Below are 124,258 nucleotides of genomic sequence, written 5' to 3'. Positions count from 1 at the left end.
GGCGTGGACTCTGCAAAAGAAAAGCGACATACACAGAAGCAGCGCGTAGATCGCTGACGTGATTTTATTCTCGTTGCCGCCGCTTCTGCTTTCCTTGGCGCAGCGCAGTTCTCTGTCCACCGCGCCTTCATGACGACGACGCAGGTGGCGGTCGGCTCGGCGGTGGACTCTTCTTGCCCATTAGTATCGCCAAAGCCTCCGCCAGCGGGATGCGGTGCCCCTCAGACTTCGTTGCCTCGCCGCGTGAGGAAGCAGAGGCTGCCGAGGAGGAGGAGGAGGTGGGGGAGGATGAGCCCGCTCTTCGATGGACACCGTGCCCCCGCCGGTGTGTTCGGCGACGCTGGTGCCGTTGCTGCGTCTGCTCGTCCGCGGGCATTTCGTCCCGACCGCTATTCTTCTCCAGTTGCCGCCGTTGCCGCTCCCGCTTCAGCTCTTGCCGCATGGAGGCCTCTGCTGCCTGCCGGGCAGCACGAGTGCGTTCCTGTTGCACCCGCTCCACCTCGCGGCGCAGGCGCTGCAGTAGCCGTAAGCAGCGGGTCGCAAACTCGGAGGCGTCCGGCGTGTCAGAGGGGATGAGCTGAACTGTGTAGTCGTTGGCTGTGTCACGACTACACGGCGTGGACGACGCTGCCAGCGGCGTCGATGCGGTGGGTGCAAGAACGCGCTGTGTCGCTACGGGCGGCGGATGGAAGCAAGCACCGCAGCCGTACATGAGTAGCTCAACGGCACCGCGCTGCTGCACCACCGCACCGTAAACTTCGGCCGTGCGCAAAAGTGAATGGGACAATGACGGCTGCGCGCCAGCCGCGATGTGCGCCGCCGCCTCTTCGTACAGTCGCTGCAGGGTCTGCAGGTGGTGCATGGACGAGAAAAGACCATCACCAGCCTCGTCCACGGTGTAGCACTCCACCAAGTACGATAGCAGCGCTTGAGGAGGTGATGGCGCTTCGCTCTCAGCGGACCGCGCCGCTGCACCCCGTCCACCCTTGCCGTGCTCATTCTCTTCTTCATCGTTCACCTCCTTAGGATGGCTTGACACGTCCTGCAGAGGACTGCTCGAGTCAGCGCCACGGGCGGCACGCTCGAGTCGCACCTCCAACGCGACCGAGCGCCACAGCTGCTGCACGCGATACCGCCGGGATTGCTGCTCGCCAAAGTACTCGAGCAGCTTGTCGACGAGACGTACCGCGGCCGCAGCCTTGCCTGCCACTGCCGCCGCCGTAGCTTCTCCATGCAGCACCCAGCAGTGCGTTGCTGCACCAGTCGGTGAAGCGCTCGGCGATGCACCTTCCTTGTCTCGCTCCCGCACAAACCCGGCGAAGTTGAGCACCGCCCCACTGGCTTCCGCTACGGACATCAGCTCATGTGCGATGATCCTGTTCGATTCACGAATCCTCCTGTACTTGGGCTCCGCCGGGTACATCCGCACATTGCACAAAAGACGCGACAGGCAGCGAAGAGCCTGCATGCGTGCGTCAAAGGCGTCAGGAGGCGCTGAGGAGGTTGAAGCAGTGGCAGCAGGAGTGCAAACCGTAGCGGTGTCCCAGAGCTCTTTCCATTCTTCGAAGGTTCTCGAGCGCGTTGCTGCCACTGCGTGTACCGACGGAGATGCAGACGCCTTCGGAGACGGAGGCGCGAGTTGCCCCCCTGCATCCGTCTCCGTATAGCCAGGGGACGCGCTCGAGTCCGGCTGTTGCTTCGCGGGTGTGAGTAACGAGGATGCTGGCGGCTCAGAGAGAGATGCGCTGCTTACGGCTGGCGCTGGCGCCGATGTAGCCGGGGCAGCGGCAGTGGTCTTGAAGCTGCGGATGGTTGCCTGCTTGGCCTCGTTAAATTCCTCTTGTGTCAGAGCACCAAGCTTGAATAGCTCGTGCAGCTGCGCGATTTCGCATGCGAGGGACGAGGACATCGCAAGAAACGGACGTAGCTGTATTTCTCTACGCTCCTGTGTGAGTGGGCGCACTTTACGAACCTGCGTATGTGTTGATGTGTACATGATGGCGATCAGCGGTGTGTGGTGCGAGGAAAATGGGACGTGGAGTGAGCGCGGCACGATTGTGTGACCGTCACAGTGGAGGGGTGGGAGGGAGAGCTCAGCGCGGACTGTAAAGAGTAAAGGCATGTTCGCACGGCACGACACCTTTTGTTGGTGTTGTTTCCCCCCCCGCCCCCGCCCCCCCTCCCTCTCTCACACACCGTTTTTCCTGCAGTTCAACGTGTGTGCGCCACGCCCAGCTCTCCTGCACGGACATACACGCAAAAAGGGCGGGGCGATGTATGCAAGCGCGCCGAAAACAACCATTGAGGGAGCGTGACCGGCTCCCCTCTCATCCCTCGCCCACTCGCCGGGCGTATCCTGCGGGCGCCTGGCAGCAGCGGCCGCGGATGAAAAGGCACACGCCCTTCATTTCGTTTTTTTCTGCCTGTGCTTCTTCAGATGATGATGATTCACTCGTCGCCGTGCGTGGCTGTGGCATGAGGCACGCTCCCACCCCCCCCACACACACACCACCACCACCACCAAGCAGTACAGCGGCACCACCGCTTCACCTGTCGTGGCGTATCGAGGGCACAAGAGTGCGCAGCGTTGGATGCGCAAAGAGTGTTGGCAGATATCATCCGTCCTATCCACCCTCTCCTCCTTGTATGGACTCACTCACCGACTGCTGCGAGTAGAAGCTGCCTGAACACCGTCGCGGCGTACGCATCTGGTGCTCCCTCACTATCCCCCGCCACTATTAGTGGAATGCCTGCAGCGTCATTCGGCTTTCCAGCCTCACCAGGCAGCACGGTCGACGCCACCTGACACTCTACACTGCGCACCTCCATCTCTAGTCCACGCATCATCGACTTGAAGACTTGGGAGAGGCGTGTGTAGGACAGGGAAGCAAGAAGGCCGCATGCCCAGTCCTGGACCGATGAGGCAGTGATCAAGACAGATCCTCCGCCCTTGGCCACACCAGAAGCAGACGTGTGGCTACCGTTCACTGTGCTGTCCTCCTCCTCTACTGCTGCTGCTGCCGCTTTCTTCTCACTGGCTGAGCCTTCGTTCGAAACTTGCTCATCCTCCTCATCACCGTGACCGCTATCGTCGTCGCCACCGCCGTCGCTCGGCAGCACCACTTCGTCTGCCGTCTTCCTCGCTTCTGCCTTCGAGTCGTTCCTGGGCTTTCGGCGACGACTCCGTTCTCCGTAGTACCGCCGCGGCTTCCGCCGCACCGAGGCCGAGGGACGCTGAGTGAAGCTCATGGCCCGGCGAGACCGCTCTGCGATGAGGGCCGGGTCCGCGTCCTTGGAGACAAGCGCGGTGGGATCTCGCCCTGGCCCCTCGGTCCCAACGCGCTGCTCCTCTCCCATGTCCGCTGCATCCTCATCCGACGAGGGCTCGTGAACGTCGCGCGTCTCCTCGCAGAAGCGGATGACGGCGCGGTTCAGCCTGTACATATTCAGCAGGCAGGTCTCCTTCAGGTCCAGCGCCTTGAGGCGGTAGCGCTGATCCTGCGCCGCCCGCGTGCGGAAAAAAGAGCGCACGTTGCGCACGAGCTGGTCAATATCGTCGTGGTACTGTGAGAGACACACGTACGCCTCGTCCTCGATCTTCTCGAGGATGTCCTGCAGACCAATGCGATGGTGACGCGTGTGCTGCTGCCACGACTTGAGCTGCGGGTTATCAGCAGCGAAGTCGAGGTCGGCGCTGGCCAACAGTTTGAACTTGCCCGAGTTGATATACTGACTCATCCACTTCATCAGTACGTGGCGCAGCTGCAGGCGGCGGTACTCGACCTTGCGCCAGAGCTCGGACCGTTGGGCACGGTCGGCGCGCCGGCGAGCACGCAGATTAGCGGCGGAGAGCGGTGACGACGGCGGCGCTTCGTCTACCACGAGTGCACCGCAAGGCCCGACAGCCGCCGCCGCCGCCCTCGTCCCCCCGTGCAGCTTTTGAGGGTCGCCCGTTGCATTGCCCACAGCGGTGCGGTGGTGCAGCTGAAGCGTCATGGCAACGATGCGGTAGACGTACTCCACGAAGTGGCGCAGGTCATTCGGCAGTGGTGCGGCGGATACGGCTGCGACCACCAACGAGAACTGCGGGTGCAGAAGCTGCTGCCGCGCCGAGAAGCGCCTGAGCTGCACCGCGCTCGGTGGGTCTGCTTGGAGAGTCGGTGAAGATGGCGACAGGGAGTCCAGCTGTTGTGGGGATAATGCCGTCGCCGCAGTCCGCGGTTTGGAAGTGGCGGGGGCAGGGCTCTCAGGTCCGATGAGCAGCTCGCACGTCGCAGCCGTCGCGCAGGGAAGCACGAAGATGACGTCCGTGTCAGCCATTGTGTTCAGGTAGTAGCGGAGCATCTCTAATAGATGCTGCCGCCTGCGAGAGAGCTGCTGGTGGTGCACGGGTGGCGGGCGCTCTGCAGGATCGATAACCACCGTGGCATCTGCGGAAGTGGTGAAGGCGTCGGGCCGTGAGAGGTCCGTATGCGATGCCGCCTCGGAGCCGATGTGGACTACCCCTTCGTCGTCTGAAGACAAGTCAATGGCTGTCGTCTCTTGCTCTGCGCTAGTTCCCCTCAGCCACTCTTCCACACCGCTCAAGTACACGACGCACGGGCTGCACTGGCGCACCGAGTCCACCACGTGGCTCATGTGCGTGAAGCTGATGCCCGCAAAGCCACTGCCCGATCCGCCGCCCAGGCAGTCGTCCGCGACTGAGGTCGAGGCGCGCCAGGTTCCTCTCGACTCACTGTCATCCCAGCAAAGCTGGGGCAGGTGAACCGTGAGCTGCGGCAGGCGTGGTAGTCCCTTGAGCAGACTAATCGCCAGGTGATGCAGCCGTAGTGCGCGCTGCTGCTGATGCTGCTCTCCTGACCGATCGACAGGCGCGGCAGCGGGGGCGCACCAAGATGATGACCAATCGTCCGATGCCTCACGGAGCACAAGCAAGCATGGTCGCGGTGGCTGCGGGATCGGAACCGTGCAGAGTGAGCGGAGCGCCGTAGCCATATCTTGACAGTCGCGTGAGCCGGCCCGCAACGCCTTGTCGACCAGAGACCACGACGGCGCCAATGCCGCGAGCGTCGCGTCGCGCGTGCCGCGCAGCAGCACTTCGATGTACGGGTCCAGAAAGGAATCCGCCACTCCGCTGGCACCGCGGTTGCGAGGGCGGCGCAGCGATGGCTGCATCAGTTGAGCTGCGGCGTAGAAGTCCTCGGTGCGCACGTGCAGCTGTGTCTTCTCCACGTCGCGTGGCACTAACAAGCGCTGGCTGCTGAGGTAGAGCTGCGGAAGTGCCGAGCGGAGGCGGTGAAGACTAGCTTCGGTGCACAGCGCAGCCAGGTCGGCGCCAGTGTAGCCCTCAGTCATCTCGACCAAGTCCTTCAAGAGGGCTGCGCGCTGTGCCGCATTACCAGGCATCGCCTTCTTCGCCAGTTGAATGGTCAAGATGTGTCGCCGCGCCGCCGCATCTGGGAGCGGAAACACAAGCTCCCGATCAAACCTACCGGGGCGGCGCAGGGCGGGGTCCAGTGTGTCTGGCCGGTTCGTCGCCCCAATCACGACCACCTGTCCGCGGTCCTCCAGACCGTCCAGGAGCGCCAGCAACGTCGAGACGAGGGCGGCCTGCGTCTGCTCCGCCTTGGCGTGCCGCGCTGGTGCGAGGCCGTCCACCTCGTCGAAGAAGATGATGCTCGGCTGCAGCCGCTTCGCCTCCTCGAAGAGAAGTTTCAGCTGGCGCTCACTTTCGCCTACCCACTTCGAGAGTAAATCCGCACCTTTTCGAACAAAGAACGTGATGCGCTGCTGCTGCTGCGACGGTGTCGCCTCGCCTGTGTTGCTGCCGCGCGCAAACCCCGACCCCTCGTTGGCGAGCGCGCGAGCCATCAGTGTCTTCCCCGTGCCAGGCGGGCCGACGAAGAGCACACCGCGCGGTGCCTTGAGGTCAAGGCGCTCGAACAGATCCGGGTAGAGCAGCGGGAGCAACACCATCTCTCGCAGCGTCACTATGTGCTCAGGCAGACCGCCAACGCTGTCGAAGGTGATGCCATCATCGATCTGCAAGGGGGAGATGTCCCCCAGCGCCCCGTTCGCCGTTGTCGTCGCGCCGCCACTCCCGCCGTCCGCTGCGCCTGCGCCGCCGCCATAGCCGTCGCCCCGCATCCGCGCATCCTCTTCCTGGTGCATCAGCCAGCGGTAGCGCCGGTCCAGTTGGCGGCGGCGGACTTTCCTCGAGTCCTTCACGCCGACGGCGTCCGCCATGTAGTGGTTGATGTTGATGTTCTCGGTGACGCTTTCGCGGGCTTGGCGGACGGCGTGGCGCCGCTGCGCCTCCGTCATGAAGTCGCCAGTGAGACTGCCTTCACCGCTTTCGCTGGAGGGTGAGGAAGGGCCGGCGCGCTGGTCCTGCTGCGCCATCCGCTCGACACTTTCTTCCCGCATGGAGGCGTCGCTGATGGACGAGTCGATCGACACGGCATCAGCGTCGGCAGCGCGGGCGCGACGTGTCGTCGCCCCTGCTGGGGAGTTTGACGACTGTGCCGCCGCGCTGCCACGCCAGTCCGTCGAGAGGCGAGGCCGCCCGCGCGTGGCTCGCCTGGCAGGGGCATTCTCATCGGCCAATTCCTCGGAGGAAGAAGAGGCGGTGGACTCCTCCTCGTCATCGTCGCTATCACTGTTCCTGTTGTGGCATCGCCGCCGATGCATCTCGCGACTCTTCTTTATCTCCTCCTCCAGTTCCGGGTGATGGCGGAAGTTGAAAGCCCCCATGCTGTTGCTGTCGCTGTCCTCATCGTCAGCCGCGCCACTACCGCCACGTCTGGCAGCCCCGTTGGAGTGAGCGATCATGCTGCGAAGAGTTTCCACCGCCTTCCTCGCTGCCTCCCGTTGCGGGTATCGGGAGTGGATGGCGAGGCCATCGTCTTCTTCGTCGCTGCCTCTCGTCCTTGCGACGCCGACCCCGTCGTTGCCACGGTGTCCCGGGCTGCGTTGCAGAGGTTTCGAGCGACGCAACGAGGCCGCGAGATACTGCTCGTCGAGGGAGACGGTGGCATGTGACACTCGACATCCGCGGCCAAGTTGCTCTCCCTGCGGCGACGCAAGCAGCGATGCGCCACGCTGCCCACTCGCCAAGCTGCCGTTCCTTATGGGTGTTGTCTCAGCAAAAGACGACCTCGACTTCACTGTTGATTCGCGATGGGCATCGTCGCTGTCTGAGGTGTCAGCGTCCGAAGAGATCGAGCCAACTACACTGCTGTCGCCGTCATCCCCAGCGTCGCTGCTGCGACCGCGCTTGGCCTGCGATCGTGTGAGCACCATGTCAAGACTGCGATATTGTCAACTGCCGCTTCAGGCTTGCCGCGATGGCCCTGTGCTGTGATGTGATGTGCTCTACCTTGAGTGTCCCTTGTTGAAGCTGTAGCGCCTCCCAGTCTTTAAAGAGGTGGGTGCGTGGGAGGGAGGAGTGCCAACGGAGCTCACTACCGGGCGCCGTGCCCTTGCTTTTTATGGTTGCCTACGCTTCAGGGTGTCGATGGGGCGGGCCCTTCAGAGAGAGGGAGGCAGAGAGACCCACACACATGCGCAGGCACACAGCAGTATTGAGATGCCCACGACAGTGTGCGCGTGTGCGTGTGGCGTGCGCGTCTCCCCCCTCAATCCCCCTCGTTTTGCTTGCTCTTCGGCCTCTCTCGTATTTGTCTTCCTCCGTTCGCCGCCGCGCCGCCCTACGAAGGATGGGCGCCGGCGCACCAAGCGGGGGCGTGAAGAAAAGCAGAAGGCTGGCCGGCCGGGTGGGTGGGTGGGTGGGGAAGGGAGAATAATGTAAATCAAAAGATAAAACGTCAACGGTGACTCGTTGCGCTCTCGCTGTGCGCGGCCCACTCCCACCAGAGAAAGAGAGAGGGGGAGACAGAGAACAGGGGCGCCAACGAAAAGAAATCGGGCCGCGGAAGCAGAGAATGGCAAAGTGGTGGGACATGGCGATGATAACCAGGGGACCGCGACGAAGGAGAGAAGCGCACACACAAACAGGGGCACAGGCATGTCGTACAGTGAGAAGCGGGATGCCGTGATGAGGGCTGGGGTGGTTGACATGGAGAGGGTGCAGGGGAGCCGCCACGGAAGACGGCCCGCGCTGTTTCCGTCTAGATAATACAGCGTCAGCTGATGACTACGACTGCGGTGAGAAGACCCAGATGGACACGGGCGAAGGGGACGAGCGAGAGGGACAGGAAAGCAACGTCGCGGTGCACACCTGCGCACAGACGCGCATTCCGTATCAGCACTGTACCTCCCTCCATCCCATGCACCCAAGCCACGGATACCGTCTATGGGTACGTCGGTGTGTGCACGACGCCGTTGCCCCGAACGTCCTTGTGTTGCTCGTTCGTTCGTATGCTGATCAAGGAGTGCCTGCGCTTAACGGTTTACTCGGATCAAAAGAGGGAACCAAGAAGGATGACGGAGGAGGGAGGGGGGAGCCATGAAGCGCACACACGTGACACCCGTCCCTCTCGGACACCATCGACAACACTAACACGCACACCACGATCGACACACGCGGACACCGACACGCCACCCAAGGGAGAGAGACACACCACAGGACGAGCACGCAAAGGAGGGAATCGAAATTAGAAACGAAGAGCACTTAAAAGGCGGGCCAAACAATGCGAAAATACGCCGGCCACAACGACGGCCGTCGGAACCCCTCCCCCCCCGCCCGCCCAGAGAAAGGGGAAAACAGGATGGGGAAGAGGGGGGAGAAGACGCGTCAGAACTCGCCAGCCGCGCCAGAGGGAGCACGTCTCCGCGCGCGCCGCCGCCGCTACTCGCATCCCCCCCCCCCCACCTAGGCGCTAGCGAGCTCGGGTGTATGTGAGCGGCGCAAGTTAAAGGAAGAAACGCACGCAGACACGAATACGGGGAGAGAGGAGGCACAAGCAGACGACAAGGACACGGAGGCGAGAACAGGTCCAATGTTCGGAGAGAACGACCCGAGACACGACGCCATCCCTCCCCACCACCACCACCCCTGCGTGTGCGCTTCGCGTGCACCCGCTTATCCACATCACCCTTCGTTTTTTTTTTCTTTTTCGTGTCGTTTGCCCTCTCGCTTCTTCTTGTGGGCACACATGGGAGTCAGCGAGGGAGTGAGTAAGCGAGCGGGGGGAGGGGGGAGGGGGGAGGGGGGAGGGGGGGGGCCTACTTCTTCTTGGCAGAACGGAAGGCGGACGTGCCCGTAGCCTTCTCGGCCAGGCGCTGCTTCTGGTGACGCTTCTTGTTAGCCTCGCGGCGCTTCGCCTTCTTGTCCTCGCGCTCCTGCTGGATGGCCACCAGATCGTCACGCGCCTTGTGCTTGATCTCGACGTCCTCGATCCAGTCGATGTTGTGCTTAAGCGCCGAGGCAGCTTCTTGCTTCTCTTGAAGGCGGGCCTTCTCCATGCGCCGGGCCCACAAGTCCTCCTGACGCCGCTGCTTGATCTTCTCGACGCGCTTCATCACCTTCAGCGTGTCGCCGAGCAGTTCGCGGTTGTACTTGACAGGAATGTTGCGGCGCTGCTCAAAGTCCATGGTGCTATCGACCGCTAGCTCCTTGCCGTTTGCCTTGCGGAACGTCTTCGTCCACTTCAGCTTCATCGGGTTGCGCTTCATGCCGAAGTTCTTGCGGCACTTGCTAGAGCAGAAGCGAAAAACCTTGCAGTCGTTGCGCACAAACACCTGCCCGTGCCCCGGGTAGATCGGGGCACTGCAGAAGGAACACTGCTCAATCCTCATGATGCGCGAAGGACACTAGAGCAGGATGAGGGGGAGGGAGGGAGGGGGCGGGTACGGCCGCGGCGTTCAAGTTGTGTAGATGCAATCGTGGGCGTGGCGAACTGTAGCTGTGATGGGAGCCGTACAACCAAAAGGTGGAAAGCGCGATAGGAATAAGGCGAGGTGAGAGGATAGGGACGGAAAGCGAAGGCAGTGTGCAAGTCGTGGCACGCCCGTGGAGACATTGGAGAGAGAGAGGCGGCGAGGAGAGCAGGCGTGCATGCACAGCGACACCGGAAGAGGGGACAAGAAAGGAGAGAAGGGGGTGCTGGCAGTAGCGTACCTGTCCACCCACCCTACACCGCACAGGCGCCTCCCACTTCCCGTCTCGCAACCTCATGTTTTCTTCTTCGCTTCAGCCCTCTGCAGAGGCAGTCGCCCTCCCTTCCCCCTTCCCCTCTAGAGTGCTGCCAATGTCGCGGCTGGGCGGAGCGGAGGCAGAGAGAGGGGGGGAGATGCAGGTAAGATGCGTTGCTTCCCGTGACACGCGAGCGCACCGTTCATGGTGGGAGATGGCAGCTGTACATCATCATTCCGAACAGAAAAAATCCAAGCGAAGGAAAAGCCGGGCAGGCCACACGTATGTGTCCCCCCCCCACACACACACCTCTTCTCAGCGCGCACGCACACCGTCATCTAAACGCCTACACACATGTACGTATGGGAGACTGGCCGCCGTAGTTTTGAGATGCAAGCAGCCCCCAGATAAAACAACAGCGGCAAGAAAGAAAGCGAAGGAGGGAGGGCACGACTAGATGCCGACACGCAGCGCAGAGGGCAACCAGCAGAGGCGCGTTGCGTGTGACGGGAGATGTGGGTGCGTGCTTTTCACGCGCGACTCCCCAACAACAATGTAAAAAAAACCTTGAGTGGCCCACACACACACACGCGCGCTCGTGCATCCAATTTCGCTCTGCACTCGTCCGCATGGGTGCGCTCTGGTACCGTTCGAAGACTGTATACATACTCTCGCCTCCCTTCCTCACAACTCATACGGTGCGCAGCTGAGCAGAGCCAGCTGCTGATGCTGGGTGGATGCGTACACCGCCGCCGTTGCCGCCTCTCCCTCCCCGCCCTCCTGGGTATGCTGCCGCTCAGGTGTGAAGAGACTCGTGCGAGCAGAGAATAGCAGGGGCACGTAGATAGAGAGAGACTGACTGCAAAAGATGAGTCAGTGGCACAACGCTCGCCTCGTCCCCATCTACGCCGATGGCGCCGCTGCCTTCATGAGGACATTGAGGAGGAGCCGCTCGCGGGCTTCGTCGAGCACCGCAGAGCTCACCGACGTGTCATCGCTGCTGCTAGCGGCACCCGCGTCGCTTTGGAGAAGTCCACAGTCCATCTCGAGAAGCGAGCCGCTGTTGATGACGACTCCGTGAATCACCTGCAGCACCGAGTCGAACGTCCATGGGGCAACCGTGTTGTTCGCACCTGCCGCTGCCGCGTCCGCCTCCTCACTCTTGTCTGGCACAACGGTAGCCATAAACACCTCCACCGTCGGTCGGCTCGCCACGTACTGCAGCAGCGTCATGAGCTGCGCTGTCGGGACGCGCGGGGTGTTGCGCACGTCGAGTTTGCGTAGCGATGTGGCCAAAGCCGTATTCGAGAAGAAAGCGCTGAGCTGCTCGATGTGTGCGGCGCGCCAGTCGTTGTGACTGATGTCGAGTACCTCGAGATTGGGCAGCTGCGCGAGGCCCTGAAAGAGCTGGGCAACCTCCATCTCTTGCTGCGCCGGCGTTATCCCACGCAGCAGCCCTTCCTGAAGACCGAGATTGTTATGGCTCATGTTCAGCTCTCTCAGTGACGTTGCGGTAGCGAGCCCAGGCAGCAGCGACGCCACAGCTGAGATATTGTTGTAGGAGATGTCCAGGTGGGTGATCGTGGCGGCCCCCGCAGCCAGCAGCTGACCGAGCGACCCGAGATCGTCCCCGAGACTGTTGCGGCTCAGCGTGAGCTTGTGCAAGGTCTGCGGAAACGCCACATGCGCCTCAGGGGGAATCAACGCTGCCACACCGGCAGCGGTTAAGTTGTTGCCGTCGAAGCACACGCGTTGCAGCTGCGGTGGGTCGTGCCGCTGCAGCTGATACAGCAGCCCGGCGAGCTCCTGGGCAGCTGTGCCGTCGAAGTTGGAGGGATAGACACCGCAGGCGTGGTTGTACGCAAAGTCCAGCTCTTCCAGCGCCTCTGCGCGGGCGAGGGAGCGCAGCAGGATACTGCTGAAAGTCGGTCCAAGGTAGGTGTTCGCCATGACGAGGCGGCGCAAGCCACGCGGCCCCTCCAACGCAGACGCAAACCTCTGCACAGCCGCTAAAGCGCTCCTCTGCTGGCGCTTGGTGAGACGGCGGCGGTGCGCGTCCATACCAGAAGCGGCGTCTGCCGCGCCACCGACGCACGCGAGCGGGTTCTGCCGCAGGATAAGCGTGTGAAGCGCACTCTGCGGCGCTGCGGCAGCCGAGGCGGCTCCGACCGCCACGCTCCTGCCCAGAACATACCGAGCGAGGTGGCCCAGGCCCGCATACCCGATCGCGTTGTCCGTCAAATCCAGTATTTCGACAGACGTGTTGTGCGACAACGCCACCGCTAGCATGTGCACGCCGTCGTTGCCCAATAAGTTCTTCGAGAGGTCAAGTGCACGAAGGCGTTGATATCGGTAGAGTGGACTGAGGAGTGTCCAGAGGGGTATGCTCTGCCATTGCTCCTGTGCATCGGCAAAGGACAGGCCGAGGCGGGGTGCCTGTGCCCCTGCCGTAGCTGCCGCGCCGCTGTCCGCCTCCTCCGCCGCGTCCTCGTCCGCCTCCCCACCGTCCTCCTCAGGTGGAGGTGCCGTCAGGTCCTCGCCAGCGTGCAGGCCGTTCTCAGCCAGCCGCAGCACGCGCAGGAACTTGTTCTTCTTGAGCACCTCCGCCAGCGCCTCGAGGCCCTCGTACGGCTCCCCAAAGACGGGGTCTTCCGGCTCGTACAGCGGGTCCTCGACCTCTTCTGTGTCTGCCGCCACGTTCAGGGCGTTTGCCGAGAGGTCAATGCCGCAGAGGGCAATGTTCTTCGTCAGTGCCTTGGCGATGATGCCAACGCCGCGGGAACCCAATGCGTTGGCGCGCAGGTTGAGGTACCGCAGGGACTCGTTCGCGTCCAGCATGGCTGCGAGGGCTCGCAGCGGGGATAGCTGGCGCACTGGTGCAACATCGCCTCTGTCCCCCTCCTCACCCGGGGCCGCCGGCACCACTGGGGCACCGATGTTGTTGTAAGACAAATCTAGCACCTTCACCCGCGAGCAGGCCACCGCTGCCACCGTTGCAGCATCACGCCCGCCGGCGGTGCGCTCGTTGACGCGGCTGAGGTAAGCACACAACAAGGGAAACACACTCATCTCGTAGAATGCCACGTCGCGCACCGCCTTTGCGTGGGCTTCATAGGTGATACCGAGCTTTTCACAGAGTTCCTGCAGCTCCGCATTGTTCTGCGCGTCCACCTCTGGCTGCGTATCGTCGTCGTCCTCGTCAAAGTTGTGCGAGCCGGCAGACGAGGCGGCTGCATGGGTGACTGGGAGTGGGTAGCGAGCGTAGACTTCACGGTACTTGGCCTCCCACGCTTCCGTCGACGGCGACGGCTGGCGTGCCGGGTCCACCACACCGTTTGCCAGCAGCAGCGCCGTGATACCGCCGTCTCTGACCCCTTCAGCCGCTTCCGCAGCGCCGACGGCTTCTTCCATGAGGGCAAAAAGGCGCTGCAGCGCGTCAAAGTTGAGCGGGTCGCGCGGCTTCAGCTCGCGCACAAGCGGCAGCGCGCTGCGCAGCGTCGCCACGTCGTCTGGTAAACCGACAGCGGTCGCGGTGAGAGCAGCTCCCCCGACACCACGCTCCACCGCCTCAGCGGCTGCGTTGCCGCTGACCGCTTGTACCGCCTCCAGAAGCGCCGCGTTGTACATGGCCTGGACATCCGCTAAAGTTCCTTGCCGGTAGCTTGCCGGTTCCATCCCAAGTCGCACCGCGTTGCTCTGTGTAGCGCCACCATCGCCACCGGGAGTAGGCGACACCCCGCGCACTGCTGCCGCCTGCTGCAGCTGCTGTTGGTCCAACCGACTACTTGTGACGCCGTGCAGGGCACGCGAGAGCTGCATGGCGTCGAGTGCCGCGTAGATACCGGCATCGCCCTTTTCTTTGGGCTCGGGAGTGATGTACGGAGACGCCACCGGTGGCGTTGGTGGTTGCTGGGGAAGCGGAGTCATTGCCGCCGTGTCTCCCATGTACGTCTTCTGTGCTGTCGTGAATCAGAGAGCGAGTACGAAGAGCACAGCCAAGAACAACCGCAGAGATGTGCGTGGGCGTGTCTGTGCGTGTGTGCCACCCCTCCTTGTGTAGGTTACTGTAAAATCGTTGCGCGTGCACGTGCATACAAGCTTGGCGGGCGTCACGATACGCATCCGTTTGTGTGTGTGTGTGTGTGTGGCAGTGGAACACGAAGTCCCATCGCCCGATCCAGGAAGGGGAGCGTGGTAGAGACAACAAAGAAAAGTGGCAGGCAGACAGGGTACACCAATGAAGCATGGGAAGACGTATGGGTTGCGGTAGGCGAGGACGACGAGGAAGTCCCCTGTGTGTGTGTGTGTGTGTGTGTGTGTGCGGCAGATGCGTGCATTGAACCACCATCAAGAACACCCTGAGAAAGCGAGAGGGAAGGAACAACAGAAGCAAGCAGGGGCAAGAACGGTCGAGAGGACAAGTGCCACCCAAAGATGCGAAGAAACCATCGGTGACCATCCCCCCTCCCCTCCCCACACACACACACCAGCAAGTCCAACTGTCGGAGCCCTTCTTTCTTCCGGCGTGTCCATTCTCTGCCATACAGCATGAGGTCAGTGCTCCCCTCGACACCACCACCACCACCGCGGCCCTGCCACACGCCCCCACCACGTCCCGCGAGGCAGCCCTAGACACGCGCGCTACAGCAATGCGGACCCAGTCATCGCAGCACACCCTCTGCCCCCAGACTCTACAAATCCGCCGCCTCGCATGTCGCCTCACAGCCGCTCCCCGGTCAGGCAGTCCCCACGCCACTAGGCAGTGCGAGGGCCGGGGGTGGGATGCGCTCGAGCCACGCCGACACTCCGCCCATCATATCGATCGCAGAAGCGTGTTCGCCTCCGCAGCTCGCTCCCACGCAGCACCGCCCTTCACAGAAACATCGAACGATCCCCTATCGTCCCTCACTTGGCAGCCATTGGGGAAAGCGACCCCGAGTGCCATCCCACGGCGCACCAAGAGACGGTCCCGCGAGTAAGAAGGGGAGGCGGTGGCGGTGGCGGTGATGAGGACATCAGAAGACGGTGTACACGAGTGCATGCACGACAAGACAGTCAACCGATATAAAAAGAAAGTTAGGGAGGAGGGAGAAGAAGGGTCGGTGGCGCGGCTGTGACGCGGTGCTGCTCGGAATCGGCACATGCACGCATGAGCTCAGTTCAAAAAAAAAACATTTTTCAACGTCACAGTACAATGAGGCACAAAATGCCGGGTCGAGTGAAGTACAGGAGGAATAAGCAGCGAACTCTCCGCACCGCAAAACACAAACACCCGCACGCATCGGACGTGTGGCATGGCGTGACGCGTGCAGCCACGCATGTCCGCTCATATATATATATATATATATACACGTGTGGGTGTGAGTGTTAGCAAGGATCGGCAACGAGCCAGGGGAGGGAGGAGGGAGGGGAGAGGAGGGGCGGGCGGGTGCAGAAAATGCACGACGCAATCCCGCCCCGTCAGAAAGGTGACAACGAGGGGCGAGAGTGCGACACGTGAAACGGGACGGCGAGGGATGGCGGGAAAGGCAGGAAGGAGCGCGACGCCAGCAACCGCTGGAGGCCGGCAACGATGCAGGCACGGAAGCGCTTCCGCTACACAAAGACAACGCCACTATCGTACTGTGACCGACGCACGTGGGAGGCGTGGTTGCGCAAACCACTGTCCATGGCGCGTGGCTGCCGATCCAGCGCTGCGTAGTGCGGCAACGCGCGGTCCCACATGTCAGGCGCCAGCTGGTGCAGCACGGCAGCTTGGCTGCTACGCCACTGCGCGTAGCGCTTAGCCTGCTCGTCGAGGAATGCGCGTCGCGTTGTTTCAGCCGGCGGTGAGGGGCTTCTAGTTGCGGCGGATGCGTTCCGCAGCCCCGGCGCCGGAACACTGGGTCGCATACGCAGCGGAAGCTGGTAGGGCAGAAGCGGCATACCATGACGGGGGGCGCCGGCAGCCCCAGATATCAGAGCTGCGCTGCGTGCAAGAGGGACGAATATTTCGCGGTTTCGTTGTGGCTGCGATGCAGACGACAATGAGGACGCGGAAGCAGCACACCCGTCGTCTCTTGAGCGCTCATAAAGTGCCTCAGGCTCCACACCACACTTTGCGTCCTGATGGACTTCCATTGCAGCGCCCGAAATTGCCGCTTCCGCTGACGTCCGCGTCAGAGCCACCCGGGTTGGGATGCCCGTGCCAGCCATCGATCCCTGAGCGAGGACTCTACAGTATGGCTGGGCCAACGCCGCCACACGAGAAGTTGAGTCGTCTGCAGAGGGCTGAAAGTGCATGCGCACTGCCCCTGTATGCAGTTGCTCTAGTGCTTGGCGAGGTTGCGTCGCGGACGACAACAGCGCAGCGGGACCCAAGTAGACGCCTATCGCCTCCATCGTGCTAGGTGAGATGTGCTGTGCAGGTTCATCGGCCCAGGATCGGAGCGCAGCTTCGTGCTCTTGTAGCGCCTCTTCCAGGGCCGCACGCGCCACCTGCGAGCGTGGTGCACTAATGCCACCAGCACCAGCACCCGTGCCGGCATCTGGCCCAGCGGTAGGCCGTATAGGCAGCTTAAACGTGAAGCACGGCACCGAGCGTGCCGTATCCGTTGCCATCAACCCTTCACGACCACTGTTAGTATTGTGTGCGCCGCTCATCGCTTCGTGACTATCTGGGTGTAGTGTTACTTGCGAAACTGCGCGCGGCGGCGAGGCTGTGTACGCCTTTGAGGCAGACATTCGATGGCGCGCTCGACGCGTTGCGTGTCGAAAAGCTGCCGTCTTCAGGACAACGATGTCCTGAGGATCTTGCGTGGTGAACATATCGGCTCCACGTCGCACGGGTGCCCAAGGGGCACATGGAAGGGAAATGGTACCAAGGGGAGGGGGATAACGGTGTGAGAGTGTGTGGTACCGTTTCTTTTTCGTCGACAGAGCAAGCAAGCTAGGTAGATAGGTTGTGTGTGTGTGTGTGGCGGGGTGAATGAGGGAGGACCGAGAGGCGTGAAGAAGAGGGTTGCGACTTTGAGAAAAGAGTTTACCCCTCTATCGCGGATGTCCGGGCAGAGCACACACGCGCGCACGGTGGCTCGTGGTGTCACTCTGCGCCGACTCGCAGTGTCCGTGTACACGATGGCGGCAGTCACGAGAGATGGAGAAAGAGAGAGGGAGAAAAGGCATCAGGGGACGTGGAGAGAAAGCTGAGGGCGGCGGCAGAGTCCCGCGTGTCGGTGGAACGGCCACCTTCTCATGGAGAAGGCAAAAGGCGGCGGCAGCGGGCACCGCGGCAGGCAAAAGAAACAGCGAGGGAAGCTGCATCGACGCGCATCACCTTCTCTGCTAGAGGCACCGTAGGCGCGAGAGAGAAAGCCGTTGCGTGGAGGGGCGCTGGAGGCATCAAGGGTGAAATTACGGGAAGAGGGAGGACGCAACTAACTCTTGCATAGAGCGCGCTGAGCAAGGGGAAGATTAACAAAAGGCAAGTTCACCAATTTTCAGAAGGCATGTCCGGGTACGCGTGCTTGAGTGTGGGTATTCATCTGAGCCGAAAAAAAAAGAGAGACCAAAACAAAGGGAACCTGTGGTTCACGCTCCTGCGCTCCCTCGCCTCTGGCCGCTCACCACCACCACTCACCCACCCACCCTCTTCTCGGCATGTGTGTACGGGTTTCCCCCGCTGTTCCTATCCTTATCGCCACAGAATGCGTACACACGTCCATGATCCCTGCCCACACCCTCCATGATGGGGAATAAGTAAGCAAGCAAACAAAAAAAAAATATGAATGGAGGAGGAGGGGTGTGGGGAGGAGGTCAGAGGGTCACAGGCGCACAAGATGAACATACCCAGAAAAAAAAAGCACCCGAACACCATGTAAAGGCGCACGATGTCTCGCGGTGCAGTCGCCGATAGAGAAAATCACCCGTATGATGAGTGCGTCCGTGATAAGAAGCGACCAAGTCGGAGACAACGATGGAACGTCATATGGAATGACAGGAGGAGGCGGAAAGCGATGGGTGACCAAACAGAACAGTACACACGACCAGTGGCAGCGGCATCCATGGCGACAACACCGCTCCCCGCCCTCTCCCTTTCTCTCGGCTTCCTCTCTCTCTCTCTCTGTCACCTTCGTAATCCTCACAGAGCACACATCCGTGCGAAGTTGATGCTCGTCGGTGCACCGTGCCCCAACTACTTCACGGTGGGCTCCTCACTCCACTTCTTAACGGCGAACTCGACCGTTTCATTCTTGACGACGTCGTCGCTGCCATCCTCGACCCACCACTCGGGGGTTAGATCCCAGTCCTTTGTGTACGTGCCAGCCTCCAGCTGCTCCTTGAACCACAGACGGAACTGTGGCAGTGCCTCTGCTACGTTCTTCATCGTGTTCGGGGCGAACTTGGTGGCGATGTAGTTTGTCAGGCTCACCGGGATCCAGCCACCCGGGTCGGTCTGCGTAACGTACGTGAGACTCGCGCCCTCGACTTCGCCGCTCTTCGGGTTCTTCCATGGGCGGATCAGATACCCCGTCAGCTTCGAGATGGCACGGATGTACGGCCCGTGCTTGTTGCGGTGCGCGTCCTTCTGGTACGTTGGTGGCACCGCCGAGTGCGGCACCGATGTGTTGAAGATAACGTACTCGTCTCGGCCCGCCTCATACCACATGCGCTGGTTCACAAAGTCGCGATTCGCCACGAGCGGCATCGGGCTCTTAGCCGCGTAGTAGCCAATATCCGTGTTAGCGCTCAAGCTCAAGACGCGGAACGCCTCCTGGCGGTACTCGTCCCACTGCTCTCGGAAAATAGGATCTTGCAAGAGGTTGTAGAGCTCCGTCGGGGTCGCACCGCCACTGGGGTTATCCTTGGTCTTTACAAATATACCAAACACCTTGATGACATGCATTGACTCGTTGGGCAACTTTTTTTCCCACACCATCACCTCGTTGGCGCGGTTGTAGCGCAAGGTGAAGCCCTCCAGCGAGTCGGCGAAGGTGCGAAAAGTGTAGAAGTCGGTCTTGCTCGGGAGGCGGTAGATGCGGCCCGCCGCCTCCTGCGTCTCGCCTGAAAAGCTAAACGGCGTCATGTAATTCACCACCTCCGGCGTGGTCGGGCTCGCCGTGCTGTGGCCCTTGCTGCGGGCCGTGTTGGATGCCGCGACGGTCTTCTTTTCCTTGCTCATCGTTTTCGTGCACGTGCACACGCGGCTTGCGTTGTGGGGGAGGGGAGGAAGGGCACGAACGGCACAGTAATAATAATAATAACCGACGAGAGAACCACGGCTGTCTTGTGCGTAAGGCTGTGCTCAGTGAGCGCACACACGCGCGCGTACACGCACACACGTCTATGTGTCAGTGTATCTATATATATATATATGTGGGTGGGTGGGTGTTGCAGCATTGAGTGGAGGGAGGGAGGGAGGGAGGGGTGATGCAAAAATCGTGCGTGTGTGCGCGCATCTATGCGCAAACATCTATCCGCGAAGAACATCGGTGAATGAAGAGGGACCGGTGGAAGGTGCATCCCCCGAGGAAGTCCCGGAGATGGCGCCCGAGACGAGTCTTTACGCCTTTGACGGGTGCTGAGCCACCGCGATGCACAATATACGATCTTGTTACTTTCATTCCCTCACGCCGTAGAGGCGGGATGCCGGAAGAGAAAAGAGAAGGCGACAGGCAGGCGAGAGGGGCGAGCGCAGAAAAACTCTGACTCGGCGCTCTACCTGAACGCATAGGCGACACGACGGCGGCAGTGACAGCCGGCATCAGACACGGCTTGCAAACAGGCAATGGTACACACACACACAGACACATACATGTACACATCATATCCTTCTCACTAACTTCCTCGTGCGTTATTTTTTTTTATATGTGTGTCTGCTTGTAGAGCTTAGTGGTGATGGCCCCGTGAGACGGTGGGTTAAAGGCGTGACGGAGGAGGAGACGACGGAAAACAGGAAAAAAAAAACGACGTGGAAGGTGTTGGTGTTGGTGGTGGTGGGTGGTGGTGGGGGAGGGGAGGGACGTCATTAACAGCAATCGAAAAAGGAAAAGCGCGCACCCCTCCCCCCCCTCCCCCACGTAAACAACAAAAAAAACACAGAGAGAGAGAGAGATCAGCATGAGCAGTGAGAGAATGCACAAAACAAGACAAGCAGCATGTACATCATCAGAATGATCAGAGGGAAGGAGGGAGGAGGTGTGTGGGTGTGCGTGTGTGTGGTGGAGGGAGGGGGAGAGCGTATTGGGGCATATACATAGGCACACAAGCAAAAGAGAGAGCGAGAGCGAACAGAAAAAGCGTCACACGCGCACACACACTCTCCGTGCCTCCCTCTGTCGCGTGCTTTGTGTGCGCATGGGCACGACCTCATCTCTCCCCCTCGCGAGCCTCGGAGGGAGGGTGAGAGATATATGGCAGAAGGAAGGAGGCGATAGAGTGCTCGCGAGCTGTGTATGTGTGCAGGCACCAAACACATAAAACCAACAGTGACCATGCAGGCGCACAGCTCGTTGACGACTCTGAAGCAGTCAACCCGTAGGCGCACGGGTGGGCCAATGGCGAACGGGACGGGAAAAGGATGGAGGAGGAGGAGCGAGCGTGCGAGACGGTAAAACGACACCGAAAAAAAAGGGGTGCTGACAGCCCACAAGGTGACGCACACAACGACGACAACGGCAACGACAACGACAACAAGGGCATCTCCTTGCGCCTTCGCCATCGTTGGGGTCTGCTCTACCACGAACGATCCTGCAAACGTGCACGCGCGCAGCCACAGCTCACCCGCCTCTCGGTGCTCTGCGACTGATATCCCGGCCGCCCACAAGAAACCCTCCCTGCCGTCGCATTGGGGCCATGTATCCAACGGTCTCCTCCGGTCCTTCTTCGTCCCTTCCTTGCACGCATGCGGCGCAATCGACGCCAGATGAAAACTCGGGGGCGCCGCACGCCTTAACCCACGAGGGCCGCGCCAAGGGTCTACCCGCTGGAGGGCAGCAAGCGCTGGCGCCTTCCGTGCGGGTGGCAGGGGGTGGTCCACACGCATGCCGGGTGAGCTCAGGGAGAAAGTGGCGCAGCCCCAGGTCAGGGCCCACTGAGTCCCTGCGCCCCCGCCTGTGCGCCATGCCTCACCCTTCCAGTTGCGCCAGCGCTTGTGCCCCCTCCCCCCGATACGCCGCAATCTGCCATCAATAAGAGCGCTCCGAAAAACGAGAGAGTTGCTGCCTGCGTGCTGCTGGCTTTAATTCCTCTGGTATGTGCGCCCGCAGCCCGCCAGGGAGTGATATGCTGGCGCGCACGCGACCACTGCGCATGACGGAGGTGTACGCGTGCGGGGCTCCGAGGGGTGTCCATGCCTGCACACCGGCGTGAGAGCAGCGGAAGCGTTGTGACAACACCACCATCCGGCGTGTGCACCTCTCCTGCGCCAAGTGAGCAAGGTTGCCTCCTGGCGTGGCTGCGGAGGGATGCAGGCGTCCGCAGCGCAGCAGCACTCTGGGGTCGGGGGAGGGGAGGCAGGAGATCGGTCTCCTCGAGCCGGTCTCTGTTGTCTGCGTATTGTGAGAGTAGCCACGCGGCCTGCAACTGCTTTGGCGTGCCGGTGCTCAAGGGCCTTTGCGCAGCTTCCGAGCAGCACTGTCCCACCACGCGGTGCCACCCTAGACCAGCTTTGATTCAAGCAGCGCCATGTAGGAAGAGCGAAGTGAATCCTCTGACAGACACCCATCCGTTCGAGCGCACTGCCTTCCGCCTGACAAGCCGAGCCCTGACTTCTTTGACAACCTCTGCAACCCGTCAGCCCCTTCCACATCTTGGTTGAACGCCCACGCGGCGAACGCGGGGTATGGCGATCCTCCGTCGGACACGTGCGTGCCACGGATACTTTCAGTTGGTTGCGGTGTCGCCCCCCCCCCCAAGAGTGCGTACCTCGTTTTTTTTTGAGGTGGAGGGAGGAGGGGGGGGGCACTTAGCTGCATGACGTGCTCCAGTGTCCAGTGCTGCCCCATTCAGAGGGTGGATTGCGCTGTAACTTGTATGACAAGCTTGTCTGAGGAGGGCGTGAGGACTTCGATGTCCTCAGCAAAGGAGGCATGGTGCAGTCCGGGGGCCTTGCTGAGCTCCACCCCCAGCGAGTCTACTACAATGAAGGGAAGAAGGCCCTGCGAGAGACCCTTGTGCAACTCCGGGTGAAAAGCTGGACCTCGTTGATTTCTCCGTGGGGGAGTGAATACAGGCAGGGCGATAGTCTGCGAAACCCATGATCCTGCGAGTACGGTATGGGTCAACGTTGAACCTCTTCAACGCCATGATCTAGTGCGTCGAACGTCCCAGCGTAGAATCCACCGACAGTGCTCTCATCTTTATACCTGGCCCGCGCCGCACTACTTTTCGGAGGTGCAAGTCCACGGGGTCTGCGGTGGAGCAGTGGAGCGGGGGGAGGGACGGAAGACAGACTGCTGTGATTCGACCGTGTCGCCTACATGGCCGCGCAGTCGTTGCGAGGCGATTCGCTCGAGGAGCTGGCACGAGTTGCTGGCCAGCGTCACAGGGTGGGGCGGAGTGAGGGTGTGAGACTACCATTGGCAATGTTCAGCATCAGAAAGGGCACAAGGGCCCCTCCCTCTCCCCCCTCTTTTGCCATTTAGTACCGACGCGGTCGGTGGTAACGCTCTGGTGGTAGATATTGGCCAGCGCTTGCATTGACCTTGCATCGTTGGCAGAGGTGAAGACTTAACAAAACGATCAAGACACCGCCACTGCCACCAAAGCGACGGCGGCGATGACGACACACACACACACAACGTACACACAACAATAAAAAAAATGAAGGAAGGAAAGCGTCTATGCGCACCACATCACTCACACCCACGTAGACGCACCCGGCAATGTGCTCTGTCCGTTAACAGGATGTAGAGGAAGGAAGTTGATACGAGATGGAAGGGTCCCAATTAGGCCCACAGCCAGAGATGGAAAGGAAGAGAAAAACAAAACAAAACCAAGCGGGGGTGGCGATAGGGGGAGAGGGGGGGGGAAGTGGGAGGAGGGAGGAGGGAGGAAGGGAGGAAAGAAGGGAGGGAGGGAGCCGGCAAGGCGCGCTTCTTCCTGGAAAAGACACACGCACACGCATACGCACAGAAAGAAGGAACGTAGAAAAAAATGATTTAACTGTGTCATCCTCTTCCCTCTCCCTCTCCCTCTCCCTCCCCCCATCTTCTTGCGCGCGCGCCCTTTATTGCACACCCCATCGCGGTAGCCTCCTTCGCGATCACAGCCGTACCCTTACTGAACACCGTCCCTCTTGCTCCCCCCCTCCCCACCTCCCCGAGACCGTATTTGTACCACTCTGTGAGACTTGTCATACCGTCTACCGTCCCTTCATCCACACCCACCCCTCCTCTTGCGATCCTTCGGCCTCTTCACGAGAGGCAACACAGTACGCTTCTGCGTTCCCGTCTTGTTGATGCGTTATAGAGAATGACCATATATAGATACAGATATATTGTTGCTGAGGGGGGGGGGCCTCTTCGCCTCCCTCCCAGTGCGTGTGCGCGTCGACAAGTGTCATGGCGAGGCGAGAACACAAGCCAACACAGACACAGACGGATGGCCACACACACACGCGCGCACGCACGCACACACCATGCATAGCCCATACAGAACGAAAGCCCAGCAGCGAAATATAAAGCGTGGCTGTGGCAGGTATGGCGCACCGATACGATGGGAGAGAGGCCAGCAGGCAAGCGAGGAGTGATCCAGTTCAAAAGGAGAAGGAACGATATGTTCCAGTGTGTATGTATATGTATGTGGAGGCGCTTCCCACGTGCTGCAGTGGTGGTGGCGGTGTTGGTGGGACGAAGGGGTGTTGAGCCCGCGAAAAAAATGCAACAAGACACCCACATGTGGGCACGACATCCGAAGGACTTACAAGAGAGGGAGGCATCGCAGCCACAGGAAGAGAAAGGGAGAACGAGGATGCAGACCTGCTCCCCACATGATCCACGACTGTACACATACACGCACATACACTTCTCCCCCCTCCCCCCTCCTCTCCTCACCGCCCATGTCCATCCCTCGTCGCCTCCTTCCCCATTTCCACACAACGCACGTGGGGGAGGGGCGGGAGAGCGCACCGGTCTAGTAGAAGCGAAACGGAAAAAAAGGAAAACGTGTAGCGGATCTCCGGGCGGCAAACACGCACAACGACAACAACGAAGGAAGAGGCGAGCTCGAAGGTGGGCGAAGTGGAGGCAGAGAAGGAGAGGGAGGGAGGGAGGGACACTTTCGACGGTGTTGACGGACCACGCGTGAATAGCGTTGTGTGCTCCGGGACAACGACGTGGGGAAAGCAGTTGAAAAGAGAAAAGGGAAATAAAAACGCACCAGTTGCACGGCCAGCGCGTGCAGTAGACAACCGTGTATCCCCCCTCCCCCACCCAACATTCGCTCACATCCTGTGCCACCATCGCACGATGTTAGTAGTGGCTCGAGGATACTTGTCCCCGACTGTTCGGCGACAGCCCATCGGAGAAGCATGTGCTGATACTCACCATGAGGTCATCCGTGAAGGAAGTGCGCGTGCGCGACTGAAGTGGCTGTTGGCCGCTCTCCTTGTTCACGCAATCACTACCGTGTGTGTTCGCAGACAAGGTGGAGTTGTATTGCGGTAACGCAGGCGCCGCCGCCGCTGCCGCCGCGCACTCCAGCAGACGCGCCACCGTCAGCTGTGGGGTTTTGTCATGCCTTTTTCGTGCACCATTGGTAACCTTTTTCGTGTTGTGCGCGCCCGTTTCAGGTGTGGCAGCTCGACCCTCTGGCGCACCGTTGTAGCTCGACGACCCAGACGTGCAGCTCATGATGGGGTTGCTGCTATGACTGCTGGAGAACGAGATGCGGGACGGGCTTTCCACGGGGGTAAGGGTTGCCGCGGTATCGGTGGCAGAATCCAACCGGTGCTGCAGCGGGGCCCCTGAAGCCCCGGCCATGTGAAGGGGACCAAGAGAAGCAATGGTTGCCTGGGATCGGGCAAGCTTGCCTGCCTTCTTATTGGTGCGCTCAAACTTCGACGCTGATGACGGTGCGAAACTCAGCAGGTGCGGCGCCGCGCCACCGCTGGCGCGCTTCCTCTCCTGCTGAGCCTGCGCACGTGATGAGCCGCAGTCCACGTCGGGGCAAGATGGCATCTTGTTGGCGGCGAACTTATTGCCTGTACCGCTGCTGCTCTGCCTCCTCTTGGCGGCATCGTTGGTGTTCGGCATGCTACGACTTCTACCCTTGTTCGCTGTCGCCTCCGAAGACGCCCGCGCAACCATCGGCGGTGACGAGTCCACCTCTCCGCGACGGTTCGACCGTCCTCTAATGCTAGAGTCTGTACCGTCCATGGCGAATGCGAGCGCCCGCAGCGCAGACGCATGGTTGCTGCGCACAAAGGCGAAGGAAGAAGATGTAGCGGTGTGCCCGGCACCGGAACTGCCGACGGGCATCCGCCTGTTTGCCTGATGCCGGGTAACCTTCTGTGCACCTGCGTGACGTCGCGTCAATGATGCAGCGGCGGGGCCTGAGCCACTAGCTGCCTTAGGTTTGCGAGCTGGTCCAGCGGCTGGGCCTTGGGTACGTGACGCTGAGCGAGTAAACGGGAGCGGGGCGGAGACGGACCGCTCGAGCGCTTGCACGTGTGGCGCGCCACCACCAACGCTCTTTTTGGCGGCTGTTCCGTTGATGGTGCGAGGCGCGTGTCCGCTGGCCGGTCCACCCGATGACGTCTTGTCTGCTACCGGACATAGGCGCCTCTTGCGGCCTCCAGGTGGCGCCGACGCTGAGTTTTGGGTCAAGCCTGTGAGACTGAGCGTGCGCCCGAACGCTTTGGGGGCGTTTTTGTTGCCGGTTGCGGGAGCCCGGCCATGGGGCTCATCGGTCTTGCCCCCCTGCTGTATTGAAGGACGCCGCTCCGGACTATTTGTGCGGTCCGCCGTCTGCACGAGATGGCCGTGACGCGTGCGAAACCCCTCCGTGATCTCGTTCGTATCCCTCTCGCTACTGCTGGTGAGATGCATCGACTCGGCGGTGGCCATCAGGTCTCGGAAATGCTCCGCGAGGTGATTCGAGCCACGAGTGCCGGCAGACCCGCCGCCGCGCAGTGGACTGGAGCTGTTGCTGCGGCCGGCCCGGTTCGTCGGACTCGGCGCCAGCGGCGGGTGTGCAAAGGGCATTGGCTGCGCAGGAAAGGAGACGGCAGAGACCGACTTCAGTGGCGGGGCCTGCAGCGACGATTTCACGGTCGAGTGCAACGCGGACTCGAACACGGTCGTCATCTGTGCGGTGGACGCGGTGGGCAGCAGCGCGTACAAGAGAGCCACATTCGCCGTCTCGGCCGCGGCTGCGATGGCGTTGCCGTTGTTGCTGCCGTTCATGGAGGACGTGAGCGAGGTAAGCTGGGCGAGGTGCGGACGAAGGCGCTGAATAGCCTCGACACACTTGCTCAGCGCTTCGGCGTATTCAGCCTGACGGTTGAGCAGCGAGCGGCATTCCTGGTGGTAGTGCGCGGCCAGGCACTCGGCCTCCGTGCACCCTTGGCGCAGACGCGCGTTGTCTAGCAGCAGCTCAAGCGAGGTGCCCTGACGCTCGCGTAGCAGCTCCTGCCGCGTGGCGGCGAACTGCCGATCCGCGTCGTCGAGCCGCTCTGTCAGCGCGGTCAGCTGGTGTGCTTGCTGAGCCTGCTCCGCCTCCATGGCCGCAATCATCTTGCGCAGGCCGGCGACCCCAATGCCGGTGGTGCCGTTTCCGTCCACCTCCCCGCGTGCGCGGCTGCCGGAGGCGTCGCTGACAAGAAAAGTGGCAAGCCGCCACTGCTGCTCTCGCAGCTGTGTCTCCCTATCACGTTGGCGCTCCTGCGCCTCGCGCACCTCGTGGTAGAGGCTTTCCTTTTGCGCAGAGAAGTTTTTCAGCTTTGCCTCCAGCTCAGAGAAAAGCGGAGTGGTCTCAGAGAAGACAGATGGGCGAGCAGTGCGGCTGCTGATGGATGGGCGTAGCCCGCTCCCGCCCTGCAGCACGTCGGTGCCACCGATCGATATGGGAGAGTGGGATACGTCCACGGACGACGATGACGCTGCTGCACCCGCGGCTGCCGCAGATGGTGTGACGGTTCCCCGTGGGGCGCCCTTGGCAGGCCCCGAGGACAAGGCTGGCACTGCTGGTGTGGGGGCAGGACTACTGCGGCTGCGATTACTAGTGCTGAGGGGAGCAAGAGGGCTGTTCGACGTCGACGGCGACGCCCCCTGTCGAGTGTGTGGGGTCAGCGAAGGACTCTCGCTGCCAGCGGAGCCGCTCTCGGTCGCCGGCATCGCGTCCGCACGCTGAGACTGATTCCTTTCGGTGCCGCTTCTATGGTTGCCGTTGTTGCCGCTGAGACCACTCGTGTACGCGGCGAGGGCAGACTGCGCGCGAGCAAGCTCCTCGCGCAGTTCCTCGATGAGCGCCTCCTGCGTTTTGGCGAGTTGGCTCGAGTTGACGGCGAACTCGTTGCGGTGCGCCTCCACCTGAATCTCCTTCGCGTTCATCGCAAACTTCATCGTGTTCACCGTCTCCTCCGTGTGCTTCGTGCTCGGGCTCAGGCAGAAGAGCATCTGCGTGCGGCAGTTGCCGCCGATGCTGTCGCGCAGCAACCGTGTCAGCTTGGACCCACGGTACGGAATAAAGATCTTGCCGCCGCCCTTGCCACCTGTCTGCCGCCGCCGCACCTTCTGCTGCACCAGGCTCTGCACAACCGCACCGAGCGCTAGCAGCGACCGGTTAATGTTGCCTCCCTCGCGAAGACGCAGGCCCGTATTACTGGTCGCGGCGGCTCGCTCAGAACCCGCCAGATCCGCGAACTGAATCTTCGCGATAGTAACCGTCGACGCCAACGGCTTCTTTTTCTTCTTTGCCGCTTTCTTCGTTGGCGAGAACTCTGCGGTTGCCTCTGCCGCATCGGCGTTGTCATCCACCGCAGACACAAACCCCAAGTCACCAACGTTGGCGCGGGTATTACTGTGGCGCACCTCTACCTCAACCGTGATGATCGCGTGCGAGCGGCTCGACTGCGCATTAGCCCCGGTGGCGGCCACGAATCGCTGTGTGTGGCCGTGCTCGATGCTCCGGGCGAAGTCCTCGAACGTCTCGGGGAAGACGTGTGTTAGCCCACGAATGTGCAGCCCGCCGTTGTTGATGCTGCCGCTTTCACTGGCATCAAAGCCGGCAGACCCAGAAGCCGCCGTGTCGGATGCCTCGCGCACCTGAAGAGGGACTCGCTTCGCTTCTCGGCCCGAGGTACCAGTGCCGCTGTTCGCCAAGGATTTCGCGCCGCCGCTGCCGTCTCCCACCGGCCTGGCGAGCAGATCGAAAACATCCTCGTTGTAGACCTCGAGAAAGCTGCACTTGATGCGTACGCGCTTGCCCTCTTCTTCTTCCAGTCGCTCCTTCTCCGCAAAGATGTCCTGAACGGCCTGGTACACAATGCCCGCAGCGCTCATTGTGCTGCCAAACATGGTGTGCGTCTTGCCAGAGCCGGTGGCGCCGTAGGCGAGGATGGAGCCGTTGATGCCGTGGAAGATACCCTCTACGATGCGCTTGCACGACTGCTCGTACACCTCGATCTGCGAGGCGTGCGTGTTGAAAACCTGATCAACAGAGAACTGATATGGGCGAGTTGTGGCGCGCGTCGGCGGCGAAGCTTGCCCTGCCGGGCTCGCGTGCATGGATGCCCGTGCGTGGGCGCTGCCGTCAATGATGACGCAGTCTGGCAAGCACTTAACGCAGTTGTGCACCCTCGCATCCGCCCGCTCCTTCGTGGAGAGCGGGCGGATGCGCACAACGACGCCAACACCCTCGTTGATAACAACCTCATCACTGGCCATGAGCGCCGGCGGCGGTGACGAGTTCAACGGGGATCCACTCATGATGGCTATTCACGGAGGTGCGCCCACGGCGAGAGCAAGAGAGAGAGATGGGAGGAGGAGAACAATACAGAGGATATAAACAAGAAAGGATGAATGACGATGAGGTGTGGTGACGAAGCGAGCATCCGCGGATGCGCGAGAGAAAACAAGCCGGAGATGGACAAGACAACATAACAGAAACACAACAGAGAGAGGAAGAGAGAGGTCGCCAGCGCCTCCCTCGCGTGCACACAGGCAGATAAAGTGTAAAGTGAGCGAGCTGAGCGAGGAGTGTATCTCTCAGCAGAAAAACGCGCAGAAACCGCAGCAATCACAGGCAGAGGAGGGAGGAAGGAGAAAAAAGGTCGCAAGGATGGGCAAGCCGCCTCGCACGGTGCCTGCAGTGCCGAAATGGGGCACCTCTCCCTCTCTCCCTCCCTGGGAATGCGTGTGCGTGTGCGTGTGCGCACGTGTACGTGTAACGGTGCCCCCTTTCTCGTGCCAAGGTACGACTACGTCAGTGGGTGTGTGTGTGTGCGGATGAGGGGGGCGACTTTACTTTCTCTGCTGGACAGTGGGAGGCAGTCAACGAAATGCCAAAGGGAGGTTTGTCGGGGTCGTCGTTGCGTCACCGTGTGGTGCACACACATGTGCGATGTGTGTGTGTGTGTGTGCGTGCAGGTGTCGGAAGGAAAAAAAAGACCGGAAAGAAGGCGAAGAGAGAAGCTTTACAGCAGAGTCACAGTGGGTCCGTGTGCTGTGGATGCCGGCGATAACAAGGCGCCTGCGTGACTGGCCCAACCATCCCCGCACACACACAGCAAGCAGAGAGATGCTCCTCCTCAGCGCCAGCGCGTTCCTCACGAGACGACGGCAAGGGCGCCACTGTCGAGAGAAGAAAAAAAAACCACGCGCCGGGTATGTGTGAGCGCACAGCGCCGACAGCCAAGCTCAATGCGTGCTCGTGGGTTGCTCTTATTCCGTTGACTCTGCATACGTTGTAGACTGCCGTGACAGCACACACACAGAGAGAGTACAAGCAAGGTGGAGGGCCCGCACAGAAGGATCAAGGCAGACGGGGACGGCAACGTATCGCGAGAGAGCTTGCCTCGAATCGCAGCCCAACCGCCCCTCCCCCCCCATTCTCTCCTCGGACGACGTCCGCCAGCGCGTCGCTGTGCACCGCTCTTTTCCCCAATCGTCCCCTCTTCTGTCCTCTCGTCACTGGGAGGTGGCGGCAAGACGTGCGTGTCGCTCCTTTCCTTTTTTTTGTTTGTTTTCGGCCAACGCTGCAGGTGCGCGAGACTGGGGCACGATGAGCAAACCAACGCCGTCGCGTGCACGACCGCAGGCACCCGTGCACAGGCAAGAAGAAGAACGAAGAAAAAAGACGGCGGCGTGATGGGGAAGGAAGAACGCCACGTGGCATGCGCTGAGGAGCAACATGCCATCGAGCAGTCCTCCCCCTGCCCACCCTCCCCCACACAGGCCGGCCACGCACACCATCACAAAGGTAGCCAAAGCCAACGGTAAAGACGAGATGGGCGCAGCGCTCTCAAGCACCGGTCACGGGCGCAAGGTGTGAGGTGCGCGCATGCCCCCATCCTTCTATGCATCTGTCTGTGTCTGTGTCTGTGTCTGTCTATATGGAGAATGTGTTTCCGCGCTCGAGGAAGCGTGCGCCAAAATGGTGCGCGCAGGTGCCTACGCCGGGGCACGATCATACCGCACCCGTAGCTGATCTTTGGCGTACTGCAGCAGGTTCTCCATGTCGCACTCCAGCAACGAGGCACCCTTCGCCACCATCAGATCGGTGCCAGCGCCTTCATTGGTAATGTGCGGCTGCGGTTGCTGCGGGAGCCGACTGCAGTCCAGCGCACGGAGAGCTTCCTCGATGCGGCTGCGGACGACCTTCCAGCGCAGCTGCGCGATGGCCGTCTTGGTGAGTCCACGGAAGAGGTCATCGAGCGCTTCCTCTATAGTGGCACGCTGCAGTGCCGCCCGCTTTGCATTCCACTCCTGCGAGGCAATCGCGGAGCCGCTCAGCGGGTTAGAGTTGCTAGCGCTCTCCCCCACGGTTGGTTCGGTGCCCTCGCGCTGCGGCGTGCTGCCCTCGTCCCCCCCAACTACTTCATCCTCGCATTGCGGCCTCAAAGACGGCGAGAGAGATACAGCAGCGCTCACGTCAGCTGACGGGGAGCGTGCGCGCTTCCTCAGCGGAGACGGCGGCACAGCAACAGCAGCAGCAGTCGTCACTCCATATGGTGCTGCGGAGCTGGGGACGTAATTGATGTCTGTGACACCGTCCGCGCCGCCAGAGCGGGCGGTCGACGAGGCGCGCGGAGTGGCCTGGCGGCTGCTGCCGCGGCTGCCACTGCCCGCCCCCGCGGCGCCCCCGCAGACGGTGGTCATCCGAAACGGGGCATTGGCGGCTACACGCACACCGTGGTCGAGGAAGACGGTCTCCAGCAGCTTTTGCGGGTTGGCGCGCGACGTGCACACAAAGAAGGAGGGCAAGAGCACGGCACCCGGGTAGCGGCGAAGGTCCTCGGCCCGGCTCTGCCGCTGGCCGAGGCACTCCAGCAGCACTCGACTCGCAAGGTCACACATGACGCGGCACGCATCACTCTCCGGGGCCAGGGCGTCATCTGACTGCTTGATCTTGCTGAGCAGCTCTACCACAAACCCAGCGCACTGCGTGCCGTGGCGGAGAAGCTCGCCAATGAGGAGGTGCCACACGCGCTGGAACCCAACGAACTGATTCTCCGCCTCCTCGCTCGCGTAGTACGGGTGGTGAGCGAGGAAGAGGACCAGAAATGGGATGGTGTACTCCCAGTAGCAGTAGAGCGCCGATGGCGATGAGAGTGAGGCGCCTTGGCTCACCTGTTTTGCCCGCAAGTGATCCCCCACAGTCTCCACCAGCCCACGGAGTCGGTGATAGGAGCTCTTCGAGTCCTCGCTGATCGCAGTCAACAGCAACAAGGCAGCCACCCGCATGTCGCAGGTGCGGTGCAGAAGATGACCTGCGAGCTTCGCCTGCACAGCGTGACGCACATGCGCGCTTTCCTCCACTGAGAGAACCACAGAGACAGCCAGCTCCCTGCTGATGTCCGTTGTCGGCGTCAGCAACAGCTTCACGAGCTGCTTCTCAAGTGCGATTCGGCACTGGCAGCTGCCGACGCTGGCTGGCGCACGCCGCCCCAGCGCCACCGCCACGGAAGCTTTGTAACCTTTCAGGAGCGCATCTACTGCGCATATCACAGAGTTCGCGCGGCTGGCGACACCAGTGCTGCGGCCACCAGCGTCCGAGGACTTGGGGCAGGTCAGCGCCAGGGCCACCATGGCCTTGGCCGACCCATCCACGATGGCTGCAGTGACTGACATATTGGTGCTCACAGGCGAGGAGGAGAGGGCACCGCAGGCCGGCATTGTTGGTGCCGCGGTCGCAAGAGCCTTGAGCCTTGACTGTCCCGCCTTGCCGCATACATCCTCCACAGCGGTGACAAGCAGGGAGGAGAGGGACAGCAGGAGCGCCGGAAGCGGTCCTGCATCCGTTTCCGTGGTGGCCGCCGCTGTAGAGGACACTGTAGAGAGCAGCAGCAGCGCCGCACCTACTGCACGCGAAGTGCGGTCGTCGCTGCCACTGCCACCGCCGCAGCGCGCAAGGGCCTGGACGCTCGCAAGCCAAGCGACCGTCTTGACGTCGTTTATTAGCGCTCGCCCGCTAGCGAGGCGCTTCGCCAACTCCGACGCGAGGGAGTGTAGCGCAGCCGCTGCTCTGGTGCTATAGCCAGGGACGCTCAGCAGCGCCACTAGTGTGCGCGTCGCTTGCTTTGCCAGCTGCTTCACTGCTGAGAGGGCCATTTCACTACGGCACCCGTCGTTGTCTGCTGCCAAAGCTCTAGAGGCGAGAGAGGATGGGATGGTCTGCTGCATGGGTAGTGACGCGAGCGCCATCGCGCGAAGGGTGTCGATCAGTGAGTCGTGCAGAGCAGAAGTCGCACCGGCGGTGGCAGTGGTGTTTCTGTCCGCCATAGTGGCGGTGGCGGTAGCCCATTGCTGCAGCGCTTGCAACAGCAGCCCGCACCAGTTCGGCGGAGGGCCTACAGATTGCTTCGCGGCGGCTTGCAGGGCCTCTACGAGTCCTTCGGTGCTCAACGCCGCGAACGACGGCGATGCGCCGGTGAAAAGCAGCAGCGCTCGCAAAGCGCTGGCGGCGCCGGCCCCATCCACTACGACTTCGTCGCGGGCGCTGGTGTAGATGCTGCGGTGCAGCCGCTGCATCAGTCCTGCAAGGTGATCGGGTTTCACGGCAAAGACCATCTGCGGCATCAGTGTCTGCTTGACAAAGGCGAACTCATCGGCGCCGACACGACCGTGCAGCGAGCGCAGAAGCCCCTCACGCACCTCCACCCAGTCCGTGTGAGCCGCGTCGCATGCGCGCAGCAGCGCACGCCGCACCGTCTCGTCCTTGGCGCGAAAGAGTGCATCCCACTCGCCCTTGTTCGCCCCTGTCGTCTCCTGGAGGAAGGTGAGGAGTCGATGGATCGAGCGGATGCGCTGCTGACCCTCCGCGGACTTGACGTCACCGTTGCTTTCCTTCACCGCGGCGTGAAACTCGAACAGACGCCGGATGGCAAGGCGCAGTTGCGGCTTCTTCTCGGAAAGGCGCAGGAGCTGCGCAAAGTGGGCAGAGTCGACGTGCTGGCAGAGCTGCACGAGGGCATCCACGTAGGCCGACACCGCCGCCGATGCAGTGCTGGGGATGCTCCTTGTGTTCAGCACACCACCACCAGCGACAGCCTTTGTCGAGCTGGCCGCCGCACCGAAGCCGAGCAACGCATCGCCCTCGTCGAACTCGTCCCCGCCTGGCGGGTGCTGCTGAGACAGCTGCTGCTTCTCAACGGCGTTTCTTTCAAAATCGAGCAGGGCAGACGTTTTGGTGAGCGGAAGCGGGGCTGGAGACGTCGGCGACAACCACCGCGCCAGGGTGGCCTGAGTAGCCGCAGCGGCGCACGTGACTGAGGTGGGCGACAGGCAGGAGAGCGGGGCCGGCAAGAGACCCTCGACCACCGTCTCTGCTGTCAACCCCGCTGGCGCTGTCGAGGACGATGATCCGGCGTCGATGCGCACTGCATCCAGGACCGCGTTCGGTATCCATACGAGGCGGTATTCGCTGTACAGCCGCGTCAGCCCGTCCACCGCGGCGCAGCGGACGCGGCGGTTTTTATCAAGCGCGCGCAGGCCCAGCGTCTGCGCGAGGAAGTTGGAGGGGCTGCGCGTGGGAGAGGTTGTTGCCTGCTGTCCTCCGCGAAGATCCCTGTTGTCGATGCCTTCTCGATGGGGTGTTGGCTGTAGCAGCAGCGGACACGCCAGCGCCGCCTCGGTCACTGAGGCGACGGTCTGCCTGCGCACAAGGACATGCGGGTCGGTGAGCAGCCGCTCCCAGAACGGCTGGAACGCCTTCCAGAGGTCCTGCTGCAGCGACTGCGTACGAGACGGATCGGCGGATACGTCGATCGCGTGACGGTCATCACGGCCGGCCCCGGGCCTCGCGTAGTCGCCGAAGCGCTGGAGCAGCATTGAGGACAGGCGGACAGCGTCCATACGAATGTTGGGCTTGACATCGAGAAAACGATGCAGCAAAGGACCCGTGAACGTGGCTCTGTAGGACCGCACCGCCGCCTCATTCGCAGCGAAGGCCGCGCTGAGGCCGCGCAGCAGCAGCAGGCGCACCTCAGGGCAGGTATGCTCAAGATGCAGCGCGAGAGCGGGAAGCAGCTGCTCTGCTAAGTCGACGTGCAGTTCTATCAGCGCTACGAGCACCTCGAGCACGTGTGCCATGATCTGCAGGCCTCGTCGCTTGTGAGTCAGTGGCGCCTCCTGCGGCGCCTTTGCTGTCCTCACCCGTGGCTGCTGCTGCCGCTGCTGGTGCGGCTCGTCCTCGTCCGTGTCGCTGCCGCGGCACCTTTCCTCGCCCTCTAGGTCTTCGTCCTCCGACTGAAGCGCGTTGGATGCAAGCATCTCGGCAAGCCCCTCTTCGAACTCCCCCATGGCCCACGTCGCGATGGCCGGTTGCAGCATATCCGTCTGCTCCAGCAGCAGGCGGCTCGTGATGAGAACGCCACCGCTGCCGCAGTGCGCTGGCAGGTGCCGACTCTGCCGCGCGTTTGGAGCACAAGCAGAGAGGGAAGACGACGATGACGCAGACAGAGACATTAGCCTTAGCGTGGGTGATGCTGCGATCAGCTCCTCCAGGAGTGGCACCAGCTGCGCCGGTGTCACGACGCTCGTGCAGCAAAGGATATCGCGAAGCACCTGCGCCATCTCGCCGCAGGTGGCAGTGCTCGTCGGAGTGCCGCTGCTGCCGCCGCGGGTACCGCTCCCCAGCTCGCCGGCCGCCGCAGAGGAGGCGCAACGGACAGCCTGGAATACCCACAGCAGCGCCTGCTGCGTCTCTTCCGACGTCAGGCTGCAGTGAGGCAGGAGGTGGCGAAAGATGTGCGCCGCGGCAGCACGCTCAATCAGATACGCCAGTCGCTGCAGCGACTGGCGCTGATGCGCCACTGATGACGGTGAAGCGTTCACAGGAGAAGACTGAAGCCTGGCAAAGCACATGCAGATGCACTGCAGCACGTCAACGCAGCGCTCCCGCGGAAACGGCAGCGACTCCGCTCCCGCTGTCTCGAGAGCGTCGACCGGCTGCGTGTAGTTGGTGCTACCGCTGCTCCCGGAGCTGGCGTACGTAAGGGTGCTGTCGCCGCTGTATCGCCGCTGTCGGTGCCGGTGCTGCTGCTGTTGCTGCTCGTGATGTATGCGTACAGCATCGCATAAGAGACAGCCCACAAGTTGCGAAACGTCAGGAATCGGGCTCGAGAGCAGCCGAGGCGTGAGCAGTTCCTCGATATAGGGGGCCGAGAAAGGAGTGCTGCTCGGGCGCGGGGCCGTTGACGGCGCCGCCAACGAAAGCCCGCGCACCGAGTCGTAAGTGTTCATGAGATAGGTGAGCAGACGGCTGTCTGGGGTGGCTCGTAGCTCGTCAACAGAGAGGCTGGCGGGTGTAGGTGATGGCGGCAGTGACGACACGGCCGCTGCTCTCCTTCCCTTCGCCGCTGCCACTACTTTTGCAGCAGCAGTGGCCTTCGAGACAGGCGAGCGGGATGCCGCGGGCATGGTGTTTCCCGCGGCCGAAAGGGTGACACCCCCTGCAGTGCACGTATTTCTGTAGGAGGCGGTGACTGCGTGTGAGCGCGTAGAATGGAGAGAGGGAGGGCCTCGCAGCCACGCAACGCAGTGCGGGGGCGGTAAGTCTATGCTACGACGAGACTACGTGAGAGAAGGGAGAAGCGCGTCGTGAAGAGGACAACACAAGACACGGCTGAGTGGGTGGCTGAGCGGATGGGGGAGGGAAGGGGGGGAAGGTTGCACCTTTAGTCTGTCGGAGCTTTCTGCTTACAAGAAAAATCTCTATATGCTCTCTGAAGGGGTTGGGGGGCCGCCGTGTGGGGGGCGTGTGCGTCCGCCCCACACCGGCAGGGCTCGCTGTATGGGCGAAGTTGACTTGTATCTCTTCTATGTGTGAACGCTGGAAAGCTAAGTTCAGCAAGGGGCGTGTGTGGGGAGGGTCTCTGCCCTTCCCTTCACGTAAGCGCCGCGTGCGTGTGGCGCAGCTGTGCTGACGTAGTCAGAAGCCAAGTGCCGAATCTGAAGGCTCAATGAAAGCAAGAGACGCGAGAGAGTTGGAGGAGGCAGGGAGACGATGAACAGAGAGTGTGCGTGTGCGTGTGTGCAGTGCTGTGCACGTTGCCGACCCCTGTGAGCCTCCGTGAGTCGCCTAGAGTGCTGCGGTCCACATCCCTTGTCGCGCACCCGAGGCGAGGGTGGGATGAGAAGGCTTCGCGAAATGGATAAAAATCCGCGCGAGGGAGGAGAAGCAAGACACAGACAGACACACACACACAGACACTTCTCGCCGAGACAAGTCGCACACATATATATGGGCGCACAAGGTCGTGCATTAACAACCGCAAGAAACAAGGCCGCCGCCGCCCCCCTTGCAACATTAACCGTCGCACCAAGGCGACACGTATACACCCAAGTCATCCGCAGCAACAACAAGATGCGCGTCGCCAGCGACATCCCAACGCCGAGAGAAGATAAGGCGGAAGAGGAGGGGAAAGACGCGAACGGCTGATCGGGGGGAGAGACGTCAAAGAATCAGAACTTGTGCGAGGAGGAGCGCGCACGGCGCACAGGCACATGCAGATGGGCAAGACGGGCACAGCATGTGCATGCGAAACACCGCCAAGCATCCTCGCTTCTCCCTTGTTACACTTTCTCAGCCTCCCACCCACAGTTGCGAGGCGTCCTTTTGGGGGGGGGGGTTGAGAGCACGCCACAGCGCGATCTATCGTCGAGAGCGGAGCTGTCGGAGCATGGGGAGGTCAACACACTGAAGGAGGTAGAGGAGGTGGGAAAGGAAAATTCGCAAGGGTGCGCGTCCTTGGTGCCCCTTCTGCCACTGTTGCTGGCGACACTGCTTTCGTTACTGTTTGCTTCCCTACTTCCGTGGCTTGGCTTTGACTACGTCGTCTCACAAAATTTCGTGGCTGCGCGCAGCACAAGGTGCTCCGCCTCGGACGCATCACCGCGCCACTCCGCCGCCGGGGTGCCGAGGAAGCCGAGATGACCGCCAACAGGGTAGCACACGTACACGGCGTACGGGTTTTCGCTGACGAGCGCGCGCCACGACGCATCGGGCACGAAGCTACCAGACACGACGTCATCGCGATTCCCAATGCAGAGTATCGGCGTACGGCAGCGCGGCAGCCACAGAAGTGGCTGCGCCGCAGCGTAGTACTCCTGCGGGCTGTTGAAGCCGTTGTGGCTGGCGTTGATGTATTTGTCAAAGTCGCGGATGGAGGTGAGGCGGTCGACTACCGGGTTGGGGCCCTCGAAAAGCAGCGTTGAGTCCACGTTCGGCAGCTTCGCTAGCATTTCGCGGTTGTGTTTTGCGTACTTTCGCAGGCCCACGACAAACGGCTTCTGGTAGAGGCATCGGTACAGCAGCGTCGCCGACATGCGGTCCGCTTCGATCAGGTCGTACGGGGACGTCACTGTCACGAGGGCAGACACAGGGGTGTCCGGCGCCGCGCTTTTCGGCGGCAGGTTCAACCGCAATTCTTTTTCTGCTGCTGCCATACCCTGCTCGCCGAGATACTTGATAAGCATCACGCCACCGAGAGAGAAGCCAACCGCGATGAGGGGGACCGGCTGTGGGGTGCCGAGGCGCTCCTGGACTTGCTTCTGCTGCAGGTAGTGATGCAGGCAGTACCGAATGTCCTCGGTGAAAGTGGCACTGAAGAGGCGCGGCACCTCCAGCGGCGTTGTTCCCATGCCTCGGCTGTTGAGCACGCACACAGCGAAGCCGGCCTCCACGGACTTGACGGCAAAGTGGCGTACGTAGTTCGTCGTCGAAGCATTCAGCAGCCCCGGCACAATGAGCATGAGACCCTTGGCCTGTGGCGCGCGGCCCTTAGCAGAACCAGCAGCCCCGGCAAACGGAGAAGTCGCCACCGTTGCCAGGGTGGACGACGTCAGGTTGGAGGACGGCGGCGGATAGAGGTAGTCCATGTTGACATGCTGCCCCTCGTAGCTCTCGACCAGCTCGCGCTCATATGGTACATGCGGGCCGCTGCGCATGGCCGCTAGGATGGTATGAATGTGTCCATTGTAGAGCGGAGCGTGATAGCGAAGCGGCGGCTGACCCGTCAGCGGCAGCCCGAATCGCCCCCGCAGCCGGTAAGGGTCCTTCTCGTTAGCGATAAGGGTGACCTCCCGCTCGGCCGGGGGTTCGGCTACGAGCTTCCCATGCGTGAGCCGACTCATTAGCCACCGCGGCCAGCGCGACAGCGCGCCGAACACAAGGCGTGGAAGCCAGTAGAAAAACACGTGCACAACCACATGCTTCACGGCGAAGGAGAGGCGGTCTGTGAAGCGCATATGGTGAATCGAGGACGAACAGAGCGGCGTAGAAACAATGAAAAAAGAGGGCGCGCCAGCGTCCTGCGCCGCGAGCACGACTGCCTCCCCTCTCCCTCCCTCCGCAGACTCGGATGTCGCCCTCCGTTGCGTTCACTGTGTCGCAGCGCTTAGACGCGGGCCACCTCGCTCTCTGAAGACGGCGCGCTCACGCCCACACAAGCGACACAAGAAAAAAAAGCGCGTGAATAAATACAAGTGATGGGATGTGAGTGCGTGTGCGTGTGCGTGTGCGTGTGCAGGGGTGCAAAGGAGAGTTGTTCAGCAATGGACCCGTGTGCGCTTGCTTTTCTCTTTCAGTTTCCGGCAACGCTGCGCGTGCACAGCTGGCTGCCTCCTACTCGCGAGTGGGGGCATGGCGGTAGCAGAAAGGGCAAGGTAGAGGCCAAGAGAGAGAACGAGGGGAAGGAGGGGAAGGGTAGTGGTGACCGGGCAGACGCATCGCCGATGTCTACCGGAGAGGGTAGGGAAATGGCGCATTGGAACAGTGACGCGACAAGCTCGTTTGTTTTTCTTACGTACGAAGATGCCGTTGCCGGTGCTCCGTCACGGAGGACATCCGCGGCGTCTGTCTTGGCAAGACCTCCGGCACTCCCTCTCACTCACTCACTCACTCTCTCTCAGTATGCCTCCGGCACCTCTGGAGGAGACCGGTCTGGAGGGAGGAAGGCGGACCCGCCCTTCCCCTTTCTTTGCAATGCACAACTTTCTACGCCGCGCACGTACGTGCGCCGTGAGGCAGTTCCACTCGTTGTTCGCATGTCGAGGACAACGAGAGGAGTCATCTTAGGGGGTGGGGGGGGGGGGGGCAAAAATGATGTGCAAGCGATGCGTTTCTTGGGGCTACGGTGAACACAGCAACAGCAGCACGCGCGTACCGGATTCGCACGGCAAGGAAGATAGGGGAATACGGTGGGTCAATGATACGCGCACACGCCATGGAAAAGCACCATGACAGGTTCTTACAGGGCCTCTGCATGAGAGGCCATCTGACGTACCTGCGGAAGAGTCACTATCATCACTGGCGAGCATGGTATGCGCACCATGTCTGCTGATGCTGATGTAGACATCCACCTTTCACGGCGTCTCCACCGCCTTGCGTTCGAGCGCCCCCGTTTCTCTGCCATTCAACATGAACACAAACTCCCCTTAGCCTCCCCTGGCCGGTCACACGCCTCCATCGCGTCGTGCGATGGCAGCCCTAGACACGCGCGTTGCAGCAATATGCTAGCTCAGTCATCCGAGTACCGCCCCCGCCTCGAACACCGTCCACCACTCGCCCCGCAGCAGCTCCCCCATCATACCCGGTGGGATACGCTCGAGTCGCACAGAGACACCGCCCATCATATAGATGGTAAAACCATGTGCACGGTCGCAGATCTCTCCGACGCAGCACTATCCAAGACCTAAACCTGTCACCACGAGAGGTCGATCACTGTTGGCAGGGATAGAAGTGCGGCTGTCCCTGGCATCCCCACAAACAGATTGAGGGCGCACTGGACTGTGAGATGCCACGCTTGGAGGGGTGTTGTGCCCCCCCCTCCCCCTCACCCTCCATACTGTTATCAGGGACGGCGACAAGGCCTCCCAAAGATAAAAAAAAAATGGTCCGCGCATCGCCTCTTCGCATCCGCATGCAAGCACCGTCGGAGGGCGACGGTGGCGGAGAGCACCCCAGGTGCGAAAAAAAAAAAAAAATGAGCGAGAGGCGCGTATCGGAAAAAAAAGGTTTCTTTAACGATATACGATGTCACAGGAACAGGCGTGCCAGGCAAGATGCAGCGGAGAGACGGACGAAGGGTGCGCATGTAGGTGGCGCTGGTGAGCCGCGTGCATTGTGTTTTGTTTTTTTTTTGAGATATGTCTGGAGGTGTGACGCGAACAGCGCTGGGGGAAGGGGGGCTGATCAGTCATTCGAGATCGCATATTGCGTTGCGCTTCACCTCGATCAACCGGACCATCACCCCTCCCCCCTCTCTCCCGCACGGCGACCAGCTAATGTCAGCACAGCCCTCACACGCGCAAAGCCAGACACGCAGAGGTAGAGCTATTCAAACAACAAAAAAGCGCTATCACCGGCACCAGTACATTATTATCAAGGAAAAGGTAGATATGGCAGTCACGGACAAATGAAAAGCGAGGTTGGCAGCGCCTGAGAGGGAGACCCAGACACGTGCAAGCACAGACACAGGGAGAGAGGCGGAGTGAAAAGGAGAAGGCGGTAATGGCGTGCGGGTCTCTAATTAGAAAGCGAGAGAGCACCCAAGAAAAAATCACACAGGGGATGGAAAGGCCGCAGAATGCTTGGCACAAGCGTCGACGCAGACGCCTACCTTGGGTATGCAGCGACAAAGCTCCGTCTCTCTATCGTCGGCTCCATACACTCTCTGCGGTCATGCCCTCTCCATCCTCACACCCAACTCCTCCCGTCATGATCTTGCCAGAGCACCATCATCGCAGCGGCCCACCAAAAACCCCGCTAGAGGCCATCCTGCGCATAAATAAATATAGGTGTGTGTGTGTGTGTGTGTGTGTGTGTGTGTGTGTGTCGTGGTTTCGAAATCGCCTCTCACGCGTTCCTCTTCGCTTCTCCAGCCGTCGTGTCGGCAGATTCGATAAAGTGAATGAGTGAATGTAGCACAAAACGCTCCATCTCGTTCGGCGTCTGCGTCCACTCGCTCCACGGGCATCCGAGGAACCCGAGATGCCCACCTGTGGGCATCTCCACGTACACGAGCCCACCACGGTGCCGGTCGATCAGGTGCAGCCAGCGTGACGCGGGTTGTGGAGGGCCACAGACGGGGTCGTCGGCGGCTACGAGACAGACTTGCGGCGTGCGGGAGTGGTGAAGGCGGCAGAAGTTGTTGGCGGCGGCGTAGTACGCCTCCGCACCAGGAAAGCCAAAGTGCGGCCCCGTGATGAACTCGTCAAACTCCTGCACGGTGCGTATCCGCTCCACCAACGGCGAGTCGCCGTCCATCAAGAGTTTCTTGTTAATACCAGGTAAGTTCTGCATTACGTTCTTGTGTCGCTTGTAGTAGGCGAGAAGTGCTTTATAAAAGATGGAGTCGTAGAACAGCTTGGCCAGCGGCATCCGCAGCGCCGCCGCACCGTCGCTCACGTTGTGTGGAGAGATGATCGTGTAGACGGCGTCGAAACCGCTTGGCGTCTCTGCCTCGCCCTGCTCGCTTACGTAGTTGGTCAAGATCAGCCCACCAAGCGAGAAGGCGACGCCGATGATCGGTACGGCGCCTTTATGATGAATGTTGCTCTCCAGCGGTGGTGTGCGGTGCAGCAGACGCTCCTGCACCCTTTCACGCGTCAAGTGTGTTTGCATGATGTGGCGCAGGTCTTTCGTGAAGAGCGCGCTGAAGATTTGCGGCCTCTCGAGGGGAGTGTCAGCCACGCCGCGCGCGTTCAGCACACACGTGGCCATGTTCGCCTTCAGCAGCTGCCGTGCCATGCTGCGCACGTAGAGCTCCTTCGAGCTCCCCGTCAGACCCGGCAGAATGACGACCAGCGCGCGAACGCGCATGGCGGCAGCACCACCGTCTGCCGCCGCGTCTGTTGGCAACCACCAGTCAAGACAAGTGGGGTTGCCATCGTAGGACGGCACAATCTCGCGCTCCGGCGCGCGAAGGTCGAGGGGTGGCCGAAACGCGCCAAGGATAGTGTGCACGTGGCCATTGTACAGCGGACCGTTGTACCGCGGTCTTGAGGCTCTGTCGCGGTGCAGCACAGGGTTTGACAGCTGAGCCTCTGTGATCCCCAAGCGATCCCGCATGCAGGCGCGCGGCGACAATGCGCTGCTCCCCATCGGGCCGAAAATGCGCACTTGCCGCTCTTCGCTTTGGTCGTGCGTGAAGAGGCTGACGCCGAGTAGAGCCGAGAGAGCTAGCAGTGGCCACCGCACACACACGATCCACAGCCAACGCGGCAAGGCGTACAGCAGCACGTGGACGGCCACGTGAGTGCAGGTGAAAGCGGCCGTGTACAGCATCAGGGCCACGAACAATATGTGCGCTACAGCGGAACGGAATAATCACGCCGATCGAAGTGAAAGCTCAAGGCGGAAACATATGGTGAGTTCATCGCTGCTCTCCCGCCCTCCCCAACCTCTCTCAATGTATAAGGTGGTGATGAGAATGCGTACGCAGTCGCTGCACGTATGTCTGTATGTGTCGGTGTAAGGAGAATGATATAGCAGCGGGGGGGGGGGGGGGGGGCTGGCACGCCGTGGTACAAAGGCGCGCGCGCGTCTGTACGTGACAGTAAGATTATGCACGCACGCACCTGAGGAAAGAGGAGCGAGGATAGGAGATGGCGGGATGACGATAATGATAATGACGATGGTGGTGACGTTTGTGCACTCACCAAAAAAAAATGAATAGTGATATGACGACTTGTCTTCGTTTCGGTGTCACGAGATCGGTGATGACAGGTGGCGCGCACGCACATCGACACACAAGACCAAAAGGAGAGAAGGAAGGAAGGAAGGAGGGAGATAAGGGGGAGGGAAGGACGGGGGGCACAAGACAGGCGATTCGTTGAAGTAAGCGCTACCAGAGAGTGCCTCCTTTCGTGTGGGTGTGTGTGTGTTCCTCCGCCTCTCCTCCTCAACGTCGACAGAGCGAGAGTCCTGCCCGCGTCGACAGCGAATGAGGAGGAAGGAGGTGACGACAGTGCTGGCCTGTCTCTGGCCCGCAAACGCCTCGGTGCCAGAAAGAGTGAGACAGGCCACACAGACACACCGCCCCCACCCCACCCCTCCCTCCCTCCCTCGCTCATCTCTCCTCCCGCCTCGCCCGCTCCCTCTCGTGTGGAAACGTGAGCGGAGTGGTCGAGAGAGAGAGAGAAAGAGAAAGGTGTTGATGCACACGATCACACACACTCGTGGGGAGGAGGAGGAGGAGGAGGAGCCCGCCTGTTCGCCCACAGCAAGTCTCTTGCAGTACATACGCACGCAGATATATATATATATATATATATTTCTTCCCTTCTTAATCATTCACGTCAAAATGAAAAAAAATAAAAAAACGGTGGAGATGAAATCAAACACACACGACACGACAAACACACACACACACAGAGAGAGATACGCTGAAGACAGACACGTTCGCACCGGAGGTGTGTTCGCGTGACCGGGGACTGGGCGAAGTGCACCTCTACCTATACTTAAACACACACACATATAATATACCTATACATATGCGCACACACATACACATATACATACATATATATATATACCTAGAAGTATGAGGATACTGAGTCGCAGTCAAACACACATACACACGCGCAGAGGGAGAGAGAGAGAGACTGACGGGAGACGATGTCGAGAAAGCTCAGCATCCACCTCGCACAGTATGCGAATGGGTGTGTGTGTGCGCGCGCGCGTAGTTGTTCGTTGAGGAGGGCGCGTGTTGATGCAGAGGATGGTGTGGTGGTTCTATGCGTGCGTAGAGGAGTCTGTGCCCATGCATCGCCGACAGGCGGACTTACGAGGAGAGGTCAGTGCCGCCGGGGGCGTGTGTGTGTGTGTGTGTGTGTGTGGGCGGGGAGGAAGAAAGAAAACAACAAAGAAACAAAGCACGCAGAGTCAGACGGAAAGCACACACAAGACACGGACAAAGAAAAAGGGGGAGAGTCCACGACGACAGCCATCATGGAAGAGAAGGACAAGAGACGCAGCGAGACCCGCGGGGCGGGCGAGAACGCGAGCGCGAGGGAGAAGGTACACACAGATAGAGAAACGGGCAGGTGGAGGGGTGCGAGAGAAGTAGTTAGCAAGGAATGGTGGTGGGTAGTGGTGAGACAACAAGCACAGAAGACAGAAGGGAGCGAAAGACCAGAGGGGGAAGGGGGTGAAACACAAGCACGCAGTCACATGAACCACAGAAACGAGAGGAACGGCAGGATGGGGAGGGTAGAGAAGGGTGTGCGTGTGTATGTGTGTGTGTGTATCAGCGATGCGCGCCACAGGCGGGTTGAGGAGCTCTCCACACACACGCACACACAAACTTCTCTACCCTCGCAAAACGAAAACAGCGACAGTGGAGTAAAAAAGGCGGGCCAAAGATGGGTGCGTGTGTGTATGAAGAGGGTGTCCAAGAGAGACCGTACACCCACGTGAAGCGTGTGCGGGGGGAGGGGGAAGGGGGGAGGCGTGGCGGGAAGGGGAGTGTGTAGTGCCAAGAGAAAGAACAGAAAAAAATGCGCAGACCTCAGGCAGGCAGGCCGACATATGCGCATGCCCTCCTCCTCTGCGATCCTCTTTCTCTTCCACGGCGTGTATAGGTTGTATGGGCGCGCATGCGTGTGTGTGTGTGTGTGCTCTCTCACCGCACCACCACCACCACCTCACCAAACCAGCGATATGACCCCACCTCGTGGTATTCTCGCTGCTTCTCTCCACCGGCCCTATTGCTCTTCGTGAGCGAGTCTCCCGCTACACGCAGACATCGCGGCCCCTCTTCCGTCTCTGCCCCCGCGGCAATAAAAATGCAAACCTTTCTTGTCTCTCACCATGACTGGCTGAAGCGGCTGAACACGTTGGCCCCTCAGGCTGGCATCCCGAGCAAGGCGAGAGAGAAAGAAAGACGGCGGTGCAGACCAGTGTGCGCTCGAGCAGTGCGCCGCCCTCTACACGGCACTGGTTACCATCTCGCTTGCCCCTCCTCAGTTACGCCATGGGAGGCTCGTTGAAAAGCTCAAGAGCTCGTTGGGAGTGTGCGGCCGCGGTGGCAGCAAGCCCGAGTGCTGCGGCTGGTGCGCATGCGGGTGCTGCATGTCATGCGTGCTGCCGTGATTGCCACCACCCATCCCGTAAACGCCGTTCGCCGCCGGGGTGGGCATGGGCGTCGTCGAGAAGAGCGACGGCGAGTGGCCGGGCAGGTCGTGAGCACTGCCGCTGGAGAAGCCGGAGGGGCCGCTCTGGTAGATCGGAGAGGACCCACCCACCAGCCCAGGATGCGCGCCAGCTGTGACGGTGAAGGCGAAGCCGATACCCCCGCTGCTGCTGTTGCTGTGACTGCCGCTTGCATTCCCTGCCCCACTGCCTGACGCCGCGGGTGTCGTGCAGCCCCCGGTCCCCGCCGCCGGCATGGCCGGCGGCGGTGAAGGGCTGAAGGGCTGCGCGTTAGCATCCAGAGATGTGTACAGGTTTATCGGTGTGTTGTTCGCGTTGGCACCGGTTGCTCCTGCGCTGTGTGTGACATGGCTGACAGGGTTGGTGCTGAAGAGGGAGGGTGCAAGTCCGAAGGAGAGCCCGCCGCCGCTGTTACCGCCGCTGCCGCTGCTGCCCATCCCGATATTGCCGGAGACTACTCCGTTGCCACCCGACAGCGGCATTCCGGGGCTGCCGATGGGCACACCGGCGGCTGAGGCGGGGCTGCTGCGGCTGCCCACCGTGGCAGACGCGTTGCTCACCACCCCAGGCGAAGGCGGCAACATAGGCGACATCCTTCCTGGGTGAGAAGGCGTGGTTCCGTGCGTGCTACCGCCGATGCCATTCATGTGCGGGTGTCCGCCACCAACTGCCCCGACGTTGGCGCCAGGGCTGGTGTTGCCGTTCGTGTTCACGAGACTGCTGCTGCTGCTGCCCAAGCCCATCTTTGGCTGCGTGGAGAAGACCGGCGTGGTGTTGGTCACGCCGGTGCCCGGCGACGTGCTCATCGGCACACGCGCAGAAAAGCGATCCGTGCCGAACGCGCCGAGGCCGCCGGTGCCACCTGCGAGTGGCGGAATGCCAGGGCCGCAGCCGGCGCTTGACCCGAACAGTGACGACGAAGACGGGGTAGTGGACAACACCGCTGACTCCTGCTGTTGCTGTAGCGGCATCGAGGCCGCCATGATCGGCGTTGACTGCAAAAAGCTGCCAAAGTCGTTGATGGCGAGGGTGTCATGGTGCGTCGTCGAGGACGTCGGCTCCAGCACACGCTTCAGGGCCGTCCACTGGCTCTGCTCCGCCTTCTTGGCCTCTTTGCGTGCCTTCCGCGCGCGTTTCTCGACAATGCGCGCCTCGGCCGCCTTCATCTCCGCCCCCAGCCTCGACAGCTCCGCCTCCCCAGACTCCAGCGAGCTCAGCAGCAATGACAGCTCTGCCTGGTGCTGCGCCAGCTTCTCCGCCGTCTTCTCACCCTCCTTCTCATCCTTGCTCTTCTCCTTGTTGAGCTTTGCGATCTGCTGCTGTGTGGCTTGCACAGATTGACTTAGCTTCTCCACCTCTCTGATCAGCTCAGGAGTCGGCCCCACCTTCGCCAGGAGCGCCTTGCGCTCTCGGTCCTCTGTACGCTGGTGCGCGCAGTGAGCCTCGCGGCACTCGTCGTTCTGGAGGTGACGGTAGTCCCACTTCGCTGTCTCTTCGATCACGGCACGCGCAGCTGTTTCGCTGTCGATGACACGACGCATTGCCGCGTGCAGCTCCCCGTCTGGGTCGTCCTTCGACTCCCCGCCGTCTGTCTTGCCCTCGGTCGACCCGCTCAAGCTCGGCTCCTGGTCTTCGGTTGCCTGCTTCGATGGCACCTTATTGCCCGCGTTCGCTGCAGCGACCCCATCCAGCGGTGCCCCGTCCACGTTGCTCAGCTGCAGCGAGAACTGAAACACAAGTCGATCGTCGGCCTTGTTGTACGTGCGGTATCCATGCTGCAAAGTAGTTGGCGAGCTGAGTGCGACGGTGAGCTCAATGAAGTCCTGCGTGAACCCCACCATCTCGCCCGGCGCCGCTGTCAGCTGCTGCTCCACGAAGAGAGCGGAGTTGGCGCGCAGATCCTCGATGGCGCTTGCCGCAGCCGCATCCTTCTCTTCCCCCGCTGTGCCGTTCACACCGCCGTTGGCGCAGCCGCTCTTCTTTTTTTTCTTGGGCTCCGATGTGCGAACGATAAAGTGAACGGAGAGCGGCGTCGTGTGACGGTGCCACACCTGGAACTTCAGCTTGCCCTTGTCGTTCATCAGCGCAGCGCGCCACTTGATCTTGTTGCAGCTGAAGCGGTTGCTGAGCAGCCGCTCGCGAAGCATGCGCCCCATGTTGCTGGCGTTGTCGATCGTGCACGTGTAGTTGCCCGGCGCGTGCTCGTGCACCTGCAGACGAGGGATAAAACTGAGATGCGCAAAAGACAGTTTCCCTTCCTTCATCGGGTACAGGAACGCCGCCAACTTCTCGGCGATCAGCTCCGGCATGATGTTGCAGTCCGTATTGGCCGAGTCCGAGAGAGAGATGCGGAGCTCACTGCACGTCTTCTCAAGCAGCGGAAGAGGCTTGCAGGTGAAGAAGAGAAGCACACCTACGCCGTTGATGGCGCGATAGATGTCCTCGGCATCCGCCTGCACAGTGCCACCGAAGCAGCGGCTCACCTCCTCCAAGCTCGCACCTGGCTGCGCGAACAGCTCCTGACGCAGACGGAAAAGGAGAAGGTTGAACTGGCTCTGCGCCTCCTCGCGCGTGTAGCCGAGAAGGAGCGGCGCCTCTTTCTGTTGACTCCCCAGGTAGCTCCACAGCATCGACACCGCGACGGCGGCAGCTTCAGTTAAGCAGTATCCCACCTTGGCACTGCTAAGCTCCAGCTCAGCCGACGCCGCCCCAGATGCAGCCTCACCTGCTGAGTCGCCAAGTAAAAGGCTGCGCAGACTACCAGACGTGCTGTCCGACACCTCGTCATCGGCGAGCGCCTCGAGGGTGCTGCTGCTGAGCCCGCGTACCTGCTCCACACGCTGCTGCAAGTCTGATAGGTTCGCCACACCGTTGGCTGTCATGTCCACTTCACGCGCCACAGCAGCAGCGGCAGTTGCTGTCGCCTCCCCCGCTTTGCCTGGGCCCGCAACGCCACCAGCGCCAGCACTGGCAGCCTTGGCCGTCCGCTGCTGCAGCATCAGCTGGCTGATCAGCTGCGGGCTGAGGACATCGAGGAAGCTGCGAAAATGATTTGGCAAGCCGCTCTCAGGGATAACGCGCGGACGGGCCTCGGCATCATCCGGCTTGGCTTCTTGTGCCGCCGCCGCCGCCGAGCCGGCGCCGCTGCCGCTGCGGCCCTTGCTCGTGGCCACCATCATTGCGCGAAACAGTTCCAGTTGCGTGAGAGGATCTGAGTAAGCAGATGGGTCGAAGCCGATGTCACCGCTGCCGCCCGCCCCCTTGTCCCCTACGCTGCCTCCGCCACCGCGGGCGTAGTTGCCGATGCTCCGTTGCATCATTTCAAACATGTCATCGAAGTTGTGCCGCCGGCCGGTCGTGCTAGACGTATCGCAGTCACCGTCGCCGTACACAGCCCGGAAGACTTCATCGGCTGCCGTGCTGCTGCCACTCGCCGAGTCCATGTCGCCATCCTCGTCGTCGTCCAGCACCTCGACCGGGGAAGGAGCAACGCCACCGCGGCTGCTGGAGCTGCATTTCAAGGCGGCGGAGGCACCCGCTGCCGCTACTAGGCCGGCCGCCGCAGACGCAAAGCCGGACTGACGCTGTTGCATATTGAACACCTGCGAGAGACGCTCGAGTGCGCCGGGAGAAATTTGCTCGATGCGACGGTTCGCGTCGATGCCACCAAAGCGCGCTGCCGTAGCCTCTCTTTGCGACGCTGCAGTACCTTCGAGATGCTCAAAGAGAAGACCACCATTCTGGCCGCGCCACAGTCCGCCTGCTACGCCACCACTGCCACTGCCACTGCCGCTGCCAGGCGTCTGCTGCAGCAGCTCGCCGAGCTCGCTCATCAGCGCCGGAATGCTCGAGCTGACCTCAACGCCGATGAGGCGGTCACCCGAGGTGGCGTGCGGTATTGAGTTGAAGGGCAGTGGTGGTGTCGACGGCGTCGGCGCGGGTGAAGCGGAGGTGGCTGCCGTGCTCTTGGCTGCTGCCGCCAACGACTTTCCAGCGCCGCCGCTATTGCCGTTGAGTGTCTTGAACTGCTGCTGCTGCTGCTTGCTTGGCATGGTTACGCTGGGCAGTAGTGAGAAGGAAAAGACAGGGAAGACGGTGAGCCGACACGGACGCGAGAGAAACAACACAAGGAAACGATCGAACTTCGATTTCGATCACAGAAATGGATGCAGACACAGCAGCAGCAGCAGGGTAAGATGTGGGCAATGATGCGCACCGCCCCTTGCCGCTCTCTGCCGCCGCTTCAGTCGCTTCTCAGATCTCGTCCTGACTGCGTTGTCACCCACACTGCTCTCCACGCTTGTGCGACGCTGTTGCTTACTTAAGACGTCGACGCAAGCTACCACCGCAAGACAGAGAAAGAAGGGCCTCGAGGGGGAGGGTGGGGAATAATCAGCCGAGCAAGCGGAAGCAACAGGAGAAGGATTCGGTGAAGCCACACTAAATGTGGCTGCTGCGCGAAACGAGAAAAACGGACGCAAAAGACAGGAAGAAACAAAGCAAAGTTGTGATGTGGCTACGATGTAGAGACAGTATTACAGAGAACACGGAGAGGGAGAGGGAGAGGGAGAGGGAGAGAGAGATACAGCCAGCGTGCACCACACTCCAAAGAGGAAGAAGAGCCGCCAAACCCCCTTGGGCACAGGAGCGGGCACGACTTGTGTGCGTGTGTGCGAGCGTGCAGAAAAGGTCAACGTACTTTCTTCCGTTTTTTCCGGTCTCTGCAGCGCTTTTTGTTCCCCTGTTCGGCTCGCCTGCTTCCGCGACGCCAAGTCTTTTTTGTTCCTCCTCTTCCTTTTTTTGGTTGCTGCTGCTGCTCGTACTGTGCTGGTTGTTGGTCGTCCTCCCGTTCTCGTCTATGGGTATCTGTGAGTGCGAGCGTGCGTGCGTGGGCGGGTCCGGTCGGTCGGTCAGTCAGTATGGGTATGAAGAGAAGCCGTGCAGCTGAAGTTGTTCCTTTGCTTTCTTTTGTTTTTTTGGGGGGAGGAGGCGCTATCGTGTCTTCTGTGTTTTCTTCTCGTTTTTTTTTGTTCCTCCTGCGCCCCTTCTTCGGCTTCTTCTTCTGTGCTACGAGCGCCGTCCGTGAGTTGATCAAGTACGGCGTCGTAGGCGAGGAGGGAAAGGTGGAGGGATGGGGGGGGGGGCGTGGCAAGGAAAGATGGTGCGAGAGAAGTTCAGCGCGCACAAGACGTTATCGAACACACACACACAGCAAATTTTTTTTAAAAGGTGCACGCAGCACTAGACAATATATATATATATATATGTATAGTGAGAGGGTGAGGGAGATCCGCACCTCCTTTTTTTTCTGGGCGTTGCTGCTGTTTAAAAGGCAAAGGGAGATGGTGATGGTGATGGTGGTGGAAGACAAGCAAAGACCTGGAGAGTCCGGTGCACAAGCGAAGCCGCGGAAAAATAAATAAATAAATCAAATCACACGCAGAGCGGGAAGACGGCGTCGGAAAAGCAACCTAGAAACATAACCAACACACGAGCACGCACGCGCGCGCGCGCACGCAGCATAGACAAGCAACACGACGAGAACAAACAGCAACAAAAAAAAAGAAAAAGGAACAGCCAGGAAACGAAATGCGCGGCGAGTCGCGTCACAGAATGTGATTGATGGTGAGCGAGAGCGTAAGAGACAGTGGCAGAGATGGAAGGCGAGAACAAGGCGTTTGGGATGGGAAAGCGCGAGCGACGGTGATACAAGTCTGTACCCTCCCCCTCCTCCTCCTCCTCCTCCCTCTCCTTATACACACGCACGCACCAAAAAAAAGAGCGAGAGCGAGAGCGAGATGCGACGGAACCGCCCGTTCTTCTTCCCCCCCCCTTCACCCCTGATAAAGGTATCCTCCCCCTCTCGCGTTGTGTGCGTGTGCGTGCGTACTTCTTCACTGCGCGGCAGACGACGGGCGTCTGCAGACAGGCAGGCAGGCAGACAATGGACGCAGAGAACAACGCGTGTGCGTGCTTTGCTTTTCTTTTTTGTTTCGTTTTTTTTTCCGTTTGTCCGTCTCCCTCGCTAATGTTAGGAGGAGGAGAAGGCGATGTGGGGGGAGGGGGGGCGAGTGGGATGTGGATGAGCACACACACACACACACAGAGAGAGAGAGACGCACACAGACACACGAAAACAAGCCACAACGAAAAGGAAAAGCAAAGCAAGAAAAAGAAGGGCAAATCGATGAAGCAAGAAATCAACGAACTAAAAAAAAGGGGGAAAAAACGAGAAGAGCTCCGGCGGGGCACTCGCTCTTTGTTTATACTCGTCGACGCGCGTGTGTGTGCGCGCGCGTGTTTGTGCGTGTTCCTTCCCTTTCCTCGGTTGTGCGATCCACGTTATCCACATACATACATGCATGCATGTGTGTATGTGTGCGCGTGCGTGCGTGCGTGTGTATACGCGTGTTGGGGGATGTAGGCGGTGAGCGGGGGAGGTGGATGGGCCCTGACGAAAGCGCGAGTGAAATCAGCCAGCGGTAAAAAACAAAGATCGAGAGACAGAGGGAGAGACAGGGACGAGGGTGGCGTGCACATTGACAAAGAAAAAAGGGGGCAGAATGGAGCAAGGGGAGGAAGAGGGAAAAGCGAAGGCAGATGGCTCGCATCGCTCCCCACGCTGGGTACAGGGCTCGATGCACGCCTCCTTCCCTTTTTTCAGGCCTTGTTTTTTTCGTCGCATCGGCGAATCCGGTACATGATGTGCAGTTAGGTCTGCACATCGTCACCAGACATTCGCGTGTGCGCGGGCACCGTTGGTAGCGCCTCCCGTGAACAGCCATAAGAGGGCAGTGCACGCAGGCGCCACGGCGCAAAGGATGAGGGGTTGCGAGAAGCGAATAGAACACCGGCAGAGGTCGCGAGCAGACGCCGTCGGTGGAGAAACGCGGAGAGAGTGGCAAGTCGCCCCATCTCTGCTACATGCGAGAGCCTCTGGATACAGGCACGCACACCCGCGTATCTCCCCTAACACGTCACCGTCCACACCCCCTGACCTTCACCTCATCTCCTTCTTCGCATTCTCTCTCTCCTCCTCCTCCTCCTCCCCACTCACGCCCATGTCTGCATTTCGGACTCTGACACCTGGCTACAAGCCCCTCATGGCACGCGCACAGCCGTGTCCGCCAGAACAGCCTCGTGCTCTCCTGAGCCCCACCAACCCGCTCGTCCCGCTTCTTCTCACTCGGTGTACAAAGCACCGCAAAGGCTATGAGAAAGACGGTATGGATAAGAGTAAAGGGTGGGGTGGTGGAGCGCAGCGAAAACGTCGGATGCACTGCACGCAAGCCCTTGCATCTCTGTCGCCTCGCCCCGCTTGCTTTCCGGTCGAGTTGGCCGGGTGTTGGGGGATCGTGCTGCTATGAGAGGCACTTCCTGTTGCTGTTGTTGTTGTTCGATGGTTTTCTTGCGTTCTTGTTCGCCCGTTTACTTAGAAACAGTTACGAGACCCCCCCCCCACCCCACCCCACGCACGTCCCATGGGGGGGAGGGGGGGAGGGGGGGGGGGGCAGAGAGACAACGACATCCACATCAGCAACATCGCTTCCAAGATACAACGGCACACCCGCGCGCTTGTGACTCAACACAAAAACCTAACAGAGGAAGAAAAAAAAAACGAACAGACACGGCAATGAAAAGGAAAGGGGAGAGAGAGAGAGAGAGAGGGAGAGGGAGAGGGAGAGGGAAAAAAAAAAGATAAGAAACAGAAGGGAGAAGGTACGCTTCCAAGGTTGGTGTGACACGTGCCGGCGCTGGGGTGGAGGATACGGAGGAGGGCGTGTCCAGTGCGCGATAGGTCTATAGAGATAGAGCGGGCGATCAGTCAACAACGCATGCACACGAACACGAGTGGGGGGGGGGCAAAGGAAAACATCGATAACAAGAGAGGCAGAGCGAAGAGGTTAACGCAAAATTTAGATGATGAAAATTAAAAAAAAAAAGAAACCATCAGCATGAAACTACGGAAACAGTACCAAGAAAAGCTGGCAGACGTGACATGACGTGAGCGGAGGCGGTCACCAGCCACAAACAGCATTGTGTGCGCGTAATCACCACACACCACTGTCCTCGGGGTTTCTGCGCCACAGTGAAGAAGGGCGCCAAACACACAGAGAGAGCGAGCGCGAGGAGACGGATGTGCCAAAAGGAAGGTGGGACGCACGGGGGGGGGGGGGTAACGGTAAGAGTAGTGCTTCACGAGAAGTAGGGAGGGGAGGGGCGATAACGCAGCAAAAGCACGTTTGTTTGTTTTTTGGTATTATAATTACGCAAGCCTGCAGCACCTGACTGTCGCCCATGCCATCGACTGCATCCCCCTACTTCTGCTGGGAGGGTGGTGTGCCCTCTCACCTGCATGTGTGCGCAAGCCTGCACTTCTCCCCCTTCCGGCTCTCTCGCTCAGGCTGAGAAACAATCGTCTCCTCCACTGCGTGCATGTGTGCGGCCAGATTCCATTGGCTAAAGGGGGATCGTAGAGAGAGCTACACCGACACAACAAGACCGACAAGAAAGCAGCAAAAAAAAAACGAATAACGAAATCGCGCAACAACAAAAACGCCAAGACACGGCCATCAGCAGAGAGACACAACTTTTTCTAAAGAATCAAGTCGGCTGCTACGAATCCATTGGGGGCTCCTCGGTGTCTCGCGCTTCCCTCCCTCTCTCTCGTCATTCCATCGTGCACCCAGCCCTCCGGGGACAAAAGAGGCGAGAGGAAGAGAGGAGTGCACGTGTGCAGGCACGGTGTGGTACTCGTGAGGGAGAAGACGGAGCACAGTGTTAACGCATGTGTTCATCCTTCGCCCCCACTCGTCTGCCGCGCATACACACTCTCACAAGCAGGCCCCGCCGCCCGCTTCTCTGCTCACTACTGAGGCGCCTTTCTCTCTCTTTTTCTTTTGCGTGGTCTCACGAGACATGTCCTCCGCCTCCTCCGCCTCCCTCGTCGACCAAAACTCCTTTAACGCTGCGCCTCGTCCCGCGCCTTTCTCATCCGCCGCTCTCGTTCTGCTCACCCGCTTTGGCAGATCCAAATCATGTTCGAATAACGTCGAGGACGGAGAGGCGTGCGACCACACGCAGACATGCTCACGAGCGCACTGCACGCAGTGGCCGTGGAAAGGTGGAGGGGGAGGGGAGCAAGAGCGAACGATGGGGATGGTGGAGAGATACAGTCCCATTGATTCAAACGTCAGAGCTGAAGAGGTGTGCCGTCCCGGTAGCTCGCGTCTTCTGCTGTGTTTTTTCTTGTTTTTTTGCCTTTCCTTCACCTTCGTTGTTGTTGGGAGGAAGGTGGGGTGGGGGAGGGGGGGACTTGGTCCTTGAAGCCTCGCGCTCACATGGCATTGGGGGAGGGGAGGGGGAATGCCCTTTCAGAGCAAAACAAAGAAAAAGAAAAAGAGGAGCGAAACATCGGTGTTTCCTCCCTTTGCACGATTACATGCACATACGCGCACCCCTCGCTCTGACGCTCCCTGTTACGATGTTAGCTTTTTTTCCCCTCGGTGTGTGTCTGTATGTGTATATGTGCGTGTGTGTGTGTGTGTGTGTGACGCACCTCTCTTCTCGCTCGCCCGATCTCTCTATCGTCCTCTATCCGTATCTCTGCGAAACAGTACGCGTGCATGCGTGGCAGGGGCACGTCGTCATCATCGCCATCATCATCATCTTTTTTTTTCTCTCGTGGGTGGAGGAAAGGGGAAAGGGGAAGGGAGGCGTTCGCTCCTTCTTTTTCTTCTTGTTATTTTTGTGTGTGTGTGTGTGTGTGTGTGTGTGTGTGTGTGTGTGTGTGGGTGTGTGTGTGTGTGTGTGGGTGGGTGGGTGTGTGGTGGGGGAGGGGGGAGTTGCTGCTTTTATTTTTTTTTCTCCGCTTGTGTGTATGTACGTACGCGGGCACGCACGCTTTCTCTCCGCATCGTCGTGAACCAACCTTAGATAATAAATATATAAACCTTTTTACTCCCTTGCTGTTATTGCATGCGTGTACGCGTGCGTGTGCAGGTTGTGTGTGTGTGTGTGTGTGTGTTGCGTCTTTTCTTGCTCGCGCCGCTATTTCGCACCGTGCACGCACCCCTCACACGTCACGCGACCGATATCCGTCATCAGCATCACCATCGTGGCGACGACACCCACCTCACAGCGGAGGTGGGGAGGGGGGAGGGGAGGATGTGCGCAGACGAGGATGTTCGTTCGCCCCCGCTCTTTACGCGCACCAGGAGGGGAGGAAAAGGAGGGGGAGCGTCGTCCTCCCTCTTCAATGTATTGCAACACTGCACGCACACACCTGAGCTGGCGTACGCACAACTACGAAGACAAGGAAAAGAAAAGGGCGGCGCGCTCGACGCGCGCGGTTCTCGGCGGTGTTCCTCATTGCTGCCGCCTCACAAGAGCGCCGCCGCCACCACCACCACCATCACCCGCTTCGGCGCTCAAGCTTTCGCCACGCCTGCATCTCCTCTCCCCCTTCCCGCCACTGCGTAAAGGGAACCCACTTCTCCGTCGCCGGCGAAAAGGCAAGCGCGCGGTGGGTCAGAGGCAAAGAAGATGGAAAAGGAAAAAACCCTCAGAGAAGGCTCGCATACCTGTACGCGCGTGTATGAGGGCAAGAGGACAGCCGCCACAGCGTCATGCGCGCGAGAATGCCGAGACAGTTCCCTTCACTGGGTTGCTCGTCTGAGAAGAGGAAGAAAACTGACGCACGCCTTTCGCTTCCACACTCTCCGCCGGCATGCAGTTGCGGCAAGGAGGGAGGGCGGAGAGTATCGCGAGGCATGCGCAAACGCACATAGGGTGGCTAATGGCGGTCTTCACCACACCTGCTCGCGTCCCTCCTCCCGCCTCTTGCGTCATGCATGAGCTTACCACTGAGCGCTACGCTGCGGGTACCCGGTGTTGGGCGCCGGGTTGTAGCTCTGCTGCGAGCGGCCGCCAAAGTTCATGTCCATCTGCTGCTGGCGGGCGGCACCGAGTGGGGCCATCGAGCGGCTGTACTGCTGTGGCGGTGGCATCATTGGCTGCATGCGGTTGCCAGGGAACTGCTGCTGCTGCAGGTTGCCGCTGCGCATCTGGCCACGGTGACCGCCAGCCATGTGGTAGTTGCGCTGAGCGTAGGAGCCGGGGTAGGCACCTTGGTACATGTCGAAACCAGGGGCACCCATCGCACCCTCGCTGCCCCACGTGCGCTGGTCCGGCTGCCACTCTTGCGCGCCGTACCCGCCGCCCATGTACACGTTGCCGCTACGGGGCTGTGGCTGCTGATGCGGAGGCGGCATCTGGTGCTGCAACTGCGGTGCATGCGCCGGCTGCACGGCCTGTGCGGGGCTCGGGGACACCTGGGCCGCCGGGGACTGAGTCTGCGAGGTGCGTGGCTGGCTCTGGCTCTGGGTCTGGGTCTGGGCCTGGGCCTGGGCCTGAGCCTGCTGGGCACGGAACTGCGACTGCTGGAGAATCAGCTGCTGGCGCTCGGCGGCCAGCGTCTCCGTGTTGGCGTGCAGCTGGCGCTCGCGGGCTTGAAGGGTTGCCTCCTGCGCGTTCAGCTCTACCTCGCGGCTCTTCATGGCGTCTTCGTGGTTGCGCTTCATCTGCTCAAAGGCCTGGCGCTCGCGGGCGAGCGCCTCGATGGCGGACGTCATGGTGTTCTGATCCGCCGGCACCTTGAATGTGACATTGCGGGCCAGGTTCTCCAGCACGGAGACCGGGTACTCCGCTGCGTACTGCGGCTGGCGAATCTGAAACTGGATGTCGTCGTCGGCCCAGTTGAAGTTCGTGTTTTCCACCTGCATGATCGGCGCCGGCTCCTCCGTCGCGGAGGCGGCAGCTACCTCCTGCTCCTCCCCTACAGGCGCAGCAGGCGTGGGGGTGCCCTCCTCCATGGGGGGCTCCTCCACCGGAGCCGGGACCGGCGCTGGCGCTGGCGCCGGCTCTGGTGTGGCAATACGCTCCTCCTTGGGCGGTTCGGGCGCCGGGGACTCCTTGGCCGGGGTCACGACGGCGGCCGGCGCAGGCGGGGCAGCAGCAGCAGCAGCCTGAGTGTCCTCAGCCGGGGCGGCAGCCGGCACTGTCACACGGGCAGCGGCGATCGGAGCGGCCGGCTTCTTGCCAGAGCGCAGGGCATCGAGGAACGACTTGCCAGCCGGCGCCGGGGCCGAGTTCGAAATTTGCGACTTCACCTGCGGGCCCGTGCTCACCGACGCCTCCTCCTTGGCCGGGGTGTGACGCTCACCGTTCTTTGGGTGCGGCTTGAGCGCACCGTTACGCACAACTGCGGCAGCAGTCTTGGGCGGCATACTTCGTGTTCTTATCTTTTCTTTTATTTTCTTGGTGCGTGAGGGGGGCGGGGGAAGAAGAGGACGCGATCAACGACGGAGACGAACACACGACACACACGACACACACACATGCACGCGCGCACACACACAGAGAGAGAAAGGTCCCGACAACGCTTGGGCGGGGGTGGGAAAGGGGAGGGGAGAGAGGCTTTCGTTGTGGTGTTCTCGAAGGTTTCTTTATAGGCTGCTACGGCCGTTACTAACCAGGAACACGAAGATAGGACGAAGGGGAAAGCGAAGATGGGCTCCACACGCGGAGACAGCAAGACCGTGACGGGGAGAGGAACACAAACAACGAGCCTGAGTGACCCACCCAAGGGACAGCAACAACGAGTAGGAGAGGGACTGGACAGACAGAGGCAGAGAAAGGGGAGAAGGCAAGATAATAATCGACAAGGAGAGACGACGGTGCAGCGTGGGGGTGTCTTGACTGCGTTTCGCTGCTCGCGTATTTGTACGTGCGTGTGTGCGACTGCTTAAGGTTTATGGAGAGAGCACCACACACAGCGAACCACACAAGAGGCCAGGTGAGAGCAGGGGGCGGGACGGCTGACCAGGGAGGAGAGGAGGAAGGCCGAGAGCAACAGAAAACAACTAAAGGCTGAAATGAAATTGCTTTTTCAACTGAGCGAGCGAAAAAGAGTATGCAAGGTCAGGCGCACACATACATGTGTGTGGGTGGGTGTGGGGGGGGGGTACGGAAGAGGTAAAAGGTGTGAGGCGCCGGAGATGAGATGAGAGGAGGAGCGGCTTGTCCAAGAGAGACACGCATACACATGCATAGACGCAAGCATGCTGGAGATTGGCGAGTCAGAGGGCACCGAAAAATCACAGCAGCAGCAGCGGATACATCACCGGCGCACGAGTGAAGTGCCGAAGGCGACAAGGGGGTGGGGTGGGGACGGAGGTTAGGGAGAAGGAAGACATGTTCTGTTTCTTGTTCGTCCCGTTGCCGGCGCTCAGCGCGTACGACTCCGTGCGAGGGGGAGGGGCATCGTTTTGAACGGGAACGTGAGAGAAGACATATCACACGTTCATGTCCCTCCCTCCTCCCTCCTCCCTTCCCGTCCCCCTCTCCTCTTCCAAAAGAAAAAGAAACTCTCCCATCACGGTGCCGTCTGTGTTTGGGTGTGGTGCGTCCTGTTCTTCTTCCTGTGCATCTCGGTTGAGCGGCTGCGGAGACGGCCAGATGCGTACCCCCGCAGCTGAGCACCTGCAAGTGGGTCATCCCAACCGAGAGGGGAAAGAGGGGGGAGGGAGGGAGGGGGGGATATGGGACATGATCCGCGACAAAGAAGGCGCGAAGGCACGGAAGGAGAGGGACAAGGAGGAGAATCGGCACGAGGACAGAGAACAACGGCAAGAGACTGGGCAACCACAGCTCGGCGTATAGTAGATCGATACAGATGAACCGATAGAGGCATGTACAGACACCTTTGTACGGACAGACGGAAAGACACAGAAAAATATACACGCATGCAACACCGTTCCCATGCCCGCGTGTCACCCCTCGCGCAACGGTGTGAAAAAGCGAGGCAAGGAAGTCAAGATGGGTGCCACTCATCCGCCCCTCCTCCCATCCGCCCCGGCAGGCAGGCAGGCAGGCAGGCAGGCCACCTCGAACGCACTCATGAGCACACGAGACCCCCACCCACACACCCACACACACAAAAATAAAAAGAGATCTACAGTGAAACAGAAGAACAGAACATCGACATCTATACATCAACCTTCGCACACACACACACGAACAAAGGAAAGAGAAGGGGTGACGGTGCACCACGGTCCTCTCCGGTGTGGTGCACGCAGCGCGCACACTCCCCCTGTATCGCGCAAACGGCAGGGAACATCACGCGCCTGCATCCGTCAACAGTGCCTCCCCCCCTTTTCGCTCCCCCCTTTGTTTTCCTTTTTTACTTCGGGAGCCTCCGCCCTTCTGCCCGTTACCGAAAGGCATAATGTACATAAACTTCCGTAGGCTACAGCGTGGGTGTGTGTGTATTACTTGATCACCGTCTGTCTCGGTTGCAGTAGCAGCAGCAGCGGGACTTTACGTTACCAGAGGATCCCCCCGTGTTCCTGCGTCGGCGGTGTGGGTGATACGCGCGCGCCTTTCCGTGCCCGACTGCGCTAGCTCACGGCGATGAGTGACTCATCGTCCACCTCGTGCGCAAAGGCCAGGTAGTGCACCTGCCCATTGCCTACCGCGTAAAGCTGCAGCAGCGCTGCCGCCTCGTCCGGCTTCAGCGGCACGCCGAGCGCCTGCAAGCAGGCAAAGAACTGGCCCTCGGTAACGTAGCCCTTGCGCGCACGGTCGTACTCGCGGAAGGCAGCGATGGTGGCCGTGCGGCGTGCCTTGAGGGTGCGCTGAATGTGCTTGAGCGTGGCGGCCGCAAAGGCCTGCGCGGCGGTCATCTGTGTGGCGGCGTCTCCCGTCACATCACCGTTGCTGCGGCCAGAAGATGCAGGCCCCTGCAGCCGACGCTGCGACACGGCGGCCGCGCCTGCGCCGTCGGCTAGCATGGCCCGTACTGTGCAAACAAAGGCCGGGTAGTCGATGTCGCCAGGACACTTGGCTGATGCAAAGGCGCCCTCCAGCGCTCTAAGCTGCGCCTCCGTCATGTCGGTAAGTCCCAGCATCGTTATGCAGTGGCGGAACCGCGACGGCGTCACGTGGTGGTGTCGAAGCTCATCGCCGTCAGGAAAGAACTCGGACAGGCACGGCCGCCGCTCCTGTAGAAAAACACAAATGCCGGTCAGCACCTCATCCACGTCAGCCGCCGCCTCGACAGCCTTGCGGGCAGACGCCGACAAGTCCGTGCTCACCGTGCTGCCTGCCGCGCTGGCCTTCTGCGCCAACGCGTACTGCACCGACTCCTCCTCGCAGCCGACGTCTCGCACAAAGGTGAGGTAGCGCACACCGCCCGTGCCAGGCGACACCGCGTCGCCAGCGCTGTACCACGATGCCAGTGTGTCGATCTCCGTTTGGGTCAAGGGCAAGTGGTGCCGCACACAGGCCTGCGCGAACTGGATCGGGGTGATGACGCCGCGGTGGTGGCGATCAAAGTCTGCGAAGAAGGGCATCAGTAGCGCGTTGTGCACGCGGACGTTGTGACGCACGCGGCTCAGCATAGCTGCCACCTGCGCCGCGCGCTCAGCATCCTGGGCAGTGCCTTCGCCACCTGCGCCACCGGTCTTCTCCGCCGCGCGGCTGGCACGCAGTGCCGCGACGGCTGCCTCGACTTCCGTCACCAGCTTCTGTGTATCCACGCTATCGCGGATGTGCGTCGACGCAAACGCGCTCTGCAGTGCTGCCAGCGCCTCCGGTAGCAGCTGCATACCGGCCTGCCCCAGCGCGATGCCTAGACGATCCTTCGGTACGGTGCCGCTGTGAAGAGGGTCGGCATCTGCAAAGAAGGCAGACACGTGCAGGCGGCGCTCCACAACCTGCAGCGCCACGCTTGCCAGCACGCTCTCCTTCGTGAGCGACGTCAACGGTGCGACGGCTGCGACTGTGGTAGATGCGGCGCTGGTAGACGAGGGCCCAACGAGGCCAGTGGTGCTACGCACGCCATCACTACCGGCGCTTTTGCCGCCGCTCGCCTGCGACGGATCGACGTCCTGGACGAACAGGTAGTAGTTCACCTCGCTGCTCGGTGACCCGTCCGGGTTTGGCACTGTGTACTTGCGGATCAGAAGCTGAAGCTGCTCAGGCGGCAGCATGATGTTCTGCGTCGCAAGACCGCGCGCGAAGCGGGTGCGGGTGCAGGTGCGATGCTCGTAGATGCCCTTCCGCACCCGGTCGAAGTCGCGGAGCACGGGGCTCAGGCAAATCCGGTTGGACTGCACGAGAGCACGCAGCTGCGAGAGAAGCACTTCGGCCTTCCGTTGGTCGTCGGTGCTCGTCAAGTAGGTGTCAGCGGCGTGGGCGGTGGCGAAGAAGTTGGTCGGGACCGCGCTGCCATCCGCCGCCGTCTCCAGCGCCTGCGAGGGATGAATATCACGGAGAAACGCACGATACTCCACCACCGGTCCGCTCGGCGTGCCGTTCACAGACACGCTGTTGTCGCCGCTGATGTACGCGCGGGCAAGGGTGTCGATGTTCTCCGGCCGCAGCGCAAAGTGCACGAGAGGCATGCGGCCCAGCACGGACTCGAACTGCGCCGCTGTAACCTTGCCCGTCTTCATCTTGTCGTAGTCGGCGAAGGCGTCCTCGTAGCGCAGCCGGTACAGAGCACACTGTTGGCGAAACACGGCAACCAACTCCTCAGCCGAGAGTCGTGGGTTGGTGAAGGAGTCGGGGCACACGAGCGACGAAACGGAGCCCGTCTTCCACTGGCTCGACTGATCCTTGTCAATGGCGCACAGCCGTCCGGAGCCGGCTGCCGTGAGCGTGCTCTCGCCGTTCGCCTGTCCGTTGAGGGACGGATCCATGGCGCGGCACCACGCCATGTAGTACACCCCCCCGTGGCCGTCGCTGTACTGCTTCGCGAGCAGGTCCATCGCCTCCTCCGTGAGGGAGGTGGAGAATGGGAGACAGCGACGGAACTGCGCGACAGTGACGCGGCCAGTGTGACGAGGGTCCAAGTCGCGGAGCGGGGCCGTCAGCGAGGTGCCATGTGCCCGAATAGCCTGCTGCAGCATCGTTCTGAACGGGCTCAGACGGGCCTCCTCAGCCGGTGTGAGGGGGGTACTTGGAGTGGAGCGGCGAACAGAAGCGCTGCTGCCGGGTCCCGCCTCCAGAGCGGCGAGGAAGTTCTCATAGAGCACCTCTGTGTTGTCGCTGCCCGACGCATCCGCGGCAGCTCTGGCGGCAGCTGCCGCAGTTTCAGCCGCAGCGGCAGGTGCGAAGCTGCGCGACAGCACACGCATCTCGTCTGGAGAGAGGTGCACATCGTTGTTCATCAGGACACGGGCAAACTGCGCGGCTGTGATACGGCCGCAGTGCAGTCGGTCGAAGTCGGCGAAGAAGGATTTCAGAAAGATGCGCCGCTTCCCCACCTGTGCGCGGGCCTTGCGCATCACCGTGTCGAACGACGATACCGTGGAAGTCATGAGAGAGAGACAAGATGCGTGTCACGAAGCAGCACCTCGGCTAGGCGCGTGTGTCTGCACACGTGCAAACAGCGTCAATGTGTCGCAGTAGGCCTGGTGAAGAAAGAGCTATGCGAATGCGGCGGCAACCAATCTCCTGCGTCGGGGGGGACGGTGTAGGGCGAGTATGTATGTCTACGGGAGGATGCGAGCCTGTGTCGCACACACACACACGTATTCTTATCAACGTCGATCTTTACGAAATCGAGAGGCGCGCGGAGAGGCAGTAGGAAGGCAAGTGGTGATTTGAGTCATCAAGGAGAGCTCCAATGGAGCCCACTCTCTTCTTGTGGGACGCCTGCCCAGCAGCCTCTTGCTTGGTCCAGCCAGCTAGCCAGGCCCCCCCTCCCCGCAAAGAAGGTGGTTGCAGGCAGTAACACACCCAACCTCGCCTCCCGAGCTGCGGGATGGCGAGGAGGTGCGTCACTCTTCTTCACACACGCACCTAGAGACACACGTGCAAACACCGCCTGTGCCTCAGTCGAGGCACACAGTGAGGTATGGCGATTCGTTTGTGCGAGACACCTCGAGCACACGCCGAGGGCTGTTCTATCTCCTAAACTCCGCTTGCCTGACACTCGCCAACGTGTGATCACAGCCCCCCCCCCGCGCCGCACTCCCTCGCGGCAGTTTGTCAAGCGCAGGCGCACAGGAGCACATACACGCACGAGTGGCGAGTGCTTTCACTAGCTCTCGCTCTTCTGCTCGCTGATCGACCACGGGGCTTGAAACGGCATCGCGCTGTCGACGTGATGCACAATTTCGCGTGGGAACATGAACGCCGTCAGCGCCCCTGCTGTGACCAGACCGTTGCGCATCATTATGGCGCCGCCCCACGACGCGCTTCGCACGACAACGTACACGCTCGCCAGCGCGATCCCGGCCGCCGGCACTACCCACTGATGCGACTCTAATGTGGAGCTCGCCCTCGCCGACTGCGCCGTAACAAAGTCATCGGCCACTGCCGTGTACTTGCGCGCTCGCGCCAAGTAGGCCGGCACGTCAACAAGAGCATTGGCGGAAGCAATGACACCTGCCGCAACGGCACGCACCTCCGACACACCACGCTTCACGTACGGCCACTCGCCGTTCCAAAGGACAAGCGTCCGCACCGTCTGTGAGTCCGGCATGGCTAAAAGTGGATGAAGGAGAGGGAGAGAAGCGAAGCAGAGGTGAACAATGATGTAAAGTGCAGGGAATTATGTGTGCCTGCGGTTTCTCCGCGGAACCAAAGGCGGAAGAGGTGGGGTGGGTAGTGGGTGGTGAGAGAGGCCAGACACATGCGCGCAGATGCGTTCCCCTCCCCGCCCCGCCCGCCTGCCCCTCCATGCAGAGAGGGGGGGAGTAGAGAGTATAAAAGAGTGCTCGGCGTCTCACCGCCCCCTCCCCCTCCAACCATGGTCACCGTGGGACAGCTGAGCGCGCAGGAGCGTGAATCTCCCGGGGGGAAACTCTAGACATTTGGCGAGTTGCATTTTTTTTCAGGGGGGCCTCTGGATTTGGTAGCTCTACGCACAACACCCTAGCTGGAGGTGCCGCCTCCAACGTGGGGCGAGTGCGGGCATAGTAGGCGGGGAAGGGGGTCCCAGAGGAGCTTCACGTAGGCCAGAAAGGCGAGCCTTGTGACTATCGAGGGGACAGCAGCAGTCGAGGGAGTGTGTGTCGAAAGGTGAACACAAGGTGCTACGGATTCCATTGATGAGGCTCGTGAGAGGCCGCTTCAGTTCTCGGGCGCGCTTCCTCCTCTCCTCTCATCCCCACCGTCCGAGCACACACCGATTTCGGGTAGCAAGAATACACACACCTGTATACATGTCGATGAGCGACGGTGTGTCTATGTGTGTGTTGGAGGAGGAGGAGGAGGAGGAGGGGGGTCACAGGTGGATGGAAACGAGCGAGAGGGGCATCGGTGTGCAGGCGCTAAGAGTCACTCATATGGCAGGAAGACTCTACGAGCAACAATCCGCAGGGGCAATGATGAGCTGCAATGGTGCGGTTGAGCACCATCGAGTAGGGATCGCTTGAAGCGCAGTGGCACACACGCACAAGCACAGTCGCACGGCCACCACCGCCCTCCTCTCCCCACGCCGCGTCTCGCCTTGTTGCTGATGCCCTTTCATCTCCCCGTCAGTCCACCCTAGATGTTCTGGCGCACAGCTGCGAGGGTGTGAGTTGCACAATCGCCCCGATGCGGTGCTTCGCAGTGTGGCCTCTGAAAAGAAAAGAGTGCTTCTCTCGCGCCTGCTCCTTGGGCCCTGCTGTCGCGCTCACTGACTTTCGCTGAGGTACGCGATACGCGCATCACTGTAATGTTCGCGACGAAAGGTCCCTACTCCGCTCCAGAGCACACGGGTTCGGGCAGCTCCCTTACCGCCAGCGCTGCGGTTGAGCCGACCGCAGTGGTGTCCGTTCAGCACAGCACGGCGATGCCATTCGCCCCCCTCCCCCGCCCCCACAGTGTGTGCACACGGGCAAGCGTGTACGCGGCAAAAACACTTTCCATGCCAAGAAGTGCCACAGCCTCACCCGCGGCTTACGAGTGCAGAGAGCGAAGGAGGGAAGAAGGCACACAGAACGGTCAGGCGCACACACGGTGCCGAGCAATCGGTGCCCCGCACGCAAGAGCAAACTCCTCTATCTCGCCCCTAAGCCGCCTCCTCCCCCCTCCCCCTCTCCACCCTCTGGTCCTCACGAGTCGCCCTTCTGCGCATCATTAGGGTCCAGGTAGTAGCCGAGCATCATATCTCGCTCCTCGCGCAGATGCACTTGCCGCTGCGCCTCCGACGTGGTGAGGGCGCGCAGATAGGCCTGCTTCTTGTTGTCGTCGCGTGAGAGTTCGTAGAGGTGGAACTCGTCCGTGTCGCTAAATTTCGTTATCTCGCGCCAGTAGTGGTTCCACAGGTGGTTCAGCCCACAACGGAGAAGACTCCGGTAGGTGTCCGTGCACTGCGGCGTGTTCATCTGCGCCTCTGGCACCTGGTTCTCGCGTAGGCAGTGAAACAATTTGGCGCGGCGCTCTGTGCAGTGCGGCTCAAGAGTTGCCGATTGCAGCACTAGCTCTTGGTTTTTCTGCGAGCTCATGCACGAGACGTACGCGTTGTGTGGTGTCCGACACAGCTTCTCATTCACCTTGTTCCGGGTGTTGATTTCAAAGGACGACGCAATGGAGAAACCGCTCCCGCCGCCACTCGCACCGTCGTCGTCGCGACGACGGATCAGCTTCTTGTCCTCGAGGCATGTCGTGTAGCTGTCCAGTTCCTTGTAGCACACGTAGGCGTTCAGGTTCTGCCGCAGCATGTAGCGGTTGTGCTCCTCCTCCACTGCCGGATCGCGGTCGGCGCCGCGTTGGGCGATGTCTTCGTTCTGCTTCGCCTTCCACTCCTCAAACATATCCAGCGTGAACTGTGACTGCTTCGCGGGGGTGTGCATGTGCCCCCACGCGTTAACGCCGGACATGGCGACGGCTCGCTCTCTTACCGCACGTCCTGGTGCACAGCGGAAAAAGAAGATCGGTGGGCGCGCGTGCGCTTCAGAAAACCACACACGAGATGCCCCACACCCTCCCCCATTTCGCCGAGACTTGTCCGTCCAGTGGCACATCCCACACCGATCAACGATGCAAGGAGGTCGGCATCGAAAAAAAAATACAAGAAAAAGGCGACGGCCGAGGAGGAGGATGGATGAGATAGAGAGATGAGAAAGCACAGCGATGTGTGACGATCGGAGGGGGTGCAGCATAGGCACTGCGATGAAGGTGCAAGCAGGAACATCGGGAAGCACAACTCGGCTGGCACCTCGGTGCGACAGTGCAGCAGGTGTTGCATGTGTGCGTATTAGAGATCGAAAGCCCCCAGAGAGAAAGAGAGGGAGGGGGAGGAAAAAGTGGTGCGTTGATGCTCCTTAACAACGACGTGAACAACTACGTACACCTTGCTGGTCTTTCCTCCGCCCTATCCCGACCTGCCCGCTTTCTCTCTGAGTCACCGTCACACACAGAGAGCCCTCCATCGCTGTCGGCGGCATGGCGCCAAAGGCGCCAATCACCACCACATCGGTTTTTACTCTGAGCTGGTTGCTGTGCCTGTCTGTCTGTTTTGTTCGTTGCTTTTCATGCTGAAAATGAGGCGTGAGTCATGGAGAGGGAGGGGAGCAGCGCAGCAAGCGAGAGAGAGGGAGGGAGGGAAGGGGGGGACGCAAGAGTCTGCGCTGTCGCCGTGCGTTAACCCCCCTCCCCCTCCCTCTTCCGCTCCCGCTGCGCCCCAAAACCCGCAATCGCTCAGCGCAAAAAAGACAGAAAAATGAAAAGAAACCACCACCACGAGTAAGAGGTGATGTGCATACACGTGCCAACGTGTGCGTGCTTACTCACCTCCTCCTCCTCCTCCCTCCCCCCTATCTGGCAGAGACCCTCCCCTTCGAATCCAAATTACGTGTGTCCAATCACCTTTCCATCGCTTGCGCCCTCTCATCACGCCGTCGCTCTGCCCTCTCGCATGCTGAAGGAGCCAAAGAAACGCTACACGATATCGCCTGACCCTAAGCCACCCACCCGCCATCACACCCCAGACTTCGGTGCAGTGCGACTGACCGTCCTCCTGATGGGTGACGGTAGCCTCCCACCCCGTTCACTGGGCCGTGGCTTCGCTCCAGCTGTACCTGATCGTCCATCACAAGAAGCGACACGAAGCGGGAGAAGGCGAGAGCTACATGTGAGCAAGCGGCGGCACAGCAAGCGGAAAGTAGTGACATATCGGAAAGATAACAGAGAGAAGGGCCAACCGACGCTGCTAGCTTGCCGCTGTGAGGCAGCTCCGAGCTGCACAGGGGGGAGAGTGAAAAGAAAACCGAAGAGAAGCCGCGCGTGGGGAGGAGAGGGTCGGAGAGGAACGACCCCGCAGAGCAGGGATAGGGGAATGGAGATAGGAGGCGTGCTCTCTGCGGCCCGCTTGTGCGGGTCTATGCATGAAGACCACCTATGCCCTCTTCTGCGACCCCCTACTCGCCGTTGCCTTCTCTGCCACCCCCACCCTTCACCACACTTTTCGCAGCTCTGCAAGTCTTCTTATCCTCCTCGTGCGAGCTGGAGAGAATGCAGAAGCGCCCCAGTCAAGGTCGATTATAAAGTACACCAGAACTACCTTGTCATTGCCAGTCCCTCGCACCTCCCTTCTCCGCCTACGTGTGTGTCGCCTGCCACCGGCCCCGGCGCTACCAGCGCGCCACCCCTGCCACTCCCCATCCAAACCGAGTCCAACAAGGACAGCGGTAGGGTCAGAAGAACAGGCGGTGTAAGCGAGTCCGTGCGCGGCACACGATAGCAAGAAACAAAATGCCGAAGCAGGGAGGTGCAGTGCACCTAGCAAAGAGATGCGGGGGGTATCACCGATGGTGTTGCGCCTCACGTGCCCCCTCGTCGCCGTCACCTACACGAGGTTAGTGGTCCTCGCACCAATCCCTGCTCCCCCCCCACACACACTAGACGTGCCCATCACATCTTTAGAAGCTGCCCACACACGGACCTGGACGGAGAGAGAGACAATACACAACTTGAATGAGCTTCTCGTCCACACTACCGCGCGTGCGTGTAGGCGTGTGCTCGTTGGGTGAGCCCCTGCGCTGCGATGCGCCGACCTCGGTGAGGAAAGCTGAATAGAAGAAGGACTTGACCAAGGAAGTAGATGGCCGCATGTGTCGACAAGCACACGGGTGCTAGAGGCGATCACGTGGCCTCCAAGAACAACCGCTTCATCCCCCTCCCGACGTCGCCGTGATGGGGAACACAAACGGCGCGCGCACAAGAGAGCCGAGAGAGGGTGGGGACAAGAGGCGGACACGGAACAGCGGCACAAAGACGAACGAGGCGAGTGACAGAGAGGCTGCGTGGGCCTGTCCGCGCGCACTCTCGCGCTGCACGTTTCACGCGCGCTCCCGTCGCTTGCGTCCGTTGCTTCGCCGTCGCCAAGTCTTCACCCTTCCACTCTCCATTATTCGTTTACGCGCGGTTCTTGCGAGCCGGAGCGGCACCCTTCTGGGCAGGCGGGCGAGCACCCTTCTGGGCAGGCGGGCGGGCACCCTTCTGGGCAGGCGGGCGGGCACCCTTCTGGCCAGACGGGCGGGCACCCTTCTGGGCAGGCGGGCGCGCACCCTTCTGGCCAGCAGCACCAGCGGTAGGCTTCTTCGACTTCGACTTGGACACGCGCTTCGGCTTGCCGGTCTTGATGCGCATGATGCCGCGGTCGATCGTGATGTGGTTGATCGCGTGGTCCGACTCGCCCTGCGAGCGCAGGTAGCCGGCAATGCACAGCGTCGTCGTCGTGCCGTTGATCACGCCGTTCGGGCCAACGTTCGCGATCGAGATCTGCACGGCGGCGTGGTCGTGCGCCTCAATCAGCGTGTTGGTCGCGTGGCACTTGCGCGGGATGTAGAGGTCGACATTCTCGCCCTCCTCGTTGAACATACCAATGGTGGCCATCGTTGCGTGCGACGGGAAATGGAGCGGAGAGAGGAATAGACTCGAGGCTGAGCAAAGGTGTGGTGTGGGCACACAGTTGAGGGATAGGTAGGAGGTGGACGGTGACGTGGTGGTCGCGTAGTGATCATGAGCATTGTGGCATGTGTTGTTGGCGGCGTTCCGAGTCGACCAGTGCAAGGTAGAGACGCGAAAAAAAAAACAGGCGGTTGGGAGAGAAGGAAGCAGCGGAGTAAGTCGAGTCGGGTGTGCGCTGTACGTCCTCTGCTCTGCTTCGTGGTAGGCGGCATTTTCGCACGGAGTCCCCATACGACTGCGTCTGGCGAGGAGATGCCTGGAGCAGAGACACTCACTTGTGCATGCGAAACGCGCTGCTACGTGCCTTCACAGCTGGCCTCGCGCGCGTTTTGTTGCGGTTCGCATGGGTGGCTCGGCAAGCATCGACACCGCCGAGCTACCATCACGCCTGCCAACCTTTGGAGCTGCGTGGTGTCGCTCTTTTTCATGTTTTTTCTTCGAAGAAAATGAGCCTCTCTCGCACACACTCGCCCTCACGCCCTCTGTCGTTCGCCACGTCCCTCTGTTGATGTCGTCCTCGCCTCGGCCCCCACCCCCCACCTGGCCTACCACTCACCGTCACCTCGTCGAGTGAGCGGGAGGGGGAGGGGACATGAGAGAGAGAGGTGAAGAGGACCGAGCAAGCGGGGCAAGCACGACTTTGCGAGAGCCGAAGAGAGAGAGAAGGGCGCGAGGAGAGAAAGGAAAAATCATAGACAAATTACAGCACCGCATCAAAGGTGCTCCGTACTCGCGTGCGTGCGTGTGTGTGTGTGACGTAACACCGCGTCGGCTGCCGGGTCGTCCTGCACTGCCGTGCAGCCAAAGAGGAGACGAAGCTGCCGCCGATGCGCTGCGCAAAGAAATCGCACAAAGGCCACGGCCCATGCGCAACGCGGCCCAGCAGGGAGGAGGAGGAAGGGGGTGGGGGCGGGAGACACTTAGGAGGCGCACAGAGAGAAAAACGGGGGACCGCGAAGGCAGACACCCGACGTCACCACACTTTCCTTTGACTCTGCGCCCTCACATCGCACACACACACACCTGCCCCCCCCGTTCCCTCGCGGTAGGTCTAGACCAACCTCTACACAAACACATGCGCAGGTGCGCACCGAGGCGCATGCACCCCTGCTTGCCGTTGCCTTCTTTATAGCGCGCCCTCCTCCCTTTGAACTGTCTTAAGCACGGTTCTTGCGAGCCGGAGCGGCACCCTTCTGCGAAGGCGGGCGAGCACCCTTCTGGGCAGGCGGGCGAGCACCCTTCTGGGCAGGCGGGCGAGCACCCTTCTGGGCAGGCGGGCGGGCACCCTTCTGGCCAGACGGGCGGGCACCCTTCTGGGCAGGCGGGCGCGCACCCTTCTGGCCAGCAGCACCAGCGGTAGGCTTCTTCGACTTCGACTTGGACACGCGCTTCGGCTTGCCGGTCTTGATGCGCATGATGCCGCGGTCGATCGTGATGTGGTTGATCGCGTGGTCCGACTCGCCCTGCGAGCGCAGGTAGCCGGCAATGCACAGCGTCGTCGTCGTGCCGTTGATCACGCCGTTCGGGCCAACGTTCGCGATCGAGATCTGCACGGCGGCGTGGTCGTGCGCCTCAATCAGCGTGTTGGTCGCGTGGCACTTGCGCGGGATGTAGAGGTCGACATTCTCGCCCTCCTCGTTGAACATACCAATGGTGGCCATCGTTGCGTGCGGCGGGAGATGCAAAACTGCGCGCGTTCGAAAGGGAGGGAGCAAGGGTGAAAAGACAGCCGGCGAGTGTTCGCAAGGTAACGAGTAGAGAGTGGTGGGATGAAGGGGGGATGAGTAATGGATGATGGGGCAGCCAGGAGAGAGCGCGAGCGAGTAGAGGAAGCAGAGGAAGCGTTGTTTCGAGCGGTTATTTTGTTCTCTTTCGCATCGCGCGTGTTGGGCAGGTGGGAAGAGAGTGCACCGCCAACGCGTGCCTACTTCCCTTTTAGCCGCTTCCCATGATAGGTCACGGCAAAAAAAAAATATGGAGAGCAGAGTTGGGCCCGCGGAAGTGGCGCGGTGGCGCCGCCACCCGCACCGGTAAGCCCATCGCACACACCGTGGAGTGTTGGCGTTCCAGGCGAGCATCACCCGAGAGCAATACCCAGCATGTGCTGGCGGCGGTGCACCCAACACACGCGCCGATACGCTGCCGGAGAGGTCGCTCGCGTAACGACTTTCATTATCCAACCGCGTACCTTAGCAAGCCCGATAAGGCAACGTCGACGATACGCTGACGTCTTGCTTCTCTGAGCCTCCCAGCGGACTCGCATGCCGATGTGCTCAACGTTAAAGGTGTTTGCCTTGTCCATCTTACTGTGTGTGTGTGTGTGTGTGTGTGTGTCGGGGGAAGACGAGGGGCAAAAGCCAAGAAGAAAGGCGGACATGAGCGACACACCAGGAGAATGTTTTCGGCGAAACAACTTACAGAGCAGCGGTGCTCGTTTTCTCGTGCGGGGCATCGGTGAGTGAAGGAGCGAAGGGAGAGAAGAGGGGGGGTGAGGGAGTCGCGCACTCGTCTGCGAGGAAGCACCAGAGATGCGCACACGGAGAAAAAGTCGACAGAGTTCGGGTGGGTGAGTGCTGGCGAAAACGGAAGAGGAGGGGGAGGCGGGTGTGTGGTGGGGCACGGCATGGAGCTCACACAAAGGCAGAACGTAAGGGCGGCGTGCGCAGAGGGAGGCTGAGCGACCCTCTACACAAGCCTCACGCACAAAACGAGAAACCGCATAGCGAAAGGCACGGAGGAGGGGCGCCCGATGGGAGGGCCGAGACGCCAAGAACGAGAAGAGACCTCAGCGCAGGCGCTCACACAAACAAACGACGACGCAGGAAACGAGACGATGGCAAGCGCAAGGGATGCAGAAAACCAACAACGAGACATACACGTGGGCCCCATGGCGGCCCCCGCCTGCCCACCCCCCCCCGCGCGCATCGCCCCACATGTCTACATTGCCCACACCCACCGAAGCCACAGCAGAATAATGATAATAAAACGAGAGAGAGAGAGGGAGGGAGGGAGGGAGGGGAGAGAGAGAGAGACATCAGCAACGGAAAAAAAAACGCCATTCGATTTAGACCTTTTGGTGCGCACGCCGACGCACACCCACCCACCCATGCACGCACGCCTCTCGGTTACTTCGTCCCCATCACCCTTCTCGCCTCTACAACTCTGGTGGTGCGCCGAGATTCTTCATGAGCTCGTCAAGATCCAGCTCTGGTGTCACCGGCGGCGGTTCCGCCGTTCCGTCGTCGTCGGGCTTCAGGTAGAAGCTCATCGGTGGTTCCTTGGGGTTGTCATAGCTGGATGGAGTTTGTGTGGGAAGAGCCGGGGGAGCCAACTGTTGGGGCTGCAGCGGAATGCCAAGGACACTGCCGCCACCGCCCGTGCTGCAGAACGCGACGCCGCCATTGCTGCTGTCGCTCTTCTCATTCGTCGCCCCCGACGCGAAGAGCCCAGGTGGGTAGGTAGATTGAAACGTCGGGGCGTCGCCGCTGCTGAGGCTGGGCTTGTCGAGCAGCCCCGACCCGTTCGCGACTTGCAGGAGCAGCTCCGCACGTTCGTGGTACATCTCCAGCTTCGATCGAACTTGAAAGAGAAAGAAACGACGCGCCTCGTTGCTCTCGATCGCCGCCGCGCGCTTCGACGCCTCTGACGCGATAACCTCCATCGCCGTTATGTAGCAGCGCACGGCCGTGAGCGGGTTTCCGTCCTCCCTCTCTTCGCTGCGCGCCAGCTCGATCATCTGAGCCGCGTACCGGAGTTGATCAGTGGCGGCCATGACTAAAAACGGTGGTGATGAGGAAGGGAATCGTGCGTGTGTGTGTGAGGGATGGTACCAGCTTACCGTCGCCTTCGCCGTCGGAGTAGTGAAGAGCGCGCCCACGGCAGGGAGCAGCACAGCGATCCAAGAACAGAGCGATGTGCGTGATAGGTGGAGGCGGCGGGGAGGCGGCGTGACTTGATGTGGCAGTTGAAGAAAACAGACGGCAAGAGGAGGTACAGCACAGACGGAGCAACGACACAAAACTCGAAAAAAATTGGGGGCGTTTGACTGCGCGGCAGATGGTGTGATGAGGAGATGAGGGTGGGAGGAGGAGGAGGGATACACACACAGAGTGAGAGAGCGGGAGAGGTGGATGATGTGTGCGCGGTGCGGATGTCTCGATAAAATAGGGAGGCGCGGTGTGGGCGGGGGTTGGGAGTGCGAGAGCAAGCATGTAAGCTGTTGTGTACAGCACCGGAGGCGCGAGCGCGGCCTGCGCAAGCGCAAGGAGGTGGAAAACGCGGCATTGCGCGCGCGCCCTTCAGCAGCTCCCAGCCATATCTTTGTATTATTTCCTTCTTTGGTTGTCAACCGTGCACCCCCGCCCGTCCCGCCTGCGGGGGTTGGGGGGAGCAATGGACTCATGACAGAGGGAAGAAGAACAAGAAAAGCGAAGCTTCCGGCGGCGATCAACGCAGTGAATCGGGGGAAAAAAAACGCCAACCAACAATATATATGTTCGCATGAAGCGTGAAGAGCGCCCGTGTGCGCCTCTGCACGTGCGAGTTGGACCCGCTCCCTCTTCTCCGCATGCTCCCGCTCTGTGTCGCACGCACGCACATGGTTGCGCGCATCGTCTGCCGTCCCACCGCCTCCGCATGCATCGTGCCGCCACACACCACATGAACACCACGAGATAAAGGGAAGCCATCAACTGAGTGCCGCCTCCGCCGTCTTGAACATCCACGTGGCTCTTGTCAGGAAAAAAAAGAGGCGGGGCAGAGAGCTCCCTGAGGCACGCACACGTGAGCACTGACAAGAAGGCACACATTACGCGCAGCAAGAAACCAAAAATGTCGATGCCGTACAACCGCAGGCCACACCAAATAAAAATAAATAATAAAAAAAAAACAAGACGGACGCGGCAACAGCCATCTACACGACGGCCTCCACCCCCCCCCAAAACACACACACACACACACGATATCGAGGAGGCCCCGATCGGTCTGCGCGTGTGTTGTCTTTCGCTCCTCTTGCCGTGAGCTGGTGCGCCAGCGCGCCTTTGCTTGCGTGTAGTGTACATGGAAACGGGTGAATAAAATAAATAAAAGAAACAAACAGCGAGATAGCACACACACACACACGAGGAGGAGAAGCGAGAGTGTACATACAACCAGAGCGGACAGAGAAAAGCCGCTGAGCAGACGGCAACAGCGGCAGCCACATTGCCTGTCCCACGCGCCTACACGCGCGAGCGTCCGGTGTGCGCATCGCCACGGCAGAGATAGACGGACCACGGGTGGCGGTACGAGATAGAGAGGGCGAAGGTGGAAGGGAAGAAAGGCTGCAACTACTCACGGAGCTTGTGGCGGTGCGGGTCGGCCTTGTCGATCGAGATCGCCTTCTCCATTGTGCGCATCGCTGATAAAACGCCTGTGCTCACCCGCGACGCAGCATGCGCCTCGCCGGACTTGAGGGTGCCGTGCGCGTTGCGCAGCAAGCCCAGCTCGCGCGTCACGTTCGTGAGCTGGCCGGCCATCATCTCCCCCGCTGTGGCCGCAGGGCTGGTGTGGGTGTCGTGAACGTCCGCCGGACCGCCGTGGTTGCCGGGGAGCTCTGGCAGCAGCCCCTGATCAATGAAGTCGCTCTTGTAGATGGACATGGTGACGTAGTGCTCCTTCTCCAGGCGCCGGCTCACCGCACACCGCTTCTGCTCCATCGTTGACAGAAACTGCGGGTTCGTGCGGTCGTTCGTGTCCAGCGGAGTACCGCTCGATGATCCGCGCAGCGTCCTAGAGAAGTAGTGCTTCCCGGCGAGATGGCGCAGCAACGCCGCCTTGTCCGGGTTCGCGGTGGGGTCCAGGTTGTGGGCTGCAAGGCTGCGCGCGAGGCTCAGCGGCAGCTGTGAAGGGTGGGCCTGGCTCGTGTCGCCGTAATCCCAGGAGGTACACGTGTATGTCCCTACCACACCGTCCCCAGGCACGCAATCATTCCACGTGTGGCGGTGGTCAGCGGTGTTCTCGAAGGCTGGCGTCCACGTAGCGTTGAGGCTCGCGTGTTTCCGTGGCAGCAGCGACTCCATTGATGTGATCTTCGGCGCAAGGTCGGCGCCGTCGTCCTCGATCAAGCCGTGCGGCTTGAGCAGATCCGCATTGTAGGCGGCAGCGGCGGCTCCCGCGTAGCACACCGGATCATGCACGGCGCCACCAGCGACGTGCCGGGGTGCCTGGTAGTCATCCTGGTACACTGTATGCGGATGACTGCCGTCCGCCAAGACAATGTGAGCGGAGACTGCGGGGAGATACCAGTTGTGCTGGTATGCCGTGCCGTTGTCCGGGCCTCTAATCTTTCCCGCAGCTGCAGAAGTGGCCGAGCCTGTCAGCATGGCGGCAAGCCCGGCCATATTCTTCACGGAGCGGTCCTTGTTCGTGTAGTCTACTTGGTAGATAGTGCGGTCGTCGCGGTCGCCTGTGTCAACGCCGTAGGCAAAGACGGGGCGGTTGCGCACTTCACCGCTTATCTCCTGCTCGAAGCCGCTCCCGCCATCGCCGCCTGTCAGACGGGGATCACGGTTGTAGTCGTAGTCGTAGCGAGTCATGTAGGTTGACATCATGTTGGCTGGCCCGTGCGGGGGCAGCACGCACGCCACACCCGCCGCATCATCCCTGGGCGTACTCATGGTGCACCAATAAACCGCTTGGCTAGCAGAGACAGGTGCCGGAGCTACGGTGACGCTGGGTGGCGGTGGCACGGAGGATAGAAGGGGCGGAGGTGGCGGTCACGTGTCCCGGAGTGTGGGTGCGTGGGCTGCAAGAGCACTGGAGGAACCGTTTGAGAAGAGCAAGAGAAGTAGAATGCAGCGCTGTTGCTGAGTCACGCACAGGATCTCGCACCAGCACAACACCTTTCGTGGCAGCGGTGTATCGCGGGCGAGAGGGTAAGCGGAGGCAGCAACAACAAGAATGGCGGCACTATAGAAAAGTCCCACCGGGCAGAGGAAGAGAAGCATCGTGCGTACACGACGGTGCGAGAGGGGTCTGTGTCCTCAAGCGCGCCATAGATCAGGATGCGTGGCGGCGCATCCATCGGCGTCATTACCCCATACTCTTTCCCAGCCTGTGATGAGCATCAGCGAAGCAAGCACGACCGAGGACTTCGAGAAAAGGCGCGAAAGCAGTAGTAGCCCATGCGAGCACATGCACTTTGCCTTTATACCGCTGTTGTTGTTTGACGAAACACACCACGGATGTGCCAGCCGCACCATGGGAAGAAGAAGTGCGATATATGCGCGCGGCGGCCACACACGCAGATACAGACACCTCGGTTGTGTTTCCAAAGGGATGGGGTGGGCAGCCTCACCCATCCATCCATCCTCCTGCACGCGTGTGTGTGTAAGGAGGGGGCACTCACAAAAGGAGAAAGAGAGTGATGGCGAGCCGCCATCACCCATGCATGTGGTCACCACGGTGCATCATCCATCCTGTCTCGGTGACGGATGATGCACGATAGCCAGCAGCGACACGAGCTCATCAACGCAGAGTTCTTTAAAAACAGTCGTCGATGCAGATGCCCTCAGCTTGCACACCTGCACGTCGCTCACAGTTTGCGCTGCAGCAGAGGCGGGTGTCGATGCGATGATCGCATTCCACGCCGCACGACAGCGCCGCTGAATAGCTGTGGCCTCCATGATGCGCGCCAGCGGTTGCTCACGGTAGAAGTCAAGTATCGGAGCGAGCTCCACTACGCCCCGCGAAGCTCCCCCTGCCCTCGCCCCACACTCGTTCATGTGCGGCGCTGTGTCATTGCGCAGCTGCTTGCTCTCGCCTCCGCTTGCTACTCCATGTGTGCCGAGCACGTAGATTGCGTACGCCTTCAGGAAGTTGGTAAACGGCGTCGCCGTGGAGTAGTGCTGCAGCCCGGCAGCCGCCGCGCATGATGAGGGGCCTGAAGTGGAGTAAGACGTCGCCTGTGCGTCCTCAACTCGAGGTGCTGCGCGGAGCTCTGCAGGGCTCGCTGGTGGCGGCGAGTAGGAGGGTGTGAAGACCGTTGCTGAGCGTGCCGTCGCTGTCGTCACCGCCACCTCCTCACTGACTGGAACGGCAATGTGGAGAAAGGGAGGTGCCTCGTTGACCCATCCCTGCTGTTCCATCGACCCCAACAGGGATGATGCGCGGACCGCAATAACTGACCCGGCAATATCGTCGGTGTCTGCGCCTCTCACGTGCTGCACTCGCTCTGCGCAATCGCTCCCCTGTGTTGCATGAAGACGGTGCACGTCGGCCCCACCTTCATTGAAGCTCACCTCCGTGCCTAGCGACGCCTCCTGCGCCTCGTCTGTGTGCTGCCGTTGCGATGGTTGCGGCATCGATGACGAGGTCGGGAGCAAGTTAGGTGTGTGATCGGAGAAAAACTGAGCCGCAAAGCTGCTGCCCGGCTGCGGGTGCTTGTCCATTCCACCTTCTGGCGCGCTGAGGTCCTTCTCAGGCAGCTGCAGCAGGGAGCGCCTGTGTGGCGAAGCATCAGCAGAGACCACTCCGTCGTGATAGGGCGCGCCTTTCTCTCCAGGTGTCTTGGTGTTTGCGGCTTCGACGACAACGCCAGTAGCCTCCGCCTGAAAGACTCCCTCTCCGCTCTGGGAGGTCATGACATGTTCGGCCGCCGATATGGTCATCAGCGGCGGCGCATCGTCTGTGACCAGTGTCACGGTGGGCACAGCCAGCACCTCCTCCGCAGACTCAAGCAGCTGTGCCGCAGAAGCTGGCCACGCCTCAGCCGCCTCCACCACAACTTTATCGGTGGGAGTGCTTGGTGTGCCGGCTCTCGCTGTGGAAGGACCTGAATGGTGTTCCGGTCCCTCTCCGATCTGCTCACACTGACTCTGCCGCTGCTGCCGGAGTTGCTGCGAAGCCTGGGAGTCGAAAGAACTCGAAGACGCCGAGGACGCTGCCGTTTCCGACCATCGCCCTGCGCGCGGTGCAGAAGCGGCCGATATCGAGGCCCCTTCCGATATTTCCACGACGACACTCGAGGAGGCTTGTGCAGCGTTCTCATCCGCTTTGCGAAGGTCCGTTAGAATCACTTCGTTGACCGGTGGCGGCCCTCCACTGCGATCCCCATCGGCCACCGGTGTAGCGCTGCCAACTTCTTCACGCATCCCCTCCACACCCAGCATGCCCACGGCCTCATCCTTGCCTAGCTGCGCTTCGGCAGCAGCAGCAGCAGTATCTGCTGCAGAGACGACGACGGCGTCAGTCTCCTCGGCCGCAATGCAAGTCACTGCACTGGGCGCGGGTCCTGCCTGGTCCTCCCGTCGCGCTGTCTCCGGTGCCTGCGGCCGCTCCTGCGAGACTTCGTCTTTGGCCACCAAGCGAGAAGCAGCAGCAGCAGCAGCAGCAGCCTCGGCGACCATTGTCGACTCCGGTGGTGATGCAGGCACGCTGAGTGGTTCCAGCGGCAGCGCAGGCGGCGGCAGTGTCGTCCCTGCAACTTTTCGAAACGCCTCCGCGACCTCTTCGACGCCGCGCGTGACGTGAATCTGCACTGCAGTCTGGCTCTCGCCATCGGCTATTAGCACGAGCACGTTGCGGCCGTACAGCCCCATGACAATGAAGGGCCCAGGCGGCAGTGGAGGAGTCGTCGCCTTGCCTGGCTTTGGTGTACCGGAGAGCTGCGCAGCGGCAGCGTGAGCCGACAGGGCGCGTGGTACAAGCTGATCGCCGTGCAAGACACCGAAATTCGCCTCCATCAGCGCCGAGTTGGTGTTGCACTCTAGCATTACACCGAAGCGGCCAGGTACGAAGACACGGGCGCCTTCTTTTACAAACAGCGGCGCAGCGGCGGTGAGCGGTTTCGGCGAGGGCGACGGAGGTGGCAGTGAGAGAGCAGCGGACGTGCCGCTGTTCTTCTCGTCGGCCTCACTGGGCCGCAGCGACATTTCCTGCCCCGACTCCTCGGGCGGCGCTCCACCAACTACTGATGACAGCGCTGAGGGAGGTGCAGATCCTTCGGCATCGGCGACGGAAGGAGCAGGAGGCACCCCCGTCGCACCTGGCGTCGGGTCTATCAGACCGTGACGACCTCGTATGTCGCATGCGTCGTGGCACCCAATGAGCGGTACCGCCCACGTATGCGTGTCCTTCCAGCGATACCCGACCGGCGGTTGCGATGCCGGCGATGAAGTTGAGGGGTCCGTTGCGTGAAGTACGACACCGCGACGCGTCCCCACCTGCAACGACGCTGCATCAGGGGTCGTTGCGGTAGCCACCACAACCGGCCGAATCCACGGAATTCCAAATGCGAAGCCGAGAAACACCACCTCCTCGGGCGGCCGTGCCAGCTGATACACGCGGTTCGGCTGCACTTGGAATACTTGTTGCAAGTTCAGCGAGGGTGCGTGGCCGCACATCGGCAGACGCCAGCGCAGGGGCGGGCTCAGGTAGGCGAGTGATGACGCGGACGGCGACAGCTCGCCAGACGTGGAGGCCGGGTAAGAAGGTGAGCTTAAGATTGCGTCAGTACGGCCATCGCGGCTCGACTGGGCGCCCCCAAGTCCACTGCTGCCTCCAGCAGCACCAGTCCCTGCGGGACTCGGCAGCACCGGGTAGCGCAGTGCAGCGCCAGAGGCGCTGGCAGCGGTGCTATGTTCGCTCGTTGTGTCGTCCGGCTCCGCATCCCGATAAAAGTGAACCAACTTTGCCACCGCACACACCAGTAGCGGAAGGGGGCATAGTCGCCATCCCTGCGGCGGCGGCACCCGCTGCGCAAACGCCTGCGCGTGCATGTACGCAAATCCGGCGTCGTCGTAGCCCAGCAAGACTGCACGGTGGTAGTTGACCGCTTCCGACCACTGCTGAGGCGCCTCCCCCTGCCCCGGCGGCGGGGGCTGCTGACGGAGCCTGCCGCCGAATAGAACCAAAGCGCAGTTGGTCAGCTCATCATCAAGCTCTGCCATCGACGCCGCGGACACCGTCAGCTCCGTGCCGTGAGCAAACGTAAGCGGCACGAGTTTCTCCTCCGGACTCGTCCCTTCAAGTTCACCTGCAGCGTCGCTCGACACAGTGGGCTTGCCGTCGCCAGCGTCAGAAGCGTCTGCTGGCGCGTGTTCCGCATCCATGTCCTCGGTAGCAGCAGCCTCTGGCGACGGGGACGCCCCTCGCGACGTAGAGCGCGATGGTGCCGCCGAAGACTCGACAGACGACGACAAGAATTCCACTTCGAACCCCTCTGGGGGTGCCGATGGCATCGCAGCAGGAGTAGCCGACGTCTGCGGCCCTCCTGCATCCTCCAGGGGCCGCCGGGCATCTGCCAGGACAGCTGCGGGTGCTGCAACCTCCTGTGTGGGCTTACAACCAAGGGGCCGGGATGGAGGGGGTGTGGGTAGATGTTCAAGACGTAGCGACACCTGTGGTTTCTGCACCAGCGGGGGTGAAGCACCTAGGGAAGAGGGCTGCGACAGGTGCAGTCGCACACGTCCACCTCGCGGGGTGATGAGGTGCACAAAGCTGCCGCTGCCGCTGTCGAGGTGCTCGTAGCCCCCAAAGATGAGCGGCTCCAGTCGCATGGTTGCAACGGCAGCCTTTGGTGGCACTGCGCTGGGCATGGCAGACTAGAAGAAGTGCGTGGCGGTGGTGGAGGGAGGATGAGGATATGCTAGCGGGGGCAGCAATGATAACGTGACGTGTACATGCGTGTGTCGCGAGGGCCGTACCTATGGGAGGAAACGAAGGGCAGCGGCAGTAGGCTGAACAAGAACTGAAGCGCACCCTCACATGCACTGGAGGAGATCGACTGGGATGGTGGAGGTCGCCTTCGGGTGAGCGTCGGCGGGCGTATGCGTGCGCTGGTGAGGAGGGAGAGAGAGAGGAGGACCGAGGGTGTGTGGTGATGTGATGAGAGGTGCGCGCCTCTACCTTCTCTCCCTTCCCAAGCAAACTATGATCAGCGTATCACTCCCACCCACCCCCCGACTCCCTTACCTCTCGTTTTGGTGACGCTGTGTAGCACACTCTTTTTTCTTGTCGTTCGTTTATTTTCTTTTTGTTTTCCGAGTGCGCGGTGGTGGTGGTCAGTGCTGGCACACACGCAATCGTGGATGAGCGTTACACACATCATGGTTGGTGAGCACACCGACACATGTAAAGAGCGGCAGACGCGCGCGCACACATGAGATTACGCCATCAGGGCCGAGAAATGGACGAGAGAGGGGAGGACATCAGTCAGATCCGTGGTGGTGTTGAGGGGGGGGGGACACCGAGAAAGGCACAAGTAAAAGTTTCAAGCGAGACGAGGAGACAAGCCACGCGAAGTCGCGCAATGCTGCACTGTGCATTGTGCGCGCCCCCGTAGCGTGACACCCTCGTCCACATAGTTTGCCCTTAGGCTTTCGTTATCGCTTTGAGGACTGGATGACCCAGTGTCGCACACGCCAGCCACGCACGCAGACGCGCAGATCGATGGGCACAGACGCGCCATCGCCTACCGTGCGCACCGCCCCACACCCATGCAGAAGAGGCATGCGGCGTGGGCGTGCATGTGTGCGTCACCTTCTTGTTTCTCATCATTTTCTAAGAGTTACCCCCCCCACAGGGGGTCACCTTTTGCTTTCCTTCTAATTCTCCCTTCGTGTCGCACCTTGCCCTCCTCCTCCCCCATGGCAGCGACAGTGCCGCAAAGACAACAATGACCCTCCGCAATGTCGTGGCGTAGCAACGCACCGCCATCGGCTCCCCTATTCGTTCTAGAGCTCTACGAGGCACACGAAAGCCGTGTACGCGCGCGTCTGTTGTACGGGGAGTCGAGTGTGAGCGTGCACGACCGATGGAAGTCAGAGACCAAGAGGGGGAGGGGAAGGCACGAATAACAACCACGCCACCCCTCCGCCGTCCATTGCAGACACACGCCGTTTGCGATGATGAGTTGGAGCAGGAGCAGAAGGAAGGGGCAGGGGCCTCGAACAAGGAACATCAATGCCGTTGGAGGTGGGGCGCGGCCGAACCCCGAGTGCACTGAGGCGCATCCATAACCCTTTGCAGGGGCGAAGAGTACACAAAACAAGAAACCGGCGCTTGCGCCGTCACGAGGGGAAGGGGTCAGGAGAATCGGAAGAGAATCCAGTGAGGCGCAGAAAACAACGGGGGTTCGTTGGTTACGGAACATGTACAAAGGCTCCCACGCCACGTTTGCGTGCCTTATGCGGAGGATCGTGTAGTACAGTGAAAAGAAAGTCCGGTGCAACAGATGCATGGAAACCCGCGCAGGGCGACGCCGACACGGACACATCGTAACTAAAAGATCAGACACCACGTACAGCCAGAAGAGACACGTACACCAGAGCAGCGGACGAGCCAGGGCGCCACTGCGGTCACACGTACAGGCCTCACCGAGTGGGCAACCCGCAAACGACAGTACAAGCACCACACGCCTCTGCCCTACGCCCTCACCAGCACACGCCCAAGCGCGCGCGGATGGCGTGAGGCGGATGAGAAGGGGGGAAGCATGGGCACCGGATCACACAAACGAGCATGGGCACCACCGTCACTTTTGTGTGTGTGTGCTTTAGCATGTCCGTTTCTCCGCCGCAGGGCGCGTGAGCTCAAACCCCCTCCACCACCACTCCGCCACCACACGGCCGGTCACAGGCCCTCCTCCCCCATCGCGTCGTGCGATGGCAGCCCTAGACACGCGTTGCAGCAATATACCGACTCAGTCATTCAAGCACGGCTTCCGCCTCGAGCACGGGCCACCCCCCTCCCCGCCACGCAGGTCGCCTCACAGCAGCTCCTCCCATCACGCTGGCCGCCGCGTGCTGCATCCCTCGCGGTGGCGCTCAGGCTCCCCATCCACCAGTAGGCGGTGCAAGGGCCGGGGGTCGGATACGCTCGAGTCGCGCTGACACGCCGCCCCATCATGTGGATGGGTCAGGCGCGTGCACTGCAGCAGGTCGCTCCGACGCCACGCCATCCAGGATCTGGCCGCCGACATCAGAAGCGATACATACCTGTTACCTCCTCACATCGCGGGCACCTGGCCCTGCCAACACGAGAGGTGGGTGGGTAAAAGCAGGGATAAAAGGGAGGGGCTGTTTTGCGCTCCCACAGAGAGGGGAGGGTGCTGGACCCCGGGATACCATGCATGGAGAGGGGTGCCCCTCCGCCCTGGCAGCGGGGATGCGCAAGGAGGGCGGCTCAGAACAGGAGAAATCTCTTGCCCTCAGCAAGCGCTTGTACGCTGTTTGGAGTCGGGTAATGATGTATAGGAGCCAGGCCGCTGTGGCGAGTCGAGAATTACTGCCTTCATGTTGCTGTTGCACGCATCCGTGGAGGAGGTGAAGAGCGGTGCGGACAAGCTGAGCGACAAGGAGCTGTCGCTGTCTGTGCCATTACTGCTGCTCGCGAAACCTAGACGCTGGTCCGTGGAGAGCATTCGTGTTCTGGGTGACAGCGGCAGCGCGGGGACGGAGGTCGCATGCTGGGGTTTTCCTGCAGAGGCGCCCGTCACCGCCGCCGCCGTTGCTGTCGCCTTCTCCACGGCTGCCACGAGGGCAGCGCCTGTGACGGGCACGCTCGCCTTCGGGGACTCCATCACCACCTCCGAGAGTTCGCCGCTCTTCAGGAATTGCTTTGCCCGACGCTTCAGCAACCTCTTGGAGCCCACCAACCACGGCTCTGCCGGCCGAGACATGGCACTGTACTCGTGCACCGTGAAGGATAACCCGCCGAGCTGGGACGCGTAGATGGAAGCGGCCTTGGGTGGGATCTGGCTCACGACAACCTGGTGAAAAAGATTTAGCCCCTCCTGCGCGCTGCCCTTGTAAGAGGTGGAGAGAGACGGAGGCGGCGCTGCTGCCATCGCTGGAGTGCTCGCAAGGGCTGCAGGACAGAGCGCTGTCGCCTCCTCCTGCGTGTCGGTTGCTGCGACTGGGCCACCGTTGGTGGACAGTGCACACCCTGCAGAACTGGCAGCGGGCAGTCGCCCGTGCTCATCAACGAACAGCGCCCGCGACGGTGGCGCCTTCCAGACGGCGAAGGAGGACGAGGCACAGGAGGCGGCGGCAATTCCGGAGCTGCCACCATGCTCCAGTGCATCACTTCGCACGCGGCGGCGACCCGCTGCAATGCGGCGGTGCGGCCCCAGCGCCGCTGCCTCCCACGCCTTTTGCTGCTGCTCCTCCCGCAGCATGTCCGTGAGATACGACTTGAGGTCGAGCAGCTGCTTGTCGTCTACCTCAGACGGGTAAAGCGAATGCTCGAACTGAATCGCCTGCAGCATTCTCTGCCGCCGCGTCGGTCTGCCGGCGGCGGAAAGTGCAAGCATCTCGGGTGACAATGAGGCGGTGCGCGGGCGGCCAGTGCCACTGCCAACGCCGTTCATCACGTTGGTGTCACCGCCGGGGTGGCCAAACTGGGATATGGACGCCTGAATCGCCGCCTCGGCGATTTGCTGCAGTCGCTCTCGCTGCGGTAGGCTGTAGAAGGTCGCCCGGTCATACACGCGCTGCATGACATGCTCCTGCACGTACTGCCGCAGCTCCGCGATGTGCGTGGTGTCGATGATGGTGAAGTCGCCACGCGGCGCCTTGCTGCAGTAGTCCGCCTGAATAACGCGGAGGATGTGCAGCGGGTCTTTGAAGCGGCTCATGGCGCTCGCGTTGTGGGTGTTGAAGACATGGTAGTCGAGGGCCGTGTCAGGCTCCCACATGTACCCCTCGCAGGCACCGATGTACCGCGTGTTGTGGCGCAGATGATAGGCGCAGTCGAGGTTCGCCATGAAGCAGGCGTCAAAGAGCACCGCTTCGAAGATACGCGTGCCGAAGACGTCGGCGAGCTCGTGCACCTGCAGCGAAACACGGTTCTGTTCTAGCTCCACATAGTCCCCCATACCATGCCCGCCATACACAAAATAGCTTCGGCCCGGATCGTGCCAGCGATGCACAAAGCTCTCAAACATGTCATGCTGGTAGCCGCGAACCTTGGCATAGTTCTTGAGCTGGTATTTGTCCCCATCGATGCGGGCCTCGAAGCTGCCGCCGTCGCTGTTGAAGGCGAGCAGCGCCATGTCCGTCACGCCGCGAATCTTCTTCATCTGCAAGAACTTCCAAAACGGCCACGCCGTGACATCATTGATGGAGGCGCACAGCACCAGGAGGCGGTTTGGGCAGCGCCTTGGCGGCATCGTGCCACGATCGAGAAACGTGTCCACCTCTGAGCTGGGGTTCCTGCCTGCGTGAGGTGCCTCTGTCAGCCTTTTCTGGTACACCGTTTTTTTTTCTGCTGCGTGCGCCTTACACAGGAGGGAAACACAGATCTGTGTAGCACGCACACACCACCACCACACGTCCCCGTCGAGACAAGCACGAGTGTAGCGAACAGGAAAAATAGATTAGGCCGTTGAAGAAGAAAACACACACACACACAAAAGGGTACAAGTAGGAGAAGGCTCGCGTAAAACGGCCACAAACTCGCACGACGTTGCCGGTGATCCCACCACCACCACCACCACTACCACCACAAACCTCGTCTGCGATTCGGCGAGTGAGAGGGAACGCGATCCTATTCTAACCCAAACGGCACACACACGCACACGCACGCGCGCACAGGCTGTGTGTGTGTGTGTGTGTGTGCGTGTGTTACGTGAAAGAAGGAGTGACGGAGGGAGTACTGTACAGAGTGGTGAGAAGGGTAACGCGACCTTCTCGAAATAAAATAAAAACGGTGCGAACAGACGAGGAGCGCAAACGAAAAAGAGTGGCTGAGGGGAAACGCGCCACGGACCCGCGTTGGCAAAAGATTGGCCAACAGCTCCCACACACACGCACGCACGCGCACCGAAGAACAAGCCCGGCGGTGACACAACAAGAGGGGTCAAAACGGGTTGGGCGAGGCAGCAAGAGAGAGACGGCGGGCGGAGGTCAAGACCGCGACGAAGCTAGTAATGCGCACCGCGACAGCCGTAGTCCAAAAAAACCCACCCACGGGAGCAGGAGAGGGCGGGAGCCGATAGAGAGAGAGCGGTGAGGCAGAGACAGACAGCTCAGAGACAATCCGGAAGGAGGGAAGCGGCGCGGCGTAGAAGTGTGAGAGAGGGCGCGAAACGACAACCAATAAAGAAAATTTGGCCGGTGTTTATCATTCGTATATATATATATTTATATCTACTCATAAACTGAACGAAGACTTGATGCGCAAGGGAGAGGGGAGGAAGGTGGTTACCAGGGACGGGGGGCGGAGAGAAGGGTCCAGCGAGACTCCGTTTTTCCGAGGACGTGAATGGACAGAAAGGGAGACAGAGAGCCGGCGGTCAGGGAAGGCGGACAAGAATACCTTATAAACCTCCCTTGGCCACACCACGCGATGACCCCCTCCGTCCTTTCCTCCGCCGCTGCTGCGAAATTATCTGCTACTGTCGCGTGTGCACGTGTCTGCGTGCGCGACCGCGTGCGCGCCTTCACGCAAGAGCAGAGCAGCGCAATATAGATAGACGTGCTCCCCTTCGGTCCTCGTCACCGGGTGTGCCTGTACGCTCTCGTACGTCTTACTCTGTGTTGTTGTTTTGCCTGTGTTCCCTTCAGCCGTCGACCCACTCCACCGCGTCCCGTCGAACGCCTCGCTCTCCGCTCTCCACTCCCGTGAAAAGACGACTCGAAAACGGTGTCAGGAGGGGATGGGGGAAGAGGGGGAGGGGGGCACAGCACAGCACAGCACGGCACAGCACAGCACAGCGGCGCGCGAGTCGGTTGGCAGAACGGGAGCGAAGTGGAAGAAGTTGCTCTGAAAAAAGCGGGGAGAAGACAAAAGAACAAAGAAAAGCAAGCGGGATAAAGGAAGTTGAGGAGAAACACGAAAAACAACTGTAGAATCTCTGTGACGGAGGGGAGGGGAGTGGGAGGTGCAGGCGCCGTGCACAGACACGCGCACACCCGTGGTTGTATGCCTCGCGAGGGGAGGAGGGGGGGTGAAGGTGCGCGAGTGGACGCGCAGGTGCCTCTCCCTCTCTTCCGGCCTTTATGTGTTTCTTTTTTTCTCTTGTGGCTTCTCCTTTTCCGTTTCCTTTACAGCTGCTGCTGCTGTGTGTGTGCGTGTGTGTGGTCGGCAGGGAAGAAGGATGGCGCCATCCATCGTGGTGCGCGCAGAGAATAAGAGAGATGAGGAAGGAGTGGAGGGCGGGTTATCAATACATGAAAACACGAGGTCGGAAGACATCCAGAGATGGGGCGGGCGGCCACCCTCCCTCCCCCCACACACACAGACATTCGGTCACACCGCTCGTGGTGCAAGGGCTGCAAACCGCATCCTTGTCGTTGACCTGCCTCCGCGTTGTTTCGCCTCGCCTATAGTCATGCGAGAAGAAGGGGTTTTTTTTAAAAGCAAGGGCGGCGCAGCCGCCAACGCTCAGCCACAGGATGCACCCCTGCATGGGTGGAGGATAGAAAGGGGGTGGGGAAGCAGTAAAACGAAGATGGCACTCCGTGACCGTGAAGTAGGGCACCGGAGGCGAGAGGGAGGGAAGGAGGGGCCACGCTCCGTATGCTCGTTGGTTTTCTTGTTTTGCTTGGCTGTTGTGTCTATTCTTTCCAGCACATGTGGCTGTCTCACTTCGCACATCAGCAGGGAAGGCCGCTTGACGCCTCCCTTTCCTTGACACAGATCTAAGGTCTACACGCGCGCACAACGGAAAAGCAACGGCGCATACACACACACACAAGCATACACGCCGATAGCAGAGAGAAAGTACACCAGAACAGAAAAGGCAACGAACACAAGCGAGAAGCGACCACGCAAGCAGGCTCGATTACCAGTTCCCCTTCACTGCAGCCGAGGGAGCTACGGCGCACGGCGCAGAGGTATGCGCGCCAAGTCATGAAAAGTGGGCATGAAAAGACGGATCGCCCCTCCTCTCCCCCGCCAGGCAGCGAGAGTGAAAATACTTGACGATCGGCGAGTAAGAGCAGGACGCATCGCCAAGCCCGAAAAGAGAATGGGAGACGATCGCGTAACAGGCGAGGGTGGATAGTTCAGCACAGACGCACAGGTCCCATATTCGAAACGACGAGCCGCTCGACATGGTGTGAGCTGCTCCTGCGTCACTGTTGCTCCGCTTCTCCCTTCAAGTATACACGCTCCGGTCTTTGCCGATCCTCTGCCACCACCACCCACCCAACCCTCTTTTTTCCCCTCCCCGCCAACGATCCAGAAGCGGCTCTTCGGCGTTTCTAGTCATAGTACCGCTCAAGCTCGTGCTGTGCCTCCTCGGAGGCCTGATCGCGCACATCGCGGTAGTACACCCGCCGCTCCATCTGCCGCAGTGACTGCCGCATCAGGTCCAGCTCGCTGTGCACACCCTTCATCTCCAGCTTGTACCGCTCCTCAATGCGCCTTCGATGGCTCACCTCAGCCTTGAGCTTCTGCCGCAGCTCGGCCACGAGCGCATCCTTTTGAGCGATGACTTTGGCGTTTTCCTGCGCCTGTGCGAGGGCACCGCGGCGGCATTCCTCCAGCTCTGCATGCAAGGACTGCAGTTTGGGGTAATACTGGCGTGACATGCGCTGCTCCGTTGTGTAAACCTCGTTGTGCTGCCGGCGACGCTCCTTCTCCGCCAGATCGAGCGCCTCCTGCAGTGCTGCGCGCAGCCAATCCACCTGCCCGCGAACATCGCGAAGCTGCTTTTCTGTGTTGTGGCGATACTGTACCAAGTCGCGCAGGCTCTCCTCGTGCAGTACTTCGAGTTGATCGATCGTTGCGAGGTATTTGGCCTCTTTCTCGATGTGCCGACGGTGTAGCGCGTCGGTCTCACTCGTCCTCACGCCACGCTCCTGCTCGTATGTGACGCGCTGCTCCTCCAGTTGCTGGCGAAGCATGTTTGCTTCTTCGTTGAGGGCCAGCAGGTGCGTTGTGGCTGCCGTGTTCGCCGTGATGGTGTGCGCCGACGGACCAAACGGAGTGCTGGGCACCTGCAACTTGTACGGCACGTTGAGCAACGCTGCCATTTCGGCATCTTCAGCGAGACCGCCCAGCGCAGCCGGCGACGGCGACAGTGCTGGCCGCCGAGCAGCGGTGGTGGCGCCGACAGCCTTGTGTATGCTCATCGACGCTGGCGGAGACGCGAGCGCGGGCGAAGGCGAGCAGGCGGCCGCCGTTGCGGAGCCTCCAGCGCCCTTTGCGCCCATCCCCGTCCTGCTCAGCTCTAGAGCGCTCTCCTCATCCCCGACATCGGCGGCTCTCGCGTCGTCACACGAGGCCCCTGTTGATGCACCGACATCGGCCTCTATCGGCCTCCGCCGGTGCGGGGTACTCCCCGCTACTCTGGGTTTTTGGTTGCTGAGAGCGCGCAGTCGCTGCCCGCGTACGCGGCACAACTCCACAAGTTTCCCAAGTTCCTCCCGCTGCTCAGCCTGATGCGCGTACAGTGCCGTGTTCTCGTGCAGCAGCCGCGTCGACCGCTCACGCTCCTCCTGCACCTGCAGAGTGAGATCGGAGCGCTCGTTACGCAGGTGCTGCAGCTCAACCTCTCGCTGCTGTGCTTCCTGCTTGAATTCAGTGTATCGAGCCTCCCGCTCCCCGCGCAGAGCGTCAATCTTCCCCATCACCTGCTGCACACTCGTCTCATGCTGGTCAATGAGCGCCATCAGCGCCTGTACGTAGGCAGCGCTGGCTACGGCAGATACCTCCGCCTGGGACGGGCTTGTGTGCTCTAGGGCATGGCGCAGCTGCTCCTCTCGGCGCTGCTCTAGTTGCACTCTACTGAGACTTGATGCACGCTTGCAGGTAGCGTCCGGTATGGTGCTTGCCGGCGGAGATGTGGAGGAGATCAGCGAGCTCTCCTCAAAGGAGCGGGCGCCGACACGCGGCGTCGGCCGTGCCGGAGGTACATGACATCCGCGCATGCCGCTAGGCGGACTGAGACGTCCTTGGAAAAGAAAATGGCGGGCCGGGCGAGTGTCTGCGGGGAAAGGCGATGGGTCTACGCGACGGTGGTGCGTGGATGCGAGAACGATGGGGATGGAAGGGAAGGGCGGGAGGATCGGAGGAGAGCCTTGTTTTGCCTACCCCTCCCTCTTCCCCACACACCTGCGTCCCCTGACGTCTGTGCTCGTGAGGGTGGGGACGTGCAGAGGAGACGGGGCAGAGGTGATGCAGGCCGAAGGAGGTTAAAAGAAGAAGAGCGAGCGAAGTGCCACAGCCGCTCTTTGCCCACACCTGCCTCGCCCTCGCACACTCAACGAGAACGACAACAAAGAAGGCGAGAGGCGTGCACGATAGGAACACCAAGCACCCGTCACCGCACTGTCGCTAAGTCGTGTCACCGTCGCCTCCTCCTCCTCGTTGCGTTTTTTTTTCTCGCTTTCGTATTTTGGAGGATCTCTAATGGGCGCGTCGCTGTCGAGGAGAGAGAAAAAAGGCCATAAAAACTCCCCGCCAACTTTTGCCTTCTCCCCACCCTCCCCCTTCGTGCGATGGTGACCTGCACTGAGGCAACGGTGTAAACCTGTGTTCTACGTGTTCGCTCTTGGTGGACTGTGACTGCTTGAGCTGACCATGTGCGTGTGTGCGTGTGTGCGTGCTGGTCTGCCGCTGTGCAGGTACCGATTTAGCAAGCAGCTGAGGAGTGAGACATGGGAGGCAGATGGGGCGGGGCGACGGATGGGGGCGGGAGGGGGCAAAAGAGGGATGAGAAGACGCGAGTAGGAGAAAAGCGGCGCAGAAAGGTACAAGTGGGAGGTAACGCAAAATTCAAACATAGAAAGCAGAGCGCGCAAGTCCAGAGCCGATGAGCACCGCACCGCGCCGAAGCAGTGCGGTAGAGCGCCTCACCTACGCGTGTGCCCCTCCTCCTGTACCTCTGTATGTGTATGTGGTGGTGGTGGGGAGGGGGGGTTCACGCTTGCACCACCACCACCATCATTCCTCTGCACGGGTCCGCCGTTGCCTACGCACTCGTTGGCGAGCACGGGGTGCAGGCAAAGCAACAGACAGCCATCACAGAGGAATAGCATGGTCACCTAGTCGACGCACAGGCGGTGAGCAGTGGGTTCAACCACGAGCAAACACATGAGTGCCGTCCTCTCCACGAGAGTCGGGCCTCTATTCCTTTGCCGCGCTGCATGACCGTGATGAAGAGTAGTCGAGTAGTGCGATGAACGAAGAGAGTGTGCAGCTTGCTCGATGGTATCCACTAGCAAGAATGGCTGCAGCACCCAGAGATAGTTGAAGGACGCCGCGTGACCTGGGCGTCGCAAGGGAGGCGCCGGCGACAGGCAGTTGGACAACAAAAAAATGCCCCAAAAAGACGACGCCTAGAAGCGCACGCAGACGTGAGAGTCGCTTTGTGCGCGCTCACCTAATGTGCGTGCGTGCGTGTGTCCATGGGTGTATGTGTGCGTGTGTCCGCCGGTTTTCTGCGTCATCGGGTGTGCTAACGTGTGTGGTGTCCGAGGGAGAACTGCGACTCGTGTGTGCCTCTCTTTCCCGCCGTAGCACGGCGCTGCACACAAGGGCCCGGCAGACGAGCATCAGAGGGACAAAGAAAAATGGCTTCAGAGCAGTTGGAAGGCGCGTGCATCCAACCCTCCCATCTCCCAGGCACTCGCGTCCCTTCCCTGGCCCTGTCGAGAGCGCTTGCACGAGCACACGGTCCTGCCATCAGTGCAGCGCGGGCGCCTTTTCGCCAGCATCAGCATCGACACAGGCCAGCTCATTAGCAAGGCTCCTGCACATCGATGTACCCATGCTTGTCCGGATCGTACGGCTCCTGCAAGAAGCGCGCAAACTTCTTCAGCGCCGGGACGCCGCGCACCTCGTCGCTGAGCAGGGGCATCCTCACGACGTGGAAGTCCTCGTACAGGAGGCCAATCTGCTCAAGGTACTTCGCCTGGATCTTCTGTCGAGCCGAGCACATGCGACACGGTGGCTCTGACGACGGCTTCAGCACGAGCTGGTTCACCACAATGCTGTCGCAGCCGATGTTGTACTTCATGAGCTCCTGCACAAGCCGCTCTGTCTCGTAAACGCTCAAAAACTCGGCAATGCAGACACAGACGAAGCTGGTGCGGTTCGGGTCATTGAAGCGGGTCTGCACCTCCTCCATCGTCTGACGCCAATGAAGCGCTGTCGAGCGGACCTCGTCTGCGGTGATGCACCAGCTGCTCTGTGACGAAGCCGCAGCCGCCGAGCCGGCGCCGGGAGCTGCGCTCGACAGCGAAGGCGCAGCTGTTGCTTGCTCGCAGGAGCCCGCGGTGTCACCACAAGCACCACCAAGAGCGCCGAGGTTGGAGCCGATAAGGTGCGAGGCAGCCTCTATCATCGGCGCCAAGCCCTCCAGGCTCATCAGCTTGTCGAAGGTACTGTTCAGCGTCTGCGGCAATGCAAGCAGGCGCAGCGTGTGGCCCGTCGGCGCGGTGTCGAAGATGAGCAGGTCGTAGGACAGCGTGCGGACGTAGTGCAGAATTTCTGCAAACACAGAGATCTCGTCGATGCCGGGCATGGTGCGCGCCGCTTCCTTGAGAACTGTACCGATACGAGCAAAGCTTGTGGTGTCCTGGGCGGCGTCTGCCTCCGCTTCCTCGGTCAAGGACGAAGCACTGCCGTCGCTCTTCGTTCCTGTCAGGGAGCTCATCAATGCACCGTGGGTGAAGTTCTTCGGATCCACCTCCATGGCAGCCAAGGATTCCTCCAGCCCGTTCACCGGTGTCGGATGTGGGCCGAAGCGCTGGTTGAAGGCGTCACTGAGGTTGTGCGCAGGATCCGTCGAGATCAGCAGCACCCGTCGCGGGCGCGTGCCTCCTGGCGACGCGGCATCGCTGATTGGCGTCGTGGCAAACAAGGTAGCCAACGCACAAGACGTGGTCGTTTTCCCCACGCCGCCCTTGCCGCCGACAAAGATCCACTCCAGATTGGCGTGCAGCAGATCCGTCAGAGTCGGGTCCATCATCTCACCCGCTGCGCTGTTCTCTGTATATGGTGCCTTGCCTTATTATGGTTCGTCTAGCGATCCACGCGACTGCTCGTGGGGAGAGATCAAGGGAGAGAAGCTTTCTGCGAAGGTGTGTTGCTGGCGACGGTGAAGGAAAGACGAGCCCAAGAAGGAGAAGGACCGGATGATCGAAACGACAGGAGACACCTGCGCAGCAAAGCAAGGACGAGCCCGTTTTTCTTCTCGGCACTGCCGCAAGCGCCTCTCGTGCGCAGAGCAGACGTGGCCTCTTCGTGGAGCCGACTGCAGTGCATCCCTATGTGCTTGGCGCAGACAGCGTGCGAGTGGGCTTGCCCACACACATACATACACGCGTACACGTCTTTCATTGCAGCGCTCGCCACAGACCCGTCCCTGCCTCAGGAAGGTGCGCACACGTCACCGTGCTCTGCCTTTTCTTTGAGCCCTGCCCACTCGCTCTCTCGCTCTCCTCGATTCCTTTCACGCTTCGAGCTGCTCGGCCGCTGCCGCAGGAGGGGGAGAAATACAAAACCACGAAAAGAAAGCGGGCGAGAGAGCTGCCATCGAGTGAAGCGCACACACACGCTCACGCACACGCACAACCATCCGCCGTAAAACAAAAATGCGAACGAGTGCACGATGTCCACGAAGGCAAACAGTCAAATATGTTACACCAACAACGTGACGTCCAAGCGCACCTGTGCACACCCCCGCAAGGGGAGAGAAAAGCGCACCGAGATGTGCGCGGGGCCACTCTTTCTCCGCCGCAGGGCGCGTGAGCTCAAACCCCCTCCACCACCACTCCGCCACCACACGGCCGGTCACAGGCCCTCCTCCCCCATCGCGTCGTGCGATGGCAGCCCTAGACACGCGTTGCAGCAATATACCGACTCAGTCATTCAAGCACGGCTTCCGCCTCGAGCACGGGCCACCCCCCTCCCCGCCACGCAGGTCGCCTCACAGCAGCTCCTCCCATCACGCTGGCCGCCGCGTGCTGCATCCCTCGCGGTGGCGCTCAGGCTCCCCATCCACCAGTAGGCGGTGCAAGGGCCGGGGGTCGGATACGCTCGAGTCGCGCTGACACGCCGCCCCATCATGTGGATGGGTCAGGCGCGTGCACTGCAGCAGGTCGCTCCGACGCCACGCCATCCAGGATCTGGCCGCCGACATCAGAAGCGATACATACCTGTTACCTCCCCACATCGCGGGCACCTGGCCCTGCCAACACGAGAGGTGGGTGGGTAAAAGCAGGGATAAAAGGGAGGGGCTGCACTGCATCATCACTGTCTACCCGAATGGTGCGCGTGTATGCGCCGGTGTGGTTGTGTGCTCGCTTCGATGAATGATGAGCGCCTGTCACCGCTGGCAGGTCGGTCCCATGTTCACCTCTCCCTGGATGCATCCTCCCCGTCCCTTCTTATGTTTCACTCGTGACCGCCGGCGGCCTCCAGCAGCGCGGCAATCCGCTTGTACTTGTGCTTGCGTGCGAGATACAGTGGCGTCCTGCCGGCACCATCCACCTGGTTAACATCAGCACCGTTCTCGATGAGTATCCGCACAATATCGACGTGCTCACGATCGTCACCACCGAGCTCGATAGCCTCCAGCAGAGCAGTCCAGTGGTGGTAGTTGTAGTGGTTCACATCGGCACCCTTCTGCAGAAGCAGGCGCACCATCTCCACGTGACCGCGCTCGCAGGCGGGGATCAGGGCAGATCCTCCAAACCGGTTCACGATAGAGTGGTCCGGCACGCTCGTCTTCATGCGGAGGCTCGTCTGGCTTCCGTACCGCATTGTTCGCTCGGCGTTCTTGTAGATGTGCTCCATTATCTCCTGCCGCCCCTCAGCGCCGGAAAGCAGGTACGGGGAGTCGTGCAGGTCGTCAAGAGCGTTCACATCCGCACCCGCGTCCAGTAGCAGCTTCGCGCCCTCCACGAAGTTGTCCCACACGCATACGTGCAGCGGTGTACGGTGATACAGCGCCGGGTCCTGCGCCACCTCGTTCACGTTGCGGTTCTGCGCGATGAGGGCCTTCAGCGCCTCAACGTCGCGGTTGGCGATGGCAGTGAAGTACGTCGTCTCCGAGCCGTTCGTGGCGCTGGACATGGCGGGAGAAGGCAAGACGTACCGGTAAGAACGATAAAAGTGTGAAGAGGCACCGGAGCACCTGTGCCGCCCATTCGCTTGCACGCGTGGGAAGGTCACCGGTATGCACCGAGGGAGCGCCTCGAGGTGATGCCGAGCACCCACGCCACCAACACCAAGAAAAAAAGGGGGTCGAGGACAACGGCCGCGAGATCAATGTAAACAGAGGGAGGTGAAGAGGGCGGCAGACAAGCCGAAGAATAGGGAGACGGGGTGCCGAGCTGGCAAATGACGATAGATGATGAGAAGGCTGATAAGGGCGACAGACGCTCAACAACGCGGATCGGTGAAAAACGGAAGACGCGAGAGAAACACCCGTGAGGGTGGTGGTGGAAGACATGATTCGGTGGGAGGAGGGGGAGTAACAAGAGAGAGAAAACAAAAATGCGCGAGACGCGAACCAGCTCGGCGAGGATGACGCGGCACACCCACGCGCGTACGGGCAGAGCGGTCTGTTGTCGTTGCGGCTGTCGAGCGAGATCAGCGAGGCGGCAGCGAAAGAGAAAGGGTCGGTGAGGTTCTATGATCTAAGTCGACACTCTAACCAAGAGAGATGATGCTCGCCTACGGTGTTCTTTTTTGTGTGTGTGTCCTGTTTTTGAGCAGCCCCCGTCCATCACACATGCACAACACGGCGAATACTTCAGCCGTGAAGTCGCGCGTGTGACTCTTCGGCAAATACGGCGTTGCAACGGCAGTAGCAGCGAGGAAAAAGAAAGATGTCAGAGACCGACGCAAGCGTGCAGTTGTGAGCATCTGTGGGTGGCACCGATGACAAGTGATGCCGCAGTAAAGGTGAGAAAAAGAGGAGGTTCACATCAACGAGAGAAGGACAGCGGCAGAGGTGGTGAAGGGGGGCTTCGCTTGCGACTGTAGATGAGGAGACCAGCGCAACGACGCACGACAGAGCCGCCAATCACGTCGTGGAACGTGAGGCCCATCAGCAGCAGCCCCAGCGACGCCAGCACGCACGCAAGGATGTACACCGGCAGCGGGCCGAGGTAGTCGTATATCGTGCCGTACGGCAGCAGAAAGTAGGCGAACACCATGCCCACCGTGTTGATGGTGGACATCTGGCGGGAGTCGAAGTTGTACTTGTCGCGAAGGCTGCCGCTGAACAGGTTGAAGGCGTACGATGTCGAGGCGCAGATCATGGCAAAGGAGGCGGCGGTGAAGCAGACGAAGTGCCTCTTCTAGTTCACGCCCTTGACGTAACGGGTATCTTGCTGATGCGCGGCGTTCTTCGCCTCTAAGTCGAGGCGATCATCGCAGGAGTGAGTCCCATCCTCGGAAAGCCATCATGGATCCGCGGCCGCCGAAGCCTCCGCCGCTCTGTCTGAGTGGAGAGGGAGGGGGCGGGTTCGAATGCTGTTCGGTCATCCTTTGCATAGCGTGCTCGATGAGTGCGGAGGAGCGGGTATGTGTGTGTGTGGTTGTAGTGTAAGGTACAGGAGGCGGTCCTGCGGCTTGTGTGGACGTGTTTGAGTGCACTCGCTGCGGAGGCTGCGCTCTTTCTGTTTTTTGGCTTGTCTGTTCTTCCGGAATAGGTGTCTCTGCGACGACGCTGCCGCTGCTGCGCAGCAGCGGCGAGGAAGAGAGAAGCAGACAACGGAAAAGATGCGGATGACGTACACTCTTTTACCTTTTCGCCGGGGGTGGAGGTGCTACGCCCTCTTGAAAGCCATCGACTGCGAGAACGCATGCATGTTGGTATTTGAAGCGAGACGGACGGCAAACGGGAAACGTGCGGACAGAGAGCGGTGAGATGAGGACGAAGTCGAGTGAAGTCGCATGCTCGTGAGAAAGCAATGCTACTCCTTCTTTCTTTTTCGCACCACGGCAGCCGCTGTAGCGAGGCGTAGCAAGTGTCGCTTACATCAAGCGGCGCAAAAATCTGCGGTACTCTTTCCATCGCGCGAGATGGAGAAGTGATAGCGGGGAAAAAGAGCCGGCATCCCGTCCTCCCCAGAGGAGAGAGCAGAGATGTCGACGAGGCAGGCATAGAGCTTGCGGCACTGGCTCTGAAGTGGAGACGGGGAGGAGGAGGAGGAGCGCGAGACAGACGCGCGCGCGCGAGATAGTAAGTAGAGGAGACAAGAGGGCACGCTCCTGATGGCCGCCTCCATTTTCTTTTCCATGTTTTCTTTTTTGTTTTCGTTTTTTTTTGGTTTACTTGGCGGACTCGCGGTTTCCTTGTGCTGCCGTCAGCATCTCGTAGAGTACGCGAGGTGGGGAGAAATGGGCAGATGCGCAGAACACAGACGTACGCACAGAGAGAGTGACGACGATGATGACGATGATGATTTCTTTTCGGATGGAAGTGGAGATAAGGATGACCACGGTATCATTAAAAAAAGGAAACGAACGGGAGCAAACAAAGAAACGTATCACCAGCTCCCTTGTTCGTTTGCTGGGTACACTCACCCGTGCGCACGTACGCAGACGTGGAGAAGCAAGCACACATGCCTCCATGACCGCCCACGTATGCATATATATATATATATACGTGTGTGTAGAGGTATGTATACATGCACATGTATAACATACTCGCTAAAGCACAACAAAGAATATGCGAAAAGAGATGCCCTCGTGGTCGGAGCCTGCATATGGTGATGAGGGAGGGAGGGGGGGGGGGGCAGAGGAGGGGGGGAGATGGCCACGTGACCGGCACGAGAGGAAACAACAACGTCCAAAGTCGGTGATAGAAGAGGACCGGGGCGAAGATCGACAGAGAGAAGGCAGCGAAAGTCGGAAATTATACATATATTTATATATATTTATTTATATATATATATATATGCTGAAGGCAACGATGAACCACACGCACAAGCGCACACACACACACACAGAGAGAGAGAGACATGCAGGCAGGCAAGGCCAGGAGAAGCAAGGCGCACACGGGAGACCAAAGGACAGACGGTGAAACGCACTGCGAGGAAGAGACACAGTGTGTTCGCGCGCGAAACGAATGGGAGGCGAGGCTGGGCCATGATGCATAGAGAGAGGGGGGAGAGGGAAAGAAGATGCAGAGGGGGGGAGAGGGGAAAGGGTCGAAAACAAAAACAAAAAAAAGACACCCCGTTGCGAGCGGCTTTGATCGCCTTCCCCTTCGCCGGATTGCATCCGTTGTCGCCGTCACATTATAACGTCAGCACAAGCACACATTTATCGCAGGTGAATCGAGGCAAAGCCCTGGGTATGCCCTCTCCGCCTCTCACTTTGCTGCATGGGCCACCGCTGTCAAAGTTTGAACGAGGAGGCAGTTGGGCTGCTGTCTTCCTCAGTGTCGGCGTTGAGGTGCTCGTCGTCGTCGGTTTTTTTTTCGAGGGGTGCGTGTGCGTCATGTGCATGAAGCATGCATCGTTGTCCATACGCCTACACAATGCCTTGTCGCCGCTCATGCGCCACGTGTTTTACAGCTCTGCCTGTGTGCATGACTGATCCTCTCCCTTTCTTTTTTTCCACCACTGTTTTTCCTCTTATATTTCTTTTGTTTCGTTCTAAAACATCCCTCCCGCCCTGTGTGCAGGACAACAGGAAGAGAAAGGGGGAGGAGGGGGAGGGGGGCCCAAGGCGCCCTATGCGAGCACAGCGGCTGAAGGATCAACGAAACATATATATATATAGTATCAAACAAGACACAGACACATGAACGGGCTTCCAATCAGGCACCGCACAGGCTCAGTGAGGCACGCGCACGCAGAGGATGCAGACTGCCGCACAGAGAGACGTGAAAGGGAAAGATGAAAATATATAAATAAACGATCACACCCCTTATGCGAGGAGAGGGCATGGCCAGGTACACACAGATCAAATACAAGAAAAAGTCCTTGCCTCTTACAGAGATCGGGTTGCTCGAAGCGCTCCGTTTTTTTATCGCTTCTGCGGGCCATCACATGTATAACTTTACAAACGACACCATCACGCAGCACCACCCGCCACACCCTCTCGCCACATCCCACAATTTCGTGATGCGCTTTCCCCCCCCCCGCCATGTTCCGTACATGTGCGCGTCCGCCTGATCACCTCCGTCCCCCCCGCCTCCGCCTCCGCCTAACTCGTACTTTTCCTCTCTCCGTGCGTGTCTCACTCGCCCTTTTCGATTGACGGAGCCCAAGAGTGTGTGTGTGTGTGTGTGTGTGTGTGTGTGAGCGCGGGCGTGGGCAGGAAGTCATGAAAGACCGCAGCGAAAAAAAAAGATGGAAAGGACGATGCGTGCACACGCACGCGCCACAGGGAAAGCATACATGCGTTATTACAGAACAGGATGAGCGCGCTTTTGCAACCAGGATCTTAGTGGGGGCATCGCTTCTCGTTTTTTTGAAGGAAAAGTGATCGGGGAGGGGTCCCCCTCTCCACTTCTTGTGCAACCCGAGTAAGCGCGCATCACCGCATCAGCGCGTGTGCGTGTCTCTCTCTCGTTGCACTCAAGCTTCGCTCCTGTGTGTGTGTGTGTTTTGTTCGTTGTTGTTGAGGGGAGGGAAGGGGGGAAATTCGATGATGCTGATAATGATATACGCGTGCGATATAAAGGTACCGTTCCCTTTCGCTGTGATCCCCCTCTCACCTCGGCGTTCTCTCTGTCGAGCCACCGCCAAAGACCGTACGGAGACGAAACACACCCTGGTGGCATGTGGGGAGGGGAGGGGAGGGGAAGGGGGCGGAGGGACGGGAAGAAGAAAGAGGCGATGGAGATGCAAAAGAAGGGAAAGGGCAGTTGATGAAGCAACGGATGGAGAACGGAAGATGGCGTGTGTCTGTGGGTGACTGGGGAGAAGGGATGGACGGATGGACGAGTGGGTGGGAGGCGCGACTTGTCAAACGAAAAAAAAGGAGGGGAAGCAAGACAAAGAGGGGGAGAAAGGGGGGAGGAGAAGTCGTCGCAGAGAAAAGAATAATAAATATAAATATATAAATAAATATATATATAAAGTCAACAAACACGAAGCAAATGGAGTCCAAAACGTAAATAATAAATAATAATAATAAAAGAAAATGCGGAAACAAAAGAAAGGACAACACCGCAGAGACACGTTCCCCTCCTGTCTGTGATGGCGCGTGCGTGCGTGTCATTCCTTCGTCATGCTCAACGCTACCAAGAATATATATATATATATATATATATATTTATTTATGTATACATGGAAACGCGTGCCAGCCTAAGTGTTTGCCGAATGCTCCCGCACTATATGCGGGGGGAGAGAGAGAGCCAGTGTGCACACACACACACAACACACAACACACAACACACAACACACACACACAACACACAACACACAACACACAACACACACACACACGCTGAGGCCAGACGCCAACAGGGAGGGGGAGGGGGAGAAAGAGGAAAAAAAAGCAAAGAGAAGGCAAAACGTTAGGGAATCCACGTAAGGGAAGGGGAGGGAGGGGGGTGGGGCACATGACGAATCGAATCGAAGCGAGATGCTTAATGTTTTTTTCGGTTGGTTGGCTGACTGGCTAACTCGGAGAACGGCAGTATATAATTTAAACAGACAAAAAAAAACATCAAAGAAGGGAATGCGTTTCCTTTCGTACCTGTGTATGCGTGGGTGTCTCACCTCGTCATGCGTGTGTGTGGTGTGTGTGGGTGTGAGTGGGTGGGTGGATGGGTGTGCAGGTACGTGGCCGGTTTGCCGAGGAAGCAAGTGCTCCGCTTGCCCAAGCCACGCCCAACACAAAAGAGAGACTCACATCCACCCACACACACACTCACTCAGACACGCGCTTACACGAATGAAGTGCTGCATCACACTCGATGCGCATAAATCTGAGCGGAGGCGGAGAAAGCACAGGCAGACGCAGAAAGGGACGCCCATACGAAGAAGCACACAGCAAACCTAGCAGGCGGAGAGAGAGGCGCGCGCGCAGGGCGGGACCACACAACAGGGAAGGAAGGGGAGAGAGCAAGGAGTGCGACTGAACTACCAGCCGATGAAAAAAGGCTCGGAGACCCAGGCTGGTTCGCCGCTCGCCTTGCCGCCATTCTTGTGTCTTCACGGCCTCTGCACGTGTTTTTTTTTTTGCGTCACTGCCCCTTGCTCTCACGCGCTCTTGCTCCCTCCTTTTTTTTTGGGGGGGGGGGGTTCCTCACTTCATCGCTTCCTCACACGTCTTCCGCGTGATACGCGAAAGTGTTGCGCCATGTCTGCTCAGCTTATATGTGCGCGCTCCTCGCCGCCTCTGCATCCGCCAGCCTCGCACCACTCATCCCCCTTCGGCACGCGCTCAAGTCGTGTTCCACCAGCACTTCTCCGCCCTCGAAGCGTCGAGGTGGCCATCGCGCACTTGTCAAGGGCGTGCATCGACGTCTGCATGTATTGTGAGTATTGGTGTAGACAGCATCGCACGCCGCCCGCTCAAGCGGGCCTCTAGGCACAAGAGCACTCCACAAGCCAACACACACACACACAGGCAGAGAGACGGAGGCAAGCACGCATAACCGCGTACACGCGGAGACAACGAGAGCGGCGGTTGAAGTCTTACGGGGCCGCGGTGCGCTCGCCAAGAGACTGTCAACTGACGGACACAGGCGCGAAGCAAGGGGGGTGGGCCGAGGGAGAGGGGCGGGGCGGGAAGGGGCGGAAAGGGCTGCGACGCAGCAGAAAAAAAAAAAGGATCGAACGTAAAAAAAAAAGACACGACGTGGCGATCGACGGAAAACGAGAACACTTCTGGAAGTGTGTGGAAGGCAGACACCACTTCGTGCGCCACATGAGACTGCATGTGCCGCCGCAGGTGCAGTCGCCTCTATCCGCAGAGCCACCACTTTAGTCGCGAAGATTTCGCTGCTGCTGCGCGTCCTCAAGGGAATCGACAAGGCTGTTACTCGAATCCTGTACGTAGACTCTTTCACCAGGGACTACCTCCTTTTCCGGGCAGATCGGCCCCGAGCTGCCCGCGGCGATGACCCGCTCCCGCAGGCGGCGGCGCTCGGCCAGCACCTTGCGCGAGAAGCGTGAGTAGCTGATGTGCAGGTACACATCCGAGAGAAGCGCCGTCAGGTTCATGCCGATCATGACGAGCAGCGGCATCATCACGCACTCGCGGCCAACGCACACCTTCTGGCCCTGCCTGTCGGCCCGAGACGCAATCCACTCACCGTACAGCAGGCGGTTCAGCAGGACTGCCGCGATCCACAGCGCGTTGAAGCCAAAGTTGTAGTGCTTCGCGGGGTCCTTGGCATACATGGTACGCAAGACGAGAATGGTGACGCTGGCGCAGAAGCCGTTACCAAGAGACGCCAGCGCGAATGCAATCAGCAGCGAGCGGCCTGGCAGCACCAGGAACAGCGCCATCGAAACAATGATCAGCGTCGTCGGCACAAAAAAGGCGACGGTGATAGGCATGCGTTCCTCGGCTTTGCGCTTCTGCGTATAGTGCTCGAACACGGACATGGCCAGGCGACCCAGCGCACTGCCAGCACCGTTCAGCACCGTCAGCAGCGCAGCCACCGTCGTGTCCAGCTTCGGTGTCTCCGTCAGCGCAGAGAAGATGGGCGACGCGTTGAAGATGATTACGAACTCGGCACCAACGCCGCAGAACATCGTCCAGAGGATGCACCACAGGCTCGCCGTGCAGCAGCTCTGCAAGAAGGTCGTCTGGTACTGCGGGGCAATGTAGTCGATGTCCGTCAGCACCTCGCCGCTCTCCGCCAATTCATCAGTCTTCGACCCCTTCGTCGTCAGACGATCCAGCCACGGGCACGGCACCAGCATCAGCAGAAAGCAGCTCGTGATGATCACGGCTACGATCGCGAAGGCGAGCAGGCCGTGCTGTGTCTTCGCAACCTTCGTGAACGCTGCCAGCGCGCTCGTCATCGGCAGATACACCACAAGCACAAGCACCACCGCAATGCTCAAGTAGAAGCGCCACATCGGCGGCTCCTGCGTCAAGTACGCTGCGACTCGTGCACCGCGCGCAATCTTCTGCTCATCGCTCAGGCGGCTCTCCTGGTAGCCCGTCAGGTGGTATGACGGCAGTCGCATCACCGCAATGCAGCACAGCCCGGTCACAAGCACCATCCCCACCAGGAAGTAGAAGTAGTTTGCCGGCGTGTTCAGGAAAAAGCCCGTGCGCATCGACCCGATGATCGCAGTGCCCAGGCCCATCAGCGTCTTCAGCAGCGCCACGACCCACCCGCGACGCGTTGGGAAGATGCTCAGCATCGTCACCACCGTTGCAAGATCGAACAGCTGACTGCCAAGGCTCAGCAGTGCGTTGAACACGCAGAACCGCACGACAGAGCCGCCAATCACGTCGTGGAACGTGAGGCCCATCAGCAGCAGCCCCAGCGACGCCAGCACGCACGCAAGGATGTACACCGGCAGCGGGCCGAGGTAGTCGTATATCGTGCCGTACGGCAGCAGAAAGTAGGCGAACACCATGCCCACCGTGTTGATGGTGGACATCTGGCGGGAGTCGAAGTTGTACTTGTCGCGAAGGCTGCCGCTGAACAGGTTGAAGGCGTACGATGTCGAGGCGCAGATCATGGCAAAGGAGGCAAGCGTCAGTAGGCCGTAGCGGCGCGCCTCGCTAATCGGACGCTGGTTGGTCAGGTCCAGCTTCAGCACATTACACTCCGTGCTCGAATCGTCCTCGACGGAGCGTTCGAGGCCATCGGACTCGTCACGGAGAGGCATAGCTGATTTTTCGGGGCGCTTCTTGTGGGCCGGGTATGCGTGCGTGGGAATCCTGTGAACTCAGTCGCTGATACCACTGCTGCTGCTCAGCAGGTGGGAGGGGGCTGCAGCACGAACGACAACGGAGTTCCTCCACCACCACCAAACTTGACGAAACAACGTGGGGAAGACGTGAAGGCAAGATTAAGTGACGTAAGAGTGGGTCCGTCGCAAAGTCAGTGTGCGCACCACTGTCCGTGGGTCGTGGGGAAAATGCCGACAGAGAGAAGGAGAGAGACAGGGCCGGTGCGAGCAAAGAACAGCGGCAGAAGACGGGCGTACCCGCGGATGGAGAACGGGGCGAACGGTGTGCGGGCGGTGGATCGGGTGAGGTTGGCGCCGATGACTTTATGCGGAGGGAGGAGTAAAAGAGAGGTGGGGCAATGCGGGAAGAGACGGAGGGAGGGGGAGAGACGGAAATGCACGGACACGAAAGAAAAAGCCGACAAGATGGGGTAGGAGGTGCAGTGTTTCTACACAATGTTAGCCGCTGGGTGTTTGTCAGCGTCCTGTGTGGGTCGAGCGTGGCCGTGACAGGGCCGCCAGGGGGGTGGGTTAGGGGGAAGAGACGGTGATGTCGGTACACCCGTTTGCTGTTTGTTAGTGTTGTTTCAGCGACCGCGCGTGTGTGTGCGTGTGTGTGGGTGTGTGTTTGTAGGGAGCCGGCGAATGGAAAGGTGTGGAACGCCAGAGACATAAAGGCAGAGGGAGCGATTTGTGAGAGAGCACGCAAGTCGGACATGGACAGCGCGGCGATTTCGAGCCTCCCACCCCCTCTCCCACCCACTCCCTTCTCCTCTCGCAACTTTCGGGGGTCTTTCGAGGAGCTGGAGACGCGAACCAAAGGAGCGCACAAGACGCACTCCTATTTCGCGTACAGTTTTCTCTCGGCAGCAGCGGTAGAGTCCCCCCTCCCTCCAACCGCTCTTGAAATGCCAGCAAACGTGGGAAGATGGAGGAGGGAGGAAGGTTGGGGCGAGGATGCGGCATGCGCTAAGGCTCACAAGACCCTGGTACACCAACAGCCAGCGTGTTGCCCTCCCACGAGCCATTGTCACTCTTCCTGCCACCCTTCCCCGCCAACCCGGCCTCGCTCTCACCAGCAGCGGCACTCTGCAGCGTCCTAAGCTGCCCTCGTAGACACTTCTTCTTCTTGAACACCGCCACCCTGTGGTACCTTGCCCAGGTGCGCGAGTGTGGCCAGCATCAAAGACAAAATGCTTCACTTTATTGATTGGCGTGTCCGTTTCGCCGCCGCAGGGCGCGTGAGCTCAAACCCCCTCCACCACCACTCCGCCACCACACGGCCGGTCACAGGCCCTCCTCCCCCATCGCGTCGTGCGATGGCAGCCCTAGACACGCGTTGCAGCAATATACCGACTCAGTCATTCAAGCACGGCTTCCGCCTCGAGCACGGGCCACCCCCCTCCCCGCCACGCAGGTCGCCTCACAGCAGCTCCTCCCATCACGCTGGCCGCCGCGTGCTGCATCCCTCGCGGTGGCGCTCAGGCTCCCCATCCACCAGTAGGCGGTGCAAGGGCCGGGGGTCGGATACGCTCGAGTCGCGCTGACACGCCGCCCCATCATGTGGATGGGTCAGGCGCGTGCACTGCAGCAGGTCGCTCCGACGCCACGCCATCCAGGATCTGGCCGCCGACATCAGAAGCGATACATACCTGTTACCTCCTCACATCGCGGGCACCTGGCCCTGCCAACACGAGAGGTGGGTGGGTAAAAGCAGGGATAAAAGGGAGGGGCTGTTTTGCGCTCCCACAGAGAGGGGAGGGTGCTGGGCCCCGGGATACCATGCATGGAGAGGGGTGCCCCTCCGCCCTGTCAGCGGGGGTGCGCAAGGAGGGCGGCTCAGAACAGAACTCTCCCTCGCGCTAATACGCTCTCGCCACCATCATATAGTGAGTGCGCGCGCCTGGCCGCCGCAACGCACACACCTTTCCAGTCCCCAGCCCCCTGACTGTGGGTTGGCGGAAAGGCAAAGATCGATCTGAGCCTTCCAGACGACAGGGCAGCGATGCGTACTTCCCCGTAGGATGTTTCTCGTTTACCTCTCCGCACTGCGCCTGTCAGAGCTCCTTCATCTCCAGGTCCCCAGCCTTGTCGGTGCCCACACCGTCCCTTGCGTCGCTGAGAACCATAGCACCCGCCTTTTGAGCTAGCTCATCCTGCTCACGCAGACGCGCGCGCTCCGCCAATACCCTCTGGGAGTACGAGCGGTAGCGAAGATTCAGCACCACGTCCGTGATGAAGGCGCTGCACCCAAGCCCGAGCAGTACCACCAGCGGCATCAGCACGCACGTCTTTCCGTAGCACATCTTATCCGGGCGTGCCTGCTTCTCCGCCTGCACCGTGTACCACTCGCCGTACAGGAAACGGTTGAATACCAGCGATGCTAGCATAGGTGCAGTGAAGCAGAAGTTGTAGTGCTTCGCGGGGTCCTTCGCGAAGATCGTGCGGGACACCAGAATCACGATACCGTTGTAGAAGCCGTTACCGAGCGCGGCTAGCACCTGAGGCAGCGGGAGCGCGGCAGCAGGCAGCGAAAGGAATAGCACGATGCTAATGATGATACAGCCGGTGGAAAAAAATACTGCCATGGTGATCGGCACGCGGTCCTCGGCCTTGCGCTTCTGCGACCAGACCTCGAAGTAGGACATCAGCAGCCGGCCCACAGCGCTGCCCACGCCATTGAGTACCGTCAACATCGTCCGCAGCGAATTGCTGACCGGCGCACTCTGCAGAGCAACAAAGAGAAATGAAGAATTAAAAATAATCACGAACGTCACACCTGTCGTAACGAACGACGTCCACCACAGAGCCCACAGCTCCAGCGTGCCCAGGTTGTGGATGAAGGTACCCTGGTACTGCGGTGCAACGTAGTCGATCTCCGTCTCGACTTCGGCCGAAGCCCCTGTACCAGTCTCAGCAATCCGTTTCTCCGCCACAACACCAGCGTCGTCCACAAGACTCTTCACTTTCTTGTCGCCCACCTGCTCATCATCCGGTGAGTTGCACCTGCTCATACCGCTCACCAGCAACTCCGGGGGTTCAGTAGTGTGTCCGCTGTCAGCGTCGTCGCGCGCGTCGCGCTTCGAGTGCACCGGATGGAAGAACGGGATGTGGCTGCTGTTCAGAAACGGGAGCGGGGCCATCACAAGGAAATACAAGAACACCAGGATTGTGGACACGATCGCAAAGGCAAGCCTCGGGGCTTTCCCCAGCTTCAGGTAGCTCACCAGCGCACTCTGCGTCGTCACGAAGACAATGAGCACAACCAGGATGAACAGGCCCAACACGAAGCGGCGCAGCGGTGCCTCCTGACGCAGGTACTGCGCCTTCGTCACCAGGCGGCGCTCCTTCACCTCATCAGACAACTTCCGCTCCTCGTACTGCGTCAGGTGGTAGGGGGGCAGCCGCATGAACACAATGCACAGGGCGCCCACAAGAATACCCAGAGAAAACAGGAAGAAGAAGTGCTTCTCGGCGTTGGAGTCGAAGTAGCCGGCGTACAGGCACGCGACAATTGCAGAGCCCAGGCCGGTGAACGTCTTGAGCAGCGCCGTCACGGGGCCACGGTTTGTCGGGAAGTGAGACAGGACGGTGATGCAGCTCACAAGATCAAACATGCCGCAGCCGCAAGCCATCATGGCGTTGAACACGGAGAGGCGTGCCACGCTGCCCTCGATCTTGCCCATAAAGCACAGCGCAAGCAGCAGAGTGCCCAGCGGGAAGTACACAGTGCCGATGATGCTGATTGGAACGGGCCCCAGGAAGTCGTACAGGAAGGCGTAGGGGAGCACGCAGTACTGGACCACGAGGCCCACCGTCGCAATCGTGCTCAGGTCACGCTGCGAGAGGTCGTACCGCTGCTGCATCGTGCCGGAGATGAGATTCCACGCATAGCTGAAGGAGCACACGATGCAGCCGAAGGAGCCGAGCACCAGGATCGAAAACCGCTTGTGCTCGCTGACGGGCTTCTGCGGCCCCGTCGCGAGACGGTAAAGCACAACCTCCTCGTTGGTCTGCATGGCAGCGGAGCACCTGAATGCCTGCGTGCGCGTGCGTGCGTGATACGGGGGCGACACACGGAGCTACTCCCGCTATGCAGCGCTCGTAAACGGCGGGGTGGGGGTGGGTGGGGGCCTCGAATGCGGTGTTGTGGCGCAACACTCGGAGAGGGAGAGAAGGGCCGAGAGGCCAGCAGCAAAGGTGAAAGCAAAAGCAATAAGGATGAGGTGAAGGGGGTTTGTGGGGGGGATAACGGCTGTCGACGCGCAGGAATCGAGCCAGCAAGGAGGTCGGCTTGTGAGTCGCGATGCTGTGGTTGCTCTGCGGACGAGGCGGCGTTGTGGAAAGTGCCAGTGCGCCGGTACCGGTGGAGGGAGGGGGTGGCGGCGCACAGAAACACGCACACGCGCGGAGGACGGCGAGGTGAAAGGCATAGAGGATAGAGAAGAGAGCAAGAGCCCACGCCCAGTGTGCGTGCAAGGAGAGGGAGAGGCGCTTACACGTGGCATCGCCGTGCACGCACCGCAACACATCTGAGGCCTACGCGGCGGCGCCGTCGCTGTGCACCCTCTGGTCGCAGGCGAGCGTGCGAGCGGGGGCGTGCTGGCACCACCAGACGCTAGAGAGGGAAGCGGAGCAAGGCACGTGGGCATGAGACGGCAGCCGTCGCACCATGTCGGCACGCGCTCCTCGCGCCCGCTCGTCCATTGTCTGTGGTGGCCGCTGTTTCGCCTTCCATCGAGCCGTGCTTATCGTTGCGCTCACCGCAGTGACGCCTTCGCCACGGCGAGAGAGCGGTGCGTGGAGGCGCCAGGGAAGGGGCGAACGCACATGATGCGCTCATACGGGCCCCAGGCATCATGAGGGCACGTGCGCAGGCGCGCCGCGTGGAGTGCATATGATGGCCGTCACGAACCCCAGCGCCAACGCGAATACACACAGGAAAGTAGTCGTCCTCGTCTTCCTTGCAGCAGGTGAGCTCACCGGCCGCGCCGCCAAGTGCTGAGGTGAGATCCAGTGACTCCGCCCGCACGAGGCACAGCGCTCCATCACGTGCCGCCTCCACAACGAGCAAGCCAGCAAGTACACGCACACACAGCCGCAGCGCATCTGCCGCTGCCGCGCCACGGTTCCATCCTGGTCGTCTGGGCCAAACCGCCCTGCCGCCGAGTCCGCCCATGCGCCTAACGGGCCCCTCCCGCCCCCTTCCTCGGATACGCTCCGCGTCGTCTGCGCCCACCGGCCTCGGGGGTGCCGCACCCCTTGACCCACGCGGGCCGCGCCCAGGGTCCACCCGCTGGAGGGCAGCAAGCGGTGGCGCCTTCCGTGCGGGTGGCAGGGGGTGACCCACACACGCATGCCGGGTGAGCTCAGGGAGAAAGTTGGCCAGCTTGGCGTTACCTGTTAATCGAGAGGAACGTGAAAGGCGGCCTCACAGGCGGTAGAGGAGAGACAAAGGAGAAGGACAGAAGTAACGCGGAGACCACGAGCACCACGTCAGGACACACTACTTCTGTGTCGGCGCTTCCACGTGTCTCTTCCATCTGCCTGCCAGCAAAGAGCTCTCGCCCATCCTTCTCCCCGCGTTCACGTCTCCACAATCATCAGCGTGAGTGATGTCCGACAGCAGTGTCATATGCACGAGTCTGAGCACAAAAAAAAAACGGAAAATAAAAAAATCAAAGCGACCGCGCGGTGGAAAGTGCACGAGTGCACACAAACAAATGGAAACGAATCAACAAAAAGAAATTGATTGCCGTTGTCTGGATGGGTGCAGCGCCGAGGGTGGCGCGCGGCCGCGGTGTGTGGTGGAGGGAGGGGTGGTGGGGGTGGGGGCTGGAGCACTGCGCTGAGGAGGGAGTTCGTAGACGAAGTCCGTATTTGTCAACATATGCCTGCATGTCCTCCTGAGCATACGACGTGTTTTGGTATTATTCCTAGTAAAGTGCGTGTACTTGCCTGCGTTCAACAGTGCGAGGCGTACGTATTCCTGCGCCTGACCCAGGTTTTACTCGTCAATTTCCTCTGCATGCGCGCTACGTTGGGCATGTCAAGGCCTACGTAGCGCATGCAGATGAAAGAACAACGATAGAAAGAAGGTAAAAAGGAAAATAAGTCAAGGACTTAGCAGGGCAGGAGCATCCAAGTCTGTGCGCCTGCGCGCTGGCACCACAGAGCGTACAGCGCCACACGCGTACGGAGTGCGCGCGCGCACGTCCACACACACACACATATACCATTATCGTACATAGAAAATAAAAGCGGGCACATCAGCGACGTCATGCGCGGCTCACGCGTACTAAAGCAAGGCAGAGAAAGAGAGCACGAAAACGTACGCACAGCTTAATAATAATAATAAAGCAGGAGAAAGGTCGCGACGCGAAACACCACGCAGAGAAAAGACAAGGAGGCCGGTAATAAAAATATTACTTAGCGCTCCAACAGGGCGAAGAGAGGCCAGCGCTGCCGCCTTCACATAAAAATCATGGAACAAACGAAAAAGAATACCGGCACACGTGTGCAAGCCTGTTCGTGCCGGGAGGGATGCTGAGCGGTATGAAGAAAAAAATAAAAACAACACCCGTAAAGGCAATACACAACATGTATGTATATATATGTTAATTAACAGGTAAAAAAAAATAATAATAATCGAGCCAACGCAGCGTCACGCATCTTCTGGGTCGTATCTCCCTATTCTGATGTGGTGGAGTGATGCTGGTGGCTGTTTTCCTTACGTACACACGCAGGCACACACACACACGCACGTACATATACATAGATAGATGTACAAGCATAACATGTATACGTACATGTGTATGCCTGCGTCTCTGCATGTCTTCCATGGTTCAAGTTCCTGAAAGAATCGGGTCACAGGCACGCGTTGACGGCTGCACACATCAAAAAAAGGAAAAGAGCGCATGCCAAACCAAAGAAAACAAAAAGTAGAAAATGGAGCGCGTCCCCACGGCAACGAGGGCGGGAGGGAGGGGAGGCCCTATGCCACAATACTGGGAAACGAGCGAGCGCTCATCCCACTCACGTCCATATCGCCGCTGCTGGCGTGCGCCTGCAGATGATGTCACTGCGCCATCCGAAAAAAAAAAAACGAAGAAAAGCATGCACGCACGACCGCCAGAGAAACGCGGTGGCACACCCACGCCCACCTGCACACACACACACACACACACACACACACATGCGAAAAAAGGCGAGGAAAGGCCATGAAACAGTCGTGCGGGACAAGCGACAACGGATGTATATATATATATAGCAATTCCGGTCACGAAACGAAAGAGGGGAGCTCCCCCCACCCCACGCACGCAGCAGAGCGTGAGCACGAGAGAGAGAAGCGGGAACACAAAACACCAAAGACAAGGCGCCACGTCACCGTGTACACAGGCATGAGAAAAAAGGCACACAAACATGAAGAACCACACCCAATAAAAAAATAAAAACAGTAAAACGGAGAAGACGGGGTGGAGAGGGGGCCTTTGCCGATCGTATGCCCGGTGAACAGACGCGCAGCAGCGTTGAGGGACACACAAGGGCAAAGGGCGAGGGGAGAGTGTGCCGGGCAAGCGTCTTGGAGACGCGAGAGGCACGCGCCTGTGCGTACGCATACGCGTGTGAGGAGGCCCCTGCGACGTAGTGTCCTGCAAAGCCTCCTTAATGCCCCTATCCTCTACACGCCGCGGGGACGGTTCTTGGAACCACGGATCACATCCAGATCATCCGCCACCACCTCAGCCCCCGCGGGCCTCTCCTTCTCGGTGTCGGCAACCTCGCCGCGCAGACGCGCCCGCTCCATCAGGACACGCCGGCTGAATGAGCGGTAGCGGAAGTGCACTATCACGTCCGTGATGAAGGCGCTGGTCGCGAGCCCGAGCATCACTAACAGCGGCATCATTACGCAGTGCCTGCCGAAGCAGCGCTTGCTGCCCTGCTTTTCCGCCTGCACCGTGTACCACTCGCCGTACAGGAAACGGTTCAGCACGACGCTAGCAGCCATCGTCGCACTGAAGCAGAAGTGGTAATGCTTCGCGGGGTCCTTCGCGAAGATCGTGCGGGACACCAGAATCTGGGAGGCGGCGCAGAAGCCGTTACCGAGCGCGGCAATCACGTACGGCAGCGGGAGCGCAGCAGCAGGCAGCGAAAGGAATAGCACGATGCTAATGATGATGGTGGAAGTCGGGAAGAACAGCGCAATCGTGATCGGCACGCGGTCCTCAGCCTTGCGCTTCTGCGACCAGACCTCGAAGTAGGACATCAGCAGCCGGCCCACAGCGCTGCCCACGCCATTGAGTACCGTCAGCAGAGCAGTGAGAGATGGCGCCGGCATGCTGCCCTGCAGCGCACCCAAGATGAACGTCGCGTTGTAGATAATCACGAACTCAGCGCCGACCACGGTAAGCATAGTCCACCACAGAGCCCACAACTCCAGCGTGCACAGGTTCTGCAGGAACGTGCCCTGGTACTGTGGTGCAACGTAGTCCACATCCGTCTCCACGGGCACACAAACTGCCTGCTGCCCATCGCTCTCGACGGGCTCCTCGAGCATAGCCACGGTACTCTTCTCTGCGAAAACGTCCGCATCAGCGCGGAACGGCTCCTTGTCCAACGAGCGGTGACCGTTCGTCCGGCGGTCGTACCTCATGTCGTCGTTGCTCACGTTCTCACTCTTACGGCGCGCGAACTGCCGCGTCAGGCATGCGGGCAGCGGAACGGCGATCAGCATGTACAGCACCGTCAGCACAGTCGTTCCAATCGCGAACCCAAGCTTGTGAGGCCTGCCCAAATTTAAGTACGCCACGAGCGCGGACGTCGTCGGCAGGTAGATGATGAAGATGACGAGTATGACAAGGCCGAAGATGAAGCGCCGCATCGGCGGCATCTGCTTCAGGTACTGTGTCTTCGTCGCCAGGCGGCGCTCCTTCTCCTCCTCGCTCAGATGGCTTTCCTGGTACCCGGTCAGGTGGTAGGGGGGCAGCCGCATCACGAGGGCGCAGGTTGTGTTCGTGAGAAAGGCGAAGACAGCCAGGAAGTACAAGTACTGCGAGACCTGCTCGTTAAAGAATCCGGCGAAGAAGGAGCCGACGATTGCAGAGCCCAGGCCGGGGAACGTCTTGAGCAGCGCAATCACGGAGCCACGGTTCGACGGGAAGTACGACAGCACCGTCATGCAGCACACAATGTCGGTCAAGGACATGCCCACGCTCTGGAAAGAATTGAAGACGCAAAGCCGCAGTGTGTTGCCCTCTATCACGCCCTCAAAGCACAGCGCCGTCAGGATGGCACCGAGCGGGTAGGAAATCATGGACAAGATCGCTACCGGCAGCGGTCCAAGGTAGTCGTACAGAGTGCCAAAGGGGAGCATGAAGAATCCGAACACGAGGCCGACAGTCGTCACGGAGGCCAAGTCGCGCTGCGAGAGGTTGTAGCGCTCCTGCATCCTTGGCAGAACCAGGGTGAAGGCGTAGCCGAAGGAGCCGCAGATAGTGCCGAAGGAGCCGACGAGAAGCAGGGCGAAGCGGTGCAGGTCGCTGATGTGCTTCTGGGGGCCACGCGCCAGCACCTGCAGATGCTGCCCCTTACTCGGACTATCAGCCATTTTCATCCGTGGGCAACCGTGTCGGTGCAAAGCGGAGAGATATAAGGGGAGCAGAGGCGAGGATGCTGTGTGAGGTGGAAGAAGGGGTGTGGTCGTCTCGCACGCGTAGAGGCGCTGCTTGTTCAATGTATATGTTAGTCGACGTGTTGTTAACGAGACAGCCCGCTGTGCTGGCGGCGTGAGAGGTATGCCTTTGGTCCCCTTGTGCCGTGATCGCCCGCTATGGCGCTGGTGGCGGAAGCCTTCGGCAGAGGGGCCTGGAGGAACGGGGGAGAGATCGCGAGAGAGTTTGTCCCTATCGTTTAGAGAAAAAAAAAGAGCTTAGGAGGAGGGGGTTGCGCGGTGGGGGGGGGGGGGGGCAGAGAGAGTCTTGCGTGCGTTGTACGTTTTACGTGTGTGTGGGTGTGTGGGTGTGTTAGCTGAGTGTGCGCAGGTGAGAGGGAGAGGGGGGTGGGCCCAAAGAGGAAAACGAGAAAAACGAAACAAGGGAAGAGGCGCTCGCACACGTGAGCTGCCGTCACGACGCGAAACGCAAGTGAGGGGGGAGAGAGAGTGAGTGAGTGTCGGAGAGATACGCACGTGCGGATGCGCTCGCCCCCTACTTGGCAGCGACGCGGCATTCTAGAACGTGACGGACACACGCGCACTTCACCTCTTCTTCCGTGTCTTTGTCTGTCTGTGCTGTACGTTTTTTTTTCCGTTTGGGAGAGGAGAGAGGGGGGTGGAGCGCGCGATATGTGGGGAGAGAGATGCAGCGAGGGAATGGGCCGGGGGGAGAGAGAGGACAGACGAAGACGAGCGCAACGCCCATGGACACAACGAAGACGCGCAAGAAAAAAAAGAGAGATCAGCCGATGAGACGAGTGGGCAACACCTACACTGCCCACCACGGAGTAGGCACATACCAGCTACCCAGACAGCGATGCATGCCATGAGTACCCCCCCGCACATCCCTCGGGCAGGCGTCGGCACCCTCAACGACCGCTGGAGCCGAGAACATATATATATATGATAAGAGAGCGGGAATCGATACGAAGACAACAAACTCCTACAGCTCTCACACACTCTCTCGACCTCTCGCCATTAGGCGCACGTCTGCGATGATGCTGCGGCGTCTTCAGCGTGTGCTGTAGCTGTGAAGAGGAGAGAGGAATAACAGGAGGAACACGAACCACGAACACCACACTTGCAGAAGAGCGGCAGCCGAGGCCAGGCACACGACACACTCCCGCTATCCGCCCATCTCTCTCCTTCTTCAACGCCTGCGCCATACATGTACATATATATATATATACCGATGTGGACGTTGTGGTGCAGGGGTAGCGAACCATCGGGAAGCGCAGAACGAAGCAGAGAGAGGGAGGGAGCGAGAGAAGGGTGGCAAAGGGGCAGAGAGGGACGAGACATCGGCAAGAGAGCCATCTTCGTTGGCGGCACCATCCTCCCCACCCACCAACACGCGCGGACCTTGTCCAACGGCACCGAGACGCGCGACGGCACGCTTCGCTGTAAAGCACAAAAAAAAGAAAATGCCTAGTAAGCAAGTCAGCGGTGTCGGCACGGTGCGAGACCATCTGCTGCACACACACACACACACACACACTGCGAGAAAACAGCTAGAGTTGTGCGAGCGTTTCGTTTTTTTTTTAGTTTTCCGGCTCTCTCTCACGCGCACGCGCGCTTGTTGGTGGGAGCTGCTGCTATCCCAGTGGCCATGCATGAGCTCGGTGGCAGAGGTCACAGAGAAAGGACAGGGAAGAGGGAGAGCCGGGGAGGAAAGCACACACACACCGCTTCCACTCCGCTTTGAACCGCGGCAGAAAATATATAACATTCACGCCATAACCGCTTTCCTCGATCGACTGCTGCATCCCCGCGCATCTCCTCCGCGACTCCTCCACAGGTCTGTGTCACGTGCGCGGCTGCATCCGCCGCGCCTCGGGGCACTGGGCGTACGCCTTGTCTGCCTGTCTGTCTGCGTCTCCTCCGCAGCAGCTCACCGTCTCTCCTCGCCTTGTTGCCGCCTGCACGCGTCTTCAACACCGCAGGGGTATCCAGCGAAAGTAAGAAAAACAACGTTGGCACTGGGGTGGAGGGGGCGCGGTTCATGCCTGCACGCCGGCTTGCTGAAGCGCGGCTTTCACTTGTGTCCACGCCTCACATGCATCTAGGCGGTGAAGGCCTCCACTCATCGCTGCGCAGTCGCCGCACAGGCACCGAGGCATGGCGGCGTCAAGCTGGCGGATGTGAGCCGGCAAAAGAACGAGCCCAAGGGGATTGTAGGCCAGCCAACCTGCCGTCGCGAGTATCTCCGCGTGCGTAGCGCCAGGCTGTCTGAGCGGTGAGGAAAGTGGCTCTGCCAGAACGTGTCCGTCGCCCCTCATGACTTCGGACGCACCTCGGCCGCCGACAGGCTCGATGTCGTCCACTCCAGACAGAGACACCTTTAGAATACGGTTTAGAGGTTGAAGGACCTCATCGAGTAGTGCGCGGAGCTGCCCCGTAAGCCACGCGTACGACCGATGCGAAGGTGAAAAAGGCGTGCGCGAAGGCTGTTGCGCTGAACCAGATGACGCCGCACCGCAGCTCGCCGTCGTCGCGGAGTCTTCGTGCACGTTACAAAGCGCACACCAGTTGCACCAGATGGCCTGCAGGCACTCATGCACCGCGTATCCGAGCACAACGCACACAACCCCACGCAGCGATGCTGTCAGGGAGGTGTAGGCGCGCAGGTCGACCACTGGTGCCAGCCGAGAGGCAGTGGCGGGGAGAACCACGTCCAGCCTTGGGTGGCGCGCTGCGGGACCACCAGTAGGAGGGAGGATACCAGCTTCCGAGGAGACGACCACGCTACGCTCAGAGACGGTTGGGGGGTTGATGGCCTGCCACAGGCGCTGCAGGGCGCGGTAGGCGGGGCTCACGCTCAGCCGCAGCAGCGTACGACGCACAGGTACACCTCCTAGCGTCGCCTCGGCACCCCTTGGGAGAACTGAAGACGAAGCAGATGTCGCCGCTGAAGGATCGATCGAAGTCGGGCCATCGCCACGAGGCACATGAGCGCTGCCCACTGCCACTCCAAGTGCCTGTGCGTGTATGTGCTGAAGTGCATCCCAGAGGGTATCAGCCACCACAGTGAGCAGAAGCACCGACCTAGACGTCGTGACCTCAACGTCGCTCCTCACCCCAGAAGAAGTGGCGGCCAAAGGTGTGAGCAAAAGCCGCACGGAACCGCTCTTTTCCGGTACCTCATCCGCCCAGCGAACCTGCAACTCCGCCAGGCTCTCTAGTGGCGGCGGCGGCGGCGGTGGTGCTCGTGCCCAGCGATGCGATTCGAGTTGCAGAGAAGGCGTCGCTACGCCCTCCATGCGATACAGTTTCCCCGGCCGCGAGTTCCTCGCCGCGACGTCTTTCGAGCTCGACAGCGCACCAGCCTCCGTGACGCCCACATCCATCTCGTCCTTCTCGCGTAGCTCGCGCGACCGTTTCACACCATCGGTGGTTGAAGTCGTGGATGCCCCTACGCCAGCTGTGACGGAGCTGGAGGGCGACGTCTTGGACGCGAGTTGCAGGCGCAGGCGAATCGATGTCGCATGAGCGGCGACAGCCCTGGCAGATTCGGCGTTTGGGGGAGGCACAGGAAGTGGTAAAGCTGCTGCGCCGCACCGCTGCTGTAACGGTGCGACGGCAGCTGACGCATCTGCCGCCGAAGTGCTTGGCCCTGTCGAGCATTGCCGCATCGAAGAGGGAGGCGCACCTCCACTCAGCTCACCGCAGGCAGCCTCCGCCGGAGCTGCGCTAGGCGATGGTCTGAACGGCGTCAGTGATGCGGCGAGTGGTGGCGGCAGCCCAGCAAGAGAGGCCATCTGCACGCACTCCACGAGACTGGCGACTCGAGTGGCGAACTCCTGCTTGAAAGAGAGCGCTGCACGGTCGCTGGTGCTCGTCGCAGTAGCGCGGTAGTCCGCTGCCCCGGCGGCTCGCTGGGTGCTTGCTGCTGTCCTTCCGGCATCGGGCGGGGCAGGTGACGGGGAGCTGAGCGCCGCTGAGCGGTGCGAGCTGTCGTCGGCCTTAGTCGTATACCCGTCGCGGTTCTCACAGTTGCTCAGCTGCCACAGAAAGCGAAGTTGCCGGAGTATCACGCGAGGGTGCCGCAGCGCCACTGCCGCGCTCAGCACAAGTGTGTCCTGAGTCGCTGGGGTCAAAGACGCATACCCTCGTAGCGTTGCGGTTGCCACAGAAGCGGGTGTTGCTCGGCAGCTGGCTGCCGCCCTACTCGCTGGGTCCTCCTCATCTCGCAGAAAGCCCGGCGCGCACAGCGGCAGTGAAGACGGTCGGCATGGCGGGTTGTGGTCGTTACCGTCCACGGCTACAGCAGCGGCGGTTGCTGCGCTCTCCTCCTGATACAGATCCTCCAGCGTGCTTCGAAACAGTGTTGGCATCGTGAACGGCGCCAACGACGTCCTCACCGGCCACGAGGACACGCCAACCGCCTCCACCGCTGCCCCTACGGCTGCGGCCGATGTGGGAGAGGCAGAGCAAGGCGTAACTGGAAAACTAGCCGGCGGCATCAGTACGCCGCGTACGTACTGGGCCGTTGCACTCTCACCAAGACTGAGCACCGTCACGAGCGCCAACCACAGATGCGCAGCCACCGTCACCAGCGAGCGCTTTTCGTCCCTTACATCCATCGACGATTCTTGCACGTGGCTCGCCATGGTGGCGGCAGACGGCGGTGACAGCGACGAAAAACACCTGCAAGCATACCTGTGCAGTGATGTGTCGCACTCAACGGCGTCCTCCAAGAGGGCCTGCAGCGAGGAGACCGATAGGCTACACCTGTCTTGCACGGCCTTGAACCAAGAGGCTTCGGCAGCGGCAGACGAAAACTGCCGCACGCCCTCTGCGTCGGCGGTCGATTGCACGCATACGCCTGACTCCGCACTGCCACAGCTTTCTCCACCGCGTTGCTGTGTCGTCGACTGCCACAGTGACGCCGCACCGCGGCCCGAGTGGCACGCCTGTAGGACCTGCACGGCGCCCCGTGCTTTCTTCACCATGGCGATGGCGCCAATACGGCGCAGCTCCGCCAGGAACACCATCGCCGCCACATCCATGACTGCAGCGTATGTGGCGGTGCTCGCCGTCGCCGAGGACGACGCAGCAAAGGCTGCTGCAACGAACGGCAGGAGTGGTGTGCGCGCCGCCACAGCGGCAGGCGCAGCGACGGACGACATCGCGGGTCGTGGGGCCGCCTCATACTCTGCAGTGTGCCCACTTGCCTCCCGTTTTTTGGTGCGGTGCAGACTGCCTGCTGTTGAAGGGGCGGCAGCAGCAGCGACAGTAACGCTGGGTTCGGCGTGCTGGCCGGTGCCACTGTTCGAAGTCGCTGCCTTAGTGGAAGCCACCGCCCTCAAGGGAGAAGAATGCAGATGTTTCCGCTGCCGCAGGTGTGTCTTTCCATACCGTAGCTCCAGGTATGCCTTCCAGGCGGACACCGTGAGAGGGCGAGGAGCAGAGGTGCCATGACTGCCAGCAACAAGTTCCCCTTGTTCAAGGTGAGAAAGCGACTTGCAGACACCCGACTTCCTCGCCGTCGCTGCTGCAGGTGCCGCAGCGCACACCCCAGCCAAGGGATAGCACAAGTACCTGTGCAAGTTCTCCTCGAAACTAAGCAGAAAGGCGCTTGCAGATGGATGTGCGCACCACAGCAGCTCATCGAGCATCGCAAACACGCGATGGTCCGCCAACGCGATGCAGGACAGCGCAGGAGATGCTGAGGGCATCTGCGGGCGAGGAGGCGTGTCCCCGCTGCAGTGCGCCGAGGATGAAGGCGACGACACGGGCACGGGCAGCGGAGTGGCCTGCGCGTCGCTGGAAGACACCAGCGCCGTCCCTTCGTCCGTTAGCCAAACTTCCCTGCCGTCGTGGCCAACAGCGAGCGAGCATTCTGGAGACGGAACTGCAATAATGTAGGCGAGCCATGATGATCGAAGCGATGTGTTCGACAGCCACGCATGCGCGGCGAGGAGAGGAGGCAGACGCCCGAGAGGACACAGAGACATCCGCGCGCATGCTGCACCCTCGGTGAAACAGCGTGAGGCGGGCACCTTCGGCCCCTTAAGCGGCTCTCCAGACGCCTGCGCTGCGCAACAAGACGGTGCCAGCTCGGTCAGACTCTTGTCGACACAGTCGACCTCGCCAGCCGTCGCAAAGCCCAGCGCCTCCAGCACAGTGCACACGTCCTGTGCTGCCTCGCTGCCTGGAGGGGCATCCAGTACAACAGGAGCGATACGTCGCCACCGACGCAGGCGCGACCACATGCACGCAGCGGTGTTCTCCGTTGCCTCTGAAGCTGGTGAGACAAGTGCGCTGGCATCCTGAGCGCTGTCGTTCGTCTCGGCCATCGACCCTCGCACTTCGTCATCGTCATCTGTGACGCCCTCGTCGCTGAGTAGCATTGGCGGCCTCGTAGCTACTCTCGCCACCACGTCGTCGATGGCAGTGTTACACGAAGGCTCCGCGACGATGGTTGTGGCAGTCGTAGCTGCCGCTCGAGGGACATCTATGCTGCCGGTGGTGCGGAGCAGTTGTATGGCCAATCTCTTCTTGACTCCCATGTCGCCATCGCCGCTACCAGCGGTATTTGCTGAGCTCATCGCCGGCGTGTCACTAACCTGGGACTGCAGCGGTGGCGTCATTAGAAAGGATGAAGCGGTGCCCGATACACTCGTTGGCTCCCTTCCAGTTTCCTTCACCAGTACCTCTTCGCTCTCCGCAGCTGGCCTGGGCAACGGGGCGACAGCAGTAGTTTTGGCGATGGTGGGATCGGCCTTCTGCGCGGTAGCTGGGTTCGCTGCCGCCGCAACGACGAGCTGCAACACTCGTCGAGGAGGGGAAGAAGGTGCGCCATCCGCAGCGGACGTCAATAGCGGTTCGGGTACGGCAGTCAATGATGGCTCTGGCACACCTTCATCGTTGGCGTCCTCCACCTGCGGCATGAATGCGGCTTGGTCGCGGCTGAGGCTGCTAACACTCTTCGCGGCGACAGTGTCAGCTGCACGAGTGCCGGGTCTGGTGCAGCAATCAGGCACTCGTGCAGCCGTTTCTTCCGCCTCTCGCGCTTCCTTTTCCAGGTTGGCAGAGCTGCACACCGCTGCTGCGGTGGCGCTCTCACGCACAAGGCGCAGCGCCTCATCACGCTCGCATCGCCACCGCACTTCTTCTGCGCTCTCCAGCCACGCCGGCAGCGCCAGCGTCGCCCACTCCATCATGAGAGCACTGAGGTCGCCATAGGGAGACTCGGCCACGGCCAGCCCGGACGGAAGCGCCGCAGCACGCTGCCAGAGCCAGTGATGCACAACAGGCAAACCGCCCGCCTCAAAGCGGGTGTCATGGTGACAAAAGGACATAAGGCGTAGAGAACTGCCAGCAATCGGTGCAGCAGCAGCAGCAGCGGGGGTCGCCGCCCCGCTAGGCGCCTTCAGAAGGGATGCGGCGGTCGACACAGAGGAGTGCGGCGGAGAACTCAGCGGAAAAACGCCGCGCCGCTGCTCTTGTCGAAGAGCTTCCAAGGCGAGAAGCTGAAGAACAAGCCGCGTGCGTGGGTGCGTGGGCATTGAAGCAGCCGCAGCGTTGACGTCTGCTGATGGCGTTTCGGTAGCCGATGACGCAATCGACTCCCACAGAAAGTCCAGGTGACTGCACATCCACGCAGCGGCGCCATTCTCGAACGCTGACGAGTTGGTGAGCTGTGAAGAGGATGCCGATGGCCCTGACCCGCGCGGTTGCAGGTGCTGGAGAGCACGAAAAACATGTGCGATGTGGTCACCCGTTTTCCGCCCTGTCGCTTGCTGCTGTGGCGGAGATTGCGGCGGCCCTACAGCACCATCTATTACGCTGGAGCGCACTTGCTTCTCCGTGATCTGCTCGTCGCCCATCTAGTGCGCATGACCGACACCAGAAGAACACCACCGTCTGCTGAAGGAAAACACGGCGTGCGACTGCGTGAGAAGGTGAGAGACCAGCTCGCGGTGATTGTAGAGGTGAGGACGGTACCCCACTAAACCCCAGACTGAGTAAAGGGGCAAGTCGAAAAAAAAAGGAGGGCTGCCCGGCAAACCCCCATGCTCAAGACCTCGCAGTCCCTCCCCCTGTGTTTACCGTCGTGCTACTCGTGCGCGCGGAGCTGGGCGTATTCAAATATGCGATGTGCGTGCGTAAGTGTCTTCGGCTTGTGATGATGCGGCGGCTGCCGTCCAGCGTCGGTCTTTTTCAAGTGCCCTTCCTATCCGTCTACGGTAGCAGCGAGGTAGTACACCACACCACGCCCGCCCGCCCGCCGCCCCCCCCCCCCACACACACACGAGAGGCAGCGAGACTGTTGGAAAGAAACGAAGAAAAAAGGAGCGGAACCGAATGGGCGCAGCGCCTCGTCCGTCTAACTTTATATATGTGCGTGCTATTCTCCTTTTATATGCGTGTGTGTGCGTTGCGTCGTTCCCCCTGATTGGTGCATGCAAAGCCGGAGAAGGGACACGCCAACGAAAGAAAAAAATAGCGCAGGCTAGAGAGAGAGGGAGGAGCGTGCGATTTTCGATCATGCGCGCCCGTGTCACAGTATCTTGCTCTGGTCGAGGCCCTCCTCGTTGCGCGGGCGGACGCGAGCGCGCTTCCTCGAAAACGATCAGTGTAAAGGGCACAGGGCAATATGGAAGGGGAAAGAGCGAGCGAGAGAGGGGTGAAGGGTAGAGACAAAGAAAACGAGGACGCAAGAAGCGTGGAGCGGCGCAGGGCAGGAGGAGGGCGGTGACGGAGGCGAAACTCCCCGTTACTGTCGTTGCCATTCCGTGGCACCTCTCCACATCGTTTCCATCAGCTGTCCCCGATTCCCTCACAGACACCCATGCCCACACGTCAAAGACACTTTCCTTCCTCCGCGCAGTGCAACTCGGCACAGAGCAACGCTCTTTCTCTGTTCTGCCCTCCTCTCCCTCTCCCGAAAGGCACACACACACACACACACGACGCGCACTGCAAGTCGCCCCGAGAGAGTAATGGTGCGTGTGGCTGCACATCGGCGTCTGTATATATGCGCGTGCGTGTACGCACCAATGAGGCCTGCGCTGCGAACAACGGCGCAGGGGTAAGGGGCTGACCGCCAACAGGCGCAGCCCCCGCCCCCGTTTCCTTAGCGAGCTCTCCATGTGCGTCTCTCGCGCGCCACCCCCCTCCCCCTTTCGGCCTTGCTTGTTTCGATAATCACTCAAGAGGCCACAGAACAGAAAAAAAAACGAAACGAAAGGGACGCACACGCACACGCACACGGAGCGAAAAAAGAAAAACAGAGAAGACCTGCGCGTGTGGATGGAGAGCGACATGTATACGTCTATGTTTGTCTATGTGTGTCTGCCTCTGCGTGCGTGTGCGTGCGTGCGTGGGTGCGTGTGCAAGACAGCAACACGAGCCGAATCCCTTCAGAAAGAGAAGGGCAAGAACACGTCGCCTCGCTGGCGCTTTTTCTTTGCTCGTGTTCCGAATACTAAACGATGCTGTTCTTCACGGCTTAGCTCACAGGATCAAGTAAAGAGCGTCGCTCTCCAACACCTCTGCCCCCCTCCCCCTCTCTCCCTCACTTCCTCAGCAGCCTACGCTGTCGCTTGTCCGTTGGCCACCCGCCCGACACCTACGTGAAGACCAGAGAGGAAGGCAGTCGTGCAAATACCCGTACACGGTAAGACGTCGATGACGGTGTCGGAATACCGAGAAGCGACAGCCACCGTGCGTCGGCCACCATGCCCCGAGGCGTGGGTGTAAGGCTCGCCTGATTCGCCGAGAGCGACACCTTTTTTTTCGTTCAGAAACAACAGGCACGGGAAATATCATACAAAACGAAAACGCAGAAGGGCAAAAAAACACACACACGAATGAAAAAATGCGTTCCAGATAGCGCCACACCCCACCCACCCCCCACCCCTACCGGCCTTCCTCATGCATGAGCACTGTGTGACGGTGAGCTGCTGGAGC

At 60.5% G+C, this 124,258-nt stretch overlaps 28 protein-coding genes across 28 annotated transcripts; all 28 read right to left on the bottom strand.

The window, feature by feature from the left end:
• Positions 1 to 127: 127 nt before the first annotated feature.
• LMXM_11_0920 (conserved hypothetical protein) lies at positions 128 to 1,996 on the bottom strand (the record flags this gene model as incomplete). The annotated part of the gene is made up of 1 exon (XM_003873014.1): positions 128 to 1,996. One exon carries the CDS (start codon positions 1,994 to 1,996, stop codon positions 128 to 130), a length of 1,869 nt encoding a protein of 622 aa, XP_003873063.1.
• Positions 1,997 to 2,652: 656 nt separating this feature from the next.
• On the bottom strand, positions 2,653 to 7,302 carry LMXM_11_0910 (putative ATPase; the record flags this gene model as incomplete). The annotated part of the gene is made up of 1 exon (XM_003873013.1): positions 2,653 to 7,302. One exon carries the CDS (start codon positions 7,300 to 7,302, stop codon positions 2,653 to 2,655), a length of 4,650 nt encoding a protein of 1,549 aa, XP_003873062.1.
• A 1,884-nt stretch (positions 7,303 to 9,186) lies between these two features.
• On the bottom strand, positions 9,187 to 9,759 carry LMXM_11_0900 (putative 60S ribosomal protein L24; the record flags this gene model as incomplete). The annotated part of the gene is made up of 1 exon (XM_003873012.1): positions 9,187 to 9,759. One exon carries the CDS (start codon positions 9,757 to 9,759, stop codon positions 9,187 to 9,189), a length of 573 nt encoding a protein of 190 aa, XP_003873061.1.
• Positions 9,760 to 10,999: 1,240 nt separating this feature from the next.
• LMXM_11_0890 (conserved hypothetical protein) lies at positions 11,000 to 14,023 on the bottom strand (the record flags this gene model as incomplete). Its single annotated transcript, XM_003873011.1, has 1 exon — positions 11,000 to 14,023. One exon carries the CDS (start codon positions 14,021 to 14,023, stop codon positions 11,000 to 11,002), a length of 3,024 nt encoding a protein of 1,007 aa, XP_003873060.1.
• Positions 14,024 to 18,269: 4,246 nt separating this feature from the next.
• Positions 18,270 to 19,256, bottom strand: LMXM_11_0880 (conserved hypothetical protein; the record flags this gene model as incomplete). The annotated part of the gene is made up of 1 exon (XM_003873010.1): positions 18,270 to 19,256. One exon carries the CDS (start codon positions 19,254 to 19,256, stop codon positions 18,270 to 18,272), a length of 987 nt encoding a protein of 328 aa, XP_003873059.1.
• Positions 19,257 to 24,546: 5,290 nt separating this feature from the next.
• On the bottom strand, positions 24,547 to 28,803 carry LMXM_11_0870 (putative kinesin; the record flags this gene model as incomplete). Its single annotated transcript, XM_003873009.1, has 1 exon — positions 24,547 to 28,803. The coding sequence occupies one exon, from the start codon at positions 28,801 to 28,803 to the stop codon at positions 24,547 to 24,549; it is 4,257 nt and encodes a 1,418-aa protein (XP_003873058.1).
• Positions 28,804 to 30,687: 1,884 nt separating this feature from the next.
• On the bottom strand, positions 30,688 to 35,979 carry LMXM_11_0860 (conserved hypothetical protein; the record flags this gene model as incomplete). Its single annotated transcript, XM_003873008.1, has 1 exon — positions 30,688 to 35,979. The coding sequence occupies one exon, from the start codon at positions 35,977 to 35,979 to the stop codon at positions 30,688 to 30,690; it is 5,292 nt and encodes a 1,763-aa protein (XP_003873057.1).
• Positions 35,980 to 37,566: 1,587 nt separating this feature from the next.
• On the bottom strand, positions 37,567 to 38,985 carry LMXM_11_0850 (conserved hypothetical protein; the record flags this gene model as incomplete). Its single annotated transcript, XM_003873007.1, has 1 exon — positions 37,567 to 38,985. One exon carries the CDS (start codon positions 38,983 to 38,985, stop codon positions 37,567 to 37,569), a length of 1,419 nt encoding a protein of 472 aa, XP_003873056.1.
• A 2,608-nt stretch (positions 38,986 to 41,593) lies between these two features.
• On the bottom strand, positions 41,594 to 42,841 carry LMXM_11_0840 (conserved hypothetical protein; the record flags this gene model as incomplete). Its single annotated transcript, XM_003873006.1, has 1 exon — positions 41,594 to 42,841. One exon carries the CDS (start codon positions 42,839 to 42,841, stop codon positions 41,594 to 41,596), a length of 1,248 nt encoding a protein of 415 aa, XP_003873055.1.
• Positions 42,842 to 45,702: 2,861 nt separating this feature from the next.
• Positions 45,703 to 49,944, bottom strand: LMXM_11_0830 (conserved hypothetical protein; the record flags this gene model as incomplete). The annotated part of the gene is made up of 1 exon (XM_003873005.1): positions 45,703 to 49,944. One exon carries the CDS (start codon positions 49,942 to 49,944, stop codon positions 45,703 to 45,705), a length of 4,242 nt encoding a protein of 1,413 aa, XP_003873054.1.
• Positions 49,945 to 56,751: 6,807 nt separating this feature from the next.
• On the bottom strand, positions 56,752 to 57,765 carry LMXM_11_0820 (conserved hypothetical protein; the record flags this gene model as incomplete). The annotated part of the gene is made up of 1 exon (XM_003873004.1): positions 56,752 to 57,765. The coding sequence occupies one exon, from the start codon at positions 57,763 to 57,765 to the stop codon at positions 56,752 to 56,754; it is 1,014 nt and encodes a 337-aa protein (XP_003873053.1).
• A 2,586-nt stretch (positions 57,766 to 60,351) lies between these two features.
• LMXM_11_0810 (conserved hypothetical protein) lies at positions 60,352 to 63,276 on the bottom strand (the record flags this gene model as incomplete). The annotated part of the gene is made up of 1 exon (XM_003873003.1): positions 60,352 to 63,276. The coding sequence occupies one exon, from the start codon at positions 63,274 to 63,276 to the stop codon at positions 60,352 to 60,354; it is 2,925 nt and encodes a 974-aa protein (XP_003873052.1).
• Positions 63,277 to 64,001: 725 nt separating this feature from the next.
• On the bottom strand, positions 64,002 to 64,445 carry LMXM_11_0800 (conserved hypothetical protein; the record flags this gene model as incomplete). The annotated part of the gene is made up of 1 exon (XM_003873002.1): positions 64,002 to 64,445. The coding sequence occupies one exon, from the start codon at positions 64,443 to 64,445 to the stop codon at positions 64,002 to 64,004; it is 444 nt and encodes a 147-aa protein (XP_003873051.1).
• Positions 64,446 to 66,003: 1,558 nt separating this feature from the next.
• LMXM_11_0790 (conserved hypothetical protein) lies at positions 66,004 to 66,771 on the bottom strand (the record flags this gene model as incomplete). The annotated part of the gene is made up of 1 exon (XM_003873001.1): positions 66,004 to 66,771. One exon carries the CDS (start codon positions 66,769 to 66,771, stop codon positions 66,004 to 66,006), a length of 768 nt encoding a protein of 255 aa, XP_003873050.1.
• A 2,536-nt stretch (positions 66,772 to 69,307) lies between these two features.
• Positions 69,308 to 69,787, bottom strand: LMXM_11_0770 (putative 40S ribosomal protein S21; the record flags this gene model as incomplete). Its single annotated transcript, XM_003873000.1, has 1 exon — positions 69,308 to 69,787. One exon carries the CDS (start codon positions 69,785 to 69,787, stop codon positions 69,308 to 69,310), a length of 480 nt encoding a protein of 159 aa, XP_003873049.1.
• Positions 69,788 to 71,019: 1,232 nt separating this feature from the next.
• Positions 71,020 to 71,523, bottom strand: LMXM_11_0760 (putative 40S ribosomal protein S21; the record flags this gene model as incomplete). The annotated part of the gene is made up of 1 exon (XM_003872999.1): positions 71,020 to 71,523. The coding sequence occupies one exon, from the start codon at positions 71,521 to 71,523 to the stop codon at positions 71,020 to 71,022; it is 504 nt and encodes a 167-aa protein (XP_003873048.1).
• A 1,493-nt stretch (positions 71,524 to 73,016) lies between these two features.
• LMXM_11_0750 (conserved hypothetical protein) lies at positions 73,017 to 73,634 on the bottom strand (the record flags this gene model as incomplete). The annotated part of the gene is made up of 1 exon (XM_003872998.1): positions 73,017 to 73,634. The coding sequence occupies one exon, from the start codon at positions 73,632 to 73,634 to the stop codon at positions 73,017 to 73,019; it is 618 nt and encodes a 205-aa protein (XP_003873047.1).
• Positions 73,635 to 75,189: 1,555 nt separating this feature from the next.
• Positions 75,190 to 76,518, bottom strand: LMXM_11_0740 (conserved hypothetical protein; the record flags this gene model as incomplete). The annotated part of the gene is made up of 1 exon (XM_003872997.1): positions 75,190 to 76,518. The coding sequence occupies one exon, from the start codon at positions 76,516 to 76,518 to the stop codon at positions 75,190 to 75,192; it is 1,329 nt and encodes a 442-aa protein (XP_003873046.1).
• Positions 76,519 to 77,310: 792 nt separating this feature from the next.
• LMXM_11_0730 (conserved hypothetical protein) lies at positions 77,311 to 81,081 on the bottom strand (the record flags this gene model as incomplete). The annotated part of the gene is made up of 1 exon (XM_003872996.1): positions 77,311 to 81,081. The coding sequence occupies one exon, from the start codon at positions 81,079 to 81,081 to the stop codon at positions 77,311 to 77,313; it is 3,771 nt and encodes a 1,256-aa protein (XP_003873045.1).
• A 2,966-nt stretch (positions 81,082 to 84,047) lies between these two features.
• On the bottom strand, positions 84,048 to 86,009 carry LMXM_11_0720 (conserved hypothetical protein; the record flags this gene model as incomplete). Its single annotated transcript, XM_003872995.1, has 1 exon — positions 84,048 to 86,009. The coding sequence occupies one exon, from the start codon at positions 86,007 to 86,009 to the stop codon at positions 84,048 to 84,050; it is 1,962 nt and encodes a 653-aa protein (XP_003873044.1).
• A 3,037-nt stretch (positions 86,010 to 89,046) lies between these two features.
• LMXM_11_0710 (conserved hypothetical protein) lies at positions 89,047 to 90,459 on the bottom strand (the record flags this gene model as incomplete). Its single annotated transcript, XM_003872994.1, has 1 exon — positions 89,047 to 90,459. One exon carries the CDS (start codon positions 90,457 to 90,459, stop codon positions 89,047 to 89,049), a length of 1,413 nt encoding a protein of 470 aa, XP_003873043.1.
• Positions 90,460 to 92,528: 2,069 nt separating this feature from the next.
• On the bottom strand, positions 92,529 to 93,758 carry LMXM_11_0700 (anion-transporting ATPase-like protein; the record flags this gene model as incomplete). The annotated part of the gene is made up of 1 exon (XM_003872993.1): positions 92,529 to 93,758. The coding sequence occupies one exon, from the start codon at positions 93,756 to 93,758 to the stop codon at positions 92,529 to 92,531; it is 1,230 nt and encodes a 409-aa protein (XP_003873042.1).
• Positions 93,759 to 95,188: 1,430 nt separating this feature from the next.
• Positions 95,189 to 95,869, bottom strand: LMXM_11_0690 (conserved hypothetical protein; the record flags this gene model as incomplete). The annotated part of the gene is made up of 1 exon (XM_003872992.1): positions 95,189 to 95,869. One exon carries the CDS (start codon positions 95,867 to 95,869, stop codon positions 95,189 to 95,191), a length of 681 nt encoding a protein of 226 aa, XP_003873041.1.
• Positions 95,870 to 96,726: 857 nt separating this feature from the next.
• LMXM_11_0675 (hypothetical protein, conserved in leishmania) lies at positions 96,727 to 97,062 on the bottom strand (the record flags this gene model as incomplete). Its single annotated transcript, XM_003872991.1, has 1 exon — positions 96,727 to 97,062. One exon carries the CDS (start codon positions 97,060 to 97,062, stop codon positions 96,727 to 96,729), a length of 336 nt encoding a protein of 111 aa, XP_003873040.1.
• A 5,631-nt stretch (positions 97,063 to 102,693) lies between these two features.
• Positions 102,694 to 104,415, bottom strand: LMXM_11_0670 (hypothetical protein, conserved in leishmania; the record flags this gene model as incomplete). Its single annotated transcript, XM_003872990.1, has 1 exon — positions 102,694 to 104,415. The coding sequence occupies one exon, from the start codon at positions 104,413 to 104,415 to the stop codon at positions 102,694 to 102,696; it is 1,722 nt and encodes a 573-aa protein (XP_003873039.1).
• Positions 104,416 to 106,685: 2,270 nt separating this feature from the next.
• LMXM_11_0660 (hypothetical protein, conserved in leishmania) lies at positions 106,686 to 108,647 on the bottom strand (the record flags this gene model as incomplete). Its single annotated transcript, XM_003872989.1, has 1 exon — positions 106,686 to 108,647. One exon carries the CDS (start codon positions 108,645 to 108,647, stop codon positions 106,686 to 106,688), a length of 1,962 nt encoding a protein of 653 aa, XP_003873038.1.
• Positions 108,648 to 112,309: 3,662 nt separating this feature from the next.
• Positions 112,310 to 114,235, bottom strand: LMXM_11_0650 (conserved hypothetical protein; the record flags this gene model as incomplete). Its single annotated transcript, XM_003872988.1, has 1 exon — positions 112,310 to 114,235. One exon carries the CDS (start codon positions 114,233 to 114,235, stop codon positions 112,310 to 112,312), a length of 1,926 nt encoding a protein of 641 aa, XP_003873037.1.
• Positions 114,236 to 116,340: 2,105 nt separating this feature from the next.
• On the bottom strand, positions 116,341 to 121,941 carry LMXM_11_0640 (hypothetical protein, unknown function; the record flags this gene model as incomplete). The annotated part of the gene is made up of 1 exon (XM_003872987.1): positions 116,341 to 121,941. The coding sequence occupies one exon, from the start codon at positions 121,939 to 121,941 to the stop codon at positions 116,341 to 116,343; it is 5,601 nt and encodes a 1,866-aa protein (XP_003873036.1).
• Positions 121,942 to 124,258: the final 2,317 nt, after the last annotated feature.

Source organism: Leishmania mexicana, chromosome 11, assembly GCF_000234665.1.
Source record: "Leishmania mexicana MHOM/GT/2001/U1103 complete genome, chromosome 11".
Lineage (NCBI taxonomy): Eukaryota > Euglenozoa > Kinetoplastea > Trypanosomatida > Trypanosomatidae > Leishmania > Leishmania mexicana.
Note: the sequence above shows the minus strand (reverse complement) of the source record. Positions and strands in the feature narration are given on the sequence as shown.